The following is a 144,179-nucleotide window of genomic DNA, read 5'->3' on the forward strand; positions in this document are numbered from 1 at the left end:
TGCCTTGTGGTTGTCCTTGGCCTGGGAGGGCAGATTTACCTCAAATTTGACTTTGATATGCTGTATTTATCCTCTGAGTTGTTTGTTTAGCTTGATGAGAGTGCTTTTATGTTTCTGGGTGCTGCACCTCCTAATTTTTGCCATGATTTTCTTCCTTCTGTGATATAGCCTACTGATTTTGTGATTCCACCAGAGTGGCTTGTTTTTTTGAGTGAGTTATGTACTTCGTTCTGGTGGGTGCAACTGCCTCTATGCAGCTATTAACATGTTTGTATAGGGTTTCTCTGAACAGCTCTGCATAGGCAGTGTTGTCCTCAGGGTTTATGGAGGCTTTAAATTTTGCCAGGTTATCACTTAGCAGGTAGTTAGGCTTAAAGTAGTTCCTGAATATTCCAGGGTTAGCTGGGAGTCCAGGTTTTATTTTTACTTCAAAGAAGACCATTTTGTAGTTTGACCTTACCAGAGAAGACATTACACTAGGGGGTATGCAGCAGTCTCCCATATTAGTGAGGACCAGATCCAGTATAGTTGCACCCCTGGTTGGTGTACTGACAATCTGGTCCAGGGAGTTTGTGTTTACAAAATTCAGGAATTTCTGTGTCTGTGCATTTGTTGTGATACAGAATTCCCAGATAATACTGGGGTAATTAAAGTCGCCCATGAATATGGTTTTGGGTTGGATGGTCAATATTTCTAATAAGTTTAAATACATGGTATGGGTTTTCTGGGTCATATAGGGGACCTATAGCTTGCAAGGAAGTGGTACTGGATTTAACCAATGGTAATTTGAACATGGAGTAGTTCAAGTGCATTGTCCTGTTTGACCAGCTTTGAGGTATGTTTACTTTTGACGTAAATTGAAACAGCTCCACCTTTAGTCCCTGTCTGTGTAGTAGCTGGTCTAAATGTGTGGAAGGTATAACCTTGTACTGTTGCTGTGCTCTCCATAGCTTTAAACCATGTCTCAGTGACCACACAGATGTCAACATTCTCTAGGGTGAACAGAGTTTTTAGGGAGTGGAGTTCTTTGTTTAGACTCTTTGCATTGAGCAATAATACCTTTAGATTTTCTTGGTTTTGATTTGCTATGTCAGAAGAACATTAAGTTTGGCATTGCCTAAAAAAGGCAGTATGGAAGAAGACAATGTTTTAGCTTAGCTAATATTTGAAAGCCTAGAGGGAGATGCAGGCCATCCCTGTCAAAGCAGTGTGGTCTGTTGATCATCTCCTTCCATGCTGACCAATATTGCACCCCCTTAGAAAGACATCAGAAACTAAGGAAATTATTAAAGTCATTCCTGTTTTGTTCATATTGTGGTATCATCCTTGGAGAAGGTAAAATGCTGCTCAATGCTAGGCTCATACCAGCCTGAGACATATATTGTGAGAGATCCATGATGTCTCATTTCATATAGCCTAAGGAGGTACATCTCAAGTCATATGCACCCACATGGACTATGACTGAGTCATACTGGTACATGTGGTCCAATTATCTGAGTGTGTGCATAATGTGGCAGATCCTAGCCCCTGATAAGCAACTGACCTTGACTTTCTCCTTACTCATCCTGGTGAGAGAGACATCAGTGTGTCTCATGCTGGAGCCTCCAATGACAAGAATATTGGATTGTGTGATGACTTGCCCTATGGGCTTAGAAGCAGAGGCTCCATGAGATGTGACTGTATGTGTTGATGTGGGGTTGTTCTGAAAGAGTGCATTCAGGGATGCTGAAGGTTTTAATTATATGTACCTCATCTAGGAGGTTTTTGGAGTTTCGGAAGGTTATATTTAAGTACCTCAGCATACGTGGGTCTATACGTGGGTGCTTTGAATTGCATGTGATGGGTGCAGCGTGAGTGCTACTGATATTATTGACATTAGGAGTACTTTTATGTGAAAGCTTTTCCTCTAGTGACATTGTGTAAATACATCTCTCACATACCATATCACTTTCTTTGAGAATTTATTGGTTGTCAATAAAGATGAGGCAATTTCTACATTGCCTCAGGATGCCCATATCCACCAAGCTGGTAATAGAGATAGTGGGAAAGTTCATATACATGGCAACAGACCCTTTTTATCGATTAGACAGTTGGAGTGAAAGTATAAAACAATGTCAGGAGTATCTGGTTTGCAACTCTGGGGACAGTGCCTGTCATTGCAAACTAGTTGTCCTGTGTGCAATTAGGTACTGGTTAAATTTCAATCATGCTTCTATAGGAAGAATGTCGCTCAAGGTGTCTGTGTCTATATAGGGCACTGCAAAACACTTGAGGGGAAACTAAGAAGACCCTGAAAATTTAAGGATGAAGTATTTAGACAGATATTCTGAAGTTAGAAACACATCAAGCAGTACTTACTGACAACAAAATGTATCTGTTTCTTCTCTGGCAGTCTTTCAAGTATCTACGAAGATCTTGTGGAACATTAAAAGAGGTTATGTACTTACCATAACATTCCATGTGAGTTGTTCATCTCGCCTTCATTCTTTACTGATGGGTTCAGAACCGATCCCTCAGCTCCGAGTCGGCACCTACTGCAAAGCTCAACAATTTCAAGTAGCTCGAGGCCAAGTCCCATGATGCACCCTGAGTTACCTCAGATCTTGTGTGCTGCATAAAATAATATCATATGTCATTCTATAACTCCATAAGAGCGAAAGTATAGAAGGGTTGAGTGACCAGGAAGGATCTAGCATCTCGGTCTTCTGAAAGCCCAGGAGGGGGTAGGAGGGAGGGACGTAAGACTGAAGGCGAGATGAGCAACTCACATGGAATTTTATGGTAAGTACATAACTTCTTTATGTGAATTTGTTCTATCTCACCGTTAATTCTTTACTAATGGGTAGCGTCCCAAGCACCATCAACCTTGGGTGGCTCACTGGAGTATATTTCTCAGGACCATGGATCCAAAGAAGGCCCTATCCATAGAGGCCCTGTCAACTTTGTAATGAGTGATAAAGGTATGAGGTTTTGACCAAGTGGCTGCTGCGCAAATGTTATCAATAGGAAGTCTGGCAGAAAAGGCAGGTGATGTAGAAACTGCTCTGGTTGAGTGAGCTTTAATTTTATGCTGCAAGGGCATATTGGCAGCTGAATAAGCAAAGGTGATACAATCAGATAACCATTTAGACAGAGTTGTTTTAGCCACTGCCATACCCTTCCTGGAATCTGAGAATGAAACAAACAGCTGGTCTGATTTCCTGAAATCTTTTGTTCTATCCAAATAAAATCGAAGCTGTCTGTGAACATCAAGTTTGTGCAGCATGTACTTTAAATTGTTGGAATTGTTGGAGAAGAAAACTGGCAAATCAAAAATTTGGTTGAGATTAGTTTCAGTGCAAACTTTGGGTAAGAAAGAGGGGTTTGTTCGAAGTAAGACTCTGTCAGCATGGAAAATCAAATAAGGAGGCTTAATGGATAAGGCCTGAAGCTCTGACACTCTGCGGGCAGAAGTAATAGCCACTAAAAAGATGGTTTTCCATGACAAAAATTTGAGGTAACATGAGGAAGCTGGTTCAAATGGTGGAAGAATTATGCGGGAAAGCATAACATTCAGATTCCATGGAGAACAGGGAGATTTCACAGGTGGTCTAATAAGAAAGGTCCCTTTGAGAAAGGCTTTGGATAATTTATGTGACATAATATTCAATTCTTCAAATCCCAGATGAAAGTTAGAAATGGCAGCAAGTTGAACATGGACTGTTGCTGCTGCAGCTCCTTTATTGAATATCATGGTTAAGAAATCTAGAATAGAGGCCACAGGGACTTGGTAAGGATCAATATTGTTTTTAGTGGCCCATATATAAAGTTTTTTCCATTTGCTGAGGTAGAGGATTTATGAGATGATAGGAGAATTTGCTTCATCTCATTGGAAAGGTTATGGAACCTGGCTATGATGGGAAGTGGAGCAAACAAGCTATCAGCTTCAGGGACTGCAGAGAGGGATGAAGTTCCCCTGACCAGTGTATCAGAAGATCTGGAACTGGGTCCAGAATCCAGGGATCCTCCAAAAGATGAGGTCAAAGGAAGGGGAACCAATTCTGATGAGGCCAATAGGGAGCTAATAGAATGATGGTCTTTTCCAGGGCTTTGGCTTTTGGTATTACCTTGGGTATCAACGGGATTCGTGAGAATGCATAGAGGAGTCCCGGGGGCCAGTCATGAACAAGTGCATCCCTTGGGGCTTCTCCCAGAGGGGGAATCAGGGCAAAGTAGCTTCTGCATTTGGTGTTCATGTGACTGGCAAAAACGTTGCAGCAAGGCTGGTCCCACCTGCAGAATATCTTGCCCGCTATTTCCGTCTTGAGGGACCACTCATGGGGCAACAAAATTGCTCTGCTCAGCTTGTCTGCTATCAAGTTATATTTCCCCAGGATGTGCGTTGCTAACAGCAAGCGCTGGGTGGAACTAGCCCACTGCCATACTCTGAGGGTCTCGCGACAAAGGGGGTAAGATCTGGTTCCTCCTTGTTTGTTCAAATACCAGACCACTGACATGTTGTCCATCTGAATTGCAATCATACCCAGAGGAAGAGAGTACTGGAAGTACTGCAATGCCAAAAGTACTGCTCTCATCTCTAGGACATTGATATGCAGATGTGTCTCTTGATCAGTCCAAGTGCCTTGGGCTGTCTTTCCCTGAAAATGCCCCCCCCCACCCCATCAGGGAATTATCAGTGGTCACTTTGGCCACTGGAGGGGATAACACAAATGGGTGTCCTATCGTAACATGAAGTGAGGTCAACCACCACTGAAGATCCTTTTTGCAGGAATTTGTGATCATTATCATGTGAGACATGGGGAGCTCTTGTTAAGACCATTGAGTGAACAACAGCCATTGTAGTATCTGCATGTGCATACGACTTAGTGGTATGGCTAGAATTGCTGCTGCCATCATAGCTAACAATTTCAGAACTTCTGATGCTGGTGCTTTGTTTTTGGATATTAGAATGTGGACATGCTGATGGAGAAGTAAGACTCTTTCTACTGGAAGTCTTAGCATGGTGGTGGTGGTGTCCAGTTCTGCTCTGATAAAGACGATATACTGTGACGGTGACAAGGCAGATTTTTTTGAGTTTATTTTAATGCCCAGCTGATTGCAGAGTGTCAGAGTGGGCTCCCTGGCCTGAATGAGTTGATGCCTGGTGGTGGCAGTAAGGAGCCAATCATCTAGATACGGAAACACCTGGAATCCTAAACATCTCAGGTGAGCCGTGACCACTGCCATGCATTTGGTGAACACTCTGGGGGCTGTAGTGAGACCAAAGGGCAGGCCTCAAAACTGGTAGTGCTTGGCTCCCAGCTGGAAGCACAGATGATCCCTGGATGGCCTGGCCTTTTTTATGTGGTAGTACACATCCTGGAGTTCTATTGAGCACATCCAATTGTCTTTCCCTAAGAAGCAAAGTATTCACTGAAGCGTGACCATCCGAAACTTCTCTTTCTTTACATATTTGTTTAGTCTGCTGAGGTCCAGTATAGGTCTCCCGTCCCCTGTCTTTTTTGGAACTAAAAAGAATTTTGAGTAAGTTCCGGATCCTGTCTGGTTTGCTGGGACTGGTTGGAAGACTCTTTTTCTTAGCAACGTCTAGACCTCTACTGTTGCTTGTTCCCTTTAACTAGGTGGAATGTCTGGGATTTTCCTTGTCAGTGGAGGGGATGTGGCAAAAGGGATGAAATATCCTCTGGAAATGATACTTTGTACCCAGTTGTCGTTTGTTATTTTGAGCCAGGTGTCTGGGTACAAAGATAAGCAACCCCCGACTGCCTCCAGAGCAGGACAGTCGGGCCTCCTTTCAAGAGTGCTGGTAGGGTTTCCCAAAGAAGTGATCTCTGTCACCCTGGTGTTGCGGACCCCCTCTGCCACGAGGGTGGCGTCTTCCATTATTGCCCCCTCCTCTGCCCCTGGAGGGGGGTTCACCACATCTGTCCTGAAAGGTTCCTTGGGATTTTCGGAGCTACATTTTCCCTCCACTTTGACCCTTGGTGTAGGGTCTGGTAGGGGTGAAAAAATGGACCCCAACGGCAGACAGAGTCTTTCTGTCCTTCTCACACCTGGTTAAGGTTTCCTTGACTTTAGGCCCGAAAATGGACGAGTCATCAAAGGGGGTATTCACGAAGGATGACTTGAAGGGCTCAGCAAAGGAACACAAGTGCATCCAAAAGTGCCTCCTAAGAGCAACTCCTGTACTCGCTGCCCTACTCATTCCATCAGCTGCATATGAAATGAGCCACATGGATGAGTTCACTATAGAACTAAGGGTAGCAAGCTGGGTGGCAACTTTGTCTGTAGCTCCTGCAGCTACTGTACCCTGAAGAGTATATCCTAGCTCTTTAAGTAGATCTCTTTGTAGTCTGGTAAAATGGGTTAAATAGTTAAGTGAATGAAGAGCAAAAGTCGCTGAACTAAACATGCGCATCCCATATCTATCCATGATCCTGGAGTCTCTGTTAGGAGGATGGATAGAAAAGGAAGTTTCAGACATTTCCTTTTTGGTGGCTGCTGCCACCACCATGGCATCAACTGGCATACCTTTTGTCAAGAAGGGTTTATCTAGGGGGGCAGATATGAACTTATTAGGCCTCCTAGGGACAGGCTCCATAGTATCCGGAGACTCCCACACCCTTCATGAGAACAGCTGCATCAGCTCATCGAAGGGTAGAGACACCTAAGAGGTGGAGGGCTGAGACTCAAAAGCCTTCAGGAGGACCGACTCATCCTCAGTAGGGTTGGTGGACTGCCAGTCACCCCTCTGCCTAAGGCTTTATCTTAGCAAATGAGATATCCTCAGAGGGGAACCATGGGGACCCCTCTGATTCATCCAAGTCAGTGTCAGATGTTAATGATTCTTGAGGGGAGTCCAAATGTTTCCTCTTACACACTCTCTTCCTGGGAACCTCATCAGTGGGAGCTTCTGCGGAGGTCTCAGAAGAGCATGGGCCACCCAATGGGGCTTGCTGAGGCTTTGGGTCTCTGCACTTAGCAAGGATCTGTGAGGCAGAAGCAGACACAAGCACTTTAGGGGATGAAGAAGCCGGACCCAAAGATGAGGATGTCTTGTGAGACATAACTCTCCTCATGGCTTTGAAGGCACCTCTGCTCCAATGCAAAGGGACCGACAGATTCAAGGAAACCATCGATACCCCCGGCACTGGGACAGTGGGCTGTGAGCCTGAGGTAGGAGCCGAGCTTATCTGAGCTGAAGCCCTGAGTGGCAAAGTCAGAACCGACAAGTCAGTTCGACTATCCTCCCTGGATCCGACCAGAGAGTGTCGGCTCCTAGAGTCCTCGATCGGCACTAAGGACGTCAGAGTAAACAGAACAGAAGACACTGGAGCAGGCGTCAGCTCCGAAGGCTCCACAATCAGCAGGTCCAACTCCTCCAGCTCCAAAGGACCAGTATGGCTCGGAAGAGGAAGAGATATAGCTGGCATAAGGGTCTTCAACTCTGAAGCCGCCTGGGTTGGAGTTGATAACAATTTGGCAAAGGCCGGTGCCTGTAAAAGCTTCTGCACCACCCGATCCACATCCAAATCAGATAGGCCTACAGAAGTTCGAGATGATCGGACTAATGGTACTGAGTGGAGTAGAGGTGATTTAGTAGTTTCGGATACCGGTTCCAAGACTGGGGACTGGCTCCGAAAAGAGAAGACAGTCGGCTCCGAGACCTGTGGAGCCGATGTCACAGACTCTTTAGATTTTTTTGATTTTTTTTATTCTTTTGATTCTCCAGAAGTCTTGGAGGACTTTAAGGACTTATTAGATCCATCCTGGTCACTCAAAGCCTCCTGAAAAGAAGGTTTCAACAAACCCCTATCAATAAGCTTTCTTTTTCTCTCTTGGAGAACTCTATTTGAAAAAGAATGGCATATAGAGCATGTTTCTTGTAGGTGCAAGGCACCCAAGCAGTAGACACAATTCACATGGCAGTCAGTAACCGACATCTTCTGCCCACATTTAGGGCATTTTTTAAAACCTGACATAGGGTGTTTTTCTTTGTCATCAGCCATGACAGAAATGGACACACCCAACAACAGCAATATCAATTAACCTTCTAATAAAAAACAGGCTAACTATAAGCACACAGACACACACACAAGCCTCTTAAACTAAGGCTAACTATAAGTACTAATAAGCCTTTTAATAAAAAAAACAGCACAAACACAAACAAGTCTTTTAAACTAAGGCTAACTATAACTACTAATAAGCCTTATAAAAAACTGGCTAAATATATGCACACAAGTTTAAAATTAAACCTAACAAGCACACACACAGATAATTTTAAAAAGTAAATTAACTCTAAGTAATCACAAAATAGTATTTTAACAATATATGTGACAAAAGGTCACTGAATAAAGATTGTTTTTTTGTCAGAGAAGTTAAATAGGCCTATAAGAAAAGTGAGGCCAAATATACAGCTAGGAAACAGCACATAGGGAAGGGAACTCTACAGATAAAGCTTTCAGAGTTTATCTAACCTAAATATCTATCTACTATAGTGAAAAACTAACAACAATACGTGTAAAATCGTAAAGTATTTAAAGTTTTACTGGCCTGAGCTATCAGGAGCCTCTGATCAGTTGCAGTGACAAGCTAGATCTAAGGTAACTCAGAGTGCATCATGGGATAGGGACTTGGCCTCGAGCTACTTGAAATCCTCGCGCTTTGCAGTAGGTTCTGACTCAGAACCGAGGGATCGGCTGCGAAGCCATCAGTAAATAATGAACGGCGAGATAGAACAACTTCACATCAAAGATTCTAAATGGATAAAAGAAGTAAAAGAAAGAATAATAAGTTTAAAGGTACAGGATATGAAATGGGATGAAGTAACAGCCAGAGATATTGAAACAAAGTTAAGAAAAGCCTTGAATTGGAAAACCCCAGGCCCAGATGTAGCACCCAACGTTTGGATAAATTAGTAACATCTTTGCATGAAGACTTAGCCATGAGTAAGAACTATTTATGTGCGCAGCCTGAATAGACACCAACCTGGCTAACAACAGAAAAAACAATGCTCCTACTTAAGAGAGAAACTGCAATCTACCCTAAAAATTATAGACCAATAACTTGCCTTTGTACGACGTATAATCTATACATGGGAATTGATGTCGAAAGTTTATTGTCATTTAGAAGAAACCTCAATTATGGCAGTAGAACAAAATGACAATAAAAGAAAGTCATATGGGACAAAGGATGATTTTTTATTAAATAAAGTCATAGTGGAGAACTGCAAAAAGGGGAAGACTCTTAAGTATGGCATGGACTGACTACAAAAAAGCATTTGATAGTATCCCACATTCGTAGATAAAAGAGTGCTTAAAAATGTATAAGATACATCCTATACTGATCGACTACATTACAGTGACCATGAAACAGTGGCAGACCACTTTGCAATTAAGCCATGATAAAGAAAAATAAGTTATGTACCTACCATAAAGTTCCATGTTAGTTGTCTTCATCTTGCCTTCCTTCTTGCTGTTTGGGTTCGGAGCCGATCCTCGGCTCCGACTCGGCCATCTTCTATAGCTCGAGAGCTGTTTACTGGCTCGAGGCTACCCCTTATCCCAGAATGCCCAGCTTCAGCTACCCAGATCTCGTTTGTGATAGTGCACACTAGACATAAGTAGAGTAATCAGTTACCTAAAAACTGATTGTCCAATACACGTAAACAAGGAAAGAGTCATAAATTACCTGGCATGTGAAGTAATAAAAGATAATCAGCCAGTGAAAACAAAAGAAACTCCTCTCAATCCTCTAGGAAGGGGTAATGAGGGAGGGACGCAAGAAGGAAGGTGAGATGAATACAACTAACATGGAATGCTATGGTAGGTATATAACTTCTTTATGTTAAGTTGTCCATCTCACCTTCATTCTTGCTGTTTGGGACAGTGTAGCACCTAAAATCCTGGGTGGCTCATTGGAACAGACTCTTCAGAACAGTAGAACCTAAGGAAGCTCTGCTCCGGGAGACCATATCCATCTTGTAATGAGAGATAAAAGTATGAGGGTTTGCCCAAGTGGCAGCTGCACAGATTGATTCTATGGGCAACCTAGACTGAAAGGCTACAGAGGTGGCTAATGCTCTAGTAGAATGACCTTTTGGTTTAGCTGGTAGCTCTTTATTTCGTAACTGATAAATAAAGGCAATAGTATCAGATAACCATCGGGATAAGGTCGGCTTAGAAATTGGAAGACCTTGTTTGTTGAAAGCATAAGAAAGAAATAACTGGTCTGACTTTCTTAGTTCCTTAGTTCTATGGAGGTAAAAATGCAATTGTCTGTGCACATCTAGTTGGTGGAGCTTGTATTCTGCCTTGTTGCTGTGATTGCGAAAGAAACCTGGGAGATCTTTGGATTGATTTAAATTGTTCTCTGAGCAGACTTTAGGAATAAAGGATGGACTGGTCCTCAGAGAAACTCTGTCCTTGTGAAACACCAGGTAAGGAGGACGAACACATAGTGCTTGAAGTTCTGAGACACATCTAGCTGAAGTGATAGCAACCAGAAAAAGTGTCTTCCAAGAAAGAAATTTTAAGGAAAATGATGCTGCCGGTTCAAAGGAAGGCAGAATTAAGGAAGCTAAAACTAAATTGAGATCTCAAGGAGGAGGAGGATCTCTAACTGGGGGTCTAAGAAGAGATGTTCCTCTCATAAAGGCCTTGCAGAGCTTATGAGACATTATGCTAGAATTAAACATACCGTTATGAAAATTAGAAATGGCAGCTAGCTGTACTCTAATGGTAGTGGAAGCCGCACCAGACTGAAAAAGGTTGTGCTAGAAATTCAAGAATTTCATGGACTGGGGCTGAAAAAGGATCCAAATTTCTAGATTCTGCCCAGTAAGAAAACCGTTTCCATTTACTAGCATATGTTTTCCTCATAGTAGACTTATGTGAGGAAACAATAATATCACGGACTGCTGGTGAGATACTGGAAAGCCTGGCTAAGGTTGGAAGTGGAGTAACCAAGCTGTGAGCTGGAGAGTTTGAAGGGATTGGTGCAACCCACCTGATTGATGAATCAGAAGATCTGGAACCGGGTCCAGAATCCACGGTTGATCCAGAAGGTGGAGGTGCAGGAATGGGAACCATATCTGTCGAGGCCAATATGGGGCAATGAGGATCATTTTGCAACCCAACGATTTTGCTTTCTGTATGAGTCTTGGTATTAGGGGAAAAGGGGGAAAAGTGTAAAGGAGTCCCTGAGGCCAATCGTGGACTACAGCATCTCTGGGTATATGACCTGGAAGAGGAAGTAGGGAGAAGTAGCTGCTGCATTTGTTGTTGAGAGGAGTGGCAAATAGATCGCAGCAAGGCTGTCCCCATTTGCAGAAGATAAGATCCGCAACTTCCTGATTCAGAGACCACTCATGAGTCATGAGAATAGCTCTGCTGAGCCTGTCCGCTATGACGTTGGATTTCCCAAGGATGTGCGTTGCTATCAGAAAACGTTGGGAGGAAATCGGCCATTGCCACAGTCTGAGTGCTTCCCGACACAAGGGGTAAGACCTGGTTCCACCCTATTTGTTGATGTACCACACCACTGATATGTCCTTTTGGATTGCAATGGTCCCGGAAGGAAGAGAGTCTTGAAGGGCTTGCAACACTAGGAGCACCGCTCTCATTTCTATGATATGCAGATGGTACTCATGAGGTTGCCAACTGCCTTGGACTGTCCTGCCTAGGTAATGCCCCCCCAACCTATCAGGGTAGTGTCCGTGGTCACTGTGGCTACCAGAGGGGGTTGTATGAAAGGTCTGCCCTGAATCACTAGTGGGGAGACCATCCACCAAGAAAGGTGCCTTTTGCATGTTTCTGTGATCAGTATCATGTGAGACATGGGTAGCTCCTGGAAAGACCACTGCGTGAAAAGAAGCCACTGAGGGATTCTCATGTGGCAACACGCTGATGGGACAAGAAGAATTGCAGCTGCCATGGAGCCTAGAGCTTGGAGGACATATCTGACTTGAATCCTTTTGCTCTGCATTAGAATTAACACTTGACGAATAGTGGAAACTCTTTCCTGTGGTAATCTTGCAAACGTTTCTTTTGTGTTTAATTCTACTCCTATGTACTTGACAGACTGACAGGGCAACAAGGCAGATTTTTCGAAATGTACTGTAATGCCTAGTTGAGTGCATAATGTGATTGTATAATTCCATGCCTCTAAGAGTTGATGCCTGGTGGTAGCAGTCAGGAGCCAGTCGTTGAGATAAGGAAACACCTGGAATCCTTGATGCCTCAGGTGAGCCGTGACTACTGCCATACACTTGGTGCACACCCTGGGGGCTGAGGTGAGACCAAAGGGCAGAGCTCTGAACTGGTAATGACTGACCCCTACCCGAAAGCGAAGAAATCTCCTGGAGCATCTGTCCATCTTGATATGGTAGTACTCGTCCTGAAGATCTATCGAGCACATCCAATTGTCCTGACCCAGAAAAGTGAAAATGGACTGCAGTGTCACCATCCAGAACTTTTCTTTTTGTACAGATTTGTTCAATCTGCTGAGATCCAGTATTGGTCTCCAGTCCCCTGTCTTTTTTGGTACTAAAAAGAATCTTGAGTAAGTTCCGGATCCTAGTTGGTCTGTGGGAACTTCTTGAATGGCTCTTTTTTCTAGCAGTCTTAAAACGTCTGTGACTGCTTGATCCCTTAGATTGGGTGGGACATCTGACATGGACTTTTTTGATTCTATGGGGGATTGATGAAAGGGAATTTTGTAACTTCCGGATATAATGAACAGTACCCATCTGTCTCTTGTTATATTTTGCCAGGCTTTTGGGTACAGCAAAAGTCTTCCCCCGACTGCCTCCAGAGGTGAGCAGTCAGGCAACTCTTCAGGGATGCTGGAAGGGCTTGGAAGAAAAGGTTTCTCTGTCACCCTGGTTTTGCGGCTCCCCTCTGCCATGAGGGTGGCGTCTGTTATTGTTGTTTCCCCCTCTGCCCCGGGGGAAAAATCACCACGTGTGTCAGGCAAGGGTCCCTGGGATTTTTGGAACCACATCTTTCTGCTCTTCTGACCCTTGGGATAAGGTCTGGAAGGGGTGGAAAAACAGACTTCCATGGCAGAGAGAGTCTTGCCTTCCTGCTCACACCTGGTCAGTGTGTCTTTCACCTGAGGCCCAAAGAGAAAGGAGCCATCAAAGGGAGTATTGGTGAAGGACACTCAAAAGGGTTCCGCAAACTGACACAGCCGCATCCAAGCATGTCTCCTAAGAGCCACACCTGTCCCTGCAGCTCTGCTCGCTCCATCAGCTGCATAGGAAATCAGCCTCATGGAGGAGTTGACTATGGAATTAAGAATCACAAGCTGAGAAGCTAATTTGGCTGGTACTCCCTCAGCTGTAGGATCTTGAAGGGTATCTCCAAGCTCTTTCAGGAGATCCCTTTGAAGACGTGTAAAATGGCATAGATAGTTCAGGGACCTCATTAAAAAGGTTGCTGAAGCAAACATTCACTTTTCATATCTGTCCATTGTCCGAGACTCTCTGTTTGGAGGATGAACAGATGAAGAGGTTTCTGCTAACTCTTTCTTGGTGGCTGCTGCTACCACCATGGCATCAACGGGCACACCTTTGGAGAGGAATTGTTTGTCCTGTGGGGGCTGTAATAAATTTGTTTGGTCTCCTCAGAGTAGGTTCCACAGAATCTGGAGCTGACCAAGCCTTTTGAGCCACTACAGACATGAGTAGATTGAAAGTAGGAGATACCCAGGAGGAGGAAGGTTGGGAACCGAATGCATCCAGGTATACAGACTCATCCTCGGTAGGGGCTAGGGAAGTCCAGTCCCCCCTCTGTCTAAGCATTTCAAGGATGTCCAAAAAGGAAACATCTTCAGAGGGGGACTTGGGGACCCTTCCGATTCATCCTGTGTGTATCTGAGGTGACAGACTCAGGGGAGTATATGTGCTTCCTCTTGCACTTCTTCTTCCAGGCAGGCTCTTCCAAGTGATCAGGGGAGGCTTCGGAAGAAGAGGGATCACCCAATGGGGTGTACTGGGGCATAGGTTCCCTATGCTTGGGGTCTGGAGGAGGAGTAGAGGTTGGAACAGACACCATGGGGGGCAGAGCCGATGGAGCTGGCAGTAGAGCTGTTTCGGGGGACAGTACACTCTGTATGACCTCAAAGGTGTCCCGACCTCTAGGCAGAGAAAGCTCCGGCTCCGAAGAGACAGGAGTCCTTCTCCACATCGAGGGTGATGGCTCCAAGGCCAATGTTGGAGCCAAGCTCACCTGCGCCAAAGCTCCGAGGGGGAGAATAGGGTCGGACAAGGGTCCGATGCCACACCCAACCTTGGAGCCGACAAGTGAGCCACAGTGCCCAGATCCCTCGATAGAAGGTACAATCGAGGTAATCGGAGCCGACGTCAGAACCGAAGGAGAGATGATGATCGGCACCGACGGTTCTACTACTACCTGCAGATCCATGGTCTCTGGCTCTGAGCTAAATGTAGTCGGTGGAGGAACGGAAATAGAGGCGGTTGGAGCCGATACCTGCTGAGGTGGGCTGGACAGTAATTTTGCCAGTGCCTGTGACTTAAGCAACTTACTTACTACTCTCTCCACATCATGATCTGATAATCTAGAGGATCGAGAGGAGTGGGAAGAATGATGGCTACATTCACTCTGTAACAAGGGTGACTGAGGTGCCGAGTGGATGGGCTCCAAGGACGGAGACCTCAGTCTCTTATGGCTCTGAGATGGCTCTGAAATAGCAGATGGAGCCGATGGAGGAGTTGCCTTGTCGGTGCCAGCCGGCACCAACATACTTGGTTGGTCAAGTAAAGGAGTCGGCTCCGAAGGTGGAGCCGATGGCTTGACAGACTTAGGGGATTTTGCTGGCTGAGTACTTTTAGCCAGAGAATCCTGAGGCTTCAATAATCCCCGAAGGATTCATTTGTTTTTGTGCTCCTGCAGGACCCTTGGACTAAAAGCATGACATATAGAACAGGAGTCCTGCAGGTGAACAGCGCCCAAACAATATACACAACTAGTGTGCCCATCTGTCAGAGACATTTTCTGACAGCATGAATCACACTTTTTGAAGCCAGATACCTTGGTATCTTTAGACATTTTCCTAACAACAACAAACTAAAGAACCACAATAACAATAAGAAAATGTTATACTACTAAACTAAGAAACAAACAGTTTTTTTTTTTTTTTTACAGTTAAGGAACAGAAAGGAGAGCCTCTAATTTAAACGGCTGTCCTAAGGGGAGGGAAGGAGAACTCTAATTTAAACGGCTGTCCTAAGGTGGGGGGGGGGAGAACTCTCTAATTTAAAAGAGTTCAGGGGAAACAGAAGGCCAACGAGTTATGGAGCTACGGCCAGCAAAACTACAACACACAAGAAAGTGATAAGGGATAAAGTACTATAGCTAGACAAAAACTTGATAAATTTTTAAGAATAAACAACAATTATATTAATAGAAAAAACTATACTAAGCCTGAGCCAGTAACGAAGCAACCTCACAGCTGAAGCTGCAAACGAGATCTGGGTAGCTGACGCTGGGCATTCTGTGATAAGGGGTAGCCTCGAACCAGTAAACAGCTCTCGAGCTATAGAAGATGGCCGAGTCAGAGCCGAGAATCGGCTATGAACCCAAACAGCAAGAACAAAGGCAAGATGGACAACTTAACATCAAATTATTATCCCGGGGATAAAAATTCAAATGGGGATATTCCAGAGTGACTGTCTGTCACCACTGCTATTCTGCCTTGCCCTTAACCCATTAAGGTGTCTACTTAACAGCTTAGGCCATGGTTACAATTTGGCTCGTAGAAAACTAAAAAGTGTAAAGACTTCTCATCTTCTCTTTATCGTTGATTTAAAACTGTATAGCTCATCAGATGAGGAACTGAAAACAAAACTGCAAGTTGTCAAAACTTTTTCAGATGATATAAGAATATCATTTGGTCTTAATGAATGTGCAAAAGCAACCTTTAAAGCAGTAAAAACTGCAGCACCAGGAAAATATCAGTTTGGGACAAGACTGTAATATAAAAGAACTTCAGCAAGAGGGAGTTTATAAATATTTGGGAACTGATGAAGGATCAACAATAAAACACAAAGAAATGTGAATACAGTTTAGTAAGGAATACTTTAGAAGACTTAAATTAATCCTGAAAAAAGCATTGACATCTAGGAAAACAATCCAAGCTATAAACCAGTTTGCTCTTCCTGTCCTAACTTACAGTTTTGGAGTGACTGACTGGCCCCAAAACATGATGGATAGATTAGAGAGGAAAATAAGGATGATTCATGCTTACCAAATGATTTACAAAAATCAGTGCATACCAAGATTATATATTCCCCATTACGAAGGAGGGATGGGCCTCCTTGAAACTGATTACATGTATAGATCTGCAATCATGAGACTCCACACATATCTGTTGACCTCACAAAACCCAAATGTGGTGAAAGTTTTGAAACATGAGGAGAATAACTCTAAGATGACTTCTCTGCTTAATCTAAAAGAAGCATATCGGCATTAAGCAGGAATGGAAATCAAACCAGAAGTAGATAAAAATCAGGCAGCAACTGAATGTGCCAAAAAAAAACAAAAGAAGGAATATAAGGTGAAGGACCAGATGAGAAGGCAATAAATTCGGAAAATGCATAAATATAGTTGCAAGTATAGAAAACTTCTTGAAGAACCTAATGTTGATCAGGAACGAATGCAGGAATGATTAAGGAGAGGCAAATTCAAACCAAAAGATGAAAGGTTAATATTGGCGGTCCAAGACAGTGGGCTAACTACATGCTGGTTTACAAAGTCCATTGAACATGTGAGAAAAACAGACAAATGTAGGTTTTGCAAAACCGAATTGGAAACAGTTGCACACCTCGTTGTTGATTGTGACATACTAATGGCAGAAGGACTATATGCTGTAAGGTATAATAATGTGGCAAGACTGTTGCACTGGGGATTCTGCAAACATTATGGTAGTGAAGTGGCTGAAAAACACTGGAAACACGAGCCACAAAGCATCATAGAAAATGATGAAGTTTACATCACATGCTATCACTCATTACCAACAGTTCAAAAGATAGATGCTAGAAAACCAGATATAGTGGTCCATGAAAAGAAGACAAAAGTAGCATTGCTCATTGAAATCACCACACCCAGTGACTACAGCATCTTGTGTGCAGAGAGACACTAAGTCATAAAATATCAGGATCTGAAGTCAGAAATGAGAGCAATGTGGAAGAAAGATACCCAGACAGTCCCAATAGTAATAGGAGCAGTGGATCTTATAAAAAAGAATCTATGGTCGTATTTAAATATGTTACCAATACATGTAAACCCATATGAATTGCAGAAGGAGTCATTACTGGACACATTGTGGGTCCTGTGAAGATCACTTTTGACTGACATCAAAGATTGAAACAATATTAATTTCATGAACTTTAATCATACTATGACTTAGGAATGGGGTCCATTCCCATCATGGTATTAGAAACCCAAAAGACTTGGAGGAATGAAAAAACAAAGAATTAGCTTGTAAAGAATGATGAAAATGGGGGAGTTGTGTGAATGGCTCCTGCCTAGCTACTACTAGTGCTGGTATCACCATAGCTTCCCTCTGCTGGGATACAATGGTCCTTTGCTTCTTCTCTCACCAGAACCAAAACATTACCATCATTTTTGAGATGAGAAGCAAGCCACAGCCACTTTGATGATCCACAGTCTTGCCCAGCTGATCCAAGGGTCTGTAGCCTTGTTGTACCCTTTTCCTGGTAGATGCCATGAATAGCAACCAGATCAATCAGAAACATCACACACTCTCACTGCCCAGTCATAAACAATCAGAACCAAATGCACTCTGCTCCTTCACTCATCAGGATCAAAATATAAGCCCAAATTCCAAGCTGTCACCTATGAAACAGTTATTAGGCTTTCTGGTGATCAGCAGTTTCCAGAAAATAATGTCTCTGTGCTCCTTCTCTCACCAGAAGAAACAGAAGCACTAATCCCAAGATGACTACTGAGAAGCTGAATGTGAGTTCAACTGATGATCTTGCAATAGATGCTGCAGAATTTAAAGATAAGATGGAAAAACATGGTTAATATCCTAAGCACTGCAATGTACACTAAGCAGTTAGATATGAAAGAAGGGGTAACTTAAGCTTTAGCCGTCTAAGTGGAGAGCCGCTAATTGTAAAAGAGAAAGATACATTGAAAGGGTGGACACTTTGCATTCTGCTTCTATGGAATGTAGTGGGATGGCTAGTAAATTTAAATAGCTGAAGGGGAATGATTTCACAAAATGATAATTTTGTGCTTACTCACAACAGCCAATGCAAGGGGAGAGGGAAGGAGATATGTGGTCAAATTAAAATAAGGAGCAAGCAACTAGAAAGACAGTTGAGTTTAAGAACACAACAGCACCAAGATAGGCAGGTGAGAAAAATTTCTATGGGGCTCACAAGAGACACAGCTGTAGTCTCCTTTCTAGTTTTAATATGCAACTAAAAGGAGAATACAAGTAAAACACAGTGTAAAGAAAACAAATCACAACATACAAAATAGAAGGCAGCAATAAGGTAATACAAAATACAGGAAAGCAAAGGCAAACTAAGCTTTCCTTCGTAACAAGTTATAGAAGAGTCCAGATGACCATTTCCAGTAAAGTTTTGAAATATTTTATTTTGCCCCTTAAATAGAAGGTTTAGTTCCCAGCTCCACCCTCGGTTCACAAATAATTAACCTAAATTAACCTGTTCTAGCTTCTGTGTAACTCCTTAATTGGCCTATTCTAATTTCTATGTGGCTCACAAGAGACACAGCTGTGGTCTCTTTCCTAGTTTTAATATGCAATTAGAAGTGGAATACAAGTAAAAAGCAGTGTAAAGAAAACACATCACTACATACAAAATAGAAGAAGGCAATAAAATAATACAAAATGCAAGAAAGCAAAAGCAAACTAACCTTTCCCTCACAGCAAGTTGAGCAGAGACTTGGTGAGCTTTTCCAGTAAAGCAATAAAAGTATGAAAATTAGAACAGCTGGCACATGCACAAATGTGATCAGTGGAGGCTCTATCCCAAAAGGCAGCTGATGTGACTATTGACCTAGTTACGTGTGCTTTTGGTTGCCTTGGCAAGGTTAGGCCTCTCAAGGAATAAATGTAGAAAATACAATCTGTTATCCATTTGACTAGTATAATTTTGGAGACTGACTTTCCCATCTTATTGCTAGAAAAGGAGACAAACAATTAGTCAATTTTCATAAATTTCCTAGTCCTGAAAAGGGAAAAGCAAAGTTGCCTATGTACATCTAAGAGATGAAGAGTATAGTCTCCTTTATTGTCAAATTTGGGAAAGAAAACTGGTAAACTGATTACTTGATTGATATTTGTTTCAGAGGCAATTTTTGCAAGAAAGGGATGATTAGTGCATAAAGTAACTCTATCTTTGTGAAAAAATCAAATACTGTGGTTTCAGAGAGAGATCTTAGAGTTCAGAGACTCATCTTGCTGAACTTATGACCATCAGGAAGACCATTTTCCAAGACAGAAACGTAGGTTCTTCTTTAGCTGATGGTGCAAAAGGTGAATGCGCCAAAGACTGTAAAAAAAAAAAAAAAGCAATCAGGTCCCAAGGTGGACTGGGGTCCCAAATTGGGGGTCTAAATAAGACAGTACCTTTGAGAAAATCCTTACGTAACTTGGTTGAAGCCAAAGGAGAAGTATTATCTCCGATGTGGCAGTTGGAGTTGGCTGCTAACTGAACTTCAATGGTGGAGAAACTTGCTCCATTTTGAAAGATGAAGGCAAGGGAATATAAAACAGCAGGAAGTGGAGCAGTGAAAGGATCCAACTCTCTCTGATGAGCCCAAAAAGAAAACCTCTTTCATTTAATCTTATAAATCTTCATAGTCGAAGGTTTGTGAGAAGAAAAAAGAATTTGACAAACTGGGGAGGAAAGCCTGGAATGTCTAGCCATCACTGGAATTGGAGAAACCATGTGGTCAACTTGAGGCCTGGAATATCCTAATGGGTGTGATAGGAGGTTTGGACTGGGATCCAGTGTCCATGGAGGACATACTAGTTAAGACCATAGGAAGGGAAACCACACTTGCAGGGGTGAAAAGGGGGCAATGAGGATTACTTTGCTCCTCAACTTGAGCGTTTTCTGAAGAAACTGGTATTAGAAGCAGGGGAGGGTAAGCATGAAGGAGACCAGAAGGCCAAACATGGACTAGGGCATCTCTTGGTCAATTTCCCTGAGGGGGGAATTAGGGTAGAGAAACTGCTGCATTTGTTGTTGAGGGAAGAGGCGAAGAGATCACAGCATGGTTGACCCCATTTATGGAAGATCATATCTGCCACTAATTGACTGAGAGACCAGTCGTGAGGCATCAGGATGGTTCTGCTGAGCTTGTCCACTAAGATGTTGGATTTCCCTAGTATGTGCATCATTACAAGAAAGTGTTTAGAGCAGATCACCCACTGCCAAACACTCATTGCTTCTTGGCAAAGTGGATAAGATCTGGTTCCCCCCTGCTTGTTGATGTACCAGACTACTGACAGGTTGTCCATTTGAACAGCAATTGTTGCTAGAGGAAGAGAGCTCTGAAGGGCCTGCAATGCCAGAAGCACCACTGTCATCTCCAGGACATTTATATGCAAATTGGTCTCTTCTGGGGACCACATGCCTTGAATGGTCCATGCAAAAGTAATGTCACCCCCACCCCAACTATGAGACATCCATGGTCAACATGATGTTTGGGGATGAAGACTAAATGGATGCCTTTGACAAATCTCTTTGGAGTGTATCCACCACTGCAGGGATTTTCTGCAAACCTGAGATAGTTTTATCAGATATAATAAGGAATGTTGATGAAAAGGTCATTGCATTGCTAGAGTCTATTGAAGAATTTTCATACGAAGACAAGCAGTGGGTATTAAAGTTATTGCAGCAGCCATTGACCCTAGGGCTTTTAATACCATTTTTGCTGGGGGGAGACAGATGAGAAAGAGCCTGTGTGACATGCAATTTCAAAGTAAGAACCCAGTTTTGTGGCAGAAGGGCTAGACAATTAACTGTGTCTAGACAAGCCCCTATAAACTCAAAGATTTGAACTGGATGAAGTTGTCACTTGGCCATATTGATAGTAATTCTCAGATAGTTGGAGTAAGTAATCCCTGGCTCTTACCAGAAGATGTCTGATCAGTGCAGTAAGGAGCCAGTCATCTAAGTAAGGAAACACTGAATCCGAGCAGTCTTCGATGAGCTGCTACCACTGCCATACTTTTGGTGAACACTCTGGGAGCTATGGTGAGACTGAAGGGCAGGGCTCTGAACTGGTAATGACTGGCTTCCAGCCAGAAGCACAGGTATCTTTAAGAGTGCCTGTTCATTCTGATGTGATAGTACTTATCTTGAAGATCGATAGAGCACATCCAGTCACCCTTCTGCACCACAGGTAGAATGGACTGAACCATGACCATCTGGAATATGGAATTCTTTACAAACTGATTCAGATAACGGAGATCCAAAGTGGGTCTTAGGTCACCTATTTTCTTTGGCACTAAAAAGAGTCTAAGGGGACCTCTTGGATGACTCTCTTCTCCAGCAGCTTTTGAATGTCTAGAGCTGATAACTGCCATTGATTGGGTGGAACACTGGGGAGACATTTTCTTTCCTTTTGGGGAATTTGTAAAAAAAGGATGAAATATCCTCTGGATATGATCCTTTGCACCCAAGAATCTTTTGTGATGGCTATCCAGGCTTTAAGGTGCAAGGGCAATTGCCCCAGACTGGCTCCAAAGAGTGACAGTCTGGCAACCTTTCAGAAGTACTGAAAGGATCTGTCTGAGAAGGAATCTTGAAACCCTTGATTTTGTGGACCCTTTCTGCCACATGGGTGGCTTCTTCTGTTGTAGCTATTTCCCCCTCTGCCTCTGTGAGTAATGTTCTTGGAAAAGTCCTTGAGATTTCCAGAACCACATCTTTTTACCACTGTGTTGATTCCAAGAAAAGGGTCACTGCAAAGTAGAAAAGCAGATCCCTACAGCAGACAAGGTCTTTCCACCTTACTTACTGCAGGAAAGTGTCTCTTCAATGGTTGGCCCAAACAGGACGATCCATCAAAAGGATCATTCATGAATGATGCCTTAAAGGGCTCCACAGAATCACACAACTGCATCCAGGCATATCTCCTAATGACTATTTCTGAACCAGCCACCCTTGAGGAACCTTCATCTGCATGTGAAATAAACTCATGGACACATTTGTAATGGATTGCAGGGTGACCAGTCATGAGGAAAAAGACTTTTGTTCCTCTGCAGACATGGACCCAGGGGGTAGAGTTAGAAAGTTCCTTAGCTAAATTAATCTGTAACCTATTGAAATGCACCAAGTAATTCAGCGACTGTAACACAAAGGTCGCTGAAGAATACACTCACTTCCCAAACCTGTCCAACATCCTGAAATCCCTGTTAGAGGATAGACAGTGGAGCACTGTTTAGCCAGCTCCTTTTTGGTGGTGGCTGCAACAACCATGGCATCTACAGGGATTCCCTTGATCCAGTACTGTCTGTCAGAGGGGGTGTTCAAAATTTTATTCAGGCATTTGGGGATTGGTTCCATGGAGTATGGTTCCTTTCATGCCCTGCAGGAGACAAGGTCTATAAGCATATCCAGAGAGGGGGTAACCCAAGATGTAGATGGTCCAGACTTAAAGGCTTCCAAGAACACTGATTCCTCCCTGAAGGGATTTGGGATAAGCAATCACCTTTCTGTCAAAGGATCTTTAAGATGTCTCCAAAGGAGACAACCTCAGGTGGAGATGTAGGGCAACCTTCCCCTTCATCAAAATCAATGCCTTCTGTGAGGGATTCCTGCATGACATGTTCCAAGGAACCTCTTCAGTATGGTGTTCTGGTGAGGTGTCAGAAGCAGGGAGTTCCCTGACAGGAACTGCTTGAAAGATGTCCCTGAGGTGTAGGATGAGCAGACTCAGACACAGGATCTGAAGAGGGGACAGGGAATGGATCCAAAGACACAAGAGATTAAATTGCTCTGGGGTGAAAAAAAACCCTTTCCACCACCTCAAAGGCAGAGGGACCAGGATAAGCTGAGGACAATCTGACTGAAGCTGAGACTCTTGGAGCAGATGATCCCAGGCCCTCCATGACCTTCCAGTCTGAGAGAGGAGTGGGAGCAGAGCTGTCCAATGCTGAAGCCCAAAAGGGAAGTGATGGCTCCAAAAGCTTCATACTTGATGTCAACTCCTTGCATATGCTTCAGCTCCAAGAACCATTGTGCTCCAGAGGGGTAGGAGCCAATAGGCTTGGCAAGGTTGCTGGAGTGGAAGGCAGAATAATCTTTGGATCTGACTGTTTGATTCTTGGGGATCTCAGATCTGAGGACTCTGAAATGGTAGGTCAGATCAGAGAAGGAGTTATAACAGGCTGGAAAGAAGGTTGAAGTCTCATGGCTCTGATGGGAGATGGAGTTGGTCTCATCTTGATCTGTGTTCTGAGGAATTTTCTCATTATTCTATCCACCTCTGCTTCAGAAAGACTTCAGAAGGACCCAAAAAGAAATGGAAGGTGGCCTGGGAGACTTTTTAGGAGTTGCCTGAAGAAAGGGAGACCTCAACCTTGGGATACAGGCTCCAGGGAAAACCTTGGACTACGGAGCCAAGGAGACTTGGCAACAAGAGATGTCAGATCTGAAGACTTCAGATCCATACTTTTCAAAACCTTCTTAGGAGGCACTGATGTAAGTACAGACTTAGAGACCACACAGGGGAGCATTATCAGTGCTCCCTGGGCTCCTTGGATTAATAAGAGGGGGTTTAAGCCCCTAATGAAGAAGTACCAGTGGAAGGAACAGAACCTGGAATAAGGCCTTTTAAAACAAGCTTATTCTTTTTATCACTAATGGCCATGGAATTAAACACCACACAAATGGAGCAGGAGGTGTCCAAGTGTGCTGGACTTAAACAATAAATGCACTCCCTGTGGACATCAGAGTTGAGGATCTTATGCCCACAGGAAGTGCACTTTTTGCAACCAGTAGGCTTTTTGATCATACTGTAAAGCAATCCAATGCAGAAGCCTACCAACAAAGAAAATGGAAACGTTTTCGAACAGTTATAACTATTAGAAATAAAATAGAAAAGGAGTTATACCAACAATGGTATGCTAGAAAATACCTCCAAGTAAGGTAACAGAAGAAGAAGGTTACCAACAATGGTAACGAAGATTACCAAAGGAAAAAAAAAATCTTAATTTGTTATCTAGAAAGTTTAAAAGAAAGGTAAGGGAAATACTATTAATAATACCAAGGAAAAATATTTAAGGAGAAGAAATATAAGTTTTTCCACTCACTAAACCCACAACAAGCTCAAGAGATTGCAATCCCATCCGAACCTGAAGAGTGTAAATGAGATCTGGTGTAACACAGTGGTCAGGGGCATTATGGGTAAGGGAGTTGTTCAAGAGCTGGATCCTAGAATCTAGCGAAAATGGTCGAGTTGGATCTGAGGATCCAATCCAATCCCATTTGTTGAGGAATTTATGAAAATGACAACATCAGCTCTAACATTATGCAAATGCCTTGAGAGATGTACTAGTCAAATCATAATTGAAGAAAATAATCTTGCATTGCTTCATACTTTTTCAAAATGTTTTTTGAAAGGCCATTCTACACTCACTAATTTGTCCAGCTTTTATGATTACATCTCTAGAGCTGTGGAGATGGGAATTAGCACAGGTGTAATCTATTCAGATTTGACTAAAGCTTTTGACTTACTATCATTCCACACTATTGACTTGGTTTTGGAATAATATAAGGTTAGTCAATATTTACATACATGGCTTAATCACCGGCTAAGAGGCAGAACCCACAGAGTAGTGATTCAAAGAAAACTCAGATCCAGCACTGGTGAGAATAGATGTTCCTCAGGGATCTGTGCCTGGGCCTTTGCTGCTTAATATTGTTTTTGCCTCTATTGAAAGGTATAACCGTTGTTGATTGGTCAAGTATGTCAACGATTGTAAATTTTTTTTGCTAATAATGAAGATGATTTCATTAATATTAATAAGTATTTACTGTGCTTAGGTAAGTGGAATAGTCCAGGTGGTCTCTCATTTAATGAAGAAAAAGTATAATATGTATTTTGGCAAACAAAATTAAAGAGATTTATTACATTGTCTAAATTGATTTATTGGAAGTTAATGAATATTCGTATACTGACTTATTCCTCTTTTTGTTTTGAAAATCATGTAATCATCTGTAATAAGGGTTTGAGACAAACGGTTATGAATCTCAAAAACTTTACAACAAGAGAGGTTATGAGCTTATCAAGTTTATTTAAGGTATTAAAGGTATTATACTAGATCAATTTTGGAAAACAATATAGTATTCTGTACTCCTAATTATCAATAGCTTAATTTTATAGAATCAGTACAGTGTCAATTTGCAAAAAGAATACCTGATATTAAGCAGTTATGCTTTAAAGATAAATGTGTTTCAGCGAGTCTTTATGCCCTCCATTGCAGATATATTGTGGGTCGACTTAAATTTGCCTAAAAGGTGATGAATGGCTCTTCTCTTCAATTTTATTGGGTTTGGAAGTATATAATAATCCAAAGACATATAAACATTGTAATTTAAAGTTCTGTTTAGAGTTATGTAACAAAAATCTTGTTATTTAACAGACAGGATGGCACAATTGTGGAATAAATCACCTGAATATATCAGAGGTGCAAACAGTCTAGTAAAAGTTAAGTCTTTGGATGATTGTACTGGAGCTATGGTGTTTGATCCAACAATTATTGAGATAGTATTCCTTAAAAGCCATAAGGCTTTAATACTTTACCTATCTTATGAATGTATGAACTTATGAGCCTAGTCATTCAGGAATTTTTCTTAATCCCCAGGCCTCAGTGTACTCTCTGGCCTATCTACACTTTCTGTGTTTATCAGGCCCGAGCCTACTTCTCTTGTCTGCTTTTCCAGGCCTCCACCTCTCTTATTCTCTCTCTCTTCAGCTCCACAGCCAGCACCCCTTCCTACTCCAAACTTTCTCCTTTTTTTTCACATAACAATGGAGTAGTTTTCTTCACTTGAAATACATATGTGAAATATTTTTTTTCACACTGCTGAAAAAGTACATTCTCACCTACCACAGCTGCTGCCACTATGGGGTGCAATATCAAGATGCATATTCTTTAAGCCATAGTTAGTGCTGAGCCTGTGAAAAACAGTACTTGTTGTGGTTTTGTATCAATTCTTTGTACTAAAGGCTATGTCATGGAAGGAACTGTAGAGTTCCTGAAAAATATACTGCAGGCAGTCAAACCAGATACAGAATCCCCATGACAACTAATTTGGAGTAGGTTTCTGTTAAAGTATATCATGGCCACTACCTATTGCAGGAACTAGATTCTTGACCCTTGGATCACAAAAAGGGTTCTGAACAGGAATCTTCAGGAAGCAATGTTGAAAGATAAAGGCAATCTGGAGAGTATTCCTATAGCCTGGATTGGGGATTGAAGCTTTACTCCTGTAACAGAGAAACCATTACATTTACCCTGTCTGTTTGATAAACTGGTATACAGAAAAGAATAGCATCTATAAGCACTGTGTATCTGACTGTATACAAATGGTCTGACCTGCATTGTACAGTGTTATAAACAAACTGAATTTTGTGAACTACCAGAACATGCTACAGTACATTACTGACTGGATTTTTGTTACCTTTGCAAAAAAGTTATTTTTTATGTGTTCTTACACATATATAAACCACAACTAGAACTGAAAGCAGTCAGTATTATTGCTACAAGTACAGAGTACTGCTCAAGAATATTTTACCTGGGGAACAGTTGTCTGCATCTCCTCCACAGGGATGCACTCCCTGCTGCAAGAAAAGTGGATCTCCCATACCCACTAAGGACACTTGAACAGCTGCAGGGGACATGGCTAATCCCTAGCCATAGTCACGAAAGAGACTACAACAGAAGGATCTGGAAAAAAAGGTGAGTGGTCTGATGAACAATAGGCAGTAACTGCAGAGTCACCCACCATTGGCTGAAGCACTAGCTGAGCCTGATTTACCAGTAAGGGCTCCTTAAATAGTTTCTTCTTCTTCTTCTTTTTCTTCAGAGCAGATGAAAGAGGAGCTGAGGAAGTTGAATTTGTCCCATACCCTAGCTGATAATGAAGCCTGAATCCCAGTCAAAGCTACTAGAAAGAGCCGGCAAGTAGGTAAGTTGTCACTGAGAGTGTGCACAAGCATCAAATTCAGTTATTTTCCTCTAATAACACAAACACCCCAATAAAAATCACAATTCAGTACAAAGATAGCACAATTTTTTCCAAAAATTAGTGACTGAATTAAGAATAGACCAGCAAGATGAGACGTTTCTGCAACATAGTAAACCCAATTACATTGCCAGTATTCTTAGAAAGACACATTACAATTATTTATCAAAAAAGACAACGTGTGGAAGGGATTCCCTAAAGGGACTTATCTGACTAGCAATGGAAGACAAGAGCTGACCATTAATCCTCTGAAGCTCAGGAGGAATACTCTTATGAGCAGCAAGAAAGTAAAGAACTATGTTTGGAGCCCAGGCTACTGTTTTCTCCACAAAAGAGCATGAGATACAGCAACCTGGGAACATGCGTATGTGGGGGAGATTTAAAGTTTTTGGAAGACTGTCCAATCATTCTATACTTGGCAGGATATAATTCATATATCTAAGGCTACTGCAGCAGTGATTTATGATGAACATCAATGGTCTGAATGGAAGAAGGTAAAAAGGAGCAATGGAATCAGACCTACAGCACCTGTTGGTCAGCTGTAGGGCACAAAAATACTGTCAAAAAAGAAAGAAAGAAAGAAATATAACAGTCCTGGGTTTGATTCCTTGAGTCTCCATTTGCCGAATGTATGACTCCAAGGAAGTGACTTAATCACTCACTTGTGCCCAGTGGGTTTAAATTGTTAAGAAATAATTAAAATGAAGAGAAAGATGACCTTTCATTTTTATTGTTTTTTTTTAATTGTTTTGTTTAATGTTTCTTCCTGTACTTCCTCCATATCGATGGGCTAAATCACAGTGCCACTTCCTCACTGCAGTCTCTGAGCAATGTTCAAACATAACACAAGGACTAGGTTAGCTGTCCAGGATGTTAAAGAGCAGTAGGTTTTCCTGCATGGTGACCACATACAGATATATCTATATAAGAGAAGCGTGTGCATGTAGCAGTGTCAGCAATTGGCATGTATGTTCATACATGTGCATATATGACATCCCCATACTGTGCTACAAATGTGCTGCATGCTGGTTATTCTAAAGTTACTCAGCAGACAGCATTGATCATCAAATCCTATACCCCCTCACTGTCCCAGGAGAAATACGCCAAGCCTTCGATCCTCAATATTTTCTTTCCAGCTACCACCCAAGAGACAAAGCTTCTGTTTCCAAATGTCAGTCGCTAGACTCATAGGATCCTTGCCACTGCATGAGTAGGACTACCTGGGAATGTAAACTTTTAGACACCTTAGGGAAAAATAAAAGACCAGGAAAAGAAGAGGAAATGATGCAAAATCAAAAGAAACAGTTAATGGAAAGACTATGAAAAAGTACATATCTTATGCACCTACCTTTTACCACTAAAAGTGGGAAACGGTGCTTGATACATAAAATAACAAAAAAAGCAACATCATTAAAGGGAAAATGTAATAAATAATAATGTATAAATATATATACTCTATAATGCTGAGAGAATTCAAAAAGGTAATGGTTGTGTTATTTTAACATGAAACAGACAATTGGAGACATTATTTCAAAGCAGAATGTCAGCTTTAATGTGGCAGTTGTGTAGAACTTTTAATTTTAACTGCAATACCACACATCTGTAATAATGTACACATGCACTTACCCAAACAGTTAAGAAACTGATTTGCTCCTCTAGTTATATTAGGAATAATTATCATAGCAACATGGTTTGTTTACTTAAAACACATAAATGATATCAACATTTTGCCACTGTTAGCTGTAATATTTTACAGTTTCTCGATTGTTGTCTGCACAGTAATAGTGTACATTCCTGAGGCTTTCCCTTCAGTGTAAAAGTCTTCCAAAACATAAACCAGAGATATGACATGAGATTGTAGTGCAAGTGTTTTATTTCCTTTTGGAATGCTGGCAGTGATTGTTCCTTTTTGGCAAGTGCTGATACAAAAACAAGAAAGCAAGGACTGCTGCTGAATTGCATTGGGAACAATGGACAATAGCTGGACAGAATGCCTTCTTCAGTGTGAAATACAAAACATAAATATTAAGAATAATAGTGTCAAGTTGAAAGAACTCAGGGTAGAGAAAGAAGGCCTTATGGAACTCTTAAAAAGGAATTGTTTTTTGCTGGCTATGACAAAAAGCATCATAATGCAGTAGAGAGCCGTCTTTAGGAGATCACTGTTTCATCTACATATAGACATGGTACCTGTTATCCCTTGAAGATGAAGGTGAAGACGGATCACCAGCTCATACTATGCATGGGACATTGTTACATGACACTTATAAGTGGCTGACTTGCTGAGCATCTTTTCCATATGAAGGCCACTATTTCTTGGCCTTGCTTTGTAGCTAGATCTTGACCTGTTTAATAGTCATTGTTCCTACACTAGAATGCTTGTCTTCATACCCATTATTTTGTACATTAGATAGTTAAAGTCTTAAATCCAGGTAGCAAGCATCATTCACTTAGTCTAAGCAAGATGTGTCAATGACAAAGCCAAAAGCCTATAATAGATGAATAAATAACCCAGTCAAAAAGACCCTGTCTGGCAAAAGACAAAAATATACATCCAAAAGCATTTTCAAACTTTCCTTTTTCAAGGAATCACATAAGATATGAAGGTTTCTCCTGAAGACAAAATCACTTATCCAAAACCTGTATGACAATTTATTGTGAAATTTAAACTCATAACTTCCCTGCTAGCTATTTTTATAGGTTCATAGGTGTGTACTAAGCTAATGGCCCTGGAGCCTTTACAAGCCTAGCCCATAGGATTACCCTGACATCATGCCACCTGACCTTAGTTTCCAGTGCCTCTGTCAAGTAGAGCCACTGGAGTGATCCCCAGGGTGAATGTTCTAGTTCCCATCCACTCATCAAGATTTCTCTTGAAGAGGGCCAGTGAGGGGCTCTGTTTCACATGTATGGGAAGTCTATTCCATAGCATGGGCAGCCTCTGGGTTATGAACCTGTCCCTCCAGCATGTTCTGTTGATTGTGGTAATGAGGTTGAGGTCTCTGGAGCGTGTGGTGCAGAGGGATTGGGATTTCTTTAGATGTAGCATTTCTAACAGAGCTGGGTCAGACATGGCTTTATAAGTCAAGCAGAGATTGCCTCTAAGTAGGTGATATGAGACAGAGAATATTTGGAGTTTTTTGAGTCTGTCCATATAGGACAAGTGTTTAAGGCCTAGGATCCTCTTTGTGAGGTACTTTTGTGGCCTCTCCAGTTGTTGCAGGTGTCTAGTGAGGTACATGCCAAATGGGGCATTGTACTCGATGATTGGCCTAATGAGGGAAGACTAGAGGGAGACAATGACCTCTTTCTTCCTGGATGCAAAACCCTTAGTAATGAGATGTGCCACATAGATGGACTTTCTGGCTACAGTGGCAGTGTGGTGGTCAAAAGAGAGGTTGCTGTCAATCTGTGTTCCCAGATCTCTTATAACGCCTTCTGTGTTCAGTGGGCTACCATCGATGTGGTAGTTCATGAGAACTGGGTTTTACCAAAGGGGATGACAACACATTTTTTGGCATTGAGCTTAAGGTCATAGTTCTGACACCAGTCACTGGTCTCAGTGATGCCTTTCTGTAGGATGTCAACATCACTTGGGGAGTTAATAATGGTTCCCAGCTTGCAATCATCTGCGAACTTTGTCAGCCAGAGTCCCCTTTCAGGATTACCTCCATCACTTTCTGTATTATTGGCATGGGATTAGTTGACACAGTCCTCCTAATTTTCCCACTAGATTCATGAAGAGACATAGCTGTGAAATTCTTCAGCCTTGCAGACATCACTGTGTTCTGGCAGCTATTTCTGAGGTAAGGAGCACACAGACATTTTCATTATTTTGCCATCAGATCACTGTGTTTTGTACTGCACAGACTTAGGAATGTTTGCCCTAGGAACTTTAGGATTTCCTTCACTTCTGTTTTGCCATTCACAACTTCCACCTTCATCACCATTGCCTTCAGTCTTAGCCTTTACTCTACACAAGGCTGACTCTACCACTGACCTTCAATACTATAGCTCAATTAGTCTTATCAGTATTATTTTAAAATCATAAAGAATATTATAAATGAACTCATACATAATGCGATTGGTAATTTGCAGTCCAGTGATCCAAATCAGTTTAGCTTTGTGAAGGGTATGTCTTGAGTATTTAAATATGGTGGCCTTTGTCGAAGGGGTGACTAAACCACTGAATAATGGCCAATCAGGCATACTGCCTATGTCTATCTAGCAAATGCCTCTGACACTATCCCATACTTTGGTTTTATTGAAAAACTGAATATTAACCCCTATGTGACCTACTGGATGGCAAACCAGTTCACTGGCAGAGCACACCCAGTAAGGGTTTGCAGACTAATTTCTTCTAAGAGACTGGTCATTAGTAGCATTGTACAGGAATCTGCATTTGGTACCCCCTGTTCAGTGTTTACTTCCCTGATGTCTAAGATGATGTCATGGATTTATGGTTGACAAAGTCTGCTTATGACTACAAATTCTGTACTGTCATTAACTTTTCATATGATACCCATATCCCTTGAGAAGGTCTAAACCACACTCACTAAAACATAGCATAGTAATCTATAGGAAACAAGAACATGGCTGCACCTCACACATAAAAGATACTCCCTCATCAAAGCTGATGCTGTTATAATGGGAACTAGGTACATTCAAGGGCAATGAGCTTTTATTTGGCCACCATGTATCAGTTATAGTTAGGAAATCATTAAACATGGCCCAGTTAATTACTAAAGGCATATCCTCTAGATCCAAGGAAGTTATTATTCCCCTCTATTCATACCTAATCAGACCAATAATAGAATACAATATCCCCTTTGTCATGCACCTATCTGAGTACATTGCCAAGCTAAAAATACAACAATTCTTCCTAACTAAGGCAGTCTCAGTTATGAGCTCATTAAGTTACACAGACCTTTCTAAGAGCATGTCACTTTATTCCATCTCCTATAGTCTCTTCTGCAATGACCTCTGTTTGGCCTACAGAACTTTGAACTGTTCAGCCCTGTTTAATATTTTATGCCACCAAAAAACTTGAAATACCACTAATACTTGTTCTAAGAAACCCTAACCTACAACACAATATAAGTATCACCCACTGGAGCAAGAGCTATCTCAGTGCAAGGATTCACTATCTATGAAACAAGCTACTACTCCATATCAAATAAACTACCTCCCTAGCTCTATTAAAAATAACCATGATGAGTGAATGTGGATCTATAAATTCACCTCTGGGCTCCGTACTCATGCCATTATATGTAGCGGAATCAAATAGCAGGATCTACTTGGGCTAGGCTCCTAATTATCTACTAGACTAATTGAATAATAAAAGCCACAGAATCTATGTTGCGTTGATGATTTGTCTTTTTCAGTGAAGGTACACTTTTTATTATTCATGTTGACATTTCCAGTATGACTTATAGCCCATAAATGTCCATTTTCTCTCCCCCTCCATCTAAAGAAAGCAGAATTAAATAGCTTAACTTTACCTCACAACTGTTTTTTTTTTTTTTTTTTTTTTTTGCAACTTCAGTATCCACAATTTGTGCTGTTTTATTCTGACTGTATCCTTAATAAGGCAGAGCCTTTATAATGGGAACGCAAAGGGTTTTCCAAATACATTTTGGCCATATTTGGAATACTGAAATTACCAAATTAAGGTCATGGAGAAGACAGAAGAGAGGAAGAGCATGTTTACTGATCTTTTTGCCCTTCAACTTTATATCATGCTGAGGTGCTACAACTTCAAAAACAATTATAAAATGTTAAGGGAGGGTGAGACAATGACTCCTATATGATGAGGTCACAGAACATGACCATGCTTTTTGAGGAATTTTCAGACTGTTAGATTTCATTAAAAGAAAACTGGTGAGTTAAAATTCAGTAAGTTAATTTTTGGTGTACTGTAAAGGAAATTTTGTTAACTTATAGTTTTCTGCATATCACATTATATTAACACACAATTTGCATTTCCTCCAACCAAACCATGCTGTTTTAATAATTTAAGATCATCTTGAAACAAAATTCAAGTCCATTTCTTGCCATTATGCATGTGCCAGGTTTGTATCAGCAATTACATGGTCTGTGGATTATTATATCTCAAAGGCAGGAGTCAGCTTTGTGTAAAAGCCTCAGTTACAAAATGATGTGCCACCATCCAAATTTCATTCCATTATTCCTGATTTTTTCCTTCCTCACATCCCTCTGTGTACCTGCTTCATTACATTTCTAACTTATCACCAAACTAACAATTCTATAGTAAAGTCTACCGTATATGCCTGGACTTGACTCCTTTAATTTTTGTAAACCAAGTCACCCAAGTAAACACCTCTGTAAAACATAACTTATGCCTTTGGATCTTCTGTTTAAAAAAGATGTACATTATGTCTAGCCTGACCAGATTATAACTATGATAAATGCTAAAGATGCTACAGGCTCTTAGGTACTCAACATTATTTTATTTTATTTGGTATTTGTTAAAGTCATAGAGTTCACTGGAAGCAACTACCTGTTTTAAGGGTACCTGAAAACTTTGATCTGAATAAGCAACATACTCAGAGTCACACAGTGTGTAAGAGAAGGCCATAAAATTCAAATACAGATCTTCGGTGGTGTTTCTCATTCACGGTCTGTTAGGTTTTACTGCCAATAGTTAGCTTCTGCAACAACGGCAGTTTCACATCCTACTTTTTTTGAAAATTTGTTTTGCTCAGAGGACTTTTCTGATGTCATATCAATGTCATATTTATAAATAGAAAGATTTCAGTATTTTGAAAAGAATTACAGAAAAAAAACACTACTGAAACAAAGACAGAAAACAACCTCCCATGATAATTCAGCCAAAAATACAGAAAAAAATGTTAGCTTTTATAGTTTCATGATAAAGCATATTTAAGGCTGGCCCTTGACAGTATGGAGGGAAAGTGTTCCTCAATAACAATAACATGTAAAGTCTGAAAGAAGATGGAAGTTAAGGGCAAAGGGTTGGATCACTCCTCATCCTGTGGATTGCTATTCTATTTTGGGAAAGGAGAGTTGGGATATTAGCCTTTGCTGATAGCCACAAGATGTATAAAGCACTATGAATAAGTATAGTCATTGTACTAGCATGCATACATGTCCAAAGCCCAAGGGGTGGGGATACAGGATAAGTGGTTTGCAGCAGGATGCTATCACAGTGAGAGTCTAACCTGTTTTCTCTAGCTCCTTCTACTTGTACTATGGCAGTCTGCTGGCTTTCTTGATTTTTCCATAGTTTTACATTATAACCCAGAATATCTAAAGCAAGATGACCAGCAGGCTAAAAGGAGTAGACACTGGAAGAAGAGAGAGAGAAAAAAAGAAAACCATTAAAAATACAATGTGGTAAATTAACATCCATATTAAAGATCATAGTAAAACAACACACTACCCAGACAACACATTCATGAGAAATACACTGCATACCCACTCCTATGAACAACCTCCTCTGATAATGTTATAAAAAAGCAGCCCATTAAAAATGCACTATGTTGAAGTAACATCCATATCTAATGATCATAGTGGAATAGCACTGCTTAGACAGCATGTTCTTAAGAAATGCACTTCATGCCCACTTCCATGAGTGACCTCCTGTCAAAATCTTCAATAATATATTCAGTAGTTTTTGGCATTTTAGCTGCACTTATTACATGGTTATGAAAAACTGATGTGACAAATTGACAAATTCTGACATGAACCCTGTACACCACAGCATCTAGTCCCACCCCTTTTGGCTGAGTACTTAATTGACAGAAAGAATTATTGATTTTAAGCTACTTTGCCTTCCAAAATACCATTACTAATAGGGCACACATAGCATATATCTGTATATGATGGACAGCAGTTTATTCTAATATCTCTACCAATTGCATATATGTTCTCTATTATTCAAGTGACAGAGGGCCAACAAGCTCTGATAATATCTTAAAAAAGGGAGGTTCCAAGTTAGCAGAAATGGGAGAAATATTATTTGATTATTCAGAGAAAAGCTGGGGATATATATTCTGCCAGTCAGGGAATTCTTTCTCTTGAAATTCATCGGGGAGTTTTAATGAACAGCATTGTTTTACAGTGTACTTTAAAAACAACAGTCAAAATGCAACTGTGGGTAACAGTAGTATAATCCACACAAGTGAAATGTACAACTTCTTGGAGGCCAACTAACAGATATGCAGGTGGCACTAGCATATTGCACTTTGTCAAGTAAGTGTTTTAAGACATACAAACAGTCTGAATACATAGTGGAGTCGTCTGTTTGGAATATGTTAGATTCATCAGACTCCTGCAGATTATATTCAGCATGGGGACTTTATGGGCAATGCCCCATACTGCAGTATTGTATCTGCAGTACAAAGTATTAGATATAAAGGCAAAACCTGCACAAGCAGATATTCAGTGTAACATTCAGAGAGAAATGTGTTTGGCCAATTAAGAAGTTCCTCTTTTATAAGAACATCTTTAAAACTACAATTAAGGTTTCTATTAATATATACTTCAATTTCTATCTCATGTCTCATCTTTTTTCTTTTTTGTTTCTTGTCTCTTGTGCTGAACATATGTTCCTTTCTTTTGGCATAGTCATCTTCTGTCTTCCTCTTTTGACTGTGCTTATATTTTTGCCTTGCAATATGCTTGTTTTCTGTTTCCTCTGTTCTAGCAACTGTTCCTCTTAATGTTCTGTTCCTTAGGCCCACTCTTTTTCTCTGTCTTACTGTTTCAGAAGGCCTGAATTTCCTTGCTTTCTGTTTTTTTTTTCAAAGGAAAGCATGCATTTACTAGGAAGGTACAGATTTCATTTATTAACAGTAATTATGGGTTGATATTCATAGACATGTTGCACTGTATGCAAAGCACCATTGTTCTGGAAGTGGCATTGTGCAGGCCAGGTTTTCACTTCATACTACCTCTCTAGCTGTTAAGCAATAAAGAAAACTGACAGAAAATGGTTTACGCAAGTGATTATATAATGAATGACATGCAAATGTAAGCATGCAGTTTAATGACTGCATAAAAAGACGCAAATGAATGCATCCTAGTGTTTGTTGGCAGAAATATGTCAATAGGAACGGCTACCCATTCCATCAACTACCAGGTAGTATGCAATGCACAGGGGTAAAGAATTAATGTTTACTTATTTATTTATGTTATTTAGTTATTTATGTATTTATTTATCATTTGTTAGCTATATTAGTGCCACTAGTCTGATGGCCTTTTTTCAGGGGAGACCTGAGGTAGTATAGATATGGACTAGGCTAAACTTGGCCATTGCACTGGGAAAAATTCCAGTATATTTTTTTACAAATACCAGGGGATCTTTTTATATCCACCTGTGCTAGCTATAACCAACTCAGGTAGATGGGACCTTGGTTTAATACCACATGCAAAGGACCACACACTCAAGATTGCTGGACCCCCAAATGAGAATGAATCCAATTATATGGGATAAGAATAGAACCCACAGCCTGCTGATCTTTCCATACTGAAGGCAAATGTGCTACCTGTTGACCCAGTGGCACTGACATAACAACATGGCAGTGTCCATAAGTCACATGTATGATATAAAAGTCATCTATATCACTACTTCCTGGATAGGAAAATTCTACAGGGCCACCTAATTAGAAAGTACAGCACTGTGGAAAGCAGACATGAATAGCCAAAGACAGTACGTACACTGGTCTCTCACTCATATCTGTGATGCAGGAGATCCAGTGGAATCCTGGTTCATGCTGCTCATAAGAAATCCATATAGCATCATCAGGCAGTAATATAACCCCACCCATGTGCAAACTAGAAACATCACTGGCCATGTACTGACCTGCTGCAGATACAGTTCTGCTGCCTGGATCATTGTAGAAGACTTTGTAATACACACTTACTACCATATACAAGATATACATACCATGCTGCACGCTACATTACATGATTATCAGGAAACATGCAGGCCAGCCATCTGACCAAGGAATGCTGTGAACTGCTATAGCCACCCTGTCACAGCCAGAAGATCATCATCATACAGCAATGACAGTAAGAGCAAGAGTTAATGAGCAGCAGTGTCACTCACCACCTCAGGACAATGGCAGTACAGGTGAACTGGTAGCATTTAGTCTATCTATAGGACTATCTATATGAGCCCATGATGACCCCACAGTAAGACTGTAATGTCAAAAAGGACAAACATGGTGCATAGAGTGCTAGTTAAAGGCTATAGTGTCTCATAAACTCCACTTTCCATGATAATCCGGTCAAAATTAAAGTGTACCTCATAAGTCCAGTCTTTTTCTTCACTCAGTAACATAGTATCAAGTCTTGCTAATAAAGTGAACATACCTTCATTCATGTTCAAATCCCCTGCTCAACTCTCTAATGCAATGTTGTTTGCTCTCCCTGTAAGTGATAATACAAGTGCAAGGGGACGTGATTATTGTTCAATGTCAGTAACCCAAGCCTAAATCACAACCTCATTTTGCTGCTTTAAGAGTGGTTACTTCCATCAAACACAGATGAAGTCTGTAGCTGAAAACAATCTGCTTATACCAGTAAAAAAGTTAAAAATCCAAGTTTTTTAAGATTTGTGAAATTTACTCTCTTGAACATTTAAGCTGCATAGCCAACCACACTGAGATAGATTGATGAAGTTCACAGACTGAACTGGTCCATAAGCCCACAGCCATTGCCAGAAATACAGATACTGCTGCAAAGACTGCCATAAAGTATGATAAAAAGCTTGTCTCTCACAAAACAGATGATGTTACAAAAGTCCCGTACAAAGAAAATAACTACAGACTCAAAATGCCCTTCATTGAAACATGGTTCAAATCTCAGAGCATGATCAAATTCATGTCAGATTCCTTTAACAGGAGAAATTTACAATAGCTCTCCACAATGGCCTAACAAAGATTTTTGATTCAGACATAACCACCAAAGTGATTGTGGTTCTGTATATGAGATGTGCAACTATAAGAAGACATATTACAAAGTAATCAATCACTCAGGTATGTAATATTCATTGATTCATCCATGCATTTCCTGATACCAAATTTATCCTGTTCAGGATCAAAGAAATGCTATAATCTATCACAACAGAGAAAAGGTGTATGACATTGAGATAGATTTGTAATATTGTTATATGAAAGTGTTCTGTAACAAATTAACAAGTTCATTACACACTAATATACTACATCAGATATGGGTCTTAAAATGTATTATGCATAAAGCAGGACCTATTGTGCACAGAGATAATGCTCTGACTGCACACTAAACAGCATTTCTTCAACTAGCAGCATGGGTGGTGGTGGGACTAGGTAGAAGAAGATGGGACTGAGTAGATAACACTGTCTTACCCATACTGGGGGAGGGAGGAAGCTTAACTCACTGTACTGGTAACATTTACAGGAATTCAGGGGTATTGCAGCAGCATAAAAAGTCTAGTACACCCACACTGTAAGCAGTATGCTTCTTGGTAGTGTGGTTATACATTTGTAGAAGCATGCATGCTCTTTTTGAGGCAGCTATAGCAGAGCTCACAAGCCTATTGAGTGGAAGGCCATAGGACAGTCATACGATCTGCAGACATGCTCACTTTCTAACTCTTGGCTTCACTGGGGAACAAATGGAATATGATACTCATAATCCAGTGTAGGAATGAATGGGTCAGTTAAATACAGGAGGGGGAAACCACTGTGTTGATCTTGTGGATCACAAAAGAAAAAAAATCATCATACATAGTAGTCATCTAAAGAATGGACTTGCAAAAGTTCTAACAGCACAAGAGTTTAATTTGCTATAATGCACCAATAATAATTTCTTTACTTCATTTGTAACTTCTCTAAGAAATGCAGTTCTAATTTTTACAGTCCAGCAATTTTGCTTACAGCACTGTTTGATTAGCATAGTCTTACTTAGAAATCATTTCTTACTTCTGCTATGTGAAGTGAGTAAACTGCTTCCTTATCCAAGTACTTCTCTTTTGTTTCTTAAAGCAGAAAATCTGTGTAGAGGTCTTTCTCTACCTAAGCTTTGTTTATATAAGGCATATCCTTACCAAGATTTACAATAATATAAATTAGCTTTGTAATGGTTGTCCCAACCCCCAACACAGGCAGGCACAGACACTGACACACATTTTTTAACTGAATGATATACTGGCAGACCATCAAACTATAAGACTTTCTTATGTCAGTCTAATGTATTTATTTAAATTTTGAAGCTGTAGAAAATAATCTGCTCTGTTTCAATTAAACTGATCGTATTTAAAGCTGGCAGATCAGTAGTAGTAATTTTGCAATCTGTGCAAATCCTCTTGGTCTATTTATAACATGCACAAATTTCTAAGATGCAGCTTTTCTAATGAAGTGACTATTTTAGCTAAAGTGTTGACTGCTGAAATGCTTTTACTTGCTTTGCCCTGCTTTATGTTATCTATTTTGACTGAATTACTCCTTAATTTTGTCATACTCACCCCTTACAGTTAACGTCTTGCACTCTTTCAAGAGCTCTCTCAGTTAGCCACATCCCCCAACTAGAGCAAACCCTCACTTTATTAACAATTCCCTTCTAGAACTTGTATTTATAAACAGAACTGACAGCTATGCCCCTCACTCAGTACTGCATAATTTTATCACTGACTGTCACTAGAAAGACCAAAAACTACTGTGGTGCTTATTAATGTCCACCTTGTTTTTTTTTTTTCCAGGGTAAAAGAGCCCTTCTATTCATCATGTCATTATCATTTCCTGAGCCAATTGTGCTGATGAACATCATGATGGTAAAAAGATGGGCAGAGTAATTTGATTTCCCTAGCCTCAAGAACAATCTCCAGCTCATCCTAAAGAATCCCAAGTACTCCCAGACAAGTTGAGAAATAGAATCCTTCCAATGTGTTCTAGGTTTACCCCAGAGGCTCCTCCCAGTGGGCTGCATCTAGTACACCTCTGATGAGAGGCAACTATAAGGCATCCTCAAAAGTTGCCAGATTACCTCAACTGACATCTCTTGGCCCAGAAGAGCAGTGACTACACTCCAAGGTCCATCCAGACTTACAAGTGCCTCACTCTGTCACAGAGAGTAAGGCTAGATGCACTGTGATCAAACATCACTGTTAACATTTTGTACCCATGACTGAATATTTTTAGTCACTACCCAAAGCTAATGACCATAGGTAAGGATGGTGACACAGATTGATTAGTAAATTGTCAGCATCTTTTTGTGATTCATCTGTTGATTTACTAACACCTTCGGTAGTGGTGCTGCTGCTGAACCAGTCTGATAGTTAAATTTCCTAGGCCCTCTACTTTCACTCATTAACAAGACCTAAGGTACTTAAACATTTCCAATTGAGATAGCTGCTCCCCTTTTCTAATATAAACAATGTTTTTTGAGACATAACTATGATCCCAGTTACTTGCAACTAAGAAGATGACATCCTCTACAGACAGCAAAGATATAACGATCACATCACCACACTGGATAATTTCCCAATGGCTGTGTTTTGAAATCCAAGAAAATCACAAATAAAAGGGAAGATGTGATTCACTGCTGGCAGAGTCCCAAGCCCTGTTCTTAATATATTCAGCTTAATGCCATAAGCAGCAGATAGTAAAGACAACCACAAGGCCTTCTATAGTTATGTAAAGAATCTCCATGGCAATACCCAGATTTTCTCTGAGCTACTGCACAATGGTACCTCCTATACCAAGCCAATAGGTATTGCCAATATACTGGCCAACAGATTCGGTGCCAACTTAACCCCTCCCCCCCCAAATAACCAATCACAATACCAGTAGACTGCAAGGCACCAAGTGTTACTGCTGCACAGGTTAAAACAGCACTGTCCAAGGCCAAGAATATAGCTTCTATGGGACCTGACAATATCCCCGGCTGTGTTCTACATGAACTACAGAGTGAACTGGCACCTCACCTGTGTGCTCTGTTCAATCACAGACTCACCTCAGGCTTTGTCCTTACCGAATGGTGCACTGCTACAGTCATCTCCCTCCACAAGGAAGGAGTGACTACAGACCCCAGGAACTATCGCCCCATTAGCCCGACGAGGCTGATATGCAAAGCTATAGAACGCATCATCATGGACCTGATAAAACAAGGATATAGGGAATCTCCAAACTCTGGATCCTACACAGTTTGGTTTTGTGAAGGGTGATCATGCCTGCTCAACTTGGTCAACTTCTTTGAGTCAGTCACCAGAGCTATGGATGAAGGCAAGGTGGTTCATACAGCCTACCTTGATCTGGCCAAGGCCTTTGATACCATTCCCCACTCAGGAATCGTAGAAAAACTCACTAAGCTAGGCATCAACACATTATCACAAGGCAGGTTGCAACTTGGCTCACAGATAGAACTCACAGTGTGAAAGTAGCTGACTCCAAGTCAGACTGTCAACCAGTCATGAGGGGAGTCCCACAGGGTTCAGTCCTGGGTCCTCTCCTGTTTGATATCTACTTCTCTGAAGTCCAGGCCAAAACAAAGGGACTCTGGCTGACAAAGTTGACAGATATTTGCAAGTTGGGAGCTATTATTAACTCTCCAAGTGATGCTGACATCCAACAGAAAGGCCACAAGGAGACCAACGACTCGTGCCAGAACCATGGCCTTATGCCAAAAAATGTGTCATCATCTCCCTTGGGAAAAACCTGGTTCCCTTGAATTACCACATTGATGGTAGTCCACTGAATACGTTATAAGGTGTTATAAGAGATCTAGGAACACAGGTTGACAGCAACCTCTCTTTTGACCACCACACTGCCACTGTGGCCAGAAAGTCCTTCTATGTGGCACATCTCATTACTAAGGGTTTTGCATCCAGGAAGAAAGAGGTCATTGTCTCCCTCTACTCTTCCCTCATTAAGCCAATCATCGAGTACAATGCCCCATTTGACATGTACTTCACTACACACCTGCAACAACTGGAGAGACCACAAAAGCATCTCACAAAGAGGATCCTAGGCCTTAGACACTTGTCCTATATGGACAGACTCAAACAATTCCAACTATTCTCTGTCTCATGTCGTCTATTTAGAGGTGATCACTGCTTGTCTTACAAAGCCATGTCTGACTCAGCTGTTAGAAATGCTACATCTAAAGAAATCCAAAATCCTTCACACCACACACTCCAGAGACCTCAACCTCATTACCACAATCAACAGAACATGCTGGAGGGACAGGTTCATAACCCAGAGACTGCCCATGCTATGGAATAGACTTCCCATACATGTCAAACAGAGCACCTTACTGGCCCTCTTCAAGAGAAATCTTGATGAGTGGATGCGAAATAGAAAATTCACCCCCATGGGATCACTACAGTGGCTCCACTCGACAGAGGCACTTGGAACTAAGGTTGGGTGGCACAATGCCAGGGTAATCCTATGGGCTAGGCTTGTAAAGGCTCCAGGGCCATTAGCTTAGTATACACCTATGAACCTATAACTTGCGCATTGCTTCTCTCTTCATCCAACTAAAATACTCTTTATGATACTTCAAATGCAGAACTCAGATTAATATACTATGTTGATATCTTACTTTAGATCCATGCTACCTGGTCCTGATGATTTCACACACAGTCTATTGCTTTGTTTGCCCATGGGTGACAAACATGGTTGAATACAAATAAAAATCCATAGAAAAACCCTTGAGACTTTGAATGACCAATCAAGTCCTCTACACATCATTCAGTTTTGCTAAGACTGAGTAAAAACTGCCAAATATTAAAAAAAAACATCTTAAATCTCAGTGGCTAAAGTAAAACACATTCTATATGTAATACAACATATTGTCCCACCTTCTCTAATTTAAATTCAGTCCAATAACACTTCAAAAATTATTTCTTCTAACATTCTCAAATATTTCTTTAGCTCCACACTAAGCCATACCTCTACTACACCATATAATACCTTGCTGTCTGATTTACAGCCTATCCCAGGATCCTACTTCAAGCTTAAATTCCATTTTGAAGTTACCACTAATAGAATTGTCTTGAAACTGCTTACTAAATTTCCAAAGAATAGTCCTCACCTTGCTTAAGAGCTCCACCCACTTTCCTGAAAATGGTCTTTCCACTTATAGCTAAACTTCTTGTTTATATTTATCATTTACTTGTCTTCTGGAATGCTAGTCATATTCCCTCAGTCTGCAGTAATATAATAATATTCACTTTAAGTAAAGTCTTCTCCTTCAGATTTTCTTCCTATCACAAACTTAAAACTTTTAGTCAAACTTATGGAGAAACTGATTTACAAACAAGTGCTAAATTTTGTAAATATATAGGTATCTTAGCAATTCATAATACAGATTTGGCAGTGGTTTTCGTACTCCAGTTGTCTTGTGTTCACTGACTGATACAATCTTCTTAAATATAGATAAGGTATTATTCAGTCTAACTCTGTTCACTGACCTTAACAGGGCCTTTTAGTTGCTTGACCACCAACACTTACATGGAGACTTTTTTAGCTGTGTTTTCTGGGGGTCTCATCACTAGGTATAAGGTTATTTTACCATTTTGTACCCATGACTGCATATTTTTAGTCACTACCCAAAGTTCATGACCATAGGTAAGGATGGTGACACAGACTGATTGGTAAGTTGTCAGCATCTTTTTAGTTCAGCTGTGGCGACCCCTAACCGGGAAAAGCTGAAAGACACAACAACAACAACAACATTAATGGCCTATTCTGGAATACTTTCTCTGATGCTACCATTCTGGAGTTTGGAGTTCCATAAGACTTGGAAATGAGTATGTGTCTCTTTATCACATTCAAATGTAACCTATTCAAGATATCAGTGGCCTTGTAAACATCCTTGTAATATCGAACCCAAACGTCCAAAACCTGAAAATAGGGAAGCCACGGAACATCGATTTTGTTCCCAGGGAAAAAAATTGGTGGGCCGTTTTTGGGGCTTTGCTATTTCCTCCACTGTGGTGCAATCTCAAAACTGGTATACTTAAGTAGGGGGGTGGGGGGTGAAGCCACCCACTTTAGTTTAAGTTTAAGGTTGCATTTTTTTTTTTTTTTTTTTTTTTAGGGAACAGCAATTTTTTTTTCCCTGGGAAAAAAATCTCTGTTCTGTCTGTTTGCTAATTTACTGTTTCGGACATTTGGGTTTGATATTACATCATTCCAACTTTTATAAGTTTGACGATGTAATATTGACCCGACTGTTCAATATGCTCATGATTTACTCTTGCTGAAATTAGGAAATCACAAGTACTTCCATTCAGTCTGCTTTACAAGATAATTTTAATAGAGCCAAAAATTACTTTAATTCTAATAAAATACAATCTTCACCAGAAAAAAATTAAGTTTATATTAATTGTTACCCCCAAAGACATACAGACTCCACTGCCATCTTTCAAATACCTTACAGAAAAATTAGATTCCTATTTCATTTTAAATGTAAAAACAGACAAACATTTCATCATGTCCTATGTCTATTAAAGATTAGTTATACGTTCATGAGATTATTGATAACCAACAACTGCACAGACATTAGTAAGAACACAGTAAAACTAAAATTGGAATAATAATTTTCTTTAACTGCCTCACATCCTTCTTATAGAACAAGACTTATCCAAAGGACATTTAATAAAGTAGACCATGTTATTACTTTAGCAGAAGCTGGACAGCACCACTGAGTATCTTCACAGAGTACTACCTTCTGCCAGTTACAGACAGTGCTACTGTCATTTATGACTGTCTACTTTATATGTTACTAAACTGTAATCAGTGCTCCAAATTAGCTTACAAAGCTTAGTACCAGGTTCCTGCATTGTCTCTTATGATCATCAAACTCTGTTGCAAAACAATAAAGAGACCTCTTTTAGTCTAGCTATAGGAGAACATGACTTCTCAAATTTTTTACTAGCACTATGGAATGATGTCCATTTGTATAACAGGAACACTGGTCAATTCCCTAACTTCAGAACTGATTTAAAGAATGTCATACAAAATCACCATTGGCATTTCATTACCTTTGGTTGATGCTAGCACAAATCTTTGATAATTATCTCTAATGTGTCAAGAACACTCTCTTTCTCTTTAATCACAGTACTACAGTATTTATAAAACTCTGCTTCTCTCAACATCCTTCCCTTTTTCATCTCTTTTTCATCCTATTTTTCTTGTTACCCAATAAGATGTTCCTGTCATCCTTTATTATTCTGACACAATTCTTCTCAAAATCATTCTATCTTTATTTTCTTCACCACGTAGTTTCATATCCTGCTACCTATTAAAATTCTCATCTTTTACTATTATTGAATAATATGGTCATTTATTCACTGTCTTGCCTGTATTGTTTATTTGCGTTCAATTCTAAATTAAGTCACAATGTCATCATTTTTGCTTCTGCTGATAGCTTCCATTATAAAAGCTGACATTCAAAATGCTGACTTTGTTTTATGCTGGATAGAAGAAAAACCTTAACTGCTGGAATTTCATAGTGCATTGTAAGAGTGCAATCTCACCATCTCGGGAAAGGAAATTCTTCTTTTCCTAAAGGCATGCATGAACTCGGACTTAATATGTGTAAGTAAAGACTCTGTAAATGGTACAGAGGAGGTTACCCTCCTCAGGAGCGGCCTTAGGTCAACAGGTGCCCTAGGCAAAAGGGCTCAATGGCACCCACCCCCACAACACCCGGTGCCCCCATCCTGGTCTACCTACACCAAATAAATACTGGAAAAGTGCCCCTGCTACAGTGGCGCCCTAGGCGACCACCTAGTTAGCCTATGCCTAAGGCCGACTATGACCCTCCTGCAGAAACCCTTTCTTCTAGGGTTAGGATTTCCACTAACAAGTTCATTTTCCCAAACATTCAAAAGTTGAATTTTTAAGGTTTCTGAAATGCTAACCATACTAACTATATTGCCGCTAGTGTTCTAATGCCATTATTTTAGATGTTAGTTGAACTCTTAGCTTTGTACTTATTTTTTGCCCATCTATATTACTTTGCCTTTTCTAATTCAACTTTCCTTAATCATGCATGTTAGTATTACTTCAGATGCCTTCATAATATAGCTAGTGTACTGCTCATTCAGCTACATTGTATGTTTGACTTTGCCTTTGACTTGGATTGTGGCTAAGAAGGGTTTTCAGACTAGTTAATCTATCCAGTAAACAAATAAAATAAACATAAACCTACACAAGCTTGAGTATTGATACCTTATTAGAAATCCACAGTTTTACTGTTTACAAAAAGTAGGTGCATACAAAAAGAGTAATTCTTATGAAGGCCTTCTGCATGCAGAAACAGCAAGCTTTAAGCAATTGTTTTAAGAAGAATAAGCAAAGCTTATGTGTGCACTTTCCTCAATTCTTGATTTTGCAGTGCCCATATTTTCATTGTTGCTTTCACTGTTATTGTAACATATATATTCATCATGCAAATAGCACTAGGAGTCCCAAAGTCTCAGATCCTGAGCCCATAAGGCAGGCATTGGCCTAACCAAACAATCTTGTTACAGGTGACTCCATTGTAAGACATACAGATGTGCATCTTACCAGGCTGAGCAAGGAAAGAGCAACTGTTAGCTCCTTGTCTGATGACGGGATCCATTAGATCACACATGCATTCAAGCCTTTGAATACCAAGTACCAGTATGACTCTGTTATAGTTCATGCCAGTGTTAATGACTTGAGGTATACCTCCCTGGATTATATGAAGTGAGACATGATGGAGCTCTAAGACTATCTGTCCAAGGCAGGTATGAGCCTAGACTAGCATGGAGCTAGGAACTCCCTCTATGACAAAAGAAAGCCACAATGCCTATCTACAGGAATTAGAATCATTCAGTATTAAACCCAATACCCTTCTCCTAGGTGATCTAAACTATCCAACTATAGACTGGGAGACCTATACCACCAGTAGTTCGCAAGCACAGAGATTCCTGGACTTTGTCAATACAAATGGTATGGATCAATTAATTAGAGTACCCACTAGGGGAAATAACATCTTGGATCGTGTCCTTACTAATATGGAAGCATTTTTCACCATCCCTTGTTTATTTTTGTCACTTACTAGGTCTGACTATAAAGCAGTCTCCTTCAAAATAAAACTAAAACCAGAAATCCCTTCCACCCAAGGTTCCTTTAGAAATTTCTTTATGACAAACTACCTACTCTTAAATGATAAATTGACAAGCTTCAAATCCCCACCAAACCCAGATTTATTCAATGAATACATAGAAATGTACACTACCATGCTATACCAGTATGTAAACAGCTGCACAGATACAGCTGTACCCTAAAGAAACAAGTGCAGAGCAAACCCCAGAAACAAATCCACATGGTGGAAACATAATATCAACAAAGCTTTATAAAATAAGGAAAATAATTTTGACCAAAAGTAAGAACAGTAATTCTCAGAATGTTAGAGCCCTTGTCACTGAAATAAACAAACAACTCAGGAGCTTAATAAAATCCAGCAAAGCCAAATTTGAGGTTAAAATAGCTAACCAAGCCAAAGGTAATCTCAAAGCATTGTTTAGTTCTGTTCATAATCTCAAAAGCATGATGCTGCAATGCACTGAGCTGATTGTGAAAGATGTTACCTACACTGAAGCACAAGATAGAGCTAACTTACTGGCCAGTAAATTTATCTCTAACTTTACCCCTTTCTCTCCTCTGTCTGCCCCTCAAGATATACTTAAAACTGGCTCACCTCCAGCTATCACACAAGCCCAAGTCCTAAAAGTGTTATCAAAAGCTAAAAATACTGCATCGATGGATCCTAACAAATATCCATGGATGCAAACAGCATGAAGCATGATTTAGCCACTCCCCTAACAACACTTAATTTTCCGCCTCCATACAGCTTTTGTACCAAATAAATGGAGAACAGATACAGTCATTCCCCTGCATAAGGGAGGTCCCTTCCACTGACTCAGGCAATTACAGACTCATACATCTGAAGTGCCTCATATGCCAAGCCATGAAAAGACTTACCATGGAAATAATCAGTCAGGACTCAGGGAACCTCCAAACACTGGATCTGTCTCAGCTGGGATTCATCAAGGGTAGGTCATGCTTACTCAACCTGGTGGATTTTTTGAAGAGGTCACCAAAGCAATGGATGAAAGTCAAATGGTACATACCACATACCTCAACCTAGTCAAAGCTTTTTAAATGATTCCCCACTCAGGCATAGTAGAAAAGCTAAATAAACTGGAAATAAACCCCTATATCACCAGCTGTATTGCCAACTGATTCACATATAGGATGCAGATAATTAAAATTAAAACAGGGGAAGTTACTTCCACAAAGAGACCATTCACCAGTAGAATCCCCCAGAGTTCTGTGTTGGGACCTCTCCTGTTTGGCATCTACTTTTCTGAAGTCAAAGCCAATACTAAAGGGTTCTGGCTGACTACATTTGCAGATGACTGCAAGGCATCCTCAGACCCATTACTGATGGATATACTGGACATTAGCAAGTCAAATGACATCAGAAATACTCAGTCTAGGGATCAAAACTGCTTCTGCAACTTAAACAGAATGGTTTGAAGGGACAGGTATATTTCATGAGGATACTGCTTTCGTGGATCAGACTCCCATCCACATAAAAAAAGTTCATCCCTGTCCATTTTCATGCACAACTTAGATATATGGATGGGAAACAGAAAATTTACCCCAGGACTGCCCCCTTTCCCAGTTATACTTATTACGAGTAATATATAATTATTGACAATGGGATGATTAAGTCCACTCTATAACCAAATGAGATAGGTTATTTTGAGCACAAAAAGGGAATCTGGCTAGGCTTAAAATGACCCTCAAGGGCAGCTAGCCTAGTATTTACCTATGAACCTATGAACAAATGAAAAGGCTGTAATTCCTTTTCTAGTTAATTCTATATCTCCATATGCACGTTATGCATGATAACTAATATATGCCAGGTTAAAACATCCTTTAATATTGACCAAGTAATCTATGGTTTTATGGCAGTAGCAGTTTTCAGTCACTTTTTTTCAAAATGGCAATTTTTTTTTATAAAGGAAATATTTACTTCATTAATCGGATAGTACAGACAGTGGTGCAGCAGTTTGTGTTGTCGCCTCACAGCAAGAGGTTCTCTGGTTTGATTTTCAGCTGGGGTGCCTTCTGTACGGAGTATACATGTCCACCCTGTGTTCATGTGGGTTTCCTCCGGGTGCGCCAGTTTCTTCCACATTACAAAAACATGCATCTGGAGCATTTCTACCCTGGCCTCTGCTGAAAATTGGCTCATTCCAAGCCAGACAAATGTTATATAAAATAAATAATAAATAATTTCTCGTGTACTAAAGTTAAGTAAGCAGTGACTCATGAGTTAAATTTCAATCATAGCAATTTCAGTTAACAATTCCTTTGTCAACTATAATACATCACAGAGTACAATCATCTTCAGGACACTACAGTTGTCTCTGCTACTGCTTCAGCTGTGCTGTTGTGTTCATTTTCCTTTTTCTTGTATGCACAGGATAATTGGCTGATAAATGTATTGTGCATGATTTATTAACCTGTTTCCAAACTAAGTTATGGCACTGTGATGTGGTTACTGTTGAAGCACTCTCAAACTGTAGCAGTAGCATCTATTCTCCTGCTTTATCCACACTATCCTCAGATTTGTATCTTTTACACCCTCCTATCTCCTCATTACTTCCTTTGACCTGTCTTTGTCTCCTTCTACTAGCTTTATCCTCTCTTTTTTTTCTCTCTCTCTTCAGAGCACACTCAAGCAAATCTGCAGTCTGCGGCTACCACTCCACCTATACAGTATAAGAAGGAATCAGTACTGCAAACAAAACAAGGATATACATTTTGAGCCTCAAGAGCAGGGTCAGTCCACCCAGGTATTCTGCTTGTATGTTTTATGAGAGTGAAGCTATTACATTAGCAGTATTTCTTAGTAGTTCTCAGCTTGCTAATAAAACTGACTGTTGTAGCCTTGTGCCCCCCCCCCAGCTAGTACAGTAATCCTAACTGTCCATTAGACAGTATACATTTAATTCACATCCCTGTGACTAAATTAACCATCAAGCAGCCCTCTCAGTGCTTTCTGCCTTAGTTTGTATCACTTGGAGGCCCACCTGTTTATTTGCATCTCTATACATTCCCCTTCATTGTTAATGTATCTCCCTACTCTAATCTGTGCACAAACTGGTTACTAATCAGCAAGTCAATGTGAAGACACATTCCCAACCTTAATAAACTTTGCTGTCTCTTCTCTCCTTCACTTTACAGGTAGTTTGAATTATTACTTCCCCCCTCTGAGGCCTTCACTGATTTCCACTGATTGCTTCTCTGGTTTCTTTGCATTCCACCTGGTTTACACCCCTTGTGCTATCTCCCTCCCCCAATACAAAGTCTATATTACAATCCTGCTGAGCAAGGAGACATCTTTAAATTTCTAGTCTCCCACCAGGACACAAGTGCTCTTCAGCAATTACATTCTGCTTGCCGGTAAGCCATTAGACCTCAGGAATTTGTTTTAAAAGTGTTCAGATTTGTAAAGTAATACTTACTTTTTTCTCTTTTCTTGGTTGGCTCTGCCCCGCTCTGTTCGCCCTCGCTGATGCTCGGGCTCTCTCCGCTCCCTGGCCCTGCCCCCTATTCCCTCCCGCCCCCACTACCTCTACATTTATAGTAATCACAGCGACACCCACAGCTCACCCTCACATCACCTCCAGCAATCACAGCTCCTCAAGTCATATCACATTATACCACACCAACTTGCTCCACACAAAATACTCCCAATCACTATCATTCCCACTAGGCATTTTTTACATCACCCACACTACTTCCCCATCCACATATAGTGCAACCCTATAATTCCTATTCAGACCCCCCGCCTAGAAACAACTTAAACTTTATAACCATAACTATCATACAACTAAGTCTAGTCTGTCTTCTCATAATTCTTTACAACACCACAAGTTATCACTCTAGCAATATCCCTAAACTTAGTAGCACAACACTGCATTATGCACTCTCGTATACAGACACCACACATTATAATAATATCTGCCCACAGTTTTTCAAGAACTACATAACAGACCAATTCAGAACTAAACACATATGCTCTCATTCCTACCACAAAAAAAACACAATACTTTCTCACACTCCTCACCAAACTCCAGCATCTGTATAACCATTTTAACTCCAGGCTCACCATAAGTGGGGATATCCACCCCATCCCAGGCCCAAATCCATCCTGTCCAACACAAACTGCTCCAACACAAATGTCAGAACATAACACCCCCACTTTCTTCATCTCTGGGCAAATCAACAACAGCAGCAAAACCAACTATCTTTTAATGCTAAATATTAATATTAGAAGTATCAAAAATAAAATACCTGAACTCCAGGCTACAATAGCACACTACTCCCCAGACATAGTTGCTTTAACAGAAACCTGGCTAAATAAAAACATAGCTAACTCAGAAGTTCTCCCTACCGGCTACAATATCATTAGAGAAGAAGACCACTTCGTAAAGGGGGTGGAACTGCCTTACTGTACAAGTCCAACTTAACTGTCTGTCAATTACCAAACTCCTATCCCTCCCCCAATAATTGGGACATATTTATCTCACAACTTCAACTTCACCCTAAAAAGGTCATCACCACAATTGTGATCTATATTCCACCTGGTAATACACATGCTAGCCTTGAAGACTTCTTATCCTGGTGTTCTTCCACATACTTACAAGAAACCCTTATTCTGGGGAACTTCAAACTAGATTGGTTCACCTGTATATCAGAACCACCAAATAATCTAATAAATCTCCATGGCTACCAGCAGCTAGTCTAAATTCCAACTAGATGTGATAAAAAATCTAAAAGGGAATCCATCCTTGACTGGGTCCTAACTAACAACCCCACATTGTAACCTCACACAGGCAGTCTACCAGACACCTTACGTGACCACAACATAATATACTTTATACATAGTAGAACAAGCATATGCAAAACCACTAACTATATATCCACTAGAAACACAAAGAAATTCTCTCCTGAGGTCCTCAACACTTTACTCTGTAACTGTGACTGGACCCCCCTAAAAACCCTCCCACTTGACCAGGCTGTAGCATATTTCAACAAAACATTTCTACAACACCTAGACACTGTCGCTCCATTGCGCAAAATCAAGGTTAGAACCTCTACAAACCCCTGGCTCAGTAAAGAAACCAAACAAATCCTCAAGTCCAGAGACACTGCCTGGCTTTACTATCAAAAAATGAAGTAACACAAAGCCTAACTAAGTACCAAGAACTGCGCAACCATGCAAAAAAATGCATTAGGTTGGACAAAAAAATCCTACTACACAACATTACAAACTAAATACCAACACAACCTGCAAAAATTTTGGAAAAATGTAAACCAGCTACTAAAATCCACCCAAATGGCTACCCCCAAACCAACCACCCCTGACATTAAAGTTCCCATCGAAAGACAATTCAACTCCCACTTTGTGAACTCAATTCTATCCTTAGTATCATGTGACAGTTCCTTCCTCACTATCCCCCCCAACACAAATAACACTAATACAAGCTTTACCCTCAAAACAGTTTCCACCACTTCAATCAAAAGCATGCTCTCCAAACTAAAAACCTCATCAACAGCAGCCGAGCTACTCCCCAGCTATTGCTTGAAACTCACAGCAGATGCTATTGCTATCCCAGTCTCCACTCTCATAAACAGATTAATTGTTGAAAACTATGTGTCCAAATTCTGGAAAATATCCTATGTTACACCCATACATAAAGGCTGGACCTCCACTGAACTTAATAACTACAAACCCATTGCTTTACTCTCCACTCTCCCCCCTGGCCAGAATTCTAGAAAAATGCATCCATACCCAGATGCTAAACTATCTCCTAGACAGCAACATCCTGTCACCTACTCAGCATGGTTTCATAGCTGCCCTTAGTACCACTACAGCCCTCCTCTGCTTCACAGACACAGTAAACCATCTCAAAAATGAAGGTCTACAAGTGTCAACTCTTTTTCTGGATATGTCCAAAGCATTTGACACAGTCTCACACCAAATCCTGCTAAACAAACTAAACCAATATCATCTATCAAATTCTACTCTTACCTGGTTCCAAAGCTACTTAACCGACAGGTACCAAGCTGTGAAATGGGAACATTCTCTCTCTCCTCAGCTGCCCATAACTATAGGAGTCCCACAGGGTTCTATCTTAGGACCACTACTATTAAACAACAACAGCAGGCAATGAACAAATATATACTGTTGCTGCTGCTGCTCTTGTAGTGATAAAATGCCACATGCCCCAGTAACCCAATCAAATGTTATGTGAGCAAAATACTTTGGGTGAAATTAGCAGTACATATACTTTGATCAGTCAAAGCAAACCTGATAATATATACAGACATATTGTTAAATGTCTCTGAAAACACCATGGATATAACCAGCTATCAGATATTGTAAAGCTTGTTAAGCATGTGAAATCTGGAGGGATATTGATTTTTTTTTTTTTTTTCCAGTGGTTTTAAGATTAAAATCAGGGATGTTGCTGATATGGCTTTCTATATACAGCTGTAGTATTTATCATTGCCAGCTATAAAACATTTTCTTCATTGCGCCAGGATTTGAGAAATACTGCTCAATCAAAATAAATTCATTCAGTATGGCTTCAGTGAAACACTTTTCAGTGCATCCATCCAGATTGTATTGTCTCAGACGTCTATGATTATTTTATTAATTCATTTGGTAATCTTGTAGGTGGCCTGACTAAAAAGAATTATTTTCCACATGACATGCAAGGCAAAGGAACTGTAATCACAGCTGCAATGAGAGACCATCTAGACATTAACAAAACTTTATGACTTTGTCATCATTAGTGGAAGAGAACAGAGGTAGCCTGTTCAGGCGATATCAGTGTAAATATGAATACATACATAACATTTTCATCAGGTTGTGTAGTGTTTGAAGGGTCAGTTCCATACTCTTATCTGTTTAGATAGTATACTACAATCTATTCTACACATCACCAAATGGTTATTGAATACTTAGAGAATGGGTGATCCATAGATCACACCCTAATTGGAGAACAAACATTCTCCAGTGGGTGTTAACATGCAAGTAATGTCCTCTAAAAATAAGTCCGATGATTCATGGCATCATATCAAGCTGACATGGATCTCGGACTGAAATAAAAAAACAAGAAATTTAAAAGACAAAAGTGTGTGTGTGTTTATGTTTCTGTCAGTGTGTGAATGCCTGATTACGTACATGAAAGTAAGGTGTGTGTGAATGAGAGAGTGAAGAGTGAGAGTGATCAAGCACTAGCGGCAGCAACATTGAGGAGGTTTATGTACCACTCACCTCTTAGATCAAGTTGTCTGGATAAAGCCTAAAATAAAGGGGATACAAAGGCTCAAAACAGAAACATACTCTTGTTAAAGAAATTACAAAGTTGCTTGAATAATAGGACTTGTGTTAGCATACATTTTCTGAAGTACAAGTGTGTGTGTGTGTGTGTGTGTGTGTGTGTGTGTGTGTGTGTGTGTGTGTGTGTGTGTGTGTGTGTGTGACAGACTGAGATCGATGGGCCAGTGGAAGCAGCATATAAGAGGTTTGCGTACCTCTCAACCTTTTAGCTCAAGAAATCTGGAGAAAGCCTGAAATAAAGTGGGAACAAAGGCTAAAAAATAGGAACATATTTTAAATGTCATTCTTATAAAAATCACAGAGTAAGCTAAATAACAGGATTTGTGTTAACATGAATTTTTTGAAGGAAATAAAGTCTGAAAGTCAAATGTATGTCATTGTTTAGTGACGTCAATCCCCAATGACTAACAAGAACCCACACATTTTAGCAGTAAGGGACCAAAATATAAAGCAAGTATCTAGATATTTTTTTTTAAAAAATTATATATTTTGGATGTAAAATGCTTCCTCCAGCACCATTTACATACATCACAGCAACTTTGAATCATAAGGCGGAGGAACTATTTTACATGAAAAATATATGAAATAATAATATAGTAATAAAAAAATATAAATAAGTAAGCAACACATAACAATTTTACAGACAGCCCATTCTCTAAGCACAATAATGCCCTCTAGGGTGTGTGTTATTGTTTAAATAATGCCCTTCCATGGGTGAAGAGGGCCTCCACTTGTAACGTTGGGCCTCAAAACACCCCTGGGTGGGAGTTATTTACAAATAACACATACCCTGTCGAGCCTTATTGCTTGCTTAACCTCATTATATCTGATGTAATAAGCCATTTTGCTATTATTGTATCAATGTTTGATATTCTGCAGTAGTACCAGATAAATAATTTCTAGACAGTCATTTTAGATGTACTCTCCAAAATGCAAATCACTGAATCATGTTTTAAGAAATGTGATTCTTTTGAAATATTGCTGTTTGAAACAAAAAGCTTTTTGCAAATAGTATTTCATTGAATCATACTTCACGGAGCATCATTCATTAAAAATACCTTCACAGTCAATAATAATAACTGGGGGAGAATCAGAAAAAAAGAAGTATGTTCTTACCATAACGTTCCATCTGTGTTGTCGATCTTCATTCATTCTTGACTGTTGGGTTCAGTTCCGATCCTCGGAACTGACTGGGTCATTATATCAAGCTCGCACCAGCCAAAAACTCTCAAGCTAAGGCTAACCATACTGCCTATATTCCCATTACTTCAGATTGAGTTTGCCCAGTATGAAGAAAATCATGAATCTCTGTCTGAGCAACAACACTACTAGAGCCCCAGGACTAGTTCCAAATCTCCAGGAGTCCCTAGGTGGGGGCCGGGGTTGGGATGTCAAGAATAAATGAAGATCGACAACACTGATGGAACGTTATGGTAAGAACATAACTTCTTTATCTCATGTTGTAAATCTTCATTCATTCTTGACTGCTGGGACAGAGTCCCCAGCTACTTTAGATCCTGGGAGGCCCTAAGGAAGGATATTCCTGAGCAACATAGAGCCAAAGGATGCTCTTCCCCTGGAGAACATATCCAATTTGCAATGGGTGATAAAGGTATGAGGAGGAGCCAAAGCTGCAGCTGCGCATATATCTGTCACAGAAGCTTTGGAATGAAGGACTACTGAAGTGGAAACAGATCTGGCAGAATGAGTTCTAACCTTTGTTGGTAAATCAAGATTATTTTGATTATAAATAAATGTAATGCAATCTCTCAACCATTTTGACAGAGTGACCTTTGAAACTGGTTTGCCCAATCTAGTGTCCGAAAAGGACAGAAACAGTTGGTCCAATTTTCTAGATGATTTTGTGCTGTCCAAATAAGAACATAATTGTCTGTGGACATCCAACAAATGCAAGCAATATTCTCCTTTGTTTGAGAAATTTAGAAAGAAGACTGGTAAATGTATGGTCTGATTGATATTGGAGTCTGACACTACTTTAGGCAGAAAGGAGGGGTTAGTTGTGAGTGATACTCTCTTTTTGTGGAAAATGATATATGGATGCTTTACACACAGAGCCTGTAACTCTGAAATTCTCCTGGCAGACGTGATAGCTAGCAGGAAGAGGGTCTTCAAAATAAAAACTTGAGATCGCAGGTGGCTGCTGGCTGAAAAGGCTGATGGAGCAAACATTGCAAGACCAAGGTTAAATCCCAAGGCACTATGGGATTTTTGAAAGGCAGCTTCAAATGTAAAGTGCCCTTAAGAAAAGGTTAGCAAAGACAGTGAGACATCAAAGAATGATCATCAAATCCATTACAGAAATTCAAAATGGCAGCTAAATGGACTCTAATGGTAGAAGTTGATGCTCCCAATTAAAATAAGGAGACTAAGGCAAATCTCTTCCATTTGCTAAGATAAAGTTTTCTGGTGGATGGTTTATGAGAAGCCAGTACTATCTTTTGCACTGGGGAGGACAAATTGTTTTGCCTGGCAATTACTGGAAGTGGAGAAACCAAGCCATTAGCTTAAGATTTTGAAGGTTGGGATGGACCAAGCCCTGAGGATGAGATAACAGATCTGGAGTTGTATCCGGAGTCCACAGACGTTGAACTAGGTGAGGCCAGAGAAAGGGAAATCAGACTTGACAGGGCCAATAAGGTGCAATGAGAATCACTTTGCTTCTCAACCATTGGGCCTTCCTCAGAAATTGGGGAATTAGAGGGGTTAGTGGGAGGGCATATAGAAGTCACAGGGGCCAATCATGGAGAAGTGCATCTCTTGGGGACTCCCCGAGAGGGGGAAATAGGGCAATGTAGCTGTTGCATTTGTGGTTTATGGGAGTGGTAAACAGGTCACAACAAAGCTGACCCCATCGACGAAACATTCTCGTCACTACATTGGGATTGAGAGACCACTCATGAGGTAGAAGGATGGGTCTACTACTAATTACCGACACGACGATTCCCCGACGGAAAACTCCCCGACGCCAGATGACCGACATCACACAAACCCGACAACGCAAAACACCGAACACCATTACACCGAACACCATTACACCGACACACGGAACGTAAACAACACGCGACACTACATAGCATACACACTAGCCCTGACCCAAACCCTAACCCTAAGGTCCGACACTATCGCACACTTCACCTACCTGCACCCTAACCCTAACTCACTTAACCCACCCCTAGCCCAAGCTCCGACACTAACGCACACTTCACCTACCTGCACCCTAACCCTAACTCACTTAACCCACCCCTAGCCCAAGCTCCGACACTAACGCACACATCACCTACCTGCACCCTAACCCTAACTCACTTAACCCGTCCCTAAACTACAGTCCCTCACTAGCACACACTTACCTTACCCGAACCATACCTCCGACACGAACACATACTCACCTTTCCCACAGCCTAACCCGACATCCCACAATCTCGAGCACTTACCTGACCGCTCCTAACTCCGTCACCATCGCACACTTACCGCGTTGCGATCGCACATTCCCTTGTCGGTCTTTCCGCTGTCGGCAAATCACCCTGTCGGTACACTTACCTGTCGGTCATCTGGCGTCGGTGAGTTTTCCGTCGGGGAATCGTCATTTTGGGCATTAGTAGTAGACCCAGAAGGATACACCTGCTTAGTTTTTCCGCAATCACATTAGAATTCCCTGGAATATCCATTGCTATTAGAAAGCGGTTGGAGGGGATTGCCCATTGCGAAACTCTTAAAGCTTTCCAACATAGAAGATAGGATCTGGTTCCCCCATGTTTGTTGATATACCAGACTACTGACATGTTGTCTGACTGGATATCAATTGTCCCTCCAGGAATGGCAGACTGAAATGCTTGCAATGCTAAAAGCACTGCCCTCAGTTCCAGGACATTGATATTCAGATTGGCCTCTTGAGAGGACCAAGTGCCTTGGACTGTCTTTCCCTGAAAATGCCTACCCTACCCTATCAGGGAAGCATCTGTGGTCACTATGGCCTTGGGTTGAGAGGGGTAGAAGGGGCGACTCCATAAAGTCTCTTCTGGCTTCACCCACCAAGATAAATATAGTCGGCAGCAGTTTGTTATGAGGACTGGATGGGACACCGGGTGAGTTAACAGTGACCATTGTGACATGAGGAGTCATTGAAGCAGCCTCATGTGGTAACTCACCAAGGAGACTAAAGTGATCATCACTGCCATGGACCCAAGAAGTTGTAACACTAGATGAGCAGGAACTTTGTGTTGAGAGAATATCATTTGAAGTTGTGACCTCGACTTTACCAGACTGTGATGAGGAAGGGAAGCCATGAAGGATTTCATGTTTAGTTTTGCTCCGATGAATTCTATGTCCTGTGTGGGAGATAGTTGTGATTTTTCTCTTATTATTTAAATGCCTAAGAACTCGGCAAGATGTAGAACAGAGTCTAAAGCAGAAAGCAGCAGATGCTCGGTGAGGGCAGTGAGGAGTCAGTCATCTAAATATGGAAACAAATGGAATCCCTGTAGCCTTAAGTGAGCTGCTAGAACTGCCATGCATTTGTTGAACACCCTGGGGGCTGTAGTGAGACCAAAGGGCAGTGCTTGGAACTGGTAATGACTGTCTCCTAGCTGGAAGCGTTGATATCTTCTGGAGCATTTGACCATCTTTATGTGGTAATATGCATTCTGAAGATCTATGGAGTACATCCAATCATTTTTCTCCAGAATAGGAAGGATAGACTGAACCATAACCATCCGGAATTTTTTTGTTGCACAAATTTGTTCAATATACTGAGGTCTAAGATTGGCCTCCAGTCCCCAGTCTTTTTTGCCAGTAAAAAAAATCTTGAGGAAAATCCAGATCCTATCTGGTCTGGTGGGAATGTTTGGATGACTCTTTTTTGAAGCAACAAAAAAAGGCAACCTCGGAACTCAGGTCAGACCCGGCTCCGACTAGCTGCCTCCCAGAGTAGGAGCTGAGAGAGGACTTGTAACTTCCAAGAACCCTAGACGGCACCATGGAAAAAAATTTGAGCCAATCCAGGGATCCCAGAGCTGGAAGCTAAATCTCGGTCCCACGGGTGTGATGGCTCTGATGGAGCCAAAGACCACTGAGTCAGTTCCAGTACCAAGGTGAGATCCACCATTGGTACCAAAGCAGCTGGCACCCGGAATGTCGAAGTAGTGGGCTACAAGACCTGTGGAGAGGTTGAAGGAGGAAGATATGTGGGAGTCATGGGAGAGTAAACCTCGGCTCCAGGAGGGAGGGAGGTCCGAGGGAGAGCAGGAAGACTTCTGGCTGCCAAAAGCTGATCCACCAATCTAACTATGTCCAGTTCTGAAAGACTCCTGTAGGAATGGATGGGCATTCCCTTAGATGATTCTGGTCTGTCTACAGTGGGACTTAACTGTTGACCCCAAAAGGGGTCTATAGATGAGGAGTATCTAGCCCTGGGGGTACTTAGTATCTCGACTTTCAGAATCATGGTCTGCTGACAAGAAATTTGCTTGGCAGGGGAAGATGAAACTGAAATATTTGAGGAGACTATTGTCAGTGCCGGGGAAGTCTTCAGTATCGAAGACAAGGTTGGTGCCGTAGGAGTCTGGATACTCTCAATGATGCATGGCACTGTGAGGGATTTAACCAGTTCTGTGCTGGAGCAGAAGTCGGTGCAGTCTTAGGAACTTTAGGCTTCAGTTCTGATGAATGGGTCGAAACCTGAGACTTTGGAATCTTAGATTAATGTACCTTGGGGGAGGATGGTACCAAATGGCTCCGTTTTTTTATTCTCTTCTGGGAGATTTAGATGTCTCCGCCTCAGAGAGAGCATCACTAAATAGGCATTTTAGCAATCCCTTAAGAATGAGTTTGTTCCAACTTTCTACAAGAGTACCAGCACTAAAACCCTTACAGAGCTCACATGGAGGATATATCTCAAGATGAAGGACACCCAAGCAATACACGCATGAAAGATGCCCATCGGAATTGGGCATCTTTCTGCCACAGTCCCTCCATTGTTTGAACCCTGCGGTTCCCTTCTGTTTATCCACCATTTCTCTAGCCCAAAATGGCTCATGCGCGCGCACACACACACACACACACACACACACACACACACACACACACACAAAACACAAACACAAGAGAAAAAGAAGAAGTAAAGAATAAAGTTTTTTGTTCTTTGTTTTTTTTTTTTTTTTATATCAACAATGGTACTTGAAGATTACCCACAAAGAGAGTAAGAGAAAAGGGTAGGAGGGAAGGAAATAAAGATACCAGCAATGGTATCAAATAAATACCAACAGGTATGTTGGTTCAGGTAGAAATCTGTTACCTGTTTCTTATGCACTGATGAATATCAAAGCAGCCAGCAGATACAATATATTTTTGAGATGGTTCATGACATTGTTGAGGCACAGAAGATGTGTCAACAGCCAACATATACAAATACTGTCTAAATGTGTTCCTCTCGGAATACTAGATTGATTGCAAGTTCCATCCAGCATGGACTGTATGGCAACATATCCAGAAATGCCATCTTTTGTTGTGATACAGGAATAACCTGACATTTGCTTTAGATCTGAAGGAATTCATAACATTTATTGTAATACCCTGCCATTAACTGGAAAAACTACTCATGTACCAACACCTTTGCCCAACGGTTTTTGGAATTCATAAATTCCAATGCCCTGGATCAACTAATCCTTAGTCCCACAAGGGGCTCCAATATCCATGCAGATGGGAACTGAAAGTTTGACTGCTGAATCCTACACTAAGGCACTGTACGAGCAATCCACTTGTGCATGAATTGTGCCATCCCCAATAGAACCAAGATGCTCTCCTCCAAAAAAAGAAGCCAATCTGGTGGTCCCTTGCCATAAACAAACTTTACAACAAACGGAAAGAAACTGTTGCAAAAAAGAGGAAAATCTCAGGATGCAAAAAACACCCTTACCAGCCTCAGTAAGAAGCTGAGATCCCTCATAAAATCCTCCAATGCTATTTACAAAAATAAAATTGCCAAAGATTCCAAAGACAACCACAAGGCATTCTATAACTATGTCAAGAATCTAAATGGCAATGCTCAGATCTGCTCTGAGCTAAAACAGAATGGCATTAAATATACTGATCCCAAGGATATTGCCAATATCCTGGCAGATCGATTCAGTGCCAACTTCACCCCCCTCCACCCCCTAAATGGCCCATCTCTATACCGGAAGATTGCCAAATTCCGGTAATAATGGCCACACAGTTAAAAAACGCACTCTCCAAAGCTAAGAATACAGCATCCATGGGACGAGATGACATCCCGGGCTGTGTACTACATGAACTACAATATGAAGTGGCACCTCACCTAAGTGTCATGTTTAATCATAGCCTCACCTCAGGTTTCATGCCCACTGAGTGGTGCAGAGCTACAGTTATCCCACTCCACAAGGGGGGATCCACCTTGGATCCCAGAAACTACTGTCTGTCTGACAAGCCTTATCTGCAAGGCCATGGAGAGTATTATCATGGAACTTATAAACAAAGATATTGGCAACCTTCAAACACTGGATCCCACCCAGTTTGGGTTCGTGAAGGGCCAATCTTGTCTCCTGAACCTGATTGACTTCTTCGAATCAGTCTCCAGAGCCATGGACAAGGGTAAGGTGGTCCACACAGCCTATCTAGACCTTGCCAAGGCCTTTGACACCATCCCCCACTCTGAAATCATAGATAAACTTACTAAGCTGGGCATTAATCCCTACATCACCCAATGGGTTGCTAACTGGCTTACTGATAGAACCCACACTGTAAATGTAGCCGACTCCAAATCCAGCTCCAGACAAGTGACAAGTGGAGTACCTCAGGGTTCAGTCCTGGGACCAGTCATGTTTGGCATCTACTTCTCTGAGGTACAGGCCAACACTAAGGGACTCTGGCTAACAAAGTTCGCAGATGACTGTAAACTGGGAGCCATTATTGAATCCCCAAATGATATGGATACTCTACAAAAGGGCCAGATTCTTGGTGCCAGAGCCATGGGCTCAAGCTCAGTGCCAAGAAATGTATAGTTATCCCCTTTGGGAAAAAAACATGTACCCATGAATTACCACATAGGTGGCAGTACACTAAACACCGAAAGTGTAATAAGAGACTTAGGGACACAGGTGGACAGTGGTCTCACCTTTGATAACCACATCGCCACAACAGTCAGGAAATCCTTCTATGTGGCACACCTCATCACTAAGGGCTTTTCATCCAGAAAAAGGAGGTCATTGTCCCACTGTACTCATCCCTCATTAGACCCATTATAGAATACAATGCCCCATTTGGTATGTACCTCTCAAGACATCTGCAACAACTGGAAAGGCCACAGAAATATCTCACTAAAAGAATCACAGGCCTAAAGCAGATGCCCTACGCTAACAGCCTTAAAAAAACTCCAGCTATATTCTGTCACATATCATCTACTCAGAGGTGATCTCTGCTTAACATACAAGGCCATGTCAAACCCAGAGCTGTTGGACATGCTACACTTAAAGAAATCCCAATCCCTCAGAGACACATGCTCCAGGGATCTAAACCTTGTCATCACAATAAACAAAACATGCTGGAGGGATAGGTTCCTGACCCAGAAACTCCCCAGACTCTGGAATAGATTGGCCATACATGTCAAGCAGAGTGCCTCTTTGGCCCTCTTCAAAAGGAACCTTGATGATTGGATGGGAGAAATGAAATTCACCCCGGGGATCACGCCAGTCGCCCTGCTAGACATGGGGCCAGGGAAGTAAATAGTGTGGGAAGAAATAGCCAGGGAATTGTTATGGCTAGGCTTGTACAGGCCCTGGGGTTGATAGCCTAGTACCAACCTATGAACCTATGAATGAAGTTGAGAAATCTCTGGGCATTCATGTTTGAGCTAGAATAGGTCTTCCACTCTATGGCTGGGTAGTTAAAGTTGCCCAGGATCAGGGTAAAGGGTTGAATCTTGATGGATCAATAATCTTTTAAGTTGTTCAACTTGTAATATTAGTACTGCCTGGCTACAGGTTCTAACATTTTGTTCACTGAACATGATAAACATGCTTTTATATAAATGTATTAAACTTGATTCAAAAATGTTTAGCAATAGCATCTGCCTTTGCCAAAATTAATTTCCATCTTCTGCTTCGATATCAAACCATTCATAATTTTGAAAGAATATCTAAGTCAATACTCCAGCTCTCCTATAGGTCAGAAACATTGCATTTATGCATAAATGACTTAAATTCCTGACCATCCAGTTAACTTACTAGTCCACCTATGTTCCAAGAATTGTTTAATCGCCTTTATTGTCATATTTTATACAAAGTGCCACCCATTAAATAAAACCCCTCTTTGGATGTTCAGTTTCAACCATAATCAAATACAATGTATTAAACAACACCCAAACTCTCAAACAATACATAATAAAATGCAAACTTGTTATTTTCGATGTTATTTTCATAATGCTTTAAAATGCTCATTTTCATGGGAATATGAAGTATTTATACACCAGGCACAGTAAATATATATATATATATATATATATATATATATATATAGATATAGATATATAGATATATATATATAGATATATAGATATATATATATATATTTATTTTTATTTTACATTTGTTGACCGGGCTAGTCTAGCTGGATATATATCCATTTTCAGTAGAGGCCCAGGGAGAAAAGCTCCACACATTTCAAATAAAGTTCACATCTACAGAAGTACATATTTAGAATGCAAATACATTTTCTTGTAAAGAAAATAGAAATAAGAGGTTGCAAATTTATAAAGTACATATAAAGAAGGTTACACATATTTGATTAGACAGTATAATTAATAAAAAGTTACATTTAATTGTTGCTAAGAATACCAGCTAAGAAAAGAAAAGAAAACAAATAGTGTAGATGTAGATAAGAAAGGAAGATAAAGGAAAATGAAATAGAGAAGCAGTTAGGCAATACATCTAAAAGTAATATGTGTCACTTTTTAAAGAATCCAGTAATAGGTAAGACTATGATGGAGAGGAAGCATAGTAGTTGTTAAGATGAAATAGTTTAAGAGAAGAGAAGCATATTAGTTGTAAAGATGAATAGTTTCAGAGATGAGAATGTAGGTTGATTCAGGTAACAATGGATAAGATGATCAGTCAGGTTTAGAACAGGGGCACATCCAATGTGTTTTCAGGAAGAGCTTAAGTTTATTTTTAAACAGAGTAATAGAGGGAAGTGTGGTAAGTTCAGAGGGAGGTAGGTTCCAGGTTTTTCCAATAGAATTAGAAAACAGAAAGTCGCCAGCTCTATTGTTTGATTTATTGATGTATATAAGAAATTTTTGTGAAGATCTTAGGGACTTAAGGTTATCATAGGGGTGAATAAGGTTAGATAGGATGGGTGTTTTGGCAGGTTGATAAAGTATTTTGTGGACGATGGCCAGTTGATTATATTTCAGCTGCTGCTGAAATTCAAGCCACCCAAGATGCTTTAGATTAATACAGTGATGTGTTCTATATGGATTACCTGTGGCAAATCTGGCTATGCTATTGTAGGAGTTTTCTAGTTTCTTAAGGTTATTTTTTGACAGATTGGTAAATATGGATGAGGCATAAAAAAGGGTGGAGATTAGATGGGTGTGGGGAATAGTTATTCTAGTTGCAGGAGTGAGGAAGGATTTAATCCTATAAAGAGAGCCTATTTTTTTATTAGTAGTTTTCAGAATGTTGTTGATATGGGCATCAAAGTTTAGGTTATTATCTATGGTGATAACTAGTAGTTTGGTAGTTAGATCTTGGGATATGAGTGTACCATCATAGGATGATACAGTGAAGTCTATTGGGGGAGATTTACTGGTAGGTGTAAAAAGGAGAAGTTTAGTTTTTTTAGGGTTTAATAGGAGACCGCGCTTTGTAAACCATAGTTCTACAGAGTTAAATATGTCTTGAGATAGGGAGTGAAGTTCTGATACAGATGTGGCTGAGCATATAAGTGTGGAGTCATCCGCGTATTGTATACATGTAGCTTGGGGGAACTACTTGGTGAAGGTCATTGATGAATATAGAAAACAGGAGAGGGACCAGTATGGAGCCTTGAGGAACACCAATATTAACAGGTAGCTGGGTAGAAAGAACGTTGTTCCAGAGCACAGCTTGATGTCTGTTATTTAAGTAGGAATGGAACCATTTTATAGCTAGTGGGTCAAGAGACAGAGATTTGAGAATGTTTATGAGTATAGTGTGATTTACCATGTCGAAAGCCTTGGACAGGTCTATGAAAAGTGCAGAGGAGAGCATGTTAAGGTTACAGTTGTTATTGATAGTGTCAATAAAGGAAAGGAGGGCAGTAGTTTTGCTATGAGAAGGTCGGAACCCATGTTGGGTGTTGGAAAGCAGGTTATCAAAACAAATATATCAAAACACAACCACTTAAGCCAAAAAAAAATTAACTAAACTACTAAGAACTTTGGCCGATAGACTGACAAACCGAAACAGATTTAGCACTTTTGTTCCATATATTTATTAAAGGAACTTCTTGAGAAACTGTTTCCGTAACACACACATTGAGTTTAAATAACTTGCATATTGCCCGCCAGAACAGTACAGCAAATCAACATAACATAAACCTGTCACATGACATTTAAAAAATCCACTGATGAAACTAAATAAAATAAAATAAAATGCATAATAGTTAATGTAAAATCATCAATTTATAATAAGATTAATTAATTCTATATTTTAGTAAACATTTAATGCTTATAGTGTCATTGAGACCAGGGAATCGATCTGCTCTCAATTTTATTTGCCACATAAGTTCCCCGGTCTCTAAATAGTTGTTACAACCATTAGAAAATCTAGTGAGATTAACTTGCTCTAATACAAAAAAAAAAGAAAACTTTCTGAAGTTAGGACAACTAATGTTGTGTTTTGCCAATACGTCATTTAAATTATTGTCTTTTATTGCCTCCACATGTTCACATATCCTTATACGTAATTCCCTAATACCTTTTCCCACATAATAGCAGTTACAGGAACACCAAGTAGCCAGGTACACTATATTGCTACTGTGGCAATCAAACCTTTGTGTCGCCAATGTGGTGTATTGTAAGTGTTCAAAATGAACACTGCTAACATTGTTGATAAACCTACATTGTCTGTATAAATTGCAGCAGAAAGTACCTGCTTTAGAGCACAATATAGTAAAACATCTATAAAGATCGAAATCTAATAGTTTCTTGAGGTTAAATGATTTCTTATGTATAAAGGTTGGGACCACTCTTACCACTTTTACTAGCTCAGAATGTCCATGTATTATCTTCCAATTGTTAACAATAATGTTCTTAATCTTATTGCTATCAATGGTCATAGGTAATGGAAAAGCTAAAGTTTTATCCTTGTTGTTATTGTCCACCTTATGTTTGGCCTCATAGCCTTTTAAAATAATAGGTGAAAACTTAGTGTGTCTCTGAGAGAAAATAGACTCAATTATTTTGTTTAATTCAGCTAAAGGATACTCACATTGCAAAAAAGGCTGTACAATCTGACATACCATCTATACCATGTAAAATAAATCTTAAATTAAGCTTGCACACAAATAATTTAAAATCTTTGATCAATGTACTATATGAAGTTATGCAACTAGGAACAAAAGAAAAACCTTTTGAAAGTACATTCAGTTCATCTAAATCAAAGCAATAGTCACTCAAATTAAAAATAGGACACTCTGCAATTATTTCTTTTTATGCCATCCCCGCCCCTTCTTCTTGCTGGTGTTCGAGATGTTGTTCACTTAAGATATCTGTGCGGTGTTTCCCCATTGAAAAAAAACGATGAAACAGCATTAGACCTCACACTTAGATTTTTTTCCGCAATTTCATTAGAGATGGCCTGTGAATTATTGTGAGGATGTTCTTTACTAGAACCATTAGAAGAATCATTAGTGACACACTGATTGGAAGTAGTAGTAATGTTAGCTATAGTAGGTCTAATCTTGTTAGTATGCCAAGTGTCATCTTGGTAGTCTACTGAACCAAAACAATGTAACTGGTATGCCTGATGATTGGCATACGCTAAAGCATCTGTATTAAGTGTTTTACTTTTTCATGCAATCAAAGTTGAAATATGCCTGTCTGTTTTAATTGAAATACTATCATATAGGTATACAACGTTACTGAATGAGAAGTTATGTACTTACCATAACGTTCCATGTTAGTTGTCTTCTTCTCGCCTTCTTTCTTGCTGGATGGGTTTGGAGGCAAACCTCAGCTCCGACTCAGCCAAATACTAAAGCTCGAGAGCTATTTTTACCGGCTCGAGGCTATGCTATGTCCCATAATGCTAGGTGTGATATACCCAGATCTCATTTGATAGCTAACACTATGGACATATATGTCCCACCACAACAGAGAATAAACCACCTAATCATAGATACAAAAAAAAAATATATATATATATATATATATATATATATATATATATATATATATATATATATAAACCCCTCTAGAGGAGCTAGCAAATAAGAGGGAGCATGGGAGCTAGCTGGGGATATAACTGAAGTAGCAATAACTCTCACAAGGTACTCTAGATCTTCCCAGGCTAGGGGGATGGAGGGTGGGACGCAAGAAAGAAGGCAAGAAGAAGACAACTAACATGGAACGTTATGGTAAGTACATAACTTCTCAATGTTAAATTGTCAATCTCACCTTCATTCTTGCTGGATGGGACAGCGTCCCTAGCACCTAAATCCTGGGTGGCTCAATGGAACAAACTCTTGAGTACAGTGGAACCAAAATCAGCCCGACTTCTGGAGGCCATATCAAGCTTGTAATGAGAAATGAAGGTATGAGGAGAGGCCCAAGTGGCCACTGCACAAATGGAATCCATCGGCAATCTTGCCTGAAAGACTACTGAAGAAGCTAAAGCTCTGGTTGAGTGGGATCTAGGCTTAATAGGAAGTTCCCTGTTCCTCAACTGATAGACCAACATGATAAGACAGGACAACCACCTGGACAAAGTTACCTTAGAGACTGGTTGGCCTTGCTTCCCTTCAGCATAAGACAGGAAGAGCTGGTTTGATTTTCTCAGCTGCTTAGTTCTATCCAGGTAGAAGCGTAATTGACAGTGAACATCCAAACAATGTAACTTTCGTTCAGCTCTATTGGTGTAATTTGGGAAGAAGACTGGAAGATCTATGGTCTGATTCAGATTTTTCTCTGAGATTATTTTGGGTAAAAAAGATGGATTAGTCCTGAGTGACACTCTGTCTTTGTGAAAAACAAGATAAGGAGGGCGAACGCAAAGGACTTGAAGTTCCGAGACCTGTCTTGCTGAGGTGATGGCTACTAAGAAAAGTGTTTTCCACGAGAGCAACTTCAACGAATAAGAAGCCGCCGGTTCAAAGGGAGGAAGAATTAAAGAAGACAGTACCAAATTTAAGTCCCACGGTGGGGGAGGGTCCTTAACCGGGGGCCTAATTAAAAGGGTTCCTTTTAAAAAGGCTTTGCAAAGTTTGTGGGACATGATGCTGGTCTCTGACAAGCCAACGTGGAAATTTGCAATAGCTGCCAGTTGAACTCTGATGGTAGCTGAGGAGGAGCCCAATCGAAAGAGTTCTGCTAGAAACTCTAGAACTGTCTGGACAGGAGCCATAAAGGGGTCCACGTGTTTTTCCCCTGCCCAGACAGAGAAACGCTTCCATTTGCTAGCATAAGTTTTTCTGGTAGTAGACTTGTGAGAAGCGAGGATGATATCGCGAACTGGTTGAGAGATAAGGGGAAGCCTGGCTAGGGTTGGAAGTAGAGCAACCAAGCTGTGAGGTTGAGAGATCGAAGGAACTGATGCAGCCTGCTCAACTGATGGGTCAGAAGGGCTGGCACTGGGTCCAGATGCCAGGGCTGCTCCAGTAGATGGCGTTGCAGGAACGGAAACCAAATTTGTCGAGGCCAGTAAGGGGCAATGAGGATCATCCTGGCTCTCAAGGCAGTCGCTTTCTTGATTAATTGAGTAATTAAGGAAAAGGGGGAGGAATGCATACAGAAGACCCCAGGGCCAATCGTGAACTAGAGCGTCTCTGGGGGGGTAGACCTGGGAGAAGGAAGAGGGTGAAGAAGTCTGGGCACTTGCTGTTTAGAGGTGTTGCAAAAAGGTCACAGCAAGGTTGACCCCACCTTCTGAAAATTCTTTCCGCTACTATCTGGTTGAGAGGCCACTCGTGAGGCATGAGAATAGCTCTGCTCAGTCTGTCCGCTATGACGTTGGACTTCCTGGGAATATGCGTTGCTACCAGAAACCGTTGAGAAGAGATCGCCCATTGCCAAAGTCTGAGTGCTTCTCGATATAGAGAGTAGGATCTAGTTCTGCCCTGCTTGTTGATGTACCACAGTACAGACATATTGTCTGTTTGAATTGCAATAGTCCCGGTGGGTAGAGAGTCCTGAAGGGCCTGCAACGCTAAAAGTACTGCTCTCATTTCCAAGACATTTATGTCCAAGTGGCATTCAAAGGGTTGCCATGTGCCCTGGACTGTCCTGCCTCGAAAATGCCCCACCCGATCAGGGAGGCATCCATTGCCACAGTGGCAACAGGAGGAGGAAGGACCACAGGTCTGCCCTGGAGTACCTGAGGGGAGACCGTCCACCAAGAAAGGTGTCTTTTGCATGACTGAGTGATTAGAATGGTGTGTGACATGGGGAGCTGCTGAAAGGACCACTGAGAAAATATCCACTGCAGGATCCATATATGAAAATGCGCTAGGGGGAGTAAAGTGATTGCTGCTGCCATGAGACCAAGTGTTTTTAGTACAAATCTGGCTTGGACTCTGCTCTCCTGTAATAGGATCTGAACATGGTTGTGAATGTCTGAAACTCTTTGTGTAGGTAGTTTTGCTGAGAGCTCCATTGTGTTTAAAATGGCGCCTATGAAGGTAATAGACTGACAAGGCGACAATGCAGACTTTTCGAAATTTATAGAGATACCTAGTTCGTTGCACGTTTGTACAGCGTAATCTCTGGATTGGAGTAGTTGGTGCCTGGTGGTGGCAGTAAGGAGCCAGTCGTCTAAATATGGAAACACCTGGAATCCTTGTCGTCTCAGGTGAGCCGCAACCACTGCCATGCATTTGGTAAACACCCTGGGGGCTGTGGTGAGGCCAAAGGGCAGGGCTCTGAATTGGTAGTGACTGGCTCCCAGCCGGAAGTGGAGAAACCTTCTGGAGCACCTGTTCATTTTTATATGGTAGTACGCATCCTGAAGGTCTATAGAGCACATCCAATTGTCCTGACCCAGAAAGGGTAGAATGGACTGTAGCGTGACCATCCAGAACTTTGTTCTTTGAACCGACTTGTTCAGCCTGCTGAGATCCAAAATAGGTCTCCAGTCCCCTGTCTTTTTTGGTACCAAAAAGAACTTGGAGTAGATTCCAGATCCTTGTTGGTCTGCTGGGACTGGCTGGATGGCCCTTTTTCTTAGCAGCTTTGAAATTTCTAGTGCTGCTAGATCCCTCAGACTGGGTGGAACATCTGGAAGGGGCCCTTTTGGTTGTTGTGGGGTGTGAATAAAGGGAATTCTATAACCCTCGGATATGATCAACTGTACCCATTTGTCTTGTGTGTGGGAATGCCAGACTTCTGGGTACAGTGATAGTCTTCCCCCGACTGCCTCCGAAGGTGGACAGTCGGGCAGCTCCTCTGGGGTGCTGGAAGGGTTTGTCAGAGAAAGATTCTCTGCTACCCTGATTCTGCGGACCCCCCTGCCCCTTGGGCAGCGTCTATTATTGTTTCCTCCTCTGGTGCTGGAGGGAAGCTCAACATGTGCGTCAGGCAGTACTCCCTGAGGTTTGCGGAACCACATTTTCCCACCTTTCTGACCCTTAGGATATGGTCTACAAGGGGTAGAAAAACGGACTCCTACAGCAGAGAGAGTCTTGCCTTCCTGCTCACACATGGTCAATGTATCCTTCACTTGAGGTCCAAACAAGGCAGAACTGTCAAAGGGGGTGTTAGTGAAGGACGCCTTGAAGGGGTCAGCAAAGTTGCAAAGCCGCATCCAGGCGTGTCTCCTTAGAGCAACGCCCGTGCCTGCATCCCTACTTGCTCCATCGGCGGCATAGGAAATGAGCCGCATGGAGGAGTTTACAATAGAGTTCAGGGTCCCTAGCTGGGAGCTGATCTTTTCCTGAGACCCCGCAGCTGATGGGTCCTGTAAGGTATCACCTAGTTCTTTGAGAAGGTCTCTCTGAAGACGGGTGAAATGGCACAAATAATTCAGCAAACTCATGGCAAAGGTCGCTGAAGAAAACATCCGCTTGCCATACCTATCCATAGTCCTAGATTCCTTATTAGGAGGATGGGCAGGAACTGAAGGGTCAGCCAACTCCTTCTTAGTGTCCGCCGCCACCACCATGGCATCAATGGGGATGCCCTTAGTGAGAAACTGCTTGTCCGAAGGGGCTATAGTAAATTTAGTGGGCCTCCGAGGAGTTGGTTCCATAGTATCTGGAGCCGTCCACGCCTTCCGAGCCACCACCTCCATGAGTGGGTCGATAGGCGGGGACACCTAGGAGGTGGAAGGGCGAGAACCGAACGCATCCAGGTACACAGACTCGTCCTCGGAAGGGTTGAGGGCAGACCAGTTCCCCCTCTGTTTAAGGATCTCTAGGATGTCAGAAAATGAGACATCCTCAGAGGGGAACCTTGGGGACCCTTCCGAATCATCCAGGTCAGTGTCAGATGTCACTGACTCCGGTGAGTCCACATGCATCCTCTTGCATGTCCTCTTCCAAGGGGGCTCCCCTGCAGGATCAGGGGAGGCCTCAGAAGAGGAGGATATGCCCAATGGGGCGACCTGGAGTGTTGGTTCTCCACACTTGGGTTTGGGAGGGTAGGCAGAGGCCAAAGCAGGCACCATGGAAGGAGGAGCCGATGGGGCCGGCCGTGGCACCGGTATAGGAGCCAGCACGCTCCTCATGACCTCAAAGGTGCCCCTATCAGGCAGAGAGGAGGGACCCACTTCTGAAGAGATGAGAGCTCCTCCCGGCACCGAGAGAGACGGCTCCGAGGCCGATGTCAGGGCCGAACTCACCTGCGCCGATGCTCCGAGAGGGAGAACGGGGTTGGACAAGGGTCCAATGCCACTCGCCCCCTCGGAACTGACGAGGGAGTCCCGGCACCCGGATCCCTCCAAAGACAGAGCCAATAAAGGGATCGGAGCTGACGAAGGAACCGATAAGGGTGGAATCAGTTCCGCCACCCCCACGGTACCAACCCCGATGGCCTCCGGCTCCGAGCTCGAAGGAATAGTCGGAGGATGAACTGGGGCAGGCATTGGGGAAGCCGCTGTCTGTTGAGACGGGCTATGCAATAACTGGGAGAGCACCTGCGACTTCAAAAGCCTACTGACTACCCTCTCGAGGTCGTGGTCTGAAAGCCTGGAAGATCTAGAGGAGTGAGACCTATGGCTCCACTCTGACAGCAAAGGGGACTTCGGAGCCGACCTGACTGACTCCAATGAAGGAGATCGGGAACGCTTTCGGCTTGGAGATGGCTCCAACCCCAAGGTCAGAGCCGACTGAGGCCTCGATGTATCGGTTTCAGCCAGAACCGACGAGGCAGAAGAAGGTCCGCTCGGTGCCGGCTCCGGACATGGAGCTGACGGTTTGGCGGGCTTAGAAGGTTTTCCTGACAGAGGCTTTGTAGGAGAACCTTCGGGCTTTAATAAGCCCCTTAGTATGAGCTTATTTCTGCGTTCCTTCTGGACTCTTGGGCTAAAAGCATGACAGATGGAACAAGAGTCCTGCAGGTGCAGCGGGCCCAAACAATACACACAAGAAGTGTAACCATCTGTCAGAGACATCTTCTGACAGCACGAGTCACACTTCTTGAATCCTGATATCTTGGTATCCTTAGACATGATACCACCGGAACGGGACAAAAAAGTCTAGACAAGTATACCAGACAACAAACACACACACACACAACACTTGAAAAGACACTCTCAAAGTTACTACAATAAAACAAAATTCCACACACACACACACACACACACACACACACACACACACACACACACACACACACACACACACACACTACTGAAAGGAACCTGTACAAAAAACTACTATAAGGGGAAAGGCCTAACCACCTTAAGGGTGGAAAAGAGTAAGGAAAAACTATTAATAAAGGGGGGGAAGACTAACCGAGAGACTACTAACACTACTAGAAAAGATCTAAGGGAAAAATAACTATCAAAAAGTAGTTGTAAATATAAAAAATTTTAAATACGACCTGGAGCTGGTGAAAACGCAACCTTGTAGCTGAAGCGGCAAACGAGATCTGGGTATATGACACCTAGCATTATGGGACATAGCATAGCCTTGAGCCGGTAAAAATAGCTCTCGAGCTTTAGTATTTGGCCGGAACCCATCCAGCAAGAATGAAGGTGAGATTGACAACTTAACATCAAAGGTTGTTTCAAGATCCGTTTGGTGATAGCTTGAATTTCACATCTGATATTGGAAGGACTAAGATTATGATGTTTAAGTAGACGCCAAATAGTTTCTAAACCAGTACAATTAAATAAACTTACTAGTTCTTTGCAAACGGTGTCATGCTGAGAGATGCCATTTGGAAATTTATTGATTCTCAGCCCTCGCAGAACTATTTCTAACTCTAAGCATCTGTCAAGATATAATATGTCATATACAAGTGATTTGTATTTTAATAACTTCTTTTCTAAGTCATATATTTAAGACTTACAGTTTGGAGAAGATATGTTGATTGCTGTAATTTCCATAACAGAATTCGAACCAACATTGCAAGACTCATTTAATCCACAGTTGGAAAAAGGGTTTGCTTGCAATTTATCAATAAACTTCTCACAAAAATTAAAATCCAATCCAGTATGACTAGGTACCACAGTTAAGTTGCTGCCCAAGGACATCCTGCTAGATGGTGAAATAACTCCAAGTTGGTGACTTGACGAAAAGAAGTCTCGGATAATATTACGTCTAAAAGTGGTATTACACCTAGTATGTCATTCATAATTCAACTTTTCTAAAAGTAGTTATAATTGCTCAGTGGTTTATTCATAGTCTGGATCAAGCTTTTAAGTTAATCAGGAAATGAATAAATGCTGACATCTAAATTCTTATCGGAGCTTAGAGTAGATGCATTACAATCGCCTACAGTGGAACCACGGTGCTCTTCATTGGAGTTCATCTTGGCAGGAATCAGTCAGAAAACCAGTAAAAGGAATAAAACTCAAAACACAGCCACTGAAGCCAAAAAAAAAAAAAACAATAAACTAAACTACTAAGGACTTTGGCTGATAGACTGGCAAACTGATAGAACTAAAGGCACCAAAATTTAATAGTATTAAACAGCTTTTTCTGCAATGTGAGTATCCTTTAGCTGAATTAAACAAAATAATTGAGTCTATTTACTCTCAGAGAAACACACTAAGTTTCCACCTATTATTTTAAAAAGCTTTGAGGCCAAACATAAGGTGGAAAATAACAAGGATAAAACTTTAGCTTTTCCATTACCTATGACCACTGATACCAATAAGATTAAGAACATTATTGTTAACAATTGGAAGATTATACAGGGACATTCTGATCTAGTAAAAGTGGTAGGAGAGGTCCCAACTTTTATAGACAAGAAATCATTTAACCTCAAGAAACTATTAGAGTTCCAAATATTCTACATGCATGATACTATATTAAAGGCCACATAACAAAGTATCCTTTCTTAAAAAGCCCTATTTTTAATGAGCCACCTTATAATTTAATTAGCTGAGTCTAGAAAGAATTTTGGCATGGCCATGCTAAGAAAATAAAGCCAAACAAATTTTTAAAGAATCTGCAATTTCTCCATTTCAAAATCCAAAAATCCAAACTTTCTTCCCCCACCTGAACTCCAGGTTACTCTTAAATTGTGTTGTTTTATTTAACAGTCTCTAAACATCTGTATTTCTAATCAATCTAGAAAAATAAAACTGGAACAAACCCACAATAAAAATAGTTACATTTACAATAAAATTAACATATATACCAAATGCATGCCAGTCTAAGCCTACAAAGTAACATATTCATCACACAGCTCAAATTTATTCATAATATAATTCACAAGTCTAAAAATACCCTGTCAATCATGGTCTTGTACAAAGGTATTGCCTCCTTATATATAAGATCACAACAAAAACACTCTTTTTCCTTAATCAGATCTTACATCCACACAGAGATTCACTGTACTAAATCCATGTAGCAAAGCAGTGGAACTTTCATATGAAATTATTAAAGAAAACAACAACAAACCACTTAAATATTATGTTAAAAATCACAAAATAAACTATGTAAAACACATACTGTAAAAGTGTTGGAAGTTGCTGGAAATGTATTCAGTTTTATACATTAAATCACACTAATCAATAATCAATCAATTAATAACCATATTAACAGATTCATTATTTCACAAATGTATTTAGGTCAGAAACAAAGTATCAGTACACATCAGGGGAAAATAGATTAAAATGTAATACATAGCTCTGAGCTGACATGATTAATGTAGGGTTAAATTCATGAATGCCTGCACTAAGTGTATACCATTCTCTGTGAAAAAACAACGCAAGTATAACTCCCACCTTCTTCCTCCTAATTTTAGTTTTCCTACTGATTTTCTTGCAGCTTTAAATATTGAGGGGGTTCAAAAAGATTACTACAAAGTGTAGACTACATGTACACCTAGTATAATCTGTCTGAGGGAATAGACAGCACAAAAAATGTGGTAAAGATGTTCTTGAATACAGATCATGTACACTTAGTATAGATGTTCATGAATCCAGTCCAGAGTGTTTGCTTTCTGACCAAATCTGCAGATGACTGCAATCTTGGTGCCATCATACACTCACCAGAGGGTACCAAGATCTTCAAATAGTGCCTGTCATGAACAAATAGCAGATGCCAAAACCAGAGACTAAAACTAAATGCTAAGACATATATAATCATATCCTTCAGCAAGCATGACTCCTCTTGTATCATTTTGACAACACACTCCTGAAAATTGATCTCACTGATCCCAAAGTTAGGGATCTAGGGACCTATATCATAAATGAACCATCATTTGTTCACCATGTATCCATTGCTGAAAGGTTAGCATAAATTCATCCCTGGTTTAGTACCCTTGTCCCTCCTGGATAGTGGAAATTTAAATATCTCAACATATTCTTGTTTGGCACCTCTCTGGGTTGCTCTTACATAAAATATCTAGGCTAAAAACTAAAATAGGACTGTAAGGCTGGGTCTGTTGAGATATTCATAGAAGATGCCTATGAACATATATACATAACTCAATGGAAATGAAGTATTGCATTTCATAAGTAATCTAGTTACAAACCTATTTAAATGCTTGCATTTATTTTCTCCCATGTTGGAACTCTAGAGGTACTAAAGTTATCTGACTTTCAGTTTGATTCATTCAGTGCAGTTTGGTTATCTAATGGACTGAATTCTACCCTTACAACTTGTCCCACTTAGGATGATATCCACCATTGAATATATACTCAAGTTATGGTCAATTATAAACAGAATCACAATAACTTGAGTCTGCATGTCCTCTCTGCATTCATGTGGGTTTCCTCCAGGTGCTCCCATTTCCTCCCACATTCCAAAGGCATGGCTCTAGAGCATTTCTCCCTCAGCCTCCGCTGAGAATGGGCTCTGTCCCAGTTACACTTTCCAGGTAAACAAATGTTAAATAAATAATAAATAAATAAATACTGTTCCACTGTTTCATGCCGTTCAAGTACAACTGTTTCTTCTCTTTCCAATGCCCATAGTCCTTAAATGAATATATGGATGTATGATCTTGTTTCTTTCCCATGAATAATCGTTTATAATTACAGCATATACTTTAACTTACTAACATTTTCTATACACCCAAAAACAACACAGATTATACTGTAATGTAAATACAGACAAACTTGTTTCTATCAAATGTATGCACATATGTTTCATGAAATGCATATATTTTCCTACAAGCTTTGACATGTAGGATCTGATATTTTATTCTTGTTATAAATGTATACGACTATTGCTATTTGTAATATTTCAATTGCAACTATTTAAAAAATGTAGTTTTACTTTATGTGGAGACTTATCCTGAAATGCTGCTTAAAAGTGGTCTTTTTCTAGGCTCAGTCAGCATAGTTTAGACAACAAATGTGGTAAATAAGTAAATAAAAACAAATGTTCCAGGGTCACCAGCTGTTGTTTGATACACCATTTGGTTGCATGCTTCAGTTGACTTATCGACAGTGTTACTACACGCAAAGTAGCATCAGACTGTTAGAACTCACAATTTTTCTTCTCACTTTCTAATTCCTTGTATTCATCATTAACATAGTAGCAAGTGATGTTAACTCATGCAGAATAAATTCCATGACTATTGTATCATCCTTAATACAGAAATACTTATGGGTCTGAATGGAGAGATAATAAGTCAGCAAGCAAAGGAGAGTAGTATTGCTGAAACTGAATTCATCCTCAAGTCTTGGTGAGTACCTTCACGAGGTGGACCCTGTTTTTCACAAAATCTCACCAAGACAACACTGATATATAGACTGTATTTGTATAGCATATATCATGGACAGCAGTAGGTCAAAACTTAAAAAAGATAGCTGGGTGCACAAGACCCAGAATAAAAAAGTGTCCAATCATGGTAGGTGCACTGATGCCAGGAATGGAAAAAATGACAGTGTAGAATCTTCAAAATACAGAAACATTCCTACAATGGGGTCAGGTCAGGCCAGGCCAAGAGGGAGGATGGCCCTCCTGTTATAGAAGGAAGTAGCAGTCCATAAAAATCACAAAAAACTGATAGGCCAAAGAAGAGCAATAAAGACAACATATTGGACTATTGAGGATAAGAAGGAAATTATGAAATTATGTATTGTTACTATTATGAGAAAAGTGCAGAATTTCCAGATACAAGATATACAAAAAGATTAAGAGAGAAATTGGAGGAAAAAAAAATACTTCCACAAGAAACACTGCCAGAAGCCTCAAATAAAAATTTCTCTTCATTAATGCAACAGATTTGCGAAAAACAGTATATAGACCAATAAACTTTGATCTGTTTGAAAAAGTCCAAAAATATAAGAAAACAAAACTTAGAGATTTTTGAAAGGTATAAAAAAGGAATATGGAGATGGGAAAGAAAGAGAGATTTGATACGGTACAATATTTATGCAAAGGCGAAACCCAAATTAATCATTATAAAGAAGGCAGCCCCAAAAATGTTCTAAGAGAAATACAGGCAAAGGCATCCAGATATGGAACATTTCACAATAACAAAATAATACCACAAAGAGGGGAATGTAGAAAAGAAGATTAGTAAAGTAGAAGTTAAAAAAATAGAAGTTGAAGTTATGGAGTGCCTGCAAAGTGAAGGATTTGATGTAGAAGGTCTAACACAGGTTACATCACAGCATGATGGAACGAGTCCCCAGAGTAAGGAGAAACAGGAAGATCAGGGGACATCTGAAGAAGAAATATGGACATGTGAAACACAAAGAGATTTAATATGGTGTAATATCTATGCAAAGGAGAAAGCAAAAACTAATCAATACAAAAAGAGCAGCACCAAAGTTATCTGAAGAGAAATACAGGCAAAGTAATCCAGACATGGAGAACTTAACAATACAAAAATAAGGCAGAGGAAAAGTAGAAAAAAAGATTAGTAATGGAGAAGTTAAAGAAATAATAACTGAGTTTATAGATTACCTGTAAAGTGAAGGAATCAGTGTAGAAAATCTAATTCAGAAAGCATCACAACAGGACAGAGCAATTGACACCCAAATTAAGGGGAAACCAGTGGAACAGGAAGCAATTGGTCAGATGCCATACGAAGATATTTTGAAGCCTTCCACATGAAACCAGTATAAACATTCACTTGAAGCTGAACAGCAAGAGATGGAACAGGAAACTGTGGAAACTCTGATGCAGTCAGTATTGAAGAGTGATAGGCCAGTGAGTTCCCATATGACAGAGTAAAGGATGACACATGATTGTACCACAGAACATGCTATAGAACTGTCTATATAATGCCCACAAGAAATGGAAAACAAAAAAATGTGCCCTCAGTTTAGAAGAAAATGAGCTAAGAGAAGAGTTGCTTGATTTGGTAGAGATGGATAGACATATTAAGATCAATGAAAGAAATAGACTGCAGAAGGTCAATAAAACTCAAAAAGTTAGAAGTTTGACAAAACAAATGAACACAGTAATTAAGACTGTCCATAAAGAGCCATGCAATATAACAGAAGTAAACAGGATATATTACTGTCCAGCTAAATTGATAACTGATAAAGTTCTGCCACAAAAACACAGGGTAGTGAGGGAAAGGAATGGGAGAAATCAAATACCATCATGGAAGTAATGAATGGAGAAAACTATAAAGCAATTAAGACAAGAAGTGTCACTGTTGGAGGAGTATAGAAGAGGGAACAGATCAACAAAAATACTTGGAAAGACAGATGTGATAAAGGGAATGTGCAGTATTAAAACAAAAAAAGATCTATAATGCACTATCGCAAATAAACTAAAAATCTCAGCACAGGCAGAAAAACTTAGAAGAAACGCAAATAAATATAAAAGAAAATTACAAAATAAGCAATTTGCTGATGACCCAAAAGCATTTTATAGAGAATTGGGAAACAAGGTAAAAGGAATTGAAAGACCACCAAAAAAAGAAGAAATAGATACATTTTGGAGAAGTATTTATGAAGATCCTGTGGAACATAACAAAGATGCTAAATGGACAGAAGTAAAATGAAAGAATAAGAAGTTTAAAGGTACAGGATTTGAAATGGGATGAAGTAACATCCAGAGAGATTGAAACAGAGTTAAGGAAAGCCTCTAATTGGAAAACCCCAGACCCAGATGCAGTACCTAACTTCTGGCTGAAAGTATTAACATCTTTGCATGAAGATTTAGCCATGAGTAAGAACTATTTATATGTGCACCTCAAACAGACACCAGCCTGGCTAACAACAGGAAAAACAATGCTCTTACTTAAGAGTGAACCTCCAAGCTACCCTAAAAATTACAGACCAATAACTTGCTTTCCAACAATGTGCAAACTATACACTGGAATTGATGCTAACAAAAGTTTATAGTCATTCAGAAGAAAACTCAATTATGGCAATAGAACAAAAGGGTAATAAAAGAAAGTCATATGGAACAAAGGATCATTTGTTGTTAAATAAAGTCATAGTGGAGAACTGTAAAAAGGGGAAGAATCTAAGTATGGCATGGACTGACTACAAAAAAGCATTTGATAGCATCCCACATTCATGGATAAAAGAGTGCTTAAAAATGTATAATATACACCCTACACTGATTGACTACATTGCAGTGACCATAAAACAATGGCAGACCACTTTGCAATTAAGCCATGATAAAGGATAAATTATTATTCCAGGTATAAAAATTCAATGGGACAGATTCCAGGGTGACTCTCTGTCACCTCTGCTATTCTGTCTTGCCCTTAACCCATTAAGCCATCTACTTAACAGCTTAGGCCATGGCTATAATTTGGCTCCTAGAAAACAACAGTGTAAAGGCCTCTCATCTTCTCTTTGTCGATGATTTAAAACTGTATAGCTCATCAGATGAGGAACTGAAAGCAAGTTGTCAAAACCTTTTTAGATGATATAAGAATGTCATTTGGTCTTGATAAATGTGCAAAAGCAACCTTCAAAGCAGGAAAACTGCAGCATCAAGGAAAAAAGAAGTTATGTACTCACCATAGCATTCCATGTGTGTTGTCCATCTAGCCTTCATTCTGTACTGGTTGGGTTCAGAACTGATCATCAATTCCAACTCGGCCAAAACAAAAGCTCGAGGACTTCCACCAGCTCGCGGCTGTAGCCCAATCCCATCATGCTTAGGGAAGATTACCCAGATCTTCTTTGCAGATATTTACCACTAATGAGAGAAACTACTTACATATGATCAATGAAGAGAGTCAGAGAACATTATATTCCAATCACAACAGCCCGGTCCTCCAGGAGCGAAAGACTGGGGGATGGAGGGTGGGATGTACGAATGAAGGTGAGATGGGCAACAAACATAGAACGTTATGGTGAGTACATAACTCTTCATGTGCTATTGTCCTATCTCACCTTCATTCTGTACTGGTTGGGACAGTGTCCCTAGCACTGTCTTTCTTAGGTGGCTCAAGGGAGAATATTCTTCAGAACAGTGGACCCAAAGGAGGCCCTGTTCCTGGAGGCCAAATCCACTTTGTAATGTGTGATAAAGAAATGAGGCTTTACCCATGTTGCTGCGGCACAAATAGTATCCATAGGTAGCCTCGCCTGAAAGGCAGATAAGGTTGTTATAGCCCTTGTAGGATAACCTTTTACTTTTCCAGGAAGTCCGCTGTTTTGAGATTTGTAAGTGAAGGTAATACAATCTGTAAGCCATTTTGAAAGTCTGACCTTTGATATGGGGGCACCCTTTTTTTGTCTGAAAATGATTCAAATAACTGGTCTGATTTCCTGTACTCCTTTGTTCTATTTAGGTAGAAACATAATTGCCTAAGCACATATAGCTGGTGTAGTTTATACTCTGCCCTGTTGCCATACTTGGGGGAAAATCTGGTAAGTCTATGGATTGATTCAAATTACATTCTGAGCACACTTTAGGTAGGAAGGATGGGTTTGTACACAGAGATACTCTATCCTTGTGGAAAATCATGTAGGGTGGCCTTATTGATAATGCTTGTAGTTCTGATACCCTTCTAGCAGATGTGATGGCTACCAAAAGGGTTGTTTCTCACGTTAAGAACTTTAGGTCACAGGATGATGCAGGTTCAAAGGGGGGAAGAATCAAACTAAATAAAATAAAGTTTAGGTCCCATGGCACTGGAGGGTCTTTGATGGGAGGCCTGAGTAAAAAGGTGCCCTTCCGGAAAGCTTTGCAAAGTCTGTGGGACATTGTTTTTAGTCCCATTTCTCCTATATGGTAATTGGATATAGCCACTAGTTGAACTCGAATAGTAGCTGCAGCTGCACCCTCATTAAAGAGCTTTGCCAAGAAATCTAATACAGACATGATAGGGGCAGTGAAAGGGTCAATGGGATTATTGAAGGCCCAATTGGGAAAATCTTTTCCATTTGCTTGAGTATAATTGCCTGGTTGAAGCCTTATGAGATGAAATCAAGCTATGTTTCGCTGAAGGGGAAATGTCAGGAAGCCTGGCTATGTGTGGAACTGGAGCAGCCAAGTTGTCAACTTGAGGGTTTGAACCGATGGATAGATCTTCCCTGAGGAATGAGTCAGGACATCTGGAACTGGGTCCAGAATCCACTGCTCCTCCTGGAGATGGGGCCAAAGAAAGGGGAACCATATTTGATGAGGCCAGTATGGGGGTGACTAGTATCAAACTTCTTCCCAACGAGCTGGTTTTCTGAAGGACTTTGGGAATCAAAGGAAAGGAGAAAAAGGTGTAGAGGAGATCCGAGGGCTAATCGTGTATGAGTACACCCCTTGGTGACTCCCCTGCAGGGGAGGGGGTCAGAACAAAGGAGCTGCTGCACTTGGCATTCATGGATATGGCGAAGAAATTGCAGCAAGGCTGGTCCCACTTTCGGAAAAACCTTTTCCACTACTTCCTGTTTTAGGGACCACTTGTGAGGCATCAGAATAGCTCTGCTGAGTCTATCTGCTGTTATGTTGGATTTCCCTGGGATGTGCTCTGGGTTGCTGTCAGAAAACATTGGGAAGAGACTGTCCACTGCCATACTCTGGCAGATTTAGTTTCTCCTTGATTGTTTATGTACCACACAACTGACATATTGTCTGTCTGTATCGCATTTGTTCCTAGCAGAAGAGAATCTTAGAATGCTTGCAACGCTAGAAGCACCACTCTCATCTCTAGGACATTGATATGCAAGTGGGTCTCATGATCCTGCCAAGTGCCCTGGACTGTCTTTCCCAGATAATGTCCCCCCCCCCTATCTGGGAAGCGTCCATGGTCACTGTGGCTAATGGTTGTGGAAAAACAAATAGTCGGCTAGGGTCACCTGAGTGGAATGAAGCCACCAACAAAGATCTTTCTTGCAGGAATCTGTAATAATAATGTGGTGAGATATAAGTAGATCCTGCATGGACCACTGAGTGAACAGCAGCCACTGCAAAATTCACATGTGCAGGCATGCTAATAGTATCAAGGTTATTTCTGCTGCCACGGTACCCAAAACGTTCAGGACAGTCCTTGCTTGCACTTTTTTCTTGGACAGTAGAATATTGACTTGATGATGTAGGACTTGGAATTCTTCTGGGGGGGGGGGGGTTGGCCATCATTTGCTTTGTATATAGGTCTGCTCCTATAAAGACGATATGCTGAGATGGCAACAAGGCAGATTTTTCGTAATTCATTGTGACCCTAGGTGAGAGCAAAGCTGTAAGGTGGTCTCTCGCTCTTATTAGTAGATGCTTGATGGCAGTTAGGAGCCAGTCATTTAGGTACGGAAACACTCAGAATCCTAGGCACCTCAAGTGAGCCATGACTACTGTCATGCATTTGGTGAACACTGTGGGGGCTGTAGTGAGACCAAAGGGCAGAGCTCGAAACTGGTAGTGACTGGCTCCCAGCCAAAAGTGCAAATGACTCCTGGATTGCCTGTCCATTTTGATATGATAGTACACATCCTGGAGGTCTATCGAGCACATCCAATCGTCTTTTTTTCCAGGAAAGGAAGTATCGACTGCAGTGTCACCATCAGGAACTTTGATTTCTTCATGGACTTCTTTAGTCTGCTGAGATCCAAAATGGGTTGCTAGTCCCCTGTCTTTTTTTGAATTAAAAAGAACCTTGAGTAAGTTCCAGATCCAATTTGGTCTGCAGGGACAGTTTGGATGACTCTTTTTGTCTAACAACCTCTGTATTTCTAGAGTTGCGTGATCCCTTTGACTGGGTGGAACATCTGGGATTGATTTTGTTTTTAAGGAGGAAAAGGGAATGTAATAGCCTCTGGATACGATCGTTTGTACCCATTTGTCTTTTGTTATTTCTAGCCAGGTGCTTGGGTACAAAGATAAGCAACCCCTGACTGCCTCCAGAGATGGACAAATGGGACTCCTTTCAGGAATGCTGAAAGGGCTTACCAAGGAAGGAGTCTCTGTCACCCTGGTTCTGCGGACCCCTCTGTCGCATGGTCGGTGTCTTCCATTGTTACTTCCCCTCTGCCCCTGGCGGAAGGATCATCATGTGTGTCCTGGAAAGATCTCTGGAATTTTTGAAACCACACCCCCCCTTTCTGACCTTTGGAGTAAGGTATGGTAGGTAGGGAGAAACAGACTCCAACAGCAGAGAGGGTCTTTCCTTCCTGTTCACACCTGGTTAGTGTGTCTTTAACTTTTGAACCGAACAAGGATGAGCCATCAAAAGGGGTGTTAATAAAGGAAGACTTAAAGGGCTCCACAAAATCACATATGTGCATCCAGGAATGACTCCTTAAGGAAATTCCTGTACCCGCTGCCCTACTCACTCCATAAGCTGCATAAGAAATGAGCCTCATGGAGAAGTTTACCACTGAATTTAATGTGGAGAGCTGAGAGGAAACCTTGTCTGAAACCCCCGCAGCTACAGAACCTTGGAGGGTATCTCCTAGCTCCTTCAGGAGATCCCTCTGAAGCCTAGTAAAATGGGTCAGGTAGTTCAGTGACTTGAGAGCAAACAATGCTGAAGAAAAGGTGCACTTTCCATATTTGTCCATTGTACGAGACTCCTTGTTTGGAGGATGGACAGACTAGGATGTCTCTGAAAGCTCCTTCTTGGTGGCTACTGCCACCACCATAGCATCTACTGGGACACCCTTGCTAAGGAACTTCTTGTCCGAAGGTGCAGTAATGAACTTATTTGGCCTCCTAGGAACAGGTTCCACTGAGTCTGGAGACTCCCACGCCTTTCAACTAATTACATTCATGAGTTGGTCGAAATGTGGAGATACCCAAGAGGAGGAATGGTGAGACCCAAAAGCCTCCAGGTATACAGACTCATCCTCAGAAGGGGTAATGGGCTTCCAGCCACCTCTCTGTTTAAGTATTTCCAGGATGTCTGCAAAGGAGACATCCTCAGATGGTGATCGTGGGGACCCTTCTGACTCATCAAGGTCCATATCTGATGTGATAGACTCCTCTGGGGAGTCTAAATGCTTCTTCTTGCATAATCTCTTTCGAGGGACCTCTTTAGAGGGGTAATCCAGAGAGGCTTCGGAAGAGAGAGCTTCACCCAGTGGGGCATCCTGAGGCTTTGGGTCTCCACGTCTCTGTGGATGCGATGGCACTGAGACTGGCAGTGACACTTTAGGGGGAAGAATACCTGAATCTGAGAACAGAGCTGTCCATGGTGACAGCACTCTCCTCATAAGCTCGAAGGTCCCCCCCCCTCCCGGCCCTGATCCAAAGAACCAGAAGATGTCACGGGAACCAAGGAGATGGGCTCTGAGGCCGATGTAGGAGCTCACCCACGCTGAAGCTCCGAGAGGTAAGTTCGGATAAGATAGTTGTCTGATCCGACTCTCCTCTCTGGACCCAAGCAGAGAACGATGGCTCCTAGACTCCTCAAATTATGATGGTACTGAGGCAGTCAGACCGGTAGTCAGGCCCGAAGATCCTGGTGCAGGTCTTGACACAGACAGTTCCACTTCAATCAGATCCAGGCATTCCAGCTCTGAAGTCCCATATGCGGTCGGAGGAGGAATCGATGAAGGGGTAGTCTTTGTCAGCTCTGAATCCCTCTGGGTTGGAGTCGACAGTAATTTTGCCAGCACCAGTGCTTGTAAAAGTCTCCTCACCATACGATCTACATCTTCTTCAGAGAGGCTCCTGGAGGATCAAGAGGAGGGAGTAGGAGATCTCACTGACTGCAGCAAAGGAGATCTAAGAGTTGGGGAGACCGGTTCCAGAACTGTGGACTGGCCATGAATTTGAAACTCCATCAGCCCCGAAGCCACAGTAGGAGCTGAGCTGGAAGATTTTTTCGGGCCAGAAAGCCTTCAGGTCCGAGGATGAACCTTTTGCTACTTTTTTGGTCAGTTCCAAATGAGGCAAAGAGGTAGATGCTCTTTTTCCCGACTTCCTTGACCTGGAAGACAGGGATTTTGGTGATTTAGATGTACTCTGCGTCTCTTCTCTAGCCTCTGTGGAAGGAGTCTTTAATAATCCTCTTAATATAAGTTTGTTTTTTTCTTTCCAGCAAAACTTTGGAATTAAAAGCATGACAAAAAGCACATGACTCCTGAAGGTGGACTGCACCTAAACAATAAACATAACTAGTATGGCCATCTGTCAATGACATTTTCTGGCTACATTTATCACATTTCTTAAAACCAGAGACAAGGAGGGGCAGTTCTCCAAGTTAAATGAACTTGTCTCTACTAGAAAGGGAGAAATACAAAAAGGGAAGGAAGGCCCTCTAAGTTAAATGGGCCATCAGCAGCCCTCTAACTTAAACGAGATACCAGGGGAAAAAAAAACAAATGAGTCAACACAAAAATCAAGACTTTTCTCCAAGCTCTCTAACTTAAATGAGCTTGGATAATTTTAGAAAAGATAGCTGGGATAGGAAGGTTAGAGAAACAATGAAAAGGCCTAGAGTTAGTAACAACGGCCACAATAAACAGCCAACAATAAGGCAAACACTGTAACTGAGTTAGAACTAAGCTAATAACATTCTAAAATGGTTTACAACACAGTAAAGAGAACAGTTTTAACAATTTGAAACAGTTAGAAAAAATATTTCCACTTAGCCAGAGCTTGAATGGAAGCACCCGATCTTGTTTAGTGGCAAACATGATCTGGGTAATCTTCCCTAAGCATGATGGGATAGGGCTACAGCCATGAGCTGATGGAAGTCCTCAAGCTTTTGTATAGGCCGAGTCGGAACCAATGATTGGTTCCGAACCCAACCAGTACATAATGAAGGTGAGATAGGACAACAACACATCTTCAGTTTGGACAAGAATGTGATATAAAAGAACTTTAGCAAGAAGGAGTGTATAAATATTTGGGAACTGATGAATTATCAACAATAAAGCATGAACAAATGCAAATAAAACTCAGTAAGGAATATTTTAGAAGACTTAAATTAATCCTGAAAACAGCATTGATATGTAGGAACAAAATTCAAGGTATAAACCAATTTGATTTTCCTGTCCTTAGTGAAGGACTCTTCATGCTCACCAAATGATTTATAAAAATCATTGCATACCAAGATTATATATTCACCATTCTGAAGGAGGTATGGGCATCCTTGAAATTGATTACATGTATAGATCTGCAATCGTGGGACTGCACACATATCTACTGACCACACAAGACCCAAACATAGTGAAGGTTTTGAAACATGAGGAGAATAAATCTAAGATGACTTCCCTGCTTAGTCTAGTAGAAGCATATCAGCGTCAAGCAGGAATGGAAATCAAACCAGAAGTAGATAAAAAGCAGGTAGCAACTGAATGTGCCAAAAAACAAAAGAAAAACATAAGGTGAAGGATCAGATGAGAAGGCAAGAAATGTGGAAAATGCATAAATATAGTTGCAAGTATAGAAAACTTCTGGAAGAACCTCATGTTGATCTGGATCGAACGCAGGAATGGTTAAGGACAGGTGAATTCAAACCAAGTGATGAAAGGTTAATATTGGAGGCCCAAGATAGTGGGCTATGTACACTTTGGAAGTCCACTGAACATGTGGGAGATACAGACAAATGTAGGTTTTGTAAGACAGAATTGGAAACAGTCACACACCTCATTGCTGGTTGTAACATACTAATGGCAGAAGGACTGTATATTGAAAGGCATAATAATGTTGCAAGACTGTTGCACTGGGGACTGTGCAAACATTATGGCACTGAAGTGGATGAAAAACATTGGAAACATGAACCACAAAGCATCATAGAAAATTATGAAGTCTACATCACATTGAATCACCCATTACCAACAGTTCAAAATACAGATGCTAAAAAAATGGATATAGATGTCCATGAAAAGAAGACAAAAGTAGCATTGATCATTGAAATCGCCACATCCAGTGACTACAGTGTTTTGCGTAGCACAAAGTCATAAAATATCAGGATTTGCAGGCAGAAATGAGAGCAATGCATCAGAAAGATACCCAGACAGTTCTAATAGTAGTAGGAGCAATGGGTCTTATAAAAAAGAATCTACAAGCATATTTAGATATGTTACCAATACATGTAACTCCGTACGAATTGCAGGAGTCATTACTGAGCACATTGCAGGTGCTGCATAGAGCACTTCTGTCTGACATCAAAGATTGAAACAATACTAATTTCTTGAACTTTTATCATACTTTGACTTAGAAATGGGGTCCATTCCCATCATGGTATTAGAAACCCAAAAGATTTTGAGAAATTAAAAAAAAAGGCAGAAATACTTCTTTATTTGATGACCACATGTTCATCTGTCCCAGAACCCCACTCAACCGTACTTTCTTCTTCTTCTGCTACCACAGATGCCTCTTTTTCAGACATAATCAAAACTTTCTAGTTCAACAACTACATATATTTAAGAGTTAGACATTTATATTACACATATCAGGCTATACTCTAAAATAATGTACTTTAACTGGGTACTGGGACCCGCGGTGATAGTGCTGTGGTAGCGTTGTCATCTCACAGTAAGATGCTGTCTGGTTCGATTCTCAGCTAGATCATCTTCTGCGTGCAGACATGCGTGAATGGGCGTACCTTCGTTGAAGGTTGTGCGTCAGAGCTGGTAACTCGGCATGTAAAAATCAACTACCAATCATTAGCGGGCCAGAGTTCCGCTGTGGCGACCCCTAACCAGGAAAAGCCGAAGGACACAACAACAAAAACAACTGGGTACTGGGTACTCAGGTTGACAACAATCTCACATTTAACCATCATATAGCAGCAGTGGTCAGAAAAGCCTTTTACTTGGTTCATCTCATAAGTAAGGGATTGCATCCAGAAAAAAGAAGGTTATTACCTCTCTGTAGTCCTCCCTCATTAGGCCAATAATTGAGTATAATACCCCGTTTGGTATGTACCTCTCCAAATATCTGCACTAACTGGAAAGGCCACAGAAATACCTTACAAAGAGAATTCATGGCCTCCAACACCTGTCCTACGTGGACAGGCTGAAATCACTATCACTCTACTTTGTATCATACAGATTGCTCAGAGGTGATCTGTGTCTCACCTACAAGGCAATATCTGACCCTGCCCTACTAGAGATGCTCCTTATCCATAAATCTAACTCCTCACACACTACCCACTTGAAAGGCCTAAATCTAATATGTGACATCAACAAAATCTGCTGGAGGGAGAGGTTTTTCTTCCAGAGGCTGCCCCATCTCTTGAAATAGACTTCCCATACATGTCAAACAGAGTATCTTGCTGACCCTTTTCAGGAGCAAACTTGATTAGTGGATGGGAAACCACAAATTTGTCCCAGGGGTTCCACCAGTGTCCCTCATTGACAGGAGTGACAGGTGATGACTGAGGTTTCTTTTTTGGGGATAAACTCTTGGCTAGGCTTGTAAGGGCCCCTGGGCCATTAGCCTAGTAACTTTCTATGAACCTATGATCCTATCTTCCTATAACATTTCAAAAAACAAATATAGATGCCAGAGTAACTCTTATTGATGAGCAAGTCCCTGACATACTGTGAGATGTCCCTATCCTAGAAAGCATTTTAAAGTCCCAAGTATAGCCTTACATCCCTCTAGCAAAAAATGTTATTGTTATCCCCTTCCACTTTATTCTACTGTGTTGTATACATTCCTTCCTCAAAATCAGATTTTCATTATTAGCTATCTTCCTTCCTATTTTTTTCCTTAGAACTTAAGTCCTCTTGGGAGATTCTCTTATTTCAACATTTCATATTACACCCTTGATGTTCATTTTTTTGTTTCACGAAAGTGATTCAAATAATATCTTAAAGCCATTTTAGCTTAATGTATTAATACTTACATATTAATTTATGTAAGTTCTCTCTGTAAATATGAGTGATATTTAATAGAGATATCAATATATATATCTCTGTCTATCTCTCTACCCTCATCATCCATTTTCAGTTTTCATTGTTGACGTTTGACATTTTAATTATGTGTTAATGTACCTACTATTTTATTTTCTATTATTAATGTCTTAAAACATAAAGCGCATATTCTGGTCATGCTGGATGAAAGCATTTCTTTTCTAGTAATTTTAAAAATCCTTAAGATATTCCATTGCATCTGATTTTGTGGTATGTCTTCTATATCTGCAAAATCTTCCATTGCTATTATGTCTCCCAGTACTAAATTTTTAATAGCCAGCTAAGTGTATCAACTTTTTTGGGCAGTTTGTTAAAAGTCACAATTCCTCCAGAGTGGTTATTTCAACATAGATTCCGGCTTACTCCCATATTGCAGTAGCTAAAGAGTTAAATATAAAAGTAGTAAAGACACAGAGATGGTACAGATCCCTGCATAGAATGTGAGGGGCTTTGCCACCATAAAAGCAAATTCATAAAATAAAGTTATTAGTGACTTGGTTGTCAATTGAGAATGCATTTGATGAATTTACTTCTTACCACTGAAATCAGCCTGTGCTTTCATGCATTGTCATTCAGCATTGCTAATAAGGTTACACACAGACACATTTTGACTTGAGTCTTAATCAAAGCAGTTGTCACACTGATAAAGAGTTCTAAACATGTGTACATGTGTTATAAGCTCTTATTGGAAATACTCAAGTTTGGCAAACTTATGAGATTGCGTTATTCAGATGAAATCACAGAAAGATAAATTACATAGCTTTATAAATCCAAACTTAAATAATGTTTTCCATTCAGTTTTTACTAACAACAAACCAGTAATTCATTACTCGAAAAAAAAACTATTGTAGTACGCAATTTAATACTGAGGTAAGGGCAGACAACTGACACTTAAGTAAATTGTTGATTATAACTTGGTTTTATGTCTTGCCTTAGATTTTAACTTATTCTTTGTATTACTGTAATTAAAATTGTGGTGAAAATATCATGTCTGTCTTTAAAGGATATCTTTTACAGTGAATGTCAAATCTCCTTTTGTACTGTAAATAAGAATTTTGGCCTGAATCTGAAAAAAATTATAATACCACAAATATGAGATGATGTGAAACTTTTCTCTGACTGAGGGTCACGTATTACACAGTTAAGAGGATACAAAACCAGTTTCAAAAAACAAACTGGCAGAATTATAATTATTGTGGCTGATTCTTTCATCTGTTTAGTAATTTTATGGCCAGACTAAAAAAACACATATCAATATTTTGTTTTTTAATTCTCATTCCAGAAATTATTTTGCATTGTAAGCATGAAACCTCCTTTTCGGAAGTAAAGAAAATAAATTTTGTTTTTGATTCCATTGGATAAATGAAAAGTGCCATCTTGATAAGATTATTTGACAAACCCATTCATCAATCCCATGAACTAAAAGGATTTTTTTTTCAGATTCTCCACACAGGGTAATTCATACAGTAACTACAGCTTTTTGTTTTAGTACTGAGAGATTTTGTTATCAGAGCTTCTAAGATGTGTTGCTGTAAAGGGAATACTGAAATGGAAGCCCAGAACACTATATATATATATATATATATATATATATATATATATATATATATATGTGTACATATATATATATATATATATATATATGTGTGTGTGTGTGTGTGTGTGTGTCAATGTCATAAGATTGAAAGTTCAAAAGACTAAAAATAAAATGTCTAAAAGTTCAAAATATCAAAAATTGGAATTTGCCTCCTCTCCACTGTTGTGTGATCTTGGAGTTGGTATATATAATTAGCAGGGGGTCTAGGGGCACACGACGGGAGCAGGGAGGGCTTGTCCCTGCATTAAAAATATTTTGGATATTCTCAGTTTTAAATATTTTCATTTTTACTCTTTTGAATTTTCTGTCGTATGACACAGACCCAAATACATATGTATAAAAGGTCAAAACACTGAGGTGCAATACCTGTAGATCTGCGCTGAGCTCTTAACACCCCATAATGGAACACTATAGTGCTTTCATCCGTCTGCGTTCATCTCCAAGGCATGAAAGCATTTTAATTGTGAAAGAAGTAGAGCTGTTTTTCTCCATACTTGGTAAGTACAGATGAAGAGTTTGCTTAGACAGCAGTGGTAGGCTAGGAAATAAAGAAATATGTGGCATGATATTGGACCTTTTTATTATTTAGGGGCAAAAAACACTGAATGTGTTTTGGGGAAGTTCTGAGGCTGACAGATTAAACTACCAGCAGCATCTTTACTTGTAAGTCCAAAATTTATGAGACACATAACTCCAATGTCATATGCACCTGAGGTTGTCAATGGGTGTGGGTATCATAATATAAATTGCAAATAGTGTTTTGCATGTACTAATGTAGGTAAATTGGGCATACCCCATATTGCAAAAGCAGTAAACTTAACAGTAGATGATTAGGTGTTCTCAGTATCACATAGTAGGCACAGGTATAAGTATATGGTGTCATAAGTGGTACTTATGAAGGGTATATTTTAATAGCTGAAAATGAAATTGATTTTTTTATTTATTTCAGAGCTAGAAAGCTGGCCTTCTGTATACATACCAGTATTGTGAAGTGGATGCATATGGTGGGAAGATTAGACACACCAAGTATATCTTATATATAAATTGATGAGGGTTGAGAATGCACCTTTTTCCAATTAGAAACATTATTTATAGATCAGAAAAAAAGGAAAGCAAGTAATTGACACTGAGAGACTGGGTATCCATCTGTGTCCCAAAGGTAAATAATTGATTTAGAAAGAATAGATATTCTTAACATCATGGTAATACTGTCAGTACAGATGAAGGTATTTGAAAGGAGATAAAATCTTCATTTTGAATTAGCGAGGGCCTTAGCCATATACATACTTATTTACAAAATCTGTAGGTATTTATTCATTTATTTATTGATGGTTTGTTAAAAGGGTTAACCCTGTTGGGCAAGAAAAAGAAGTTATGTCTTACCATAACATTACATCTGTGTTGTTCAACTTCTTTTATTCATCACTTATGGGTTCAGTTCTGAGCCCTCAGAACTGAGTTGGCCTACTACCAAGCTCGCGCCAGCCAAAAAAAAAACCTTTCGAGCTAAGTCTCTACCCAGAATGCCCTTCTCCCTGTTACCTCAGATCGAGTTTGCTAAGAAAGGAAGTAAAGCTGAGGCCACTTCTACCCAAGTACCCTAGTGCACCACTAAGACCCAAAGCATCCCTCAGGAGCCTTTTCAGGGGGAAGGAGGGTGGGAAGTGATGAATGAAAGAAGATGAACAACACAGATGGAATGTTATGGTAAGTCATAACTTCTTTATCTGCTGTTGTTAATCTTTGTTCCATTCATCACTAATGGGACAGAATCCCAAGCTACCTTGAGGTCCATGGGCGGCCTTTATGGAAGAACATTCCTGAGTACCATTGAGCCGAAGGCAGCTCTCCCCCTGGAGACCAGGACCAATTTGTAATGATTGATAAAGGTATGAGGCTTAGCCCAAGCAGCTGCTGTGCAGATGTCATCTATGGATGCCCTGGAATGCAATGCTATAGAAGTTGCCATAGATCTAGTGGAGTGGGCTTTAACTTTTGGCATGGATTCTTTATGGAGGGAATAGGTGACACGTATGCAGTCCCTCAGCCATTTTGATAATGTAATCTTAGAAACAGCCTCTCCCATTTTGGGTCCTGCAAAGGAGATGAAAAGCTGTTCAGATTTATGGATAAGTTTGGCCCTGTCTAGGTAAAATCTTAATTGTCTATGTATGTCTAAGGTGTGAAGGCAATACTCTCCTCTGTTGGCAAAATTCAGAAAGAGCACTGGTAGATCAATGGACTGATTAGTGGAGAATTCAGAAACAACTTTGGGAAGAAAGGATAGGTTAGTTCGAAGTGACACTCTGTCTTTATGAAAGACCACGTAGGGCCTCTTGATACACAATGCCTGCAGCTCCAAAACTCTTCTGGCAGAGGTAATGGCTACCAGGAACAAAGATTTCCAAGACAAAAACTTTAAGTCAGACTTAGCCGCAGGCTCAAAGGGCTTTTGAGTTAAAGACTGGAGGACTAAAGTGAGGTTGCATGGTACTACGGGCTGTCTGACAGGAGGCCTGAGATGAGATGTCCCTTTGAGGAAAGCCTTGCAGAGGCATAACAAAATAAGAGGGGTGCCATCTATACCATTGTGGAAGATGGAAATTGCCGATAGATGTACACATACTGTAGAGGTAGAGGCTCCGTTATCATAAAACTTAGCCAAGTATTGATGCACTGCAGTAACTGGAGCCGAATATGGGTCTAGCATGTTATTCTTGGACCAAATAGAAAACCTTTTCCATTTATCCTAATATAGTCTTCTGGTGGATGGTTTGTGAGAGTCCAGAATGATGTCTCAAACAGGTGAGGAGAGATTAGCCTGCCTAGTGACTAGCAGAAGTGGAGAAACCAAACTGTCAGCTTGAGAGTGGAGAGGTTCGGGTGACTCAACCCTTGGGGGTGTGTGATCAGATCTGGTAGAGAGTCCAGAATCCACGACAGGAATACTAGGTGAGGCCAGAGAAAGGGAAACCAAACTTGTCTAGGCCAGAATGTGGCTATGAGGATTACCTTACATCTCATCCGAAAAGCTTTCTTTAGAAATTGTGGGATCAGAAGAATTGGAGGATAGGCATAGAGAAGTTCTGTGGCCAATCATGAATCAGAGCTTCCCTCGGTGACTCCCCCTCTGGGGGAAGCAGGGCGAAGTAGCTGCTGCACTTGGTGTTTGATGGGGAGGTGAAAGGATCGCAGCAAGGCTAGCCCCAGTGACTGAAGATTACAGACGCACCTTGGGGTTGAGGGACCACTCATGGGTCAAGAGGATGCATCTGCTCAGTTTGTCTGCAATCACATTGGTGCTCCCTGGGATTTACGTTGCTATCAGAAAGTGGTTTTAAGCTATCGCCCACTGCCAGATTCTCATGGCGTCTCGACAAAGGGGTTAGGACTTGGCTCCTCCTTGCTTGTTGATCTACCAGACCACTGACATATTGTCTGATTGGATTGCAGCTGTCCTGGAGGGGAAAGCTGCATGGAATGCCTGCAACACTAACATCATGTCTCTCAGTTCTAGGACACTGATATGCAGGTGGGCCTCTGAAGTGTACCATGTGCCTTGGACAGTCATTCCCTGAAAATGCCCCCCCCCCAACCCAATCAGGGAAGCATCCATGGTCACAATGGCTGTGGGCTGGGAGGGTTGAAAATATCGGCTCCAAAGATATACATCTGGCCTCATCCACCAAAGCAGGTCCTGCTTGTAGGAGTTGGTTATTCGAATCTTGTAGTCCAGGAGATGGCAGTTTGGGAACCATTTACACAGAAGGGGGCATTGCAGAATTTGCATATGTAGCTTTGCTAAAGGCACTATTGGAATTGATGCAACCATATAACCTAGGATTTGGAGAACTTGTCTTGCAGGGACTGATGTTTGACAAAGAATCACTCTGATTTGAAGCCTCAGTCAATGGAGTCTGTGAAGAGGAAGTGACACTAGACAGAACTGAGTATTGAGCACTGCCCCAATGAACTCTATTTGTTGTGTAGGGATAAGATTTGATTTCTCCCAATGTATCGTTATACCCAACAATTTTGTCAGAGAGAAAGTATGTTGTTGTGCAGTTACCAGAAGATGTTTGGTGGGGGCGGTAAGAAGCCAGTCCTCTAGATATGGAAACACCTGGAATCGTTTTAGTCTCAAATGAGCTGTTCCCACTGCCATGCATTTTGTGAACACTCTGGGGGCTGTAGAGGAGCAGAATGGCAGGGCACGGAATTGGTAATGACTGGCTCCTAGCCAGAAGTAAAGCAGGCTCCTGGAGTGTTTGTCCATCTTGATGTGGTAATACGCATCCCAGAGATCTATAGAGCACATCCACTTGCTTTCCCTTAAAAAGGGAAGGATGGACTGGACCATGACCATCTGGAATTTGGTTTGGGAGACAGACTTGTTTAAACTGCTGAGATCCAAAATGGGTCTCAAATCCCCTGCCTTTTTTGGCACCAAAAAAAATCTCGAGTAAAATCTGGATCCATGCTGGTCTGGTGGGACTGGTTGGATAACTCTTTTTTGAGACAGCTTTACAATCTCTGAAGGTGCTCCTTCCCTTTGACTGGGTGGAATGTCAGGAAGTTTTCTAGGAAATTTTGTCTGATAAGAAAGGGGAATGGTGTAACCTCTGATGATAATATTCTGCACCCAATGAATGGTGGTGATAGGGTGCCAGGCAGCTTGGTGCAGAGAGAAATGACCCCTTACTGCTTCCTGAGGTAAGCAATTGGGTTGCCCTTCAGGAGTGCTGATAAGGCTGTCCAGAAAAAGAGTCCCTGGAGCCTTGGTTGTGAGGACCCCCTCTGCCTCTATAGGGGTGTCTTCCAGAATTGTTACCCCATCTGCCTCTGGGAGTATCATCACCATGTGTGGCACAGAAAGGACCCTAAGATTTCTTATGCCACATTTTCCCACTCATCTGATTCCTGGAGAAGGTACGCTGAGGGTTGGAAAACCATAGGTTTATGGCAGACAGGGTTTTTCCATCTTGCTCGCACCTGGCTAGTGTGTATTTTACTTTGGAGCCAAAGAGGGATGAAGCTTCAGTGGGAACATTCAGAAAGGAAAACTTAAATTGATCCGCGAAGTCACAGATGCGCATCCAGGCATAACGTCTTATAACAATGCCCAAACCCACTGCTCTAGCCACCCCTATGGTCGTGTGTGAGAGCAACCTTATGTACGAGCTGGATATGGATTCCAGGGTTGCTAGCTGTGAGGCGACTTTGTCTCTGACCATGTCAGACAACTGTCCTGTGAGTGCCCCAGAGAGTTCGGAGATCATGAACCTCTGGAGCCTTGTAAAGTGTGCCAAATAATCCAGGGACCATATAGCAAAGGTCCCTGATGCAAAAACACTCTTCCCAAGTCTGTCAACCACCCGAGACTCCCTGTTGGGTGGGCGGACAGTGGGACTTTCCTCAGCCAAGTCCTTTTTCATGGCCACCACCACCACCATAGCATCAACTGGGAACTCTTTGGACCAGTGCAGATTCTCAACAGGAGGGGATAGAATTTTGTCTGGTCTCCGGGGGACCACCTCAATGGAATCAGGGTTCTTCCACGTGCACTGCATGACGAGCTGGACAAGCTCATCTGCAGGTGGGGTCACCCAAGAGGTAGGCGGCCATGCACGAAAAGCCTGCAAGAACATGGATTCCTCAGATGAAGGGTTAGAGGGCTTCCAGTCACCTCTGTGTTTCAACATCTCCAGGATGTCTCTGAAGAAGACATCATCAGGAGGTGACCACGGGGACCCTTCACCATCATCGTAGTCCGTGTCTTCCATTAAGGACTCCTCAAGGGAATCCATGTGCTTCCTCTTGCACATTTTCTTTCTAGGGGGCTCCTCAGTGGGGGTCTCTAAGGAGGACTTGGAAGAGTGGGTACCTTGAACAGGGGTGTCCTGCGGCTTCTCTGCCCAGTGTCCCGGGGGGGGTGGTCTGTGACAGCTGCAGTTCAGGGGGTGAAACCTGGGATTCCAACATCTTAGGAGTGCTAGCAGAAGTAAGAGCCCTCTCCATAGTGCGGAAGGCAGGCCCACCGGAAGAGGAATGAGAGCATGGAACCGAGAAAGACAACCTTGGGACTGGCGTCACACCCAGCTCTGAAGGACCCGCCCCCACAGGTGGAGCCTCAAGCAAGATTGGCATGGATACAGCCATCGGCGCCGAGGAGGGAACGGAGGAGAAAGTTGGCACTGTACCCCAGGCCGACACGCGTGTCCCCCAATCCCCAGATTGAGGAAGGTCCGGTTTGGCAGGAACTGAAGACCAAAGGGACAAACTTAGAGCTGGAGTGAGGTGCACCATAGGCACCAAGGTGGTGGGTTCCAGGAAGGAAGGCCACAGAAGGCTTCGGAACCAAGACAGTCAAAGGAGGAGTGTAAGATGGAGTCCATGGATAAGGCAACCCAAGTCCAGCAGGTGTATGGGTTTTAGAAAGTGATGGAATCCCCCTGGCTACCAACAGCTGGTACACAAGATGCACCACGTCGTGTTCCGAAAGGCTCATGGTGGATCTAGTGGATACTACAGAAGGGGAGTCAAGGCATTTGAGAAATGGGCTATATGCTTGGCCCAGAAACAGGTCTACTGAAGGAGAGTATCGGGTCCATAGGCCAGCACCAAAGTCTCTAGTTTTGAGACCAGAAGCAAAGGGATCAGATCCAGTGAGGTTGGTACAATGCTCGGTGCCGAAATGGCACTCGGAGCTGAAATGGTCGATTCCAAAATGGAAACTGAAGTCGAAGTCGAAGGTGCACCCTGAGCCAAAGTAGCTACAGGTGCCAAAGTCAAAATAGGCATAGTAAGATCTATGATCGGTGCAGGAGGCAGGGTCTGAGCCAATACAGGCATCGTATCAAAGGTTTTGAGATGGCTGGAACCAAGGAAGGCGGAGCCGAAGGGGCAGATTTATGCTCTGACGATAACTTAGGGACCTTAGATTTCCCAGGTTTGCTCTGATCACCCGATGGTGAAGTGGGATCTCTTTTTGTCCTTACAAGGAGAGGGTGAGACCTCCATTGCAGAAATGGCCTCCGAGAAGGGAGACTTGAGTAACCCCTTCAGAATTAGTTCATTTTTGCACTCATTAAGAGTGCATTGGCTGAAACTTTGACAAATATCACATGGAGGCTGCACTGAAAGGTGGGCCACTCCCAAACAGTATACACAGTCATCATGCAAGTCACTATTAGGTAACTTACCCTTACAAAAAGTACAATGCTTAAAGCCAGAGGTACCCTTCTTATCAGACATTTTAATAGAAAGGTAGACCACAACTAATTGTATAATCCAACAATAATGAAGTCACTCAGTTCAAAAATCACCAGAAAATCACAAGAAAAATACCAATATTACAACACACTGTACAAGAGAAGAAAGGGAAACACCTGAATAAAGATAAAGGCTAACATGTTAAGCAAGAGAAAACAATACCAGCTATGGAATTGAAGAAATACCACAAGGGTAAGGGAAAAGGCCGTACCAACAATGGTACTTAAAGTTTACCAATGGTAACAATGGGTAGAGTGGAAATTATATGGTTAGACCAAAGAAAAGACACTAGTAATACTAAAGGTTTAGTAAAATATGAAGATAACCAAAGACTTTTACAAAGATATCAAAAAATATTTTACTTAGCTAAGAGCTCGGCTGAAACGCGGCTTTACAGCTATGCAGCAAACGAGATCGGAGGTAAAAGGGAGAAGGGCATTCTGGGTAGAGACTTAGCTCGAGAGTTTTTTTTTTTGGCTGGCGCAAGCTTGGTAATAGGCCGACTCAGTTCCAAGCCCCCATCAGTGATGAATGGAAAGGAGATTAACAACATCAGATAAGACGTTATGTACCTGCCATAACGTTCCATGTGAGTTGTCCATCTCACCTTCATTCTGTACTGATAGGTTTAGCCATTTACTAAAGCTCGAGGTCTTCAAGTAGCTTGTGGCTCACTCCTTATCCCATGATGCTGTAGGGCATTCCCCAGATTTTGTTTGCTGATATAGAAATCCTAATATGTAATAAAATATGACAAGGTTTTAGGCATAGAAATTCAAACTCTCATGTAGGTAAAAATCTTATTTAATAAAACACCAGAAAAAACACAGGATAAGCACTTTCACAACAATGCTTCCTCAGATCCTAATACAGAAAATAAGAGTAACCATCCTAGTATTTAAAAAACATTTAGCCAATCAAATACATTCTCATTAATGACGCAGAGGTCTAGCTTTCAAAGCTGGCTTTAAAGGTATAGTTTAGTTCAGGCCAGGTGGTCTGTGTGCCTGTAAAGCAGCTATCCAATTCATCTCCTTATATTCCAAATGTTATTGAAATCACCTCCCCTGGGGTCATTGTAAACAATATCTACCACTGTGAACTTAAAGGAATGGCCCTCTTTATCCTTAACATGCTTATAAAGAACATTCAATATCTTTTTATTCCTTATATCACCCAAGTGTTGCAAAACCCATTCTTTGAACTTCTGGGTGGTCTTGCCTATGTAGAAAGATGTACAATCTACATATGTGGCTTAATACACTAGATTCTCAGATTGACAATTCGCATATAGGTGAAACTCATAAAGCTTGTCTGTAACAGGATGTTTAAACTGTCTATCCCCTGACATGAAACTACAAGCTTTACAGCTTCTACAGGGAAAAGTACTCTCCCTTATATTCAAACTAGTCTGTCTACAGTAGGATTTATAACACAGCTCCCTTTTCAATGAGGTGTTGTTCCTGAAGATGAATCTTGGATTATCGCCCACCATTTCATTCATCCTATCATCTATTTTTAATATAGGCCAGTTGTTTCTAACCACATTACATATAGATTGTATATTGCTGCTGCACTTTAATACAAAGCCACATCTAGGTCTATTTGGATTTCCTTTCTTTCATGCCTCCTATTACCTCTAAAATATGGTTTCCCATCTGTACTTCTCAAGGCAAGTACCTCCTGCTGTCTACTATTCAACTCCCTTGTGGCATATCCTCTTTGTCTAAATGCTTCACTCAGTGTGGCAACAGCTACCTCATAATCCATTTCATTGGTGTGTAGTCTCGATATGTGTAGGAATTGACTCTTAAGGATGTTGCCAAAAATCGTATTTGGGTGCATGCTATGTCTACTCAATAAGTTACTTTTTCTACATTCTTTGCAAAACATAAGGGAGTCACAGCTTCCATCTGCATTTAATTTAACTATAGTATCCAAAAAATCTTTTCACTCATGAAAACTGTGTAGGGTAAATTTAAAACATGTACTGTTACTATCCATGTATCTGACGAATTCCTTCAATGAATCTATATTGCCCTCCCACAAAATAAAAATGTTGTCAACAAAGCACTTATAATACAATAAATTGGCCTTATATGAATGTTCAGTAAAAATTACATTGTCCTCCCACTCTGCTAAAACAAGATTGGCATAAGTGTTAGTGCAGGGTGTGCCCATAGTTACACCCTGCTGCTGCCAGTATATGCCTTCATTAAATAAAAACACATTATACTTCAAAATTAATTTGATTAAAGTGCAAATTACTTGAACCCGCATATTAGTCAAAACATGACATTTCATTAGAAAACTTCGAACTGATTCCACCCCATAGTCATTAGGTATAATGGTGAACAATGTATTGATATCTAATGTTGCAAACAAAACATTGTCTTCCTTTAAATCATAGTTATTAATACAATCTCCTAATGTTTGTAAGAACATCTCTTTGTCCTTCAACACTGCTGGAGCTTTAACTGAAAAACTTTTCAATTCCCTTTCCACAAAAATATATAAGGGTTCTGTCACCCATCCTTTACCAGTCACCACTGGTTTCATAAGTGGTTTGGTAAGTGTTTTGTGTATTTTGGGTAGTCTATTCAGTGCTGGCACAATTGGATGTTCTACATTCATAAATTCATATAAGTCATGTTCAATCATATTCATGTCAGGGGATAGACAGTTTAAACATCCTGTTGCAGACAAGCTTTATGAGTTTCACCTATATGCGAATTGTCGAACTGAGAATCTAGTGTAAGATCTTGAATGCTCTTTATAAGCACATTAAGGATAATGAGGGCCATTCCTTTAAGTTCACAGTGATAGATATTGTTTACAATGACCCCAGGGGAGGTGATTTAAATAACAAAGTGGAATATAAGGAGATGAATCAGATAGCTGCTTTACAGACACACAAACCACCTGGCCTGAACTATACTATACGTTTAAAGCCAGCTTTGAAAGCTAGACCTCTGAATCATTAATGAGAATGTATGTAATTGTCTAAATGTTTTTTAAATACTAGGATGGTTTCTCTTATCTTCTGTATTAGGATCTGAGGAAGCATTGTTGTAAAAGCACTTATCCTGTGGTTATTCTGGTGTTTTATTAAAGAAGATTTTTGCCTACATGAGAGTTTGAATTTCTATGCCTGAAACTTTGTTGGATTCACTGAGCTACTGTGGACCTGTAATTATTTTGGTTGCAGTGAATCCTTTATTCATTGGACTGGTTATCCTTGTTGCTGATGTAATAAAATATATATTTATATATAGCGAGAGAGAGGTTTCCTGTAAGCTGGCAAGCTAAGAAGAGGGGCAAAGAACATTAGATGTCAAATTGTAACTTCTCGTTCTTCCAGGAGCCAAAGGGAAGGGGGTAGGAGGGTGGGACGTAAGAATGAAGATGAGATGGGCAACTCACATGGAACATTAAGGTAGGTACATAACTTCTTTATGTGATGTTGTCCTATCTCACCTTCATTCTGTACTGATGGGACAGCATCCCTAGCACCAATCTTCTTGGGTGCCTCACGGGAGTATATTCTTCAGAACAGTGGTCCCAAAGGAGGCCCTGTCCCTGGAGGCCAAATCTACTCAGTAATGAGTAATAAAGGTATGAGGTCTCGCCCACATGGTGCCACACAAATGGTATCTATTGGTAATTTAGCACAAAATACAGAGGATGTGGAGACAGCCCTAGTAGAATGAGCTTTTATTTTGTCTGGTAGCTGTTTATTTACTGACTTACAAGTGAACGAAATGCAGTCTGACAGCCACCTTGATAGAGTAGTTTCTGCTACAGGCAGAACTTTTTTGCACTCTGAAAAATGATACAAATAGTTGATCCATTTTTCTGAAGTCTTTTGTTCTGTGTAGATAGAAATGCAACTGTCTATGAACATCAAGTTGGTGAAGCATATATTCTGCCTTATTGCCATACTTGGGGGAAAAAAATGGTAAGTCTATGGACTGGTTCAAGTTGGAATCTGAACATACTTTTGGTAAAAAGTTTGGATTTGTTCAGAGTGACACCCTGTCATTGTGGAACAACATATATGAGGGTTTAATAGATAATGCTTGTAACTCTGAAACCCTCCTAGCTGAGTTGATAGCCACTAGGAAAATGGTCTTCCACATTAAGAACTTTGTCACATAATGATAAAGGTTCAAAGGGGGGAAGAATTATTCTGGATAGTACAAAATTCAGGCTCCATGGTGGTAGTGGGGGCTTAACGGGTGGTCGCAAAAGATTAGTGACTCTCAGAAAAGCCTTTGATAGTCTGTGGGGCATAATATTTGGTCCTTCATTCCCAAAATGAAAATTTGAGAAGGCTTCTAACTGTACTTGAATGCTCCCTCATTAAAAAGCTTCGTCAAGAATTCTAGAATGGAAGATATAGGTGCTGAATAAGGATCAGTATGATTCTAGTGCCCAGACTGAAAATCTTTTCCATTTACTGAGATGTAATCTTCTGGTAGATGTCTTGTGAGAAGAAATCAGGATATGTTGTGCTGCAGATGAAAGTTTTTTTAGCCTGGCTATACTTGGAATTGGAGCAGCCAAGCTGTCAACTTAAGGGGATGGGAGAATGAAAGGACAACCTAAGGTCACTTGATCTGAGAGTAGCCACCAACGTAGGTCTCTCCTGCAAGATTCTGTTAGCATTATCTGATGCAACATCAGAAGTTCCTGCATGGACCATTGGGTGAATAGAAGCCACTGTAAGATTCTCATGTGCATCCAAGCTAGAGGGATTACACTGATCACTGCTGCCATTGTACTTAATACTTTGAGAATTGTCCTTGCTTGAGTCTTTGTTTTTGAGAGGAGGTCTCAAACCTGTGCTCAAAGGGTCTGTATCCTGTCTGGTGGAAGTTTTACCATCATTGTAATAGTGTCTAACCCTGCACCTATAAAAACAATATGTTGAGATGGCAATAAGGCACATTTTTTGTAGTTTATTGTAATTCCTAAATGAGCACAGAGATTCAAAGTGATGTCTCTTGCTTGTGAAAGTAGATGCTTGGTGGTGGTGGTTAGGAGCCAGTCATCTAAATATGGAAACACTTGGAATCCTGAGCACCTCAGGTGAGCCGTAACCACTGCCATACATTTAGTGAACACTCTGGGGGCTGTACTGATACCAAAGGGCAGAGCATGGAACTGGAAATGGCTGGCTCCCAGCCGAAATCGCAGGTGACTCCTGGATGGCCTGCCCATTTTTATGCGGTAATACGCATCCTGGAGGTCTATAAACCACATCCAATTGTCTTTTCCCAGAAAAGGGAGTATCAACTGCAGTGTAACCATCCGGAACTTTGTCTTTTTTACAGATTTGCTCAGTCTGCTGAGATTCAGTATGGATCTCCAGTACCCTGTTTTCTTTGGAACTAAAAAGAACCTTGAGTAAGGCCCGGATCCTGTCTGGTCTGCAGGGACCAGTTGGATGACTCTTTTTTTCTAGCAAATTCTGAAATTCTATGGTTGCTTGTTTCCTGTGACTGGGTGGAATGTCTGGAATCCTTTTCATTAGTGGGGGTGGCATGGAAAAGGGTATAGAGTAACCTCTGGATATAATACTTTGTACCCACTTGTCTTTTGTTATTTTTAGCCAGGCATCTGGGTACAAAGATATGCGACCCTGACTGCCTCCAGAGAGGGACAGATGGGCCTCCTTTCAGGAGCAGTGAATGGGTTTACCAAAGAAAGATTCTTGGTCACCCTGGTTTTGCAGACTCCCTCTGCCACGTGGCCAGCATCTCCCATTATTACCTCCTCCTCTGCCCCTGGGGGAAGGTTCACCCATGTGTGTCTTGAAAGGCTCTCTGGGATTTTTGAAACCATATTTTCCCTCCCTATTGACCCTTGGGATAGGGTCTAGAAGGTGTGGAAAAATGGGCTATGATGGCAAAGAGACTATTTCCTTCCTGTTCACACCTGGTTAGTGTTTCTTTGACTTTAGGTCCGAACAGGGATGAGCCATTGAAGGGCATGTTAATGAAGGATGAGTTGATGGGTTCTGCAAAGTTAAATAAGAGCATCCAGGAATGTTCCCTAAGGGGAATTCCTGAACCTGCTGACCTACTTGCTCCATCGGCTGCATAGAAGATGAGCCTCATGGAAGAGTTAAATACTGAATTGAGGGTGGAGAGCTGGGAGGATACTTTATCTGCCACTGCCATAGCTACAGAACCCTGGAGAGTATCTCCAAGCTCCTTTAGGAGATCTCCCGGTATCCTGGTGAAATGAGTGATGTAATTCAGGGACCGTAGTGTAAAGGTTGCTGAAGAGAACATGCGCTTACCATATCTGTCTTTTGTATGGAACTCTTTGTTTGGAGGATGGACAGACATAGATGTTTCTGATAACTCCTTTTTGGTGGCTGCTGCCACCACCATAGTATCTACGGGCACACCTTTTGTGAGAAACATCTTGTCTTCCTTGGATCTTATGAATTTATTTGGCCTCTTAGGGACAGGTTCCACTGTGTCCGGAGACTCCCATGCCTTTCGACAAACTAACTCCATGAGCTCATCAGAAGGCAGAGACACCCAAGTGGCAGAAGGTCAAGACCCAAAAGCATTCAGGCAAATGGACTCCTCGTCAGAAGGGGTGGTGGACTTCTGGCCACCTCTCTGCTTAAGGACATCTTCAGAGGACGACTGTGGAGACCTTTCCAATTCATCAAGGTCCAAGTCTGATGTGAGTCACTCCTCCAAGGAGTCCAAATGCTTCCTCTTACATAGTCTCTTTTGGGATACCTCTTCAGATGGGCATTCTGGAGAGGTTCCAGGAGAGAGGGGGGGGTTTGCCCTCTGGGGCTTTCTGAGGCTTCAGGTCTCTATGCTGTTGTGGGATCAGCTGTGCCGAAACAGACACTGGTACTTTAGGAGGAGGAATAGGTGGATCTGGCAGAGAGGATGCCCGTGAGGACAATTCTCTCCTCATAGCCATGAAAGCCCCCCTCCCATGATCTGAGGAACTCCCCAGTTCCGGAGAATCAGAAGATTTCCCCGGCACCACACGGAGAGGCTCCAAGACTGAGGTAGGAGCTAAATTCATGCACGCCAAGGCCCCAAGAGGCAAGTTTAGAACTGATAAAAACTTGGTCCGACTGTCATCCCCAGACACATCTGGAGTGTGTCGGCTCCTACACACCTCAGATGGCACCAAGATAGTCAGAGCAGTTGGAGCCGAAGATGCTGAAGTAGGTCTCAGCCACAATGGCTCCACCTCTATCAGTTCCACACATTCCAGCTCCAAAGCCACAGTTTGTGTCGAAGGAGGAAGAATCGACATAGAAGTGATGGGTCCATTTGGTGGGTGTATATTACATTATTGAACATTTAAAAGTTCGAACGTCATATGGTCGAAGGCATATGATCGAACTTTTGAAAGTTCGAAAAGCTAAAAAAAAATAAATAACAGAAAAAACCTACTTGACTTTTTTAAGAAGGGGGGTAAGCCCCTCTGCACCTCCCACGAGAGGGGCTGCACCCTCCAAAGCCCCCATTCTTTAAATATACAACTGTGAGATTGCACTACAGTGCAGGAAAGGGAAATCTTCCTATTCCACACTGTATGGAGATCTCTGTTGAAACGTTCAAACTTTTAAAAGTTCAGTCATATGGTGTAGACCATATGACATTTGAACTTTTAAAAGTTTGATAACATAATATGCACCACAAGTTGGTTATGAAGCTGATTGGGTCAGTTCTGACAAAATTATGGCCAGCACCAGCATCCTCAATAGTTTCTGCAGGAGACATTCCATATCATAGTCTGAAAGGCTCCTGGAGGATCAAGAGGATGGGGCTGGAGATGGCACAGGCTGTAGTATTGGTGACCTTTATGTAGGAGAAACCGGTTCCAATGCAGGTGAGCAGCTCCTAACTTGCAACACCATCATCCCCAAAACAGATGGAGCCGAGGTGGAAGGTCGAACAAGTTCAACTGATTCTGACATTTTCAATATTTTCTTGGACTGTTCCGATCCATCAGAAGATGTAGATGATGCTCTTTTAGAGCCTCTGTCTGATTCTTGAGAGGGCTTTGACCTTGCTCTAAAGCTTCAGAAAATGTAATTTAAGTAGGCCTTTGAGGATCAGCTCATTCCTTCTTTCATGAAGGATTCTTGAGCTGAAGGAGTGGCAAATTGAGCAAGACTCGTGTAAATGCAGTGCCCCCAAACAATAAACATAATCAGGGTCTATCCGTAATGGACATTTTTTGAGAACACTTGAGGCACCTCTTAAAACCTGAAGGTTTGGACTCTTTAGGCTGCTTTGACATCCTTAAACCAATACCCTACAACACACACCAAGAAAAAAGGAAAAAACAGCCCTGTAATTAAAATGAGCTCAATAGTTCTGTAAATAAAATGAGCTATAAGAAGATATCAACAAGAGTCTAACACTCAAGCAATTCCAACAACTCTTTGCAGAAAAAATAACACTCTGCTAAAAATGTACAAAGCTGTTAAAGATATAAAAGGAAAAACAGCCCCCTAATTAAAAACGGGATCAATATTTCTCTAAGTAAAATATTAACATACATTAGCCTTAACAGTAATTACTAAATTTATTTCTAATAAGTCTAATAACAATTTCTGCACTAAGTATATATATATATATATATATATATATATATATATATATATATATATATATATATATATATATATATATATATATATATATATATATATATATATATATATATATATATATATATATATATAGATAGATAGCACACTTCAAACTAACGTACAAAAAATCCTAAGTAGGAATAGGGGATTTGAGGCCTAATAACACTTGGCCAGATAAAACTAATAAAACACTCTATATAAGGAAAAAAATGCTATAAATGCTTGTAAAGAAAATAATAAACTATCAATATACTAAGACTGTATAAAGAATTTTTTAAAGTTTTAAAGTAAGTTTTAAAGGAGAAAAAATAATTTTACTTGGCCAGAGCTAGATGAGATGCTCAGTCCGTTTCAGCAGCAAACGAGATCTGGGGAATGCCCTACAGCATCATGGGATAGGGAGTGAGCCACGAGCTAGTTGAAGACCTCGAGCTTTCATCATCCAGAAAAATTCCCTGCACTACAAAACTTATCACTAACCTACTGTCCAGCAAAGGACCTCCATTCTAGCAGCAAAATTTTATTGTTTACAAATAAATCAAATAATGTTGCAGGAGACTCACTCTACTCCCAATGCATTGCTAAACTCTGGAATAGTATCCCCACACAAATAAAACTCTCTGACAAACTCAGTAGTTTTAAACCACTGCTTGAAATGTATGACAGTGGTGTTTAATCAAAAAGACAAAAATAAAGAAAAAAGATTCCCTTGCCAGTATGAGAGTGGGTTTTTAATTATAGTAGAAAAATCAGTTATGTACCTACCATAACATTCCATGTTAGTTGTCTTCATCTCGCCTTCTTTCTTGCTGGTTGGGATCGGAGCCGATCCTCGGCTCCGACTCGGCCACCTTCTATAGCTCGAGAGCTGCTTACTGGCTTGAGGCTACCCCTTATCCCATGATGCCTAGTGCTAGCTACCCAGATCTTGTTTGAAATAGCTAACCCTAGCCATAGCTAGAGAATGAACCTCTCCAAACAAAAAGTTGAGCACACCTGTCATACTCTGTAAGTCAGTAGAGGAAACAACCAGAGAACACTCAGCCAGTGAAACTTGAACTCTTCTCGGTCCAATAGGATAGGGGTGATGGAGGGTGGGACGCAAGAAAGAAGGCGAGATGAAGACAACTAACATGGAACGTTATGGTAGGTACATAACTTCTTTATGTTAAGTTGTCTATCTCGCCTTCATTCGTACTGGTTGGGACAGCGTCCCTAGCACCTACAATCCTGGGTGGCTCATTGGAATAGACTTTTCAGAACAGTGGAACCAAAGTTAGCTCTGCTCCTGGAGACCATATCTAGCTTGTAATGAGAAATAAAGGTATGAGGGTTTGCCCACGTAGCAGCTGCACAGATAAGAGTCCATGGGAAACCTAGACTGGAAGGCTACAGAGGTGGCAAAAGCCGTAGTAAAATGACCATTTGGAATGATAGATAACTCTTTGTTTCTCAGTTGATAGATGAAGGTAATAATGTGAGACAACCACCTGGATAAGGTCACTTTGGAAACTGGGACACCTTCTTTGCCCAGAGCATAGGAAAGGAATAGTTGGTCCGACTTCCTTATATCTTTTGTCCTATGCAGGTAAAAATGCAATTGTCTATGAACATCCAATTGATGTAATTTGTATTCTGCCTTGTTGGTGTGGTTAGGAAAAAACACAGGTAGGTCTACAGATTGGTTTAAATTATTTTCTGAGCAGACTTTCAGAAGGAAAGAGGGATTAGTCCTCAGAGCAACCCTGTCCTTATGAAAAACTAAGTATGGAGGACAGACACATAGTGTCTGAAGTTCAGAGATGCATCTGGCTGAAGTAATAGCTACCAGAAAGAGAGTTTTCCAAGATAGGAACTTAATGGAGCAGGACACTGCAGGTTCAAAAGGGGGCATAACTAAGGAGGTTAGTACCAAGTTTAGGTCCCAAGGAGGAGGGGGATCTCTCACTGAGGGTCTAAGGAGAGTAGTCCCTCTTAGAAAAGCTTTACATAGCTTATGAGACATAATGTTTGCATTAGACAACCCAACATGAATGTTTGAAATGGCTACAAATTTAACCCTGATTGTAGCAGAAGTGGACCTAGAATGAAAAAAGCTCTGCTAGGAATTCCAAGATTTTGTGGACTGGGGCTGAAAATGGATCTATGTCCCTAGCCTCTGCCCAACAAGAAAAACGTTTCCATTTGCTAGCATAAGTCCTTCTAGTGGAGGAATTGTGAGAGGAGACAATAATTTCACATACGGCCGGGGAGATGCTGGGAAGCCTGGCTAAGGTTGGAAGTGGAGCAACCAAGCTGTGAGCTGGAGTGTTTGAAGGGATTGATGCAGCCCGCCTGATTGATGAATCAGTAGGTCTGGAATTGGTTCCAGAGTCCAAGGCTGGTCGAGAAGGTAATGGTGCAGGAATGGGAACCATATCTGTCGAAGCCAGTAGGGGGCAATGAGGATCATTCTGCAACCCAACGACATTGCTTTCTGTATGAGTTTCAGTATCAGGGGAAATGGAGGGAAGGCATAAATAAGCCCCGAGACTAATCGTGGACTAGAGCGTCTCTGGGAGAATGACCAGGAAGCGGAAGAAGGGAGAAGTAGTTGCTGCATTTGCTGTTGGAAGGGGGTGGCAAAAAGGTCACAGCAAGGCTGTCCACATTTGCGGAAGATCAGATCCGCAACTACCTGGTTCAGAGACCACTTGTGAGGCATGAGAATAGCTCTGCTGAGCCTGTCCAATATGACGTTGGATTTCCCAGGGATGTGTGTCGCACTCAGAAATCGTTGGGAGGAAATCGCCCTCTGCCAGAGTCTGAGTGCTTCTCGACATAGGGGGTAGGACCTGGTTCCGCCCTGCTTGTTGATGTACCACACCACTTACATGTTGTCCGTTTGAATTGCAATGGTCCCAGAAGGAAGAGAGTCCTGAAGAGCTTGCAACACTAAGAGCACGGCTCTCATTTCTAAGACGTTTATATGCAGATGGTACTCGTGAGGCTGCCAAGTGCCTTGGACTGTCCTGCCCTGATAATGCACCCCCCACCCTATCAGGGAGGCATCTGTGGTCACTGTGGCAACCAGAGGGGGCTGAATGAAGGGTCTGCCCTGAGACACTAGTGGGGAGACCATCCACCAGGAAAAGTGCCTTTTGCATGCTTCTGTAATTATAATCATGTGACACATGGGAAGCTGTTGGAAAGACCACTGTGTGAACAGAAGCCACTGAAGGATTCTCATGTGAAAGCGGGCTAGAGGGATTAGGAGAATTGCCGCTGCCATGGAATCCAGAGTTTGAAGGACGAATCTGACTTGGATCCTTTTGCGCTGCATTAGAATTTGTACTTGCTGGCGAATTAACAATACCCTGTCTAGCGGAAGCCTTGAGGACATGTTCCTTGTGTCTAATTCTGCTCCTATATAGGTTATAGATTGACAGGGCAACAAGGCAGATTTTTCGAAGTTTATTGTGATGCCTAGCTGGGAGCAAATTGAGATTGTGTAGTCCCTGGCTTGCAGAAGTTGATGTCTGGTAGTAGCAGTGAGGAGCCAGTCATCTAGATATGGAAACATCTGGAATCCTTGACATCTCAGGTGAGTCGTGAACACTGCCATACATTGAGTGAACACCCTGGGGGCTGTGGTGAGACCAAAGGGCAGAGCTCTGATCTGGTAATGACTGGCTCCCAGCCGGAAGCGAAGGAATCTCCTGGAGCACCTGTCCATTTTGATGTGCTAGTACACATCCTGAAGATCTATGGAGCACATGCAATTGTCCTGACCCAGAAAGGGTAGAATGGACTGTAGAGTGACCATCTGAAATGTTGTTCTTTGAACAGACTTGTTTAGTCTGCTAAGATCCAGAATCGGTCTCCAGTCCCCTGTCTTTTTTGGTACCAAAAAGAACCTTGAGTGAGTTCCGGATCCGTGTTGGTCTGCCAGGATGACTCTTTTTTCTAGCAGTTTTGAAACTTCTATGACTGCTTGGTCCCTCAGATTGGGTGGAACATCTGGAAGGGATTTGCTTGACAGTAAGGGGGGGGGGGCTGAGAGAAGGGGATTTTGTAACCTCCGGATATAATTGACTGTACCCATTTGTCTTGCGTTAAACTTTGCCAGGCTTTTGGGTACAGTGAAAGTCTTCCCCCGACTGCTTCCAGAGACGGGCAGCCAGGCAACCCTTCAGGGATGCTGGATGGGCTTCTCAGAGAAGGATTCTCTGCTGCCCTGGTTCTGCGGACCCCCTTTGCCATGAGGGTGGCATCTGTTGTTGTTTCCTCCTCTGCCCCTGGAGGAAAAATCGCTATGTGTGTCAGGCGGGGCTCCCTGGAATTTTCAGAACCACATTTTACCACTCTTCTGACCCTTGGGGTATGGTCTGGAAGGAGTGGAAAAATGGACTCCCACGGCAGAGAGAGTCTTGCCTTCTTGCTCACACCTAGTCAAAGTGTCTTTCACCTGTGGTCTGAAAAGAAAGGAACCGTCAAAGGGGGTGTTGGTGAATGATGCTCTAAAGGGTTCCGCAAAATTACACAGCTGCATCCATGTGTGTCTCCTAAGGGCCACGCCTGTACCTGAGGCTCTACTTGCACCATCGGCTGCATAGGAAATGGGCCGCATGGAGAAGTTGACTACAGAATTAAGACTTGCCAGCTGGGAAGCCACTTTAGCTTGAGTCCCTTCAGCTGATGGATCTTGAAGGGTATCTCCGAGCACTTTAAGGAGATCCCTCTGAAGCCGGGTAAAATGGCATAAGTAATTCAGTGACATCATAGAAAAGGTCGCTGAAGCAAACATTCACTTCCCGTATCTATCCATAGTCCTAGACTCCTTGTTAGGAGGATGGACAGACAAAGAGGTTTCCGCTAACTCCTTTTTAGTGGCTACTGCTACCACCATGGCATCTACAGGAACACCTTTGGTAAGGAACTGCTTATCAAGGAGTGCAGTGATAAACTTGCCAGGTCTCCTCAGGTGTTGGTTCCACTGTATCCGGGGCTGACCAAGCCTTTCGAGCCATAACTGACATGAGTGGATCGAAAGGTGGAGAAACCTAGGAGGTGGAAGGTCGGTAACCGAATGCATCCAGAAATACAGACTCATCCTCAGTAGGGGCTAGGGGATTCCAGTATTTCTAGAATGTCCGGGAAGGAAACATCTTCAGAGGGGGACCTCGGGGACCCTTCTGAATCATCTAAGTCTGTATCAGATGTGACAGACTCAGGGCAGTCAATGTGCTTCCTCTTGCACTTCTTCTTATGAGGGTCTCCTCTGAATGATAAAGGGAGGCCTCGGAAGAAGAGGAAATACCCAATGGGGTGCCCTGGAGAGCCTGTTCCCCACGCTTGGGGTCTGGAGGAGGAGCAGAGGTTGGCGCAGGCACTACAGGGGATGGAGCCAGTGGGGTCGATCGTGGAGCTGACTCAGAGGCCAGCACACTCCTCATGACATCGAAGGCATCCCTGCCACGATGTAGAGAAGGATCCGGTTCCAAGGAAATCGGAATCCTTCTCCACACCGAGGGAGATGGCTCCGAGGCTGATGTAGGAGCCAAATTCACCTGCGCCAAAGCTCCGAGAGGGAGAACAGGGTCGGACAAGGGTCTGATGCCACTCACCCCCTTGGCACCCAGATACCTCGATGGACGGCACCGTCGAGGGAATCGGAGCCGAAGATGGAACCGAAGGAGAAATAGTTATCGGAGACAACGATTCCATGACTCGAGCCCCAACGAACTCCGGCTCCGAGTTCAAAGGAGTTGGAGGAGGAACATCGATAGAGGTGGATGGAGCCAACACCTGTTGAGGAGGGCTGGACAACATCTTAGCAAGTGCCTGCGACTTCAGCAACCTACTGACCACTCTCTCCATGTCATGATCCGAGGGCCTAGAGGACCAAGAGGAGTGGGAAGATCTGTGACTGTGCTCACCCTGAAGCAAGGGGAGACCGAGGAGCCGAATGTATGGATTCCAGAGGGGACCTCAGCCTCTTGTGGCTCTGAGATGGTTCTGAAGATTTTGATGGGGCCAACAGGGAGATAGTCTCATCGGTTCCAGCTGGAACCGAAGTAGCAGGTAAAGTCTGACCCAATGACGGCTCCGAGCTTAGAGCCAATGATTTGGTCAGTTTTGGGGATTTCACAGGCTGAGCCTTGGCCGGTGAATCCTGGGGCTTTAAAAGACCCCCTAAGAATAAGCTTATTCTCATGGTCCTGCAGAACTCTTGGACTAAATGCATGGCATATAGAACAAGAGTCCTGCAGGTGCTCTGCGCCTAAGCAGTAGACGCAAGAAGTGTGTCCATCTGTCAGAGACATTTTCTGACAGCATGAGTCACACTTCTTGAATCCAGATACCTTGGATTCTTTAGACATCCTGTATCTGACAAAATACCTCAAGAGATACTACACTGATCTTAGCCAAAAGGCCAAAAAGCGATAACATAATACCACAACACCAATATCAGCAAAAAAAAGAGAAAAACACACAGTATACTACAGCTAAAGCTAAAGATTTTTTTTTTTTTTAAACTAGGAAGCCTCTAACTTAAACGGCTACCTAAAGGAAGATAGAAGGAAAGCCTTGAAACTAAGCGTTAACCTGACAGAAAGGGATAGGAGAGGGATAACTCTCTAATTTAAATGAGTTCTAAGGGGTGGAACTACAATATATTTAGCTAACACAACAAGTTATAGAGACTAAAACCTAAACAATAATTTTCCAAAAAAACACTAATCTTAGAAGAAAAGTTCAATAAGAAACTTAATACAAGCCTGAGCCAGTAAAAACGACACCTCACAGCTGAAGCAGCAAATGAGATCTGGGTAGCTAGCGCTAGGCATCATGGGATAAGGGGTAGCCTCGAGCCAGTAAACAGCTCTCGAGCTATAGAAGATGGCCGAGTCAGAGCCGAGGATCGGCTCCGATCCCAACCAGCAAGAATGAAGGCGAGATAGATAACTTAACATCATTTATTTCCTTTAGTATGTGAGTGGACAATACAATGGGCGCAAATGTGGGTGTACTAAAAGTGCTGGATTTTGAAACTCTAGACAGATGTGTTTAATAAATATGGTCAAGACAGCTGTAATTATTTGGCAAAATGGTCAGAGCTCACTACAAATGGTAGTACACTGTAGTTCCCACAGGGAAAAGCTTTTGACAGGTAATTTTAGTAAATCTTAAAAAGAAACTGAAAGAGAAAGAGAAAGAAAATAAAGTACTTCCTCATTTAGGTCAGCATTCAATGACTGGCAAGAAGAATCTTAAAATAAAGAAAATGATTCTTTAGTTAGAAGTTTAAAACATAATTCAGCTAGATTGAAAACACAGCTGCAGGCAGCTAATAGAACAGCAAATATAGCAAAAAAATGCAAAGAAGAAAGATCCTTGCCTGGGGTCTTTATCCTTTACAACAGTTAGACAAATTAAGTTAATCGACCTGATTCTTCTGATGACAAGTGGCCTTTGATTCCTTAAGTTCCCCCCACCTCCACCATATGATCATTCTGCTTCTTATGAGACAGACAGCTGTCCCTCCCTAACAGAGCAAGTAGAGGAACTACTCATTAGCATTGAGTATATGCTTGTGTTTGCAGTATACCTGTTTACCCTTATTGGCTATGAGACAGACAGCTGTCCCTCTCTAACAGAGCAAGTAGAGGAACTAATTACTGATAATCCACCTGCTACCTCCCCTGAAATAACCCAAATTACTTCCAGTACTACTACCCATCCCCACGGATCAGTTTAGAAAAAAAGATTTTAAGAACATTAATCTGCCATTTCACCTCCCAATCAAGTTATAATGAGAATAGCCAATAAGGGTAAACAGGTATACTGCAAACACAAGCATATACTCAATGCTAAACATATAGGAAATTAAAAGATCCAATAACAAAAGTGTGCCTCCAAATACTAATACTTTAAAAATAATCAAAAAGTTAGTCACACAATTTCTGGTAATCATTGATGGGGAAGAATACAGGTGGACTCCACCACTTAAACAGGGTATATTGGAAGCATCATATTTTGATTCTTCCATAGAGACAGATGTTCCCACTCATATACCACCTAAAACTCAAATGCATCCCTTGAGAGAGATACCTAATCCTGAAACTCTTCAGGAAGGTGACACCAAACCAACTATAAGAGTAGTACACCTGTGGACAGCAGTAAATTTTCAAACTATTGTAGATTCTCTCCTTCCTATCCTAACAAATTCAGCTACATATGTGAAAATATGAGGACATGTACAGTTGTAAAATCCTATTATCAAAGATTCAAAATCAGTTTTGAAAGCTTCAACACCTCCTGACATTTTAGAAAGATATGGGAAAAATCAGAAATAGGAAATAACATTCCAAAACATACAGATGACAGAGACAATTTATTAAAAGCAAAAACTACAGCATGCCCCTAACACCTAAATGGGCAAGAACTAAGACAATTGTACAAAAAGAGAATGAATCCATTGATGCGTATTTGCAACATGTGATAGATATGTTAGAAGCCTTTTCTGGGCATTCAGAACCTACAGAAGGAGTGGCAGCCAGTAGGTATTCAGCAGCTTTCATACAAGGCTTATTACCTCCAATTAAAGAGCAAATTAAAAAAGTGTGTTTAAATTGTCCCAGTTTAGGTATTCGTGAAATTGTTACCAAGTATAATACATGACAGATAATGAAGTCAGGGAAGAAAGAGAGCAACAAAAGAATCTATTGGATGTCCAAATTCAACAGTTCAATACTGATTCATGAGGAAGGAGAGTCACAGAGGAAGAGGTAGATTTAGATTATTTCCACAAGTGCCAAGACAATGCCAGCAAAACTTTTACCCTCCTACATCACCACAACTCAAACAATGCATTAATCCTAGCTTTAATTGTGAACAAAAGAGACATTGTCATAATGAATGCCCACTTTCCAAACAGACAAATTTGCCAAATGTCCAAGTACCACAGCAAGCAGAAAAACATCATCTGGTTTGGAGTACTGCTTGAGAGCTCCAGCATGGGAACAAGACCATTAAGGCAGTCATGAACAGGAATCACAGCTATTTCCTTTAGTACCAATTGACCATGAAGATCCCTTTTTTAACATTACAATAGGCAACTCTTCTCTTCCCTTTCTTGCTGACACAGGAGTAATTAGATCTACAATCACCTCAACAAATGACAAACATCCTCCACTATCCACAAATATATTTTGATGTGTGGGAGCTTCTGGAGTCCCTCTGGATTATCCAGAGACAAAGCCTATTCCTATTAAAACTGGACCATTAAAAGAGCAATATGCTTTTATTGTAGGAAACACTGTCCCATTAAAACTTTTAGGTAGAGATTTATTATGTAAATTGTGATGTACTGTTTATTGAACTTCAGACCGAGTTTTCCATGACATTCTAAATGAACCCTCTCCTTTGGGCCTGTATCAGCTGATGTTTATGCAGATGAAGATACTCTTTTCATAGTACTGACATCAGAACAAACCACAGATGTTGCCAACTAAGAGGGTCTAGAGACTGTCCCTTCACAGCTTTGAACTACCCATGATAATGAGATAGAGCTCATTAAAGATGCCAAACTTGTAAAAGCAATTTTAAAACTTTATGGGCACCTGCCTATGGTAGTTTAGTATCTGAGGTCAACAGAAGCAAAGAAAGAAAATTAACCTGTAATTTCTGCATTGCTTCAACAAGACAATTGTCCCCAATCAAAGCCCATGTAAGACACCTTTATCACCAGTTAAGAAACCAGGACAAAAACACCTATAGAGTCATAAAAGATGTAAGAGTAGTTAATGCAATGGTAGCACCAACTTTTCCTGTAATACCTAATCTTGCTATGAAACTAAGTTCCATCCTGTTAACATCTACCACCTTTTCAGTGACAGATATTTCTTCTGCCTTATTCTCTGTCCCCATACACCCAGATAGTCAGTATTTGTTTGCATTTACATATAAAGGGCAACAATACACATGGACAAGATTACCACAAGGATATGTAGATTCACTTATTCTCTTATAGGTTCATAGGTAAGTAGTAGACAAGGTGCCCTTGGAGGCCATTTTCAGCCAAGCTAATTCACCTCTTTGTGCTTGAATTAACCTATCCCATTTAAAAAATGAAAAAAGACAACAGACAAAATCAAGTTCTCATGTGGGTCTACTTTAATACAGTATATAAATAATTTATTTTTAGCTTTGAGTCCTTACCACAGCTGTAGACAAGATACTGTTTTACTTTTAATCAAATTAGTAGAGTTATGATTCAAGCATAATAAGGGAAAAACTACAGTTATGGAAAACAAAAGTTTAATACTTAGGACATCTTATTTCAGAAGGTTTTACACAAATTCTATCTTCATGTACCATGCCCCACAACATTAAAACAGTAACTGGCTTTCCTGGGACTGACAGGTTACTGTCAACAATGAATGGCTTTTTACTTTTTTTAGTCTTTATGGACAAATTCAGACCAACAAAGCCAAATGCCGCCAGCAGTGGACATGCATGTTTTGGCCTTCTTATGACCTCATCAGCTATACTCTAGAAACACAGGTTCTTTAAACCCAGCTGATGTCCATAACCATTAAGGTGTCTTGCAAAATATTACATCAGCCTGAATTTGTCCAAAAAGACTTAAAAAGGAAAAAGTAAAAAATCATGGACATTCACAAGCCATATAGCTGAAACACTTGATGTCCTTAAGGGGTCATTTGCATACATCCCATTGACCTCTGTTCCAGCAGGTTTAAGGTATGTTTCATAAATTGAAGATAAAGTACACTCTTTCCAAGGAAATAAGAAGGAATAGTCTTTCTTAAAAAAGTATGGTGGGCACAAAAGAAGGAATTTTCCTCAAAAAGTATAGTGCGGAAAAAATAAAACACTATCAAAAAGTGATGGGTTCATAACTGTGTAATACAGACAAAAAAATGAGTCAGTTGCTTGAAGAACACCTAGTATTTATTTGAACTAGGTCTTACAGTTTATCAATTAGGCAGGGAATGTATGAACCAAGAAGAAAAATAGTAGTTCTCTTTCACAATTGTTATGTTTGTTTTCATTGATGCTTCCTAAATGATATTCCTGAAAGTACTTCTACTGTGGCTGCTTAAAAAAGTACATCCCCTGGATGCTCTTAGGATCTATGACTGTCGCCAGCAATACCAGAGTAGTCTTTGGGGAAAGAAGATAGCTGGTAGACCCAGGGCATACATGGGGCACTGTGGTGCTGTCAGTAACGGTGATAGAAAAGGGGACCACAAAAAATTTGGGATTGTCAGAGAAAGAAAAGTCAATGATGCGCATTCAGAAGCAAAGTATAAATGTGTGCAGCAGCAGGGTAAAGCTAAGAAAATACTGGGTAATGCAGGCAATTCTGAAAAATACCACCTTCTAGATAATCCAGAATAGTAGGAATCAAGATAATATAACAAGTAAAACACTGCCTCTCTAAGTTAGAACTGCCATCTCAACTCTACATAAACAATTGACAAAAGCTAATAGCAACACACAAGCCTGGTACAGACATGGTTAAAGTGCAGGTACTCAGTCTTTGATTTCTTGCCCCCTATCTCAAAGGTATCCCTTAAAAGTTCAAAATGTTATCTAGTATAGATTGGTGATAACCTGCCTTTGAGTAACTTATTATTCCCAGTAATATGGCATCAAGTTTAATTTCTCTAAAAAGTATGTACACATTCGGTTGATACAGAAAACCTTCTATGTAATGCTGGTTTTAATAAGCACAGATTTTTCCACTGCACCAAATCTGTCTATAGACATATTGTTATTTCCATCCTACTTATTTAAGATTCTGAAAATAATGATATCATGTATGTCCTTTACCTTGAAAAGTACCTCATGCACCACAGAAACGGTTAAGCTAATTCCCCAAGTACCAGTACTACACTGTTAGAATATACACGTTGTACAAGTCCCTGAAGATTCAAATATCAGGGATATTATATATAAAATCTAAAGATATCAGGGATATTATATGCATGTAATCATATCACTGAGAAAGTGCAACTTGAAATTCATCACTTCAACGGCATGTCTATCAAAACATGAAGATGTTTTGATTTTTGCTCTTATATTACAATTTCTTTTATTCTGAATTTTATTTTACCTCAAAGATTTTTCTTCTTGGAGTTCTGAAAGTTCGTGTCTAGGGTCAGTTAGAAAAGAATTCCTTTTCCATTCACTGACTGAAAATAAATCCAGTCTAATTAGTGGAAGCAGCTGAGAAATAGATTTTTTTTATTTAGCTACAAGTATTTAACTGTATTATTATTTAACTGAACTGCTGTGTGACTCTTTTGTTATCGGACAGCATTTGATTTTCCCACACACCTACCCCATCCATATAGTGCTATTAAATTTGGTATTTTTTCAGTTACCTGCCCCTACTATAAATTTGACTTTAGACACACTTCCCAGTGTTATCTCATCTGCTCATTCTACTGGATACTGAGAGATCAGGCAGGCCCTGCCCTTAGTCTCTTAAAGCTTCAGACACTTAGTGCACACTGCAACTCCTAAGATATTAACCCATTTTTCCACCTTACCTTTAAAATCTGCAACATATGGTCTGAGACCACCAATCATTGGAGAGACCACATTCTGCTTCTCAGTAGTCATCTTGGGAATTGGTACTTCTGTTTTGCTCCTGGTGAGAGAATGAGTATAGGGGCATTATTTCCTGGAGACTGCTGATGATTAGAAAGTTGCTATTCAAGGCATCTACCAGAAAAAGGCTACAACAGGTCTACAGACTCCTGTATCATCTGGAAGGAGACTGTTCATCACCAAAGAGCTTATGGCCTGCTTCTTATCCTGGGAATTGTGCTACTGTTTTGCTTATAGTGAGAGAAGAAGCAAGAGTACATCATATCCTAGCAGTGTGAAGCTGTGGTGAGACCAGCACTAGTATTAGCTAGGTAGTACCCAATTAGGTGAAGCCCCACTATTCATTATTCTTGACAAAGCTAATTCTTTCTTTTCAATAAGCACTTCTAGATTAGATATTGTCTTACTTAACATCAGAGAATCTCCCTAAATACGTCAAGGTCTACTACAGTAATTTCCATCATATTTTGTCAGTGCCTCATACAGATGCAGGCACCTTGAGATGACATTTTCCCTGTAAAAATATCCTTGAAATTTCACCAATCCCTTGTTGCACCCAGGGCAACTGGTTTGTGCAGTGAAAGTACTGCCCAGAATTACAAACCAGATATTCCTGACTTTTCTCAATATTCTTACAACAACAATCTAATCAATAAAAAGGGTCAGTTGTTACAGATATAACATTTCCCATTTTCTCCATTGTCAGCTTAGTGTATATGAGCATCCTGAGGCAATGTAGAAATAGTATGTGAGAGATGTATTTGCACAATATCACTGGAGGCAAAACTCTCACATAAATGCACTCCTAATGTCAATCAGGTTGTCAGTAGTACAAATGCTGCACCCATCATACACATCATGAACTAGACATATAAACCCACATATGCTGAGGCACTTAAAATGTAACTTATCTAAATCCCAAAGACCTCCTAGACAAAAGTACTCTTAATAAATACCCTCAGCAGGCCTAAATGAAATTTTTTAAAACCACATAGATGAAGTACACTTAACAAACAGCCTCAGCAGCCCCGGATGCACTCTTTCAAAACAACCGTGGTGGTGGTGCTGCGGTAGTGTTGTTGCCTCATAGTAAGATGCTGTCCGGTTCGATTCTCAGCTAGAGCGTCTTCTGTGTGGATACATGTGTGAATAGGTGTACCTTCGTTGAAGGTTGTGCGTCAGGGCTGGTAACTCGGCATGTAAAAATCAACTACCAATCATTAGGGATGGGAGGGTGGCCTAATGGTTAAGGTATTTTTGCCTTACGAGCACAAGGTGCAGGGTTTGAGTCTTTCAGGGGATAATTGGCTAGGCTTAAAATGGCTCACAAGGGCAGTTAGCTTAGTACTAATCTATGAACCTATGAACACCCACATCAACACATACAGCCACATCTAATGAAGCCTCTACATCTAAGCCCATAAGTCAAGCCATCACACAAACCAACATTCTAGTCCTTTGAGACTCCATTGTGAGTTACAATGATATCCCTCGCACCAGGCTGAGTAAGGAGAAAATCATAGTCAGTTGATCATCAGAGGTCAGGATCTGCCAAATTATACATGCACTCAGGTCATTAGACCACAAGAATCAGTATGACTCAGTCATAATCCATGTGGTTGTAAATGATCTTCTAATAAATCTACCTTCACCTAGAATGATGCCACAATACAGTGATAAGATGATCAGCTTTAATAATTGGCTTAAATTCTGGTGTCATTCAAAGGGGATCCAATGTCTGTCTGCCTGAGATGACATGCTGGACAAGCCACGCTGCTTCGCAAGGGATGGCTTGCACCTGTCACCCCTGGGCTTCCGGATATTGGCAAAGGCTCTTGCCACCCCCATAGTGCCTTTTTTAGGCAAGGCTCAAATTCTAAACCTACCATCCTAGAACACCAAAAAGGAAAAAAACTAAGGGTAATGCTGCTCAATGCCAGAAGTCTCAATCTCAAGATGCACGCACTCGAGGCCCTTCTCAATATGGAGAACATCGATGTCTGTGCTGTGACAGAAACCTGGTTCAAGGCTCCTGAGAGCACCCCAGCACTAACAGGTTTCACCTCATATCATGCGTTCCGGCCCCAAAATCCGGACAACACCAAGAAAGGAGGGGGGGTGTCCATATTCATAAAGGACACCCACACCTCAAGGTTGGTGGCAACGCACGATGCATCAGAGACCATCCAGGTGCAATTAACCATAGGCAAGACTGCTCTGCAATTTGTAGCATGTTACAGGCCACCCTCTCAAACTCAGGAACCTCACATGGCCTTCCTGAAAACATTGGAGGGGATAAATGTATCTCCAAACACCATCATACTAGGTGACTTCAACTACCCTAATATAGACTGGGAACACTACTCAAGCCTGAACACTAACCCAAAGATTCCTGGAGTTCATAAACTCAAATGCCATGGAACAACTAGTCACCATCCCCACAAGAGGAGAAAACATACTTGATCTCATCATCACGAACATGGGATCAAAATGTTCAACACCGGAAGTATACCCCTCACTGGTGAGATCAGATCATAAACTAATCTCACTGGAGGTCCTCATCCCGCCCCCACCTGAAACAAAAAAGACCACAGTGAAAAACTTCTCAAAAGCCGATTTCACACTTCTAAAAACTAGTGTGGTCTCCTTTAAGGCCCCTGAGCCAGTGGTAAACATTACTCAAACCGCTGAATCACTTACAAATGCCTTCTACCAGCACCTACAGGACTGCATGGATCAGGCAATCCCAAACAAAACTAAGACTCTCTGTACCAAAGGCAAGCGTCCAGTCTGGTGAACCCCAGCCATAAACAAGCTCTACAACAAAAGGAGGAAGCTACTACAAGATAGAGCAAAATCCTTGAAAGGTAAGACACCTTTGATCATTATAAGTAAAAACTAAGAGCTCTCATAAAATCATCCAAGGCAAATTTTGAGAGAAAAATCACCAAGGACTCTAAAGAGAATCATAAGGCCTTCTTTAGCTATGTTAGAAACCTAGGAGGAAACTCCCAGATATGCTCAGAATTAGTTCAAAATGATGTGAAAATTACTGAACCTACACACATTGCCAACATACTGGCTGACAGGTTCAGTGCAAACTTCTCCCCCAAAAGGAGAGATATCTATTCCAGAGGATTGTAGCCCCCAAACATCTCCAACGCCCAGGTGAGAACTGCCCTCACTAAGGCAAAAACACAGCATCCATGGGACCGGATGGTGTCCCTGGCTGTGTGCTTCATGAACTCAACGAGGAATTAAACCCACAGTTAGGACAGCTGTTTAATCTTAGCCTCACCTCAGGATACGTACCCAAGGAGTGGCGCACGGCGACTGTGGTCCCACTTCATAGGTGCCTCCACAGACCCTGGAAATTACCGCCCCATTAGCTTGACAAGCCTTATCTGCAAAGCCATGGAGAGGATCATAATGGAACTCATAAATAAAGACATAGGGAACTTGCAGACTTTGGATCCAACCCAATTTGGCTTTGTCAAAGGCAGATCCTGCCTCTTAAACTTGGTTGACTTTTTCGAGACAGTCACCAAGGCCATTGATGAGGGAAAGGCAGTCCATACAGCCTACCTCGACCTGGCAAAGGCCTTCGACACAATACCCCACTCAGGTATCATCGAAAAACTCATCAGCTTGAATGTAAACCCATACATCACAAGATGGGTTGCAAACTGGCTAAGTGACAGAACCCACAGGGTCAGAGTTGCTGGAGCCATGTCAGACTCAAAGCCTGTCACAAGTGGTGTCCCACAGGGCTCAGTCCTGGGTCCACTCTTGTTCGGCATCTACTTTTCTGAAGTACAAGCAAACACAGGAGGGTTATGGCTGACAAAGTTTGCAGATGACTGCAAACTGGCCATAGTCGAAAACACATCTGACACAGATATCCTCCAGAAGGGCCTCACAGAAACGGATAACTGGTGCCAGAGCCATGGCCTGAAGTTAAACGCCAAAAATGCATAGTCATACCCTTCAGGAAAAACAAGGTTACCCCTAGCTACCATATAGGTGGCAATCCACTGAGCACAGAAAAAGTCATCAGAGATCTGGGGACCCAGGTTGACAGTAGCCTTTCGCTTGACACTCATGTTGCTAAAGTAGTTAGGAAAACCTTCTATATCACCCACCTGATCATGAAGGGATTCACATCTAGATCAAGGGAGGTCATCGTCCCCTGTACTCATCACTCATTAGACCTATGATTGTGTACAATGCCCGTTCGAATGTATCTGACCAGACACCTGCTGCAGCTTGAAAGGCCCCAAAAGTTCCTCACCAAAAGGATAAAGGGTCTCAAAAATATGTCTTATGCTGCCCGACTGAAAGAACTCCAGCTCTATTCAGTCTCATACCACTTGCTCAGAGGTGACCTGTGCCTGACATATAAGGCCATGTCAAACCCAGATTTGATGAATATGATTCACCTCAAAAAATCTAGATCCCTCAGAACCACAAGGGCGGAGACTTAAACCTTGACACGGTTATAAATAGAACGTGCTGGAGGGACAGATTCATCACCCAGAGACTCCCTATGCTGTGGAACAAAATCCCGGTACATGTGAGGCAGAGCACCTCTCTGGCCTTGTTCAAGAGGAATCTTGACCAATGGATGGGAGATTGCAGATATACCCCAGGGATTACTTCAGTGTCACTGCTTGACAGAGGCACAGCAAAATGATAGGCATAGTTTTTATTCAAACTAAAGGGGTGGCGAAAGCCACATAACTATGGGCTAGGCTTATAAATGCCCTTGGGCAGATAGCCTAGTATGAACCTATGAACCTATGAACCTATGAATACTATGTTAAGAGAGAGACATGATGGAATATATGTCCCAGGCTGGTATGAGCCTATCATTGAGCAGCATTCTACTTTCTCCAAGGATGATACCAAGATATGAACAAAAGTGTTTGACTTTAATAACTGACTTAGTTTCTGGTGTCATTTTAAGGGGGTTCAATATCTGTCTCCATGGAAGTAGATGGTCAACAAACCATGTTGCTTTGCCAGGAATGGTCTACACATCTCCTCTCCTCTCCTCTGTAGGCCTTCAAATATTAGCTAAAACATAGCCCTCACCCATAATGCTTTTTTAGCCATTGCCAAACTGTCAGTCCTTCCAACATAACAAATCAAAACCAAGAAAATCTAAACATATCACTGTTGTATACCTGGAGTCTAAACAAGAAATTCAACCCCTACAATCTCTCCTCACCTTACAGAATGCTGATGTCTATACAGTCACCGAGACATGGTTTAAAGCCATGGAGAGCACCCCAGCAGTTCAAGGCTATAATGCCTTCCACACATTTAGACCAGCTATTACACAGGCAGTGACTAAAGCTAGAGGTGTCCTAATTTACTTCAAAAATAAATATACCTCCAGACTGATTAAACAGGATGACACACTTGGGATTCTCCATTTTCAAACACCATAGGTAAAATCCCATATCACTTCCTTGCAAGCTATAGGTTCCCCACCATGACCCATGAAACCCATAACACATATTTATGCATACTGCAGACGCTCACCATATAACTCAATACCATATTCAAGTGTGACTTTAATTACCTCACTATTAACTAAGAGTCACATATGATACCAAATGAGCATGCAAAGAGATTCCTGGACCTTGTAAACATACACTCCCTAGACCAGATTGTCAATATGCTGAACAGGGGTACAAGTATATTGGATCTTGTCTGCACTTATATGGGAAAGTGCTGCACAACCACTTGTGTAATGTCTTCTCTAGTAAGGTCATACCACAAAGTGGTTTCCTTTGAAGAAAAATAGAACCTGGAGCTCCTGCTAATCCTAGAATGTTCAGGAACTACTTTAAAACTTAACTTCCTACTATTAAGTGATAACATGGCAACATTTTAGCCCCCCTCAAACCCTGAGAACACTGCTGTCTATACAGAACTGTTCACAGAAGCCCTATACATTCATACTAATAGCTGCATAGAGGTAGCTGTACCCACTAGGAATAATTACAGAACTAACTAAAAAAAACAAGCCTCCTTGGCAGGCCACATAACAGAAGACAGAAAAAATTAGGAGGTGTAGTACCCAGAAAGATAAAAGCACCCTCGTCAAACTAAACAAACTCAGAGGACAAATTAAGTCTAAGGCAATAGTACATCTATGTGCAAAGCTCACTGTTAGTGGAGCCATCTAAACTGAGTCAGGAGATATAACCAACCTACTGGCAGTCAAATTCAGATCCAACTTTACAGAAACAGATGCTTGGTGCCAGAGCCATGGGCTCAAGCTCAATGCCAAGAAATGTATTGCTATCCCCTTTGGGAAAAAACATGTATCCATTAATTACCATATAGGTGGCAGTACACAGTATGAATTATCCATTTGTTTTTGCTTTGTCTAAGCTTTTTTTTTTTTTTTTTGTGCTGAAGATCACTGATTTATTTCTTGTTTTCCTGGGGGGGTTGCTTGTGTATGTGTGTGTGTTTGTGCACATGTGTGTTCAGCAACAGTTTTGTCAGGATCTACTTTTTTTTTTTTATTGGTTAAAGACATAAATTACCATGATATGATTGATGAGAACCCTACCTGAGGCATGAAGTGATGGTTACTAAGGAGGGATTTTAACCAATTAAGAGATACAGACTTGCATCATGCATCAACGAGTGAGGCTAGTAGAAGAAAATGATTTATAAGATCAAAGGCTTTTCTAAGATTTATGAAGAGGGAACGAGTGACTAAGCCTTTGTTCATGATCTGTAGGATGTTTTCTATGAGTATGTAGAGAGCAGTCATGGTGCTGTAAATGGCTGCCCATAGTTACTGGTGATACTGCTACAAGCTGAGAGGCCTGGTAGGGATGAATAAATAAATGGTGTGACCAATGCTACAGTCAGATATAAGTACAAAGAAAAAACACAAAAAGGACAACTAATATTAAATAGGACTGCTCAGTCTGTAGTTTATATTAAAAAAAAAGAAGTTATGTACCTACCATAACGTTCCATGTTAGTTGCCTTCTTCTCGCCTTTTTTTCTTGCTGGTTGGGTTTGGAGCCGATCCTCGGCTCCGACTCGGCCATCTTCAAAAGCTCGAGAGCTGTTTACTGGCTCGAGGCCACCCCATATCCCATGATGCCTGGCGCTAGATACCCAGATCTCATTTGGTAAGTCTAACTGCAGACATAATAAGGAAAGAATCCTATCCTGGAATGTATAAACCCTGCCAGAGAGGCTACTAGGCAGAAAAGAGTAGCCAGAGAAGACTCAGCCAGTGAAAAACCATAAGGAACTCTTCTCGGTCTACTAGGATAGGGGGATGGAGGGTGGGACGCAAGAAAGAAGACAAGAAGAAGACAACTAACATGGAACGTTATGGTAGGTACATAACTTCTTTATGTTAAGTTGTCTATCTTGCCTTCATTCTTGCTGGTTGGGACAGCGTCCCTAGCACCTAAAATCCTGGGTGGCTCATCAGAACAAACTCTTCAGAACAGTGGAACCAAAATCAGCTCTGCTCCTGAAAACCACATCCAACTTATAAGGCGAAATGAAAGTATGTGGGTTGGCCCATGTAGCCACAGCACAAATAGATTCCATGGGCAACCTAGCCTGAAAGGCCACAGAAGTGGCTAAAGCTCTGGTGGAGTGACCTTTTGGTTTAACAGGCAATTCTTTATTCCTCAGTTGATAGATAAATGTGATGATAGTAGTCAACCACCTGGACAAGGTTACTTTTGAGACTGAAGACACCTTGTTTACCCTCAGCATAAGAAAGGAAAAGTTAGTCCGATTTCCTGATGTCCTTAGTTCTATGCAAATAAAAGCATAGTTGCCTGTGAACATCTAACTGATGCAATTTATATTCCGCCCTGTTGGAGTGGTTGGGAAAAAACACAGGAAGGTCTAGGGACTGACCTTAGGAAGGAAGGAAGGATTAGTCCTGAGAGCAACCCTGTCATTGTGGAACACTAGGTACGGAGGACGGGTACAAAGAGCCTGAAGTTCCAAAACTCTTCTGGCTGAAGTAATAGCTACCAGAAAGAGGGTTTTCCAAGATAAAAACTTCAAGGAACAAGATGCTGCAGGTACGAAGGGGGGCAAAATTAGAGAAGCTAAAATCAAATTTAGACCCCACAGAGGTGGAGGATCTCTCACTGGAGGCCTAAGCAGAGTGGTCCCTTTGAGAAAGGCTTTACATAGCCTATGAGACATGATATTATTTTCCGACAGGCCAATGTGAAAATCTGAAATTGCAGCTAACTGAACTCTAATTGTAGTGGAAGCGGACCCAGCATGAAAGAGTTCCGCAAGAAATTCCAAAATGTGGTGTACAGGGCCTGAAAAGGGGTCTATACTCTTAGCCTCTGCCCAGGAAGAAAAACGTTTCCACTTACTAGCGTAAGTTTTTCTAGTCGTAGACTTGTGTGATTATAAAATAATTTTGCGCACAGAGGGGGAGATATCAGGAAGTCTGGCTAAAGTTGGAAGTGGAGCAAACAAGCAGTGAGCTGGAGAGATTGCAGGGATTGGTGCAGCCCGCCCAATTGATGGATCAAAAGGTCTGGAACTAGGTCCAGCGTCTAAGGTTGCTCAAGAAGATGATGATGCAGGAACGGAAACCATATTTGTTGAGGCCAGTAAGGAGCAATGAGGATCATTTTGCAGCCCAATACGGTAGCTTTCTGTATTAGCTTCAGGATTAGGGGAAACGGAGGGAATGCATAAAGAAGTCCCCGAGGCCAATCGTGGACTAGAGCGTCTCTGGGGGAATGTCCAGGAAGTGGAAGGAGAGAAAAGAAATTGCTGCACTTGCTGTTGAAAGGGGTGGCAAAAAGGTTGCAGCAAGGTTGGCCCTATTTGCGGAATATTTGGTCCGCAACTACTTGATTCAGAGACCACTCGTGAGGCATGAGAATTGCTCTGCTCAGCCTGTCTGCTATGACGTTGGACCTCCCAGAGATGTGCCTTGCAATCAGAAACCATTGGGAAGAGATCGCCCACTGCCAGAGTCTGAGTGCTTCTCGACATAGGTGGTAGGACTTGGTTCCACCTTGCTTGTTGATGTACCACACTACTAACATATTGTCCATTTGAATTGCAATGGTCCTGGTAGGACGAGAGTCCCGAAGAGCTTGCAATGCTAAAAGCATGTCCCTCATCTCCAAGATGTTTATATGCAGATGGTACTCGTGAGGTTGCCGGGTGCCTTGGACTGTTCTGCCCTGATAATGCCCCCCCCATCCGATCAGGGAGGCATCCTTGGTCACCGTAGCAACTGGGGGGGGTACAAATGGTCTGCCCCAGGGCACTGATTTGGAGACCATCCACCACGCAAGGTGCTTTTTGCATGCTTCTGTGATCATAATCATGTGAGACATGGGAAGCTGCTGGAAGGACCATTGGATGAAAAGAAGCCACTGGAGAATCCTCATGTGAAAATGAGCTAGAGGAACAAGTATGATCGCTGCTGCCATGAGACCGAGAGTTTGGAGGACGAACCTGGCTTGAATTCTTTTGCATGCTAATAAAACCTGTACATGTTGGTGAATCACTAATACCCTGTCTGGTGGAAGGCTTGCTGACATGTCTTTTGTATTTAAATTTGCGCCTATAAAGGTGATAGACTGACAGGCTGACAATGCAGACTTTTTGAAATTTATTGAGATACCTAGTCTGGAGCAAGTCTTGATAGTGTAGTCTCTGGCTCGTAGAAGGTGATGCCTGGTGGTAGCAGTGAGAAGCCAGTCATCTAGATATGGAAACACCTGGAATCCTTGCCATCTCAGGTGAGCGGTAACTACTGCCATACATTTGGTGAACACCCTTGGGGCTGTGGTGAGACCAAAGAGCAGAGCTCTGAACTGATAATGGCTGGCTCCCAGCCAGAAGCAAAGGAATCTTCTGGAGCATCTGTCCATTTTGACGTGGTAGTACGCATCCTGAAGATCTATAGAGCACATCCAATTGTCCTGATCCAGAAAGGGTAAAATGGACTGTAGCGTGACCATCCAAAACATCATTCTTTGTACAGACCTGTTCGGTCTGCTGAGATCCAGAATGGGTCTCCAGTCCCCTGTCTTATTTGGTACCAAAAAGAACCTTGAGTAAATTCCGGATCCTTGCTGGTCTGCTGGAACTTGCTGGATGCCCCTTTTTCTTAGCAGTTTTGAAACTTCTTGAACTGCTTGATCCCTTAGATTGGGTGGAACATCTGGAAGGGACTTGTTTAACACTAAGGGAGTGCGAACAAAGGGAATTCTGTAGCCTCCGGATATGACAGACTGTACCCATTTGTCTTGTGTTATGTCTTGCCAGGCTCTTGGGTACAGCGATAATCTTCCCCTGACTGCCTCCAGAGGTGGGCAGCCAGGCAACCCTTCAGGGATGCTGGAAGGGCTTCTCAGAGAAGGATTCTCTGCTGCCCTGGTTTTGCAGACCCCCTCTGCCACGAGGGCGGCATCTATTATTGTTCCCTCCTCTGGCCCTGGATGGGAGCTCACCACGTGTGTCCGGCAAGGCTCCCTGGGATTTCTGGAACCACATCTTTCCACTCTTCTGACCCTTGAGATATGGTCTGGAAGGAGTGGAAAAATGGACTCCCATGGCAGAGAGAGTCTTGCCTTCCTGCTCACACCTGGTAAGGGTGTCCTTCACCTGTGATCCAAAAAGAGAGGAACCATCAAAGGGGGTGTTGGTGAAAGATGCTCTGAAAGGTTCCGCAAAGTTACATAGCCGCATCCAAGCGTGCCTCCTTAGGGCAACGCCTGTGCCCGTGGCTCTACTCGCACCATCGGCTGCATAAGAAATGAGCCTCATGGAGGAGTTCACCACTGAATTAACAGTCACCAGCTGGGAGGCTGCCTTAGCCTGGGCCCCCTCAGCTGATGGATCTTGGAGGGTATCTCCAAGCTCTTTAAGGAGATCCATTTGAAGACAGGTAAAGTGACACAAATAATTCAGAGACCTCATGGAAAAGGTCGCTGAAGAGAACATCCACTTCCATTATCTGTCCATCATCCTGGACTCCTTGTTAGGGGGATGGACAGATGAAGAAGTTTCGGCCAACTCCTTCTTTGTGGCCGTCGCTACCACCATGGCATCAACGGGAACACCTTTGGTCAAAAACTGTTTATCCTGTGGTGCAGTTATGAATTTAGCGGGTCTTCTGGGGGTCGGTTCCACTGTGTCTGGAGCTGACCACAACTTCTGAGCCACCACAGACATCAGTGGGTCGAAAGGCGGAGACACCCAGGAGGTGGAAGGTCGGGATACAAACGCATCCAGGAATACCGACTCATCCTCGGAAGGGCTTAGGGTAGTCCAGTTCCCCCTCTGCCTAAGCATCTCAAGGATGTCTGAGAAGGTGACATCTTCAGAGGGGGATCTCGAGGACCCTTCCAAATCCTCTAAGTCGTTATCTGATGTGACAGACTCAGGGGAGTCAACATGCTTACTCTTGCATTTCCTCTTATGAGGTGGCTCCTCTGAATGATCAGGGGTGGCCTCGGAAGAGGAAGATACACCCAAGGGGGTGCCCTGGAGCATTGGTTCCCCATGCTTGGGGTCTGGAGGAGGGGCAGAGGCAGACATAGACACCATAGGGGGGGCCAATGGGGATGATCGTGGGGCTGACTCAAGGGCCAGCACACTCCTCATGACCTCGAAGACGTCCCTGCTCATGGATGCCGAGAAGGCTCCAGTTCCAAAGAGATCAGAATCCCTCTCTGCACCAAGGGGGATGGCTCCAAAGCTGATGTAGGCACCAAGCTCACCTGCACCAAAGCTCCAAGGGGGAGAATGGGGTCGAACAAGGGTCCAATGCCACTTGTCCCCTCAGAGCCGATGAGGGAGTCTCGGCACCCAGACCCCTCCAAGGACAGTACCAAGGAAGTGATTGGAACCGACAACAGAACCGAAGGAGAAGGTATCGGTGCCAACAGTTCCATGACTCAAACCCCAACGAACTCTGGCTCCAAGCTTAAGGGAGGAGTCGGAGGAGGAATAACTGCAGACATGGATGAAGCTGACACCTGATGAGGGGGGCTGGACAACATTTTTGCTAGGGCCTGCGATTTCAACAGCCTACTGACCAGTCTCTCCACATTGTGATCTGAAAGCCTTGAGGACTGAGAAGAGTGGGAGGACCGATGACTGTGCTCCGACTGGAGCAGAGGAGACCTCGGAGCCGAGCGTATCAACTCCAGGGAGGGAAACCTAGATCTCTTTCGACTCCCCAATGGCTCCGAAGTGTGAGACGGGACCGACTGGGAGGCAGGCACATCAGTTCCGGCTGGAACCAAGGCAGAAGGAACAGCTTCACCCAACGAGGGCTCCGAACTGGGAGCCAAAGATTTAGGTGGCTTAGAGGACTTCACGGGCTGAGCCTTAGCCGGTGAATCCTGGGGCTTAAGTAAACCCTGTAGGATTAACTTATTTCTACGCTCCTGCAGGACTCTTGGGCTGAAAGCATGGCAAACCGAACAAGAGTCCTGCAGGTGCACAGTGCCCAGACAATAGACACAAGAAGTGTGACCATCTGTCAGAGACATCTTCTGACAGCATGAGTCACACTTCTTGAATCTGGACACCTTGGTACCCTTGGACATCCCTGAAAAGAAGGAACACCAAGAACAATACACAAAAAATAGGAGATAATAATTATCACACACACTAAAGTTGCCACACCCAAAAAACAGCCAAAAAAAATACTAACAATATTCTATGCTACCCACAAACAAATAAGACTAAACTAGGTAAATACTATTTTTTTTTTTTTTTTTTGAAGAGAAAAAAGAAAGAGTTAGCCTCTAATTTAAATGGCTAACTATGTGAAGAAAGTGAAGGGGGAGGGGAAAACTCTCTAACTAAATGAGTTTTCTGAAGGGAAGGGGAAGGATTCAGGAAAGAAATTATAGGTACAACAAAGATATACTGAGAAGGTTGTAACTACAACTAACAATCTACACTAAAAAACCCTAATAGTTTTTATCAAAAATACAGATAAAACAATGAAAATATATGACCTGAGCCAATAAGACAACCTCGCAGCAGAAGCGGCAAATGAGATCTGGGTATCTAGCGCCAGGCATCATGTGATATGGGGTGGCCTCGAGCCAGTAAACAGCTCTCGAGCTTTTGAAGATGGCCGAGTCGGAGCCGAGGATCGGCTCCGAACCCAACCAGCAAGAATGAAGGTGAGATAGACAACTTAACATCAAATATTATTGACTTTGTTCCTATGATAGAAAACTTTTGAAGAATAACTGTGCTTCTCCACTAACAGAAACTACTTTAAGACAGACTTAATCTGATACCTTTTATTGAACCAGTGTAGTTTTCACACTGTCTCTAGCTTTCAGACTACAATTTGTCATTCAGGGGAAGTTAATTATTATTATTATTAAGTTTAATGAAGGACTTCTGCTGGTCTAAAAGCTCAAGTGATTGAAAACCTATGCTGGTCCAATAAAGGGTAACATAGTACTTCTGTGTTCAAGTGTTTTCTGTTCCAAGAAGTTCTTGTTCAAGCCAGACTGATATGGGAGACTAATCACTGCAAAAACTGCAAATACTAAAGACAGATATATAAATAACCAATAAGAGTAGTAACATAAAAAGCTGTCTCTGCTAGATAGAAATATTGACCATGAATAGGCACCAGATGACCCCCACTGTTTTAGTAGCCCACTTACTGGAGAAGCCAGTTGGAGTAGAATAGGAATGAGGGGCTGAAGCTAGCTCCCCTTCTGGTGAGAAGAAATTGAAGGAATCGTGTTGCAAAAAGTTCAACCCGAGGAATGCCTGGGAATGTAGCATTTCCAGCCAAGGACTCTGGGTAATGTGAGTCCAACAAGGAGTGCAAATGTACTGCACTTGGAGTCGTGGGTGTAGAGAATTCTGCACTAATACGACTTCCAGCATAGCTAGAATTGCTAGGGGGTATTAGGATAATACAAAAATCTCTTGTCCCCACTGGATGATGACCATAATTCACAATTCCTAGCTCCCTGTCCTGGTATCTTAGAATTCCAAAGGGCAGAACAAGTTAATGGGCCATGTAGGAATAATAAATTCATGGTCACAGTGGGATAGAAGACCATACATTACTAGAGGATTGAGATATTAATAGTACATAGCAAGGATGAGTAGCTAACATTAAATCTTTTACATGCATATGTCTTCATATTTTTAATTAAGAGGCAGTTTGACTGAAAACAATTTTATTATAAGCTGTGCCGATGGGAAAAAAACTTGATCAACATGTTTTTTTTTTTTTTTAAATAAACATTTTATGAGGCAAGAACACCACCTACATATGCATTTGGCTTCACCATCTCGATACCCATAAACTTAATATACTGAGCTGTGAGACCCTTGCACCTTGGAGTAAGTATAAACTCAAACTACAGTGACTTAATTGGAGGGAAACATATGCCATATAGACGCATTTGGACAACTGGTTGTCATGCTGATGACCACATACCATTAGGGGTTGGCTGTACAACTGTGATTTCTTTGAAGAAAACGCTATTCTAAATTGTGCAAACACATGATGTGTTTAAAAGACAGAAATTTGCTGAATAAACTATGCAGTTCTGAGTTCTTCTTACCAGAACTCGTGTGACATATTTCTAAGTAAATAAAGATGTTTATGCTATTCAATTCAAAAGAAAACTCTCTCAGAGAAGAGGTAGAGTTTTAAGACATTAGAACTTAGTTTTAAATAACTATTTTGATGCTTTTAATTTAGTTTTGGAAGCAGATCTCTACACTGCATTACATTTTTAACCCATGAAGTTTGTCTGTCATGAAAAGTGACCAACGGCAAGCCACTTTGAGTACCACTGTTGCAATGTTAAGTGTGCCCAACATGGTTTGTTACAGTTAGCAAATTATATGTTTAATGCATGCTGCAATAGGGTAACAAGTAGCAGCAGCTGTTTTAATTAGCTTTTTAGTGCTTTTAAAGAGCTTAATGAGATCAGATAACTGACTAGTGAAGCAAAAAATGGCCTTCAAGTTAAAACAATCAGCGGGAATTGCACATCAGCATAATCATTTTAGCCTCCTCAACCCTGCATTACGGTCAATATTTGGTCAGCAGTTGTCACAGAAACCACTTCCTGTGTGCTTCTGGATTGTTCTTTAAGGCTACTTTGAAGTCATTAATTCAGTAAGTACATTATAATTTGTAAATAATGTAAACTCTGTAGCAATGCATAAAACAGGGTTCTGCTTGTTTTTGTAATTAAAAATTATGAGCCCAATGCCCATTCACTTATAAAAGTACATAGTGATTACAAACATATTTTTCCATCTTCCCTTTCCTAAAATCCTGATCAGTGTTGTCAAAGAGGCTGCCTCCAATGATGTTTAAAATCCTGAGAATTAGAAACAAGTGACATTTCTGTAACCCCTCTAGTAAACAACTGAGTGATCAGTGGATGAGATCTGACAGGTAGAGACTGTAGAAAGATGAAAGTAAAATCCTTATTTAAAAATGATTCTTTACTAATTTTACATAACAGTATAACAAACAGTGTAATAGAGCTAACTACAAGAAAACACACATGAGGAAGAAGTAGAGTCATACAAGCTCATCTTAATTAAAAACTGACATGTATATCAAAACAATGGAGTACTTAATCCATTGGTATAATTCTAAAAAATAATTACTTAGCAGCTATTCCTAGACAAGGTCCCTATATAGACAGATACGTAGATAAGAATTTCATATTGTCAGACCTTCATAATTTGAAATATTTTTAATTCCACCACAAGTGATTGAATGATCATATGATCGCTTTTGCCAGCATTACTTTGTTGGAAGTCACAGAAGAGCGAGGTTTTTATTTGCTTGCTGTTGTAATCTCTTGTGTGTGTGTATATATATATATATATATATATATATATATATATATATATATATATATATATATATACATGTGTGAGTGTTTGTGTGTAGTTAGCGGAGGATGTAGGTGGCATATGGGGGCTTACCTGCAAAAAGCATGCATTGTGGGTTTTTTCATTGTTTTTTGAGTTTTTCATAATTTTGGATTGATGTTTTGCTGTTCATTGTTTTTGAATTTCAATATTTCTGTGTGTGTGTGTGTGTGTGTGTGTGTGTGTGTGTGTGTGTGTGTGTGTGTGTGTGTGTGTGTGTATTTTGTGAGAGTGTGTAGATACAAATAGATATGTAGAAAAACTATGAAAAAGGAGGTTGATGATGAAGATGAACTTCAACAACCTAGGATTATCTCATCTGTCTCACTTCAGAGTTATGGAAATGACTACAGCTTCTAAGACAATGTAATATGCTGTAGTACTTGTTCAGTGTACACACATTTCACAAATTGTTCTAATTTTGAAATGCAAAACAGATGTAATTTCTGTTTTTTTACCATATTGTGTATATGATATCTATAGAGGAGACTATGTAAGATAAAAGTATGATGTCTTTGTGCTCATCAGCCATGAAATCCATGCTGTAGTGTTCCTTATTTATATTTGTGATGTAACTCATATTACTAATTTCATTTCTGTGACAAAGAATTTTTATCTGCACGTGAACTAGTCTCTCAAGTTAAAAAGAATAATTTCATGTTCTGTTTTTTTATGCTATCCCATTTGATCTTGCACTTACACCTTGTGGTATTCCACATCATGATCTGTATTCAGACTTCTGGTATAAAAATAGAGGCTCTTTGTCTACTGGTAATTTAATTCTCATGTAGTTGGACAAGACTTCTCACTTCTCTGTGGCCATATACAGTGAAGCTTGTTAAGTTGGGTCCAGAAGTCCAAATGGTAATGGGGTGACAATTTATATAACTTTAAGCCAAGGTTTGGTGGCTTCTTAGCCATATTAGTTCGGAAGTCCACAGGATATAACTCCATGTATGGCAGTGTGGTAAAAACCCATGTCTACTTAAAAATATTGGCAAATTGTCCACTCCGTACTTTTTGTATTAGACAGTGCAAGCAACAAAGTATGAAGTGATGATTCAGTAATCTATATTTGATGGTAAACTGCATGTACTATGCATTCTTGGACAGGGAGCAATGCTGGATGAGAGGCATACCAACTCTCCTTTAAACATCCTATGAATTAATCACCAACTCTCCATCAAACAGTCTACAAATTATTCACCAGCTCTCTCACCACTATTGAAAATTCATCTCTAACCATCAGGGCAAGCATTCGTTGGGTTATGTACCTGAAGGCACAGAATCTTGCCCTGCTTGGTGGCTTACCATCAAACAGATAAAATAACCATTTTAATCAGCAGCTGAGTACATGTGAAGTTCTCTACAGAAATGGAAGTACTGAAAAGGAAGATTGGCTACATATAAGCTATAATCCATGGAATACTTAACAGTCTATACCCTTACATGACAGTATTATAGCCACTAAGGCTTCAGATTACAGTCAACCTTACCATAACATGATGTTGAAGACATAGTCCAGACAACAAAGAGCTACAACGCACTATATGTGTCTACCTAATGATACAATCATTTTACAAACTGATGCTAGGATCCTGTGTGAAATCTCAGAAAATACCTCATCCCACATGATATGGAGGCCATCACCTTTTTTGAGTTTGATTGTTTAGTAGATCTGGTAAGTGAAAATAGGTTGTGGTGAGCTAAAGCTATGGCTGAAACATAACAAAGGTTGCTGGCAATATGGGATGCAAATGAAATCCCTCCATGGGCCAGATGGTTGAAGCAAAGGGCAGTAGAGTAATCCAATATGGCATGTCCTTACTGAAGGGCCAGGGAACAAAGCCAGGGTAACATGTCTACATTTCCTCACTAATATCTTTATTCCAAGAAGAGTTTGATGCTATGAACACATTAAAAAATATTTATATGGGTGAAATTACTCAGTGTCTAATTTTGAAGCTCATGGGGCTTCTCATAGCCTGTATTTCTCAGTTCTGTTCCATGCCATTTTACACTGTCTTATACGCTTTTGTACATGAACCTCATCAGATTAAATATATGCCATGAATCCTACTTTTTCTCAGCCATAATTCTTGACTGTTCCTTATTTTGCCTCATATTTTTGTTCTGTCCCTCATAAACATTTTGATTTTCTGGTAAATGAGTCAACAATACCAAACACTGGTGTGCAATACTTCTTATTGTTCCGAAAAGGCATATTGATGTAAAACATGTTGCTCTATTAATTTGTAAGTGAATTAGAATGATATTTAAAATTGTTCTTGATATTTGGGACTTTGTCCCCCACCCCCAATTATTTTTGGCTTTGTCTACAATTCTTGAGCAAAAAAGTTGAGAAGTATGCTGTCAGCAAAATAAATACTTTCTGCTAGTTAACATGAAACTTCCAAATGCCATCCATGATCCCCTTTCCACCAGAATTCTTTGTTTTAAACATTTCTCCCTCTTCACAGTTTCTAATCAAACCCAAATCAAAGTCATACCCCTTAGTTCTTCCTAACTTACTTTGAAAATATAGCCATCTTCTTTAGTGTGTCTTCAAGTGTTTTTCAACATTTCTTTTTTAATGCAATGGCCTTTCCCTATATACAATCCACTAACTTAATCTCTTTTTTACTATTTGACCTACATCTCTATAACTGCACACTCCAGATATAGGCTGGCCAATGTCCTATAAAAGATACTATTACCTTAACATTTCATCACTCCATGTCCCTCCCTCTGCATCTCAGCTTCTTCTCTGTCATTGATTTTTGCCTTCACACTGTTCTGCATGATTCATTCCTGATGTTCTTAGACCATTTTCTTCATGAGTTCCTTGAGTACTGCTACCAAAGTGCTTTTCTTTATCATTGGCATTACTGAACCCCAATAGATATATTTATGTCATCTGTGAACAGATCATTATGCAACCCACACCACTTCAAATATCCAGTATAAAATGGTAAATAGTGTTTGTCACAGCATCAACTACGGTACCATCTGCTTCTGACTCTACTCCCAGCTTTTGAGCTGATGTCTCTAATCACCACCCTCCATGTTTTCCTCCCCAGCCAGTTTCAAATCCATACCTTTGTACAGCCTACTCACCACCCTACCAACATTTTATGATAGACTGCATCAGGCAGCTTTCTGAAATCAATCTACTATAACCACACTATTTTCCTATCTCACTCTATAGTTTATAGTTCCAAATGATTAGTGTTATGTCACTCACTCTTAAAAAATCATTGATGATCTGCATCTGATAACCCATTCCTCTAAGAGTTTCTACAGAATTCTCAGCCTATTGTTTCCCTGATCTTTATTTTGCCCCCCCCCTCCCCGAAAACACTTGTCTCACTCCACTCTTGTTGCACTGCTCCTACTTTTAATAAAAGGTTAAACAAGTTGTCCCAATTGCCAAGGTGCAGGCATCTATGGATTACAGTGTGCAAACAAAGTTAATGTCATGTATAAAAGTATAAAAGTCATGGCTTAGTGGTAGGTCATACAGACTACTGTATAAGCGATGTGCTATATGTGATGTAAAAGAAACATAGCCCAGCTTAGCCAAAAGCAGCTAAATTCAGAAACAGTTAAACTAATATCTCATAAATTTAAGTTGGTTTTATCCAGGCTGCACAGACAGGGTAGTCTGCTTACTGCTGTATATTTGAGGCACATAACAGGCAGAGCTATAAGTGAATCATCAAAAACTAATACAGAGTCAGTGTCAGTGGCTCAGCAGGTAGCACACTCATCTCTGGTTCAGAAGGCCATGGGTTTTATTCTCATACCAGGTGATTAGATTACTGACACACTACATTGAAGCATAAGGGGGGTACTGAACTCTTGAGTGTGTCATCCTTTGGATGATAGGTCAAACTGAGGTCCCATCTTCTTACATTAGTGGTGGCTTAGATAAATGTATAAAGATCCCAATGCACCTATAGAAATGAGTAAGGGTTACACTCCCAAAGCCCTGGCCACTTTTCCCCTAGTAGTATAAATACCATCTCTGGTCTCCCCTGAAAAGAGGTCACTAGCCTAGTAGAACTAACCTAATCAACAAAAGATAAATAATAAATAAATAAAATAAAAACTTGGAAATTAAACAGATTTCTGGGATTTGAGCAATGTAAGAAATGTCATCAAGGAAAATATCTTGATATCAAACAGCCGATACCACTTTCTTACATTTCATATCAATATTATAATAGCAATATATAACAGGAAGAATACAAAATAAGTGAATACATTAATCATCCAAAGCTAATACAGAATCAGTACCTGCCTTATCTGTCACTTGTTTAATTATACTGAATTGTGTTAGTAATATTAAGAATAATAAGATTACAGGGTTAGTGATTAATACAGTAAACTGCTCTGAATGTAGACATCTTCCTTTACTCATCTTCACAATGTATAATTTTGAAACCAAGATATTTGCAGGTGGGAGGTGGGGGGGGGGGGGCAGAATCACACCTACTTGTGATCCTGAAGCTATTTTTGGGATGGGTTCTGCAGTGATGTATACTGTCTAGAGGATCTTCTATCAACTGCTTCCATGGAGAATGGAAGGCCAGCAATAAGACTGAGCAATTCTACTGGCAATCTCCAACATTAGTCCAGCCAGGGTAATCCTATGGGCTAGGCTTGTAAAGGCTCCAGGGCCATTAGCCTAGTACACACCTATGAATCTATTACATTTTCAAATGTAATTGAAACAAACAATTTATATTTTCCATTTTAAAACAATTTATTTTTTCCATTTTAAGGTCTCAGATCTCACTCTTGCACATCTATTTTGCTTTCACTCTCCATTGAACCACTAGAATTTAACAATTTAATGCAGAGCATTAAGGCTGTGTGCTGCTAATGATCTTCATCATGTAGTCCAAGGTTTGATTCCTTAAGTCTTCATTTGCCTACAGTCTGACTCTGAGCAAGTCACTTAATCAAACAGTGCTCCTGGGTCACCCCTGAAAAGAGGCCTGTGCCCAGTTTATTTACCAAATAACAAATGAATAAAACAAATTATTTTTGCTGCATCTCTTTAGTTTTCACCTCAAGATGATTGCACTACAAGTACCAATGTCCCCGAAGCTACAGAAGAACCTTTCTTAATACTAGAAATTTTGAACTCAGCATTCCAAGTTATATCAGAATAGATTTGTAGAAAAACCTGTAAAATATAGTTTGCAAGTTTCCTTTTTGTCACAGGCAAGGAAGACATTAAAGTATTTAACATTTTTTATATTTGAAAAAAACAAAAACAAGATTCTGTCTTAAAAGTAAATACAAAGAATACTGTGAGACGAAGAATCGTTTGTGGATAAGAACTGTAGTTTTCATTATAAATAAAGTGACTTTTAGATTCAGTAAATGTTTATGTAGTTGATTTTAGACAAGGAATACTAGACTGAGTTTGGTGAGCTGACTGATTCACCGGCAAAAGTAAGAATATTGTGTGGAATCAGAAATTATCTGCTAAACAGCAAAATGCTAAGGGAAACAGATTAGACATTGTACAACTGATGTGAGTAAACTGAATGAACTTCCTAGCACTCAGTTTAAAAGGATGACAAGAGTTGAGAATTTATAAAATAAAGACTATAAATGAGAAAAAGGAGCAAAGCAAAATGTATGACTATTAAGTATGCTAGAAATGAAAATGAAATTGTAAATAGCCTTATAACATCCAAAATATTTGTATAAAAGTACATCACCAAATATGGAATCATTACAAAATAGGAGTATTGGCAGTGATATCATTGACAAAAAATATCGAAATGTACTCGGGCCAGAACACATCTCTGTGGTACTTCAGGTGTAAAAAGTTTCTTGTTCAGAATTGTGATTTCCATTCATGGCATTAAAAGTTGTTTGAAACAGGCAAATCAGGGGTGTGTGTTATGTCCAAATCTCAGAGACCTAAGCCTTTGGAAGAGTATGCAGTGGTCTGCAGTCACAAATACATGTACTGTATATTCAAAGGTAAGTACTAGGCTAGCTGCCCTTGCAGGCCATTTTAAGCCTAGCCAATTTCACTTTTGGTGGTTGAGTATCCTAGGCCATTTAGTCTTACCCATCCCCAAGGTCAATAATTATATATTACCCCTAGTGAGAATAACTAGGATCACAACATGCCATAGATAATCTGTTTCTGATGCAGTTTGACTTGCTGATATGCAATAAATCCACTTGTATTGGGTCAGCGGATGCCTTTTATGCTAGACACAGGTTACCTCTTAACAGTCTGTAGGATAAAGAGTATCAGAGGAATAGCTAGGTCATCTATCCCCCTTTTCTGATACCACAAACTTGTGCCCCATCCCCTTAACTCTTCAAGTAAAGAGCATGAAAAAAAGCAACCAGGTGCATGCCTCCTCTCTCTTGCCCCAGCTCTGTAATGGAAGAGCACAAAAAAAAAGTCTGCAGACAAGTACGTGGGGCTCCTCAACTGTAGCAGCCAACCAGATCCCAATTCTTTTCCCTGTTCTTGAACCTTCTTCTTCACATTTTAGGAAAAAAATAGTTTCTACCCTACATGGAGTACTAGAAGTACTACAATACTCAGATTTGATCACAAAAGCAATACTGACACTTAAAACCCAGCATACAATAACAACAATTGGGATGATGGATCCGATGACCGATAGTGCCCCGTAACAGTCTGTGTCCTGTGCAGTTGCCCCCTTCACCCTCTCCTAGCTATGCTACTGCAGAGTATAGTGACAGGGCTTTGACTTGGTCCATTTAGGACATATTGTTTAGGCCTTGTATCCTATTAACAAGGTATCTCTGTAGGAGTTCAAGTTGTTGCATACATGCTGAAGGTGCATTATATTCAATGACTGCCCTAATGAGGGCTGAGTAAACAGGGAGAATGACATCCGAAGATCTAGACACAATTTCTTTGTTTATAAGATGTGCAATACAGAAGGACTTTCTTATGATAATGGATACATGTTGGTTGAAAGTTAGGTCACTGTTCACACAACTCAAATCCTGATCAACTGGGTCATCTCTTAGGGGCACATCGCCAATGTGGCATTAACCCATAATAGATGACGTCCCAAAATATATGATATTGCATTTTTTTGGCTTTAGTTTCAGTCCATGATTTTGGCACCAGTTATTTAATTGGGACAAACCTTCCAGCAAAATAGCTAAGTCATTTGAGGATTCAATGACTGCTCCTAGCTTGCAGTCATCTGCAGATGTAGTCAGTCAGAGTCCTTTGGTGCTGGCTTTTTGTTCAGAGAAGTAGAAGCCAGACAGGAGAGATCC

The sequence above is a fragment of the Protopterus annectens genome, chromosome 14.part0 (assembly GCF_019279795.1).
Source record: "Protopterus annectens isolate FY-2018-M chromosome 14.part0, PAN1.0, whole genome shotgun sequence".
NCBI lineage: Eukaryota > Metazoa > Chordata > Ceratodontiformes > Protopteridae > Protopterus > Protopterus annectens.